This window comes from Nyctereutes procyonoides, unplaced genomic scaffold (assembly GCF_905146905.1).
Source record: "Nyctereutes procyonoides isolate TBG_1078 unplaced genomic scaffold, NYPRO_anot_genome, whole genome shotgun sequence".
Lineage (NCBI taxonomy): Eukaryota > Metazoa > Chordata > Mammalia > Carnivora > Canidae > Nyctereutes > Nyctereutes procyonoides.
The window spans coordinates 21,901,262-22,036,708 of NW_026575145.1; the positions used below are offsets into that span (position 1 = coordinate 21,901,262).

The 135,447-nt window shown below is 48.6% G+C and overlaps 7 protein-coding genes across 13 annotated transcripts; 4 read left to right on the plus strand and 3 right to left on the minus strand.

Annotated features, from left to right (window-relative positions):
- Positions 1 to 2,709: 2,709 nt before the first annotated feature.
- CMA1 (chymase 1) lies at positions 2,710 to 5,595 on the plus strand. The gene is made up of 5 exons (XM_055309057.1): positions 2,710 to 2,764; positions 3,805 to 3,955; positions 4,405 to 4,540; positions 4,761 to 5,015; positions 5,452 to 5,595. The coding sequence occupies exons 1-5, from the start codon at positions 2,710 to 2,712 to the stop codon at positions 5,593 to 5,595; spliced, it is 741 nt and encodes a 246-aa protein (XP_055165032.1).
- A 12,094-nt stretch (positions 5,596 to 17,689) lies between these two features.
- LOC129499466 (chymase) lies at positions 17,690 to 20,638 on the plus strand. Its single transcript, XM_055309208.1, has 5 exons — positions 17,690 to 17,773; positions 18,435 to 18,585; positions 19,285 to 19,420; positions 19,659 to 19,913; positions 20,310 to 20,638. The coding sequence occupies exons 1-5, from the start codon at positions 17,716 to 17,718 to the stop codon at positions 20,457 to 20,459; spliced, it is 750 nt and encodes a 249-aa protein (XP_055165183.1). The 5' UTR covers positions 17,690 to 17,715; the 3' UTR covers positions 20,460 to 20,638.
- Positions 20,639 to 38,410: 17,772 nt separating this feature from the next.
- Positions 38,411 to 41,648, plus strand: SDR39U1 (short chain dehydrogenase/reductase family 39U member 1). Of its 3 annotated transcripts, XM_055309198.1 has the most exons (6): positions 38,411 to 38,447; positions 38,740 to 38,846; positions 38,932 to 39,014; positions 39,378 to 39,499; positions 40,505 to 40,648; positions 40,888 to 41,648. In XM_055309198.1, the coding sequence occupies exons 1-6, from the start codon at positions 38,432 to 38,434 to the stop codon at positions 41,298 to 41,300; spliced, it is 885 nt and encodes a 294-aa protein (XP_055165173.1). In that variant the 5' UTR covers positions 38,411 to 38,431; the 3' UTR covers positions 41,301 to 41,648. The 3 variants fall into 3 exon arrangements, with proteins under 3 accessions (XP_055165173.1, XP_055165175.1, XP_055165174.1); XM_055309199.1 differs by lacking the exons at positions 38,411 to 38,447; positions 38,740 to 38,846; positions 38,932 to 39,014 and adding an exon at positions 39,021 to 39,222; XM_055309200.1 differs by lacking the exons at positions 38,411 to 38,447; positions 38,740 to 38,846; positions 39,378 to 39,499 and having other exon boundaries at positions 38,933 to 39,014.
- Positions 41,649 to 42,899: 1,251 nt separating this feature from the next.
- KHNYN (KH and NYN domain containing) lies at positions 42,900 to 52,005 on the minus strand. Of its 5 annotated transcripts, none has more exons than XM_055309329.1 (9): positions 51,877 to 52,005; positions 51,333 to 51,598; positions 51,022 to 51,242; positions 48,852 to 49,966; positions 48,592 to 48,722; positions 48,410 to 48,506; positions 45,050 to 45,157; positions 44,743 to 44,844; positions 42,900 to 44,240 (listed from the first exon to the last, which is right to left on the minus strand). In XM_055309329.1, the coding sequence occupies exons 3-9, from the start codon at positions 51,220 to 51,222 to the stop codon at positions 43,985 to 43,987; spliced, it is 2,010 nt and encodes a 669-aa protein (XP_055165304.1). In that variant the 5' UTR covers positions 51,223 to 51,242; positions 51,333 to 51,598; positions 51,877 to 52,005; the 3' UTR covers positions 42,900 to 43,984. The 5 variants fall into 5 exon arrangements, with proteins under 5 accessions (XP_055165304.1, XP_055165308.1, XP_055165307.1 ...); XM_055309333.1 differs by lacking the exon at positions 51,877 to 52,005 and having other exon boundaries at positions 48,852 to 49,207; positions 49,808 to 49,966; positions 51,333 to 51,654; XM_055309332.1 differs by lacking the exon at positions 51,333 to 51,598.
- A 1,073-nt stretch (positions 52,006 to 53,078) lies between these two features.
- Positions 53,079 to 54,303, plus strand: CBLN3 (cerebellin 3 precursor). The gene is made up of 3 exons (XM_055309371.1): positions 53,079 to 53,378; positions 53,677 to 53,796; positions 54,106 to 54,303. Exons 1-3 carry the CDS (start codon positions 53,079 to 53,081, stop codon positions 54,301 to 54,303), a joined length of 618 nt encoding a protein of 205 aa, XP_055165346.1.
- A 10,907-nt stretch (positions 54,304 to 65,210) lies between these two features.
- Positions 65,211 to 86,809, minus strand: NYNRIN (NYN domain and retroviral integrase containing). Its single transcript, XM_055309175.1, has 8 exons — positions 86,460 to 86,809; positions 75,962 to 76,629; positions 74,251 to 75,849; positions 73,239 to 73,369; positions 72,997 to 73,093; positions 71,230 to 71,331; positions 70,905 to 71,006; positions 65,211 to 69,790 (listed from the first exon to the last, which is right to left on the minus strand). The coding sequence occupies exons 1-8, from the start codon at positions 86,655 to 86,657 to the stop codon at positions 66,937 to 66,939; spliced, it is 5,751 nt and encodes a 1,916-aa protein (XP_055165150.1). The 5' UTR covers positions 86,658 to 86,809; the 3' UTR covers positions 65,211 to 66,936.
- A 21,008-nt stretch (positions 86,810 to 107,817) lies between these two features.
- Positions 107,818 to 116,996, minus strand: NFATC4 (nuclear factor of activated T cells 4). Its single transcript, XM_055309352.1, has 10 exons — positions 116,763 to 116,996; positions 114,610 to 115,705; positions 113,033 to 113,195; positions 112,239 to 112,438; positions 111,740 to 111,912; positions 111,119 to 111,259; positions 110,103 to 110,158; positions 109,702 to 109,828; positions 108,917 to 109,498; positions 107,818 to 108,196 (listed from the first exon to the last, which is right to left on the minus strand). Exons 1-10 carry the CDS (start codon positions 116,860 to 116,862, stop codon positions 108,129 to 108,131), a joined length of 2,706 nt encoding a protein of 901 aa, XP_055165327.1. The 5' UTR covers positions 116,863 to 116,996; the 3' UTR covers positions 107,818 to 108,128.
- Positions 116,997 to 135,447: the final 18,451 nt, after the last annotated feature.

Here is a 135,447-nt window from a genome sequence, read left to right on the forward strand (position 1 = left end):
TTCCTAATTCAGTCCCTGGTGATATATGGAAAGGCTGTGTGAGTAAAGTCAAACAGATATGTGTTTGACACCTAGTTCTGATATTTATTGGCTTTGATATCTTGTCAAGTGACTCAAATTCTGCAAGCCTCATTTTCCTCATTCATAAAGTGAAAATAATAATACTTTTCAGGGTTGTTGTGAGAGCGAATGGGACACTTGTAATATATCATATTTCATTGATTCCAAGATGCACAGTATTTTACATTTTAACTTCTTTACAACACAAATGAATCTTGTAACCAATGGCATGTTATTATTTAATTAAGAACAGCATTTTCCTTTCTCAAGGCACATAAAAGAACAACAGCCCAGATTAATATCTCAAATGACAAGGGCAGATATCATTTGTCATAAGGGTGCCTCTCAACGCCCAAGTGAAAAACCCCAACACTCCCTAGAGAACACAACTATTCTCCTTTATGCATTCTATTCCTTTCTGTAATTATTGGACTAACCCTTCATCCCACATCCCTCATCACTCAGATTAGTGGAATGGAAAAAGTACAAGTTTCAGAATCTGACACATTAAATTTTGGATCTTGCTGCCTTGTGATATCCTGAGCTTTGGTTGAGTGCCCCATAATTGTGTATAATGATACTTACCCAGAAGGACTATTACAAATAAGATGATGCATGTAAAGTCATATCAGTGCCAAACATATCGTGGGTAATCAGTAAATTCTCCATTTTTTCTTCTTTCTTTCACTGCCACATTCTGTTGTTCTATTGATTATTTAGAATGAAGGAAGGGCTGATCTTCTGTTGGCAAACTATGGCCCTCAAGCCATATCAGCCCACCACCTGTTCTTATAAGTAAAGTTTTGTTGGAACACAGTCATACCTACTTGTTTACATCAATAGCTGTTTTGTACTACAACAGAGTTGAATAGTTTACCACAGAGACAGTATGACTTGCAAAGCTGAAAACACTCACTACGCTGCTATTTACAGAAAAGGTTGGTGATCCCTATTCCAGATTCCTACATCACCTAAACGAACCACTCATTGGCAAGGGTATGGAGAAAAGGGAACCCTCATGCACTGTTGGTAGAAGAGGGGAAGAGAATGGAGTTTCCTCAGAAAATTAAAAATAGAAATATCATATGATCCAGTAATTCCACCATTGGGTGTTTACCCAAAGAAAATGAAAACACTAATTGAAAAAGATACATGCACCCCTATGTTTATTGCAGCAATATTTACAATAGCCAAGATTTGGAAGCAACTCAAGTGTCCATTGATAGATGAACGGATAAAGAAGCTGCAGTAGACACACACACATACATGCATGTGCAATGGATTATTACACATCCATTAAAAAAGAATGACATCTTGCCATTTGCAAACACATGGATGAACTTAGAGAGCATTATACTAAGTGAAATAAGTAATACAGATATAGACACCATCTGATTTCACTTATGTGTGAAATCTAAAAAAAAAAAAAAACAAATAAACAAACAAAAAACAAATTCCTATATACAGAGAAGAAACTGGCAGTTGCCAGAAGGAAAATAGGAAAATAGGCAGGGGAATGGGCAAAATAGGTGAAGGGAATTAAGAAGTATAAACTTCCTTATTTGGGGATCCCTGTGTGGCTCAGTGGTTTAGCGCCTGCCTTCAGCATGATCCTGGAGTCCCAGGATCAAGTCCCACATCAGGCTCCTAGCATGAAACCTGCTTCTCCCTCTGCCTGTGTCTCTGCCTCTCTCTCTTCTCTGTATCTTTCATGAATAAATAAAATAAAATCTTTAAAAAATAAATAAATAAAAATAAACTTCCTTATTTATAAAATTTATATTTATATTTTATAGTTATATCTTGTTTATATATCCTTATTTTTTATAAATATTTTCTATTTATACATCCCTATATTTCATAAATATATTTTACATATATTTATATATTCTTATTCATATTTTAAAAAATAAATAAGTCATGAAATAGAAAGTACAGCATAGGGAAACTAGTCAATAATATTATAAAAACATTGTATGGTGATGGATGGTGAGTAATCATGGGGAGCACTAAGCAATGTATAGAATTGCTGAATCACTGCATTGTACACCTGAAACTAATGTAAGATGGTATGTAAACTATACTTTAATAATAAAAAATAAAGGGCCACCTGGGTGGCTCAGTTGGTTGAATGTCTGATTCCTGATTTTGGCTCCGGTCATGATCTCAGATTCCTGGGATCAAGTCCCACCTCTGGCTCCACACTCAGTGGAGAGTCTGCTTAAGGATTTCTCTCTCTCCTTCTGCCCTTCCCCCTGCTCACTCTCTCTCTCTTACTCCCTCTCTCTCTCTCAAATAATCTTTTAAAAAATCAAAAATTAAATTTAAAAAAATTAAAATATATGCCTCAACTGTGTTACTATTCTGTCTGCCTCAAGAGAGCTACATCAGATGAGAAAGGTGCATGCCTTGTCCTAGTAAACAGGATTCTTGAGATCTAACCACAGCCTCAACATTAGCAGAGAAGACAGGAGGGTTGCAAGAATTTCTGATGAGGAAGATAGACAGGCCAAAGTGAAAGACAAAGATGTGACTAGGTTGTTTCTGTGGTTTCCAGCCCTCCCTCTCTTCTACTTTTGGGATTATAAAAGCAGGGGCAAGGGAGGGCAGAGACAGAAGAAGTTCACCATGGACACCATCACTGGGAAAATGCAAGCCCTACTTCTTTTATTGGCCTGTCTCTTGCCTCCTGAAGCTGGAGCTGGTGAGTCAAGGGTGTAACTCCCTGTCAAAGAAGACTTCAAGTGAGGGTACAAGATCCCATTGCAAGCATTCTAGGAGGATATTTCTAACTGGAAGTGTCAGGCTTTTTCCCTTTAATTGATGATAGTTTTCCTGGGATGAGAAGTCTTGGGTGGAGAAAGAATCAGAAAACTGGCTTTAGAAGCTCCTCCTAACCTGCTTTCTTCAAAATAGCTACCCTCTGGTTCACAGTTCTTGGTGCTTACTCTCAGGCAGAGGAAATCAGGACAGAGACATGAAGAAAAGTTTAGGTGTACGTGGGTGGCTCAGTCTGTTAAGTGTCTGTCTGCCTTTGGCTCAGGTCATGATCTCAGGATTCTAGGATAAGCCCTGAGTCTGGCTCTGTGCTCAGCAGGGAGTCTGCTTCTCCCTCTCTCTCTGCCCTTCCCCATGCTCAGGCACACTCTCTCTTATTCTCTCTCAAATAAATAAATAAAATCTTTAAGAAAAATAAAGAGAAGGGACACCTGGGTGGCTCAGTGGTTGAGCATCTGTCTGCCTTTGGCTCAGGGCATGATCCTGGAGTCCCGAGATCGAGTCCCACATCGGGCTCTCCACATAGAGCCTGCTTCTCCCTCTGCCTGTGTCTCTGCCTCTGTGTGTGTGTGTGTCTTTCATGAATAAATAAATAAAATCTTTAAAAAAGAAAGAAAGAAAGAAAGAAAGAAAGAAAGAAAGAAAGAAAGAAAGAAAGAGAAAGAAAGAAAGAAAGAAAGAAAGAAAGAAAGAAAGAAAGAAAGAAAGAAAGAAAGAAAGAAAGAAAAGAAAAGAAATACCTAAATGACAGCTCAGAATCAAAACTAACTATTGAGTTCTGAAGGGAGGCTGAGAGTTGGTTAACCAGGTGGATTGGGGTTCTGAAGACTCATGGAGAACTGAGCTCCATTAGAAGTAAGAGAGAAGCTCGTGGGCCCTCCGCTTCCACCTCCTTTTCCTCATCCAGTACTCTGTCTGAAGGCAAGTGAGCCTGTGTTTAGGGGCCTGAGATTCTCTCTATTTCAGTGGAAATTATCAGTGGCATTGAGTCCAAGCCACACTCCCGCCCCTACATGGTCTATCTGGAAATCGTCACTAACGAGGGTTATATTGCCAGCTGTGGCGGGTTTCTCATAAGTCAAGAATTTGTGATGACAGCTGCTCATTGTAAAGGAAGGTAAGAAAACTTTGACTTACTCTCTTTTCATGTGAGGAGCTACAGGAACCAGAGTTGTACACAACTTCAGAGTAGCCTGAGGAGAGATTCTTGTGCCCTACTCATCTCAAGATGGTCAGCAATGTATATTGGAAGGAACCAGTCCATTTTCATTTGCCATCTCCACCTCTAGAACCCACAACTTTATCCAGGGCAGCCAGGTCACAGCAGGCCAACCCTTCCCCTCTCGTCCTGGTGCCAGCTGAGCTCTCTCGGCCCCCTGTAGCTGCCAGGGCCTGACCCTTGCTGAATTGGCTATGATCCCTGGGGATACTTCTGTCCTGAGTAAGACCTGAGTTCCTCAGGTGGCCCTGCATTGGGGAAGAAGAGAGCTTAGTGTCTCCTTGCTCAGAATGGACCCTTTCCAGGAAACTAGCATCCTTTCCTGCTTTTTTCCTCCTTCTCAACAGGAAAATTACTGTCACCCTGGGAGCTCATGACATGAAACAGGAAGAATCCACATGGCAGAAGCTAGAAGTCTCAGAACAAATCATCCACCCAAATTATAACACTTACACCAAACTCAACGACATCATGTTACTGAAGGTGCCATTAACTTCCCAGGACATCTCCATCCCCCCTTCATGAAGACCTGTGCATTTCTCATTCTCTCTCTTCCAAACCATTTTCTATGGACCCCCGTCTCACTCTGTGTCATCACCACCCCACTGGGGAGCAACTCTTGGCCCTGCCCAGGGAGCATCTACCACAACACACCCCCACTTTCCCTGGGATGAGAGGTTCATCTACTGTCCCTCCCTCACAGCTACAAATGAAAGCCAAGCTGACCCACGCCGTGGGAACAATCCCCCTGCCCACCTGGTCTACCTTTATCCCACCTGGGAGAATCTGCAGGGCTGCTAGCTGGGGAAAAACAGGAGTGATGGAGCTGGTGTCAGATACGCTGAGGGAGGTCAAGTTGAGACTCATGGACGCCGCGGCCTGCGACCACTATTCGTTTTACAACCATAACTTACAAATCTGTGTGGGCAATCCCAGGAAGGCAAGATCAGCATACAAGGTGACTGCACATCTACACTTCCTCCTCACAATTCAGTCCCTGGGAGACAGCGTCCTCCTGGGAGGGGGAGGGGTCAGGAAATCCCTGAGGATAGTGACTGGTGTCTGAGTTTGTGGGTTTCTAGCAACATGGAAATTAAATCCTGCCTCTGGGTTCCATCCTCACATACTCAAGACCTGCCTCTAACCCTCCCTTCTAGTCAGCTGAACAGGGCTCCAGGAGAGAAAGGAAGAAATGGAAGGGACAAGATCTAGAGTTGTGGTTCTATGCCAGAGAGGAATAAGACAATCTCCTAACTTAGGACCCCATGAGGAGCCAGGATTCCTGATTTGACTCTGGGGTATCTTAGAGCTGGCTGGGGTGCTGAGAGATGAGAATGAGGCAACAGCTGGGAGAGGACATTCTATGCTCATGATCTGCTTTCTCTAACCCACAGGGGGATTCTGGGGGCCCCCTGTTGTGTGCAGGTGTGGCCCAGGGCATTGTTTCTTATGGCCCTGGAGATGCAAAGCCTCTTGCTGTCTTCACTCGAATCTCCCCATATGTGCCCTGGATTAATAAAATCTTAAAGAATATATAGCCACAGAAGGCTGGCCAGCCTGTGTGAGAAGCCCAAAGCCAGAGGCCTCCCTGGGCCGACCCTCGTTCCACAGAGCCTGGCCCCAGCTGGAGCCCCAAGGAGGCTGTCAGAGGCACACAAAACCCCTGCTGACTGTATCCCCAGCAAACTTCAATAAAGACGCTGCCTTCAGCATGTGTGTGTCAGACTCCCTTCTCCCACTGGTCTGCTCTAACAGAGGAACTCCCCATGACTGTTTCTAGAAATGGCCCCAGGCCTGGGCTGTTGTTATCTTGTGTCCTTACACCAACTTCTATCCTATCTTATCATCCCCCTCAATACTGGCTTTGCAGCCAGGGGAGCATGTGCCAAAGGGGAAGGAAGAAACCTTCCCAAGCAGCTCAGGAAGGAGAGACCTTCCTTGGATGCCTCCTCCAAGTCCTCAGGATGAGTCTGTGTGTTGTAGCAGAATCGAGCCACATGTGGGGCAAGGCCATTCTAGCTGAGGGGAGAGCCCCAAGATTATCAGTGTCAGCCTAGCCTGTGAACTACATCAGAGCCATTCAAATTCAACTGTTAGTTTCCTCCAGAAATGACACAGGGTCTCAGGCCTTCCAGAAGAAGAATATCTGAGTTAGGCCAAGTTCTCCAAAGTTTCCTTCTCCAAGTTATCTGCAACAGTCTGAACCCTATACCTCCCAGCATCTTATCTGGGTGAGCACACCATAACCACACCTGCCTGAACACAGGGAAACAGGGCATGAACTCCACCTAACTCTCAGGAGCCTGCAGTTCAAGGGCCTCCAAACAGGTCCCATCACAGTTCCCTAAATACCTAAGAAGATAGTCCGGGCCGAGGCAGGGAAGAGCTACCATTGCTGGACACAGGGAACCCAGCACATCCATCTTCCCCACTGCCTGACCCACAAAGCAAGGCTTCCAGCTTTGCCATGATGAGACAGATGTAAAATAAAACAAACATAATATATAAGACTGATAATAAATTCTATGTGTAAAACAGGCATAAGTGGGTAAATTGATACAGCCACTGCAGAAAAGAGTACAGAGGTTCTTCAGAAAATTAAAAATAGGGATCCCTGGGTGGCGCAGAGGTTTTGCGCCTGCCTTTGGCCCAGGGCACTAATTTGAAAAGACACATGCACCCTTATGTTTATTGCAGCATTATTTACAATAGCCAAGATATGGAAACAACCCAAATGTCCATCGATGGATGAATGGATAAAGAAGATATAGTATATACGCACACACACACACACACACACACACACACACTAGAATATTACTCAGCCATAAAATAGAATGAGATCTTTCCATTTACAGCAACATGGATGGACCTAGAGTATATTATGCTAAGTGTAATAAGTCAGACAAAGACTAATACCATATGATTTCACTTATATGTGGAATCTAAAAAGCAATAATGAACAAAAGAAAGCAGAAACAGACTCATAAACACAGAAACCAAACTGACAGTTGCCAAAGGGGAGGCTGGTAGAGGGATGGGTGAAATAGGGGAAAGGCAGTGTAAGACACAGGCTTCCAGTTACAGAATGAATAAGTCATGAGGATGAAAGGCACAACCCAAGGAAGATAGTCAATGGTACTGTAATTGCCTTGCATGGCAACAGATGGCAGCTACACTTGTGAGCCTAGCATAATGTATAGACTTGTCAGTTCACTCTATTATCCATCTGAAATGAATGTAGCATTATGTGTTAATTATACTTCAATTTTTTTAAAATCTGTAAATATAAAAAAAAAACCTAGATGAAGCTCTTTTTTTTTTTTTAGATGAAGCTCTTGAAGGCTAAAATGAAAAGACAATAGACAGAAACTTGAAGAAATAAAAAGCACTGGTGAAAAGCACTCTAAATACAAAATTTAAAAGCAATAGCAAATATTATAGTTTTTATGATTTTAAAAAATTCATAAAAATAATAATAGATCTATGTTAATGGTCACACAACATATAAAATATAATTGTGATATATATTTGTGGTATGAATAAAACATGATTGTGAAAAAAAATTTAATTACCACTTAAAAAAGAAAAAACCAAGGGCACCTGGGTAGCTAGGTTGGTTAAGTGGCCTACTCTTGGTTTCAACTCAGGTCATGATCTCAGGGTCATGAGACCAAGCCCCAAGTCAGGCTCCACATGGAATCTGTTTAAGATTCTCTCTCTCCCTGTCTCTCTGTGCTTCCCCAGGGCACTTGCTCATGCATGTGCTCTCTCTAGATATATAATAAATAAATAAATTTTTTAAAAAAGAAAATAAAGGGAAAAAACATGTAAATATCTCAAAAATAAAAGAACTTATGCTGAGAATGGTAACTAAAAGATGTGGTTTGGGGGGCACCCAGGTGGCTTAGTCGGTTAAGCATCTGACTCTTGATTTTGGCTCAGGTCATAATCTCAGGATTGGGAGACTGAGTACCTCCACTCCTCCTGTGGGCCCCTGTGGGACTCTGCACTCAGCACAGTCTCCTTGAGATTCGCTCTCTCTCTCTCTCTGCCCCTCCCCACCACTCGTGTGCTCTCTCTTTCTGCCTCTAAATAAACACGGGCTGAACGAGGTATCTGCGGACAAAGCGACGCCAAGGACTGCCAGCTAGCGCCACAGCTAGGGAGAGGCACAGGGCAGATTGTCCCTCACAGCCCTCGCAAGAACTCCACACTGCCCACACCTTCGTCTCAGACTTCTAGCCTCCACTGAGTGGATACATTTCTATTGTTTTTTTAAGTCACCTAGTTCATGGTGCTTTGTTATAGTAACTCTAGAAAATTAATGCAAGAGTTATGGCAGAGTTTTAGGAATTTGAAATTTTGCCAAAAGATCACCATTTACTTTATTTTTTTTCATGTTTTATCTAAATTCAATTTAATATATACTGTATTCTTAATTTCAGGGGTAGAATTTAGTGATTCATCAGTTGCATATAACACAGAGTGCTCATGACTTCAAGGGCCCTCCTTAATGCCCATCACCCAGTTACCCCCTCCCTACTATTTAATAGATGTCTTATATTAGGAGTGGGCATTAAATTCATAAAAAGCTTTGCCATTCAAACATAGCAAGGAAAGACTCTACAGTGAGCGGTATAAAGGAGCTTGTTAAAACCACATTTATAGAGTGTAGCTCCAGCCTGCTTCAGAAAATTCTTTTTTCAGTTTTGTGTTTGCTGTGGGATTTTTTACAGTAATTAGAATACCAGGCCCAACACTTCACTCCCATCTTGTCCCCACAATCTACTGTTCCCTGCTCCTGAGGCCACCCCATGGGCTGCTCGATCTTTCAGGCCTTTCCCTGCAGGATGCTGCCACCCTGCAGGAGACCTGCCTCAGAGTGAGGCAAGAAAATCACCTGGCTGCGAAGTTTAAGGAGATAGTTGCATAGGAAGGCACTTGCAGGACTCTGAGAGTGAGCATCGCCTCCATAGTGTACCTTATGTGCCTCTCTTGCTGCACCCTAGTCTGAGTCCTGGCCACCACATTTGAAAGTAGTCATGGCTCCTGGTTGGCCTCCTCTTGGCCTCTACATAGTTCAAATGAATTTTGACTCAAGGTCACTGTCATAAGGGACATTTCTTTTTTTTTAAGATTTTATTTTATTTGAGAAAGAAAGCTAGTGAGAAAGAGCATGAGTGGGGGGAGGGACGGAAGGAGAAGCAGGCTCCCTGCTGAGTGGGGAGCCGGACACTAGGCTCCATTCCAGAACCCCAAGATCCTGACTTGAGCTGAAATCAAATGCTCAACCAACTGAGCCACCCAGACACCCCAAGGACATTTCTATTCCTCAGTACCAAAGTGAGTGAGAGCCACAGTTACAGATGGAGGAAAATCTAGATCCTAAGGAAATACATTTATAAAAAGCTGGCAATAGGTGAAAGTTGATAACCATTCAGTGGACTTGTAATTCACCCAGAAGATCCAATAGAAATGTAAGGTGAGCTGTACCTCTGTCCTTGTAGGTCCACAGTCTCTAGGAGTCAGCACCATATCCATGAAGAGGTCATTTATCCCAAGGCCAAACAAAATTCAAAGGCAAAAACTAACTTCTAGTGCTATTGTTTTACCTGCTTTTCTTCATTTAATTCTCATGACGCCATATGCAAAAAGAAAATCACAAACAAAAACCCCACCTCAATCTAAGTATCATACCTTATACAAAAATTAACTCAAAATGGATCATTTTATGATAAATAAATGTAAATGTAAATGTACCATAATGTAAACATAAATGTAAAACTATGAAACTGTTAGGAAAAAAATAGAGAATCTTCATGATCTGGAGTTAAGCAAAAAATTCTAAGGCATGACACCAGAAGTACAATCCATAAAAGAAGGTATCGACTTCTTTTGGACTCATCGGTATTTAGAAACTTTTGTACTACGGAAGGTATCTGTTAATAGAATGAAACGACAAGCTACAGACTGAAAGAAAATATTTGGAAATCACAAGGCTGACAAATGACTGGTATCCAGAATGTAAAAAGTACTGACAAAACTCACCAGGAGGAAAACAAAAACCCAGTTAGAATATGGGCAAAAGGCATGAGCACACTTCACCCAAGAGGATTTATGGGTGGCAAATAAACACTTGAAAATGTTCAACTTCATTAGCCATCAGAAAAATGCAAATTAGAAACACAATAACACACTGCTACACACCTATTAGAATGGCTAAAATTAAAAATACTGAGGGTGCCTGGGTGGCTCAGTAGGTTAAGTGTCTGCCTTCAGTTCAGGTCATGATCTCAGGGTCCTGGGATGGAGCCCCACGTTGGGCTCCTTGCTCAGCAGGGAGTCTGCTTCTCCCTCTCCCTCTGCCTCTTCCCCCTCCCCCACTCATGTGCATGTGCTCTCTCTCTCTCTCTCTCTCTCTCTCTAATAAATAGCCTTTTTAAAAATACTGAATACCCAGGGCTTGCACAGATGTGGCCCAACACGAGCTCTCATCCATTGCTGGGGAGTGCAAAATGGTATGGCCACTTTAGAATATAGTTCAGCAGTTTCTTAGAAAATTAAATATACACTTATTATATGATCCAGAATCCTATGCCTGGCTATTTACCTTACAGAAATGAAAAGTTAAGTTCACATAAAAACCTGTCCACAAAAGTTTATAGCAACTCTATTCATAATTACAAAAACCTGGAAACAACCCAAACATCTTTCGGCAGAAACACCAGTGAAAACTCTCGGTGACACCTGGAGGGCTGGTCCTCCCCGGAGCCACCGGGGCTGTACACCACCTGTCTTTAGTCTCACATAACTTCCCTTCACGCCTCCCCCAATAGCCTCACCAGAATCTGCCTGTAGCTGAGCAGCATTTGCCACTCAAGGAAAAAAGGAGGGGCACCTGGGTGGCTCAGTGGGTTAAGCATCTGCCTTCGGCTCAAGTCATGATCCCCAGGTCTGGGATGGAGCCTCTCATCGGGCTCCCTGCTCAGTGAGAAGTCTGCTTCTCCCTCTCCCCCTGTCAGCCCCTCCCCCTGCTTCTGTGCATGCTCTCTCTCTCTCTCTCCCCCTGTCAAATAAATAACTAAAATCTTTTCAAAGAATTAAATTAATAAAAGGAACTAAAGGAATCTCCTTGCAACTAAGAACATAGGATGTAGAGAAAAAACAAGACAAATGAGACATCCTCAACATAGAATGGCAATCCCGGTAGAAGGAGGATAGCAGGCCACTCTAGGACTATCAGAAGGCAAGTCACTCCGAATCCAGGAATGATACCCCAACAGCATGGCCCACAGGAAGCAGCAGTAGAGACTGTGCGGAGCCTGGCGGAGCGTGGCTGAGCCTCTAGGTGCTGACTCCCCCATCGGCAACAACCACAGAGCAAATGAGCATCGTGTGGACCCCTGGAATGGAAATAACTATTGTTGCCAGTCTCTCCCACAGCTCAACCAGAAAAGGTAAGGCCACCAGAGCCACAGTGTTAATTTGGAGATGCAGAAGATGATGGCCTACCTGACCGATGCTGAGAGCGATGGGGGAGTGGTAGCATCACAGGGACCAGGAGAAACTGGCAGGGGAAAAGGGGTTGCCCAAACTCATGAGAAGGGGCACTTCTCAAACCCCAGTCTGTCGCCAAAATGGTAAATGGAAAAGAGGCACAGCAGAAGGAAATCCAGAAAAAACGCAACCTTGAGTGGGGAGTGGTTCTTGCTGAAGAGCCTGTATGAGGCCATGAGACATATTCTGGCAAATCCAAAACTTAGGGTCACTCCCAGGACCTCTCCATTCATCATGCTCTGTCCACTAAAAAAGGTCATGATCATTCAAAAAGGAAGTAGCATGTTAGAGGAGTCGAGGTCAGGGTATAGTAGACTAAATCAGCTTATATCCTTGCAAATTACTTTGCAGATATTGAATGTAGACTAGCAGCAGTTAAATTGAGAAAACCTTGGTTATTTGGAAACATCACCTAGAGAAGGAGGTAGGGCTTATTGCCAGAGCAAGTGCAGTGAGCTCCAGCCTGCTTCAGGAAAATGTGGCCATGCTGTAAATGATATACTACTTTTCCTGTCCCATGGCACTGCTAGTCAGTCGGATGCAAGACGGCACAAGCCCGTACAATCAGTTGTCCCTCTCCATAGTATTTCTTATAAGAGACATCAACAGGTGTGAAAATTTACAGCCATTGTATCCCTTCCTGGCAACTGGAGGGTTAAAACCACTCTTGGTCACATGCTCAATCAAGACAGACACAGCTAACACTCGAAGAACAAGGTTAAGAAACAACCTGGCAGGGATCCCTGGGTGGCCCAGCGGTTTAGCGCCTGCCTTGGGCCTAGGGTGTGATCCTGGGGTCCCGGGATCGAGTCCCACATCAGGCTCCCTGCATGGAGCCTGCTTCTCCCTCTGCCTGTGTCTCTGCCTCTTTCTCTTTGTGTCTCTCATGAATAAATAAATAAGTAAAAACTTTAAAAAAAAAAAAGAAAGAAAGAAAAAGAAACAACCTGGCAGGGGCACCCGGGTGGCTCAGTGGTTGAGCATTTGCCTTTGGCTAGGTCGTGATCCCGAGGTCCTGGGATGGGGTCCAGCATCAGGCTCTCCAGAGGGAGCCTGCTTCTACCCTCAGCCTATGTCTCTGCCTCTCTGTGTCTCTCATGAATAAATAAAATCTTAAAAAAAAAAAAAAAGAAAGAAAGAACATGGCAGCTGAAAGTTCAAAGAATAAAACAAGACTATACAAAGCAGAATGTGACTGAAGTCTGGTAAATCTGATTAACCTGTACTATGTTTAGGGGGATTTAGAGGAAAAGATAAATAGCCTCCATGAGGACATTCACACCACCAACCCATCAAATGGCTACACGGCAGCACAAGATAATATAACACAAAGGGACAAAAATCAATGTTTCTTAAGGACAAACCATGTGGTATTTTTCATTTAACACCATATTTAATTCTCCCAAAACCCTGTTTCACATCATTCTTCATATTTTACAGGGGCATTTACTAAGTCTGAGAACTCCAGGAACTTTCCTAAGGTCAAACAGACACTTAAGTGGCAGAAGCTGGACTCAAGCTCTCCCATCGAACTGCAAAGCTGGTTGGATGCCTTGAATGTCAAAATGAATAAAGGCACAGGTGATCAATGCTTCAGGAACTCAGAGAAGAGATGATCCCTCGGCCTCATAGTGGCTAAGGAACACTGCCATCATTAAATGCCAGTGCTTTTATATCATCCCCAACGCCTTCCCTCCCACTAACCATGAATCTTAAGCAAGACTGTCCAACTTCTACTTTGCTATCCTTAGCAATGGGGAAATCGCTTAATTCCAGTGCCCACACATTCATGTTGTAGCAACAGATTATTAGCAAATTCTTCCTTATACAAAGTCAACATTTTCCTCAGATGCTGTGGAATCAGATATGGAGTCCACATTGCCAGAAACAATGGCAAACCACAACACAGGATTGTTCAAGAGAGGCCTCACAGTCTATTGGCTTGACTCAGACCCTGTAGGCAGCACCAGACACATGAACCATAACTAATTTTTCCCCAAAAACCAAACCCTCGGCCACTCACACTCATTAGAAAAATTAATTCCAATGGTGCCTGCTCCCCCAGTTTACACCTTTATAAATCAAATTGTATACCTACTCATCTGATTGACAGTCTCAGTCACAAGATTGGGGAAAGGAAGTTTACGGAATCCACCTTAGTTAGGAAAGCAAGAATCATAGTTGGGAGTTCCCTAACGTAAGAAGGATGTTCAAGACACTAAGGATCCACTACATGCATGGCAAATGTCTGCTACACTCCATCACTTGGCTGCCCAACATGAATGCACACTCCTTCTCCATACTTCACCTTCCTAAAACAAAAGTGCTCCCATTGAACGTAATCCTATCTCTTATACAAAGGAAAATGAGGTCAACTTCCCCCAGAACTGAAATAATCCAGTCTCAGCACCTACTGCTTTCAGCTCCAACTATAGGATCTCCAGGTGATACCCATTCCCCCTCTATTTAGTCAGCTCCCCCCACCAAATTGATATTCTATAGATCATGGGCTAACCCGAAGGTTCACCACCAACAGCATACGATATGTAAAATAGCAGGAGGAAGGTAGAGGAAGGAGAAAAAGGAAATTGGTTTGAATATTCAAATACACACAGGACAAAAAAAAATACACACAGGACAGAGCAAGGAAGAAAATATGGACAGAGAGTGGCCTCATTATTTCTGAAATTGGCCCTTGACCGGAGCTATACCTATTCCAGTCTCTTGCCCTCAGCCAATACAGGTGAAACAGAAGTTAAACGTTAGTGCACCTGAGCCTTGGGAACACCGTGGAACTATCACACTAGCCCTACCTCTCAAATTCTAACTCCAAGAGTGAAAACTAGAAATGCTTCATTTATTTACTCCTCTGATTTTGGGTGCAACTGATACAGGACTTCTGCAGGTCCAGATTCTCCTCTGTTCTGCTGATGGTAGAATGCCCAGAGTAAGGTTGCCATCTTTAGCAAATAAAAATGCAGGACTCCCAGATAAATCTGAATTTCAGATAAACAATTTATCTTATTTTGTCTCATTTAATATTGAGATATACTTATACCAAAATAAATGGTTTCTTGTTCATCTGAAATACAAACTTAACTGGGTATTCTGTATTTTTTAAAAGATTTTTATTTATTTATTTGTTTGTTTATTTATTTATTTATTTGATAGAGACAGAGAACACAAGCAAGAGGAGTGGCAGTCAGGACAGGGAGAAGCAGCTTGATGCGCGGGGAACCCAACACAGGGCTGAATCCTGGGATCATGACATGAGCCGAAGGCAGACGCTCAACCACTGAGCCACCAGGTGCCCCTTTGTATTTTTTAAAAGATTCATTTATTTATTTGAGAGAGGGAGAACGTGAGTGTGAGCAGGGAAAGGGGCAGAGGGAGAGAGAGAGAAAGTGAGAGAGAGAGAATCCTCAAGCAGACTTCCTGCTGAGCACAGAGCCTGATGCAGGGCTCTATTTCAGGACCTTTAGATCATGACCCAAGGAGAAACCAAGAGTCAGGGATCCCTGGGTGGCTCAATGGTTGAGCATCTGCCTTTGGCTCAGGGTGTGATCCCAGTCCGGGGATCAAGTCCCACATGGGGCTCCCTGTGAGGAGCCTGCTTCTCCCTATGTCTGTGTCTCTGCCTCTCTCTGTGTCTCTCATGAATAAATAAATAAAATCTTTAAAAAAAAAGAAACAAACAAACAAACAAACAAACCAAGAGTCAGCCCCTCAACCAACTGAGCCACCCAGGCACCCCTGGGCATTCTATATTTTATCTGGCAGATAAAGAGAATGAAAAATTAGTACAGGGATTCATCAGATGTCACAGATAGGTGTAAATATAACTATCCTACAGAGAAGCAGAGCTTGGGGCAACTGAGAACCTAACCAATACTTACTAAGGAACAGATCCCCCCAGTCACAAGCTCAAGCTAAGACCAAGGGCATAGTAGGATGATTTAGGGAAGGTATGTTTTCCCTGTGATTCCTTATCTCTGAATTAAATGGCTTCTGAATCTCCAAAAGAGTGGCACCTGGGTGGCTCAGTCAGTTAAGCATCTGCCTTTGACTCAGGTCATGACCCTGGGGTCCTGGGAGAAAGCTCCATGTCAGGCTCCCTGCTCAGCATGGAATCTGCTCCTCTGCAGCATCTCGTGATTGTTTCTCTCTCTCTCTCTCTCTCTCTCTCTCTGTCAAATAAATAAATAAAATATAATAAATCTTCAAGACAAATGACACTATGCCTGTTATCCATCTCTTCCCTGGACTCACTGCTCCTCCAACCTGGAGAAAACAACAGATATGTACTTGAAACCTAGTTACGACAGTTATGAGTTATATGATCTTGTTCATGTTAATGTGTCTGAGCCTCAATCCTACATTTGTAAAGTGACAGTAATGGTACTTCTTGGGGGAGGGCAGGATACCTGGGTGGCTCAGTGGTTTAGCCCCTGCCTTTGGCCCAGGGCGTGATCCTGGAGACCCGGGATCGAGTCCCACATCAGGCTCCCTGCATGGAGCCTGCTTCTCCCTCTGCCTGTGTCTCTGCCTCTTTCTATCTTTCTGTGTCTCTCATGAATAAATAAATAGGGGATCCCTGGGTGGCGCAGCGGTTTGGCGCCTGCCTTTGGCCCAGGGCGCGATCCTGGAGACCCGGGATCGAATCCCACATCAGGCTCCCGATGCATGGAGCCTGCTTCTCCCTCTGCCTGTGTCTCTGCCTCTTTCTCTCTGTGACTATCATAAATAAATAAATAAAAATTAAAAAAAAGAAATTTAAAAAAAAATAATAAATAAATAAATAAAATCTTAAAAAAAAAAAGGTACTTCTTGAGGTTATTGTGGAATAAAAGAGTAAAACCTCAGATACTGACATCTGTATACATTCTATTTCAGAAAAATAAGTTTGAATTATAATATGGGAGTAGAAAAGCCCAGGCTCCCAGAGCAAACCACTCTTCTACATGTACATCCCCACTAGTGGGACTCTGTTTCTCTTTGGTGGCAGAGCAGAGAGGGCTCTGGATTTGGAATCAGGAAAATCTATTTCTGAACATAATACTCAATAGCCAATCCATAAAACCGAGCTAATAATATCCACTTCATAGAGTCATTATGTAAATATATCTAAGAGTTGGGACAATAAATGATGCATAGGCTCTCAAAAAATGCTAATTCCAAGCCATTTACTCTTGTGATGATGTGTGTAAAGTCCTACCATAGGTTACGTTCCCTTCCTTCATCTACTCTCCAAGGATCTTTCTTATGCCAGTAAACATTTGGTTCAGAGGAAGCAAGAGATCCAGATGAATGTTTTTCAAATTGCAGGTAATCATCCTTTAAGTGGGGTGCTGTTCATATTTTAACGTGGAGTGGGATGGAATGAAATAGAAACTGAAAGCACTGCACTTGACAAGGATAAATTTTGTTTCCTGAAACTTGATTCATTTGTATGTGTGTACATTTGTGCTCATGTACTCACACAAACATATAAATGGACATTGGGTCCTTCTTCAAAATGCATTTCCTACTCTCGGCCATAAAAGTGCATATGTTTCGGGGCACCTGGGTGGCTCAGTGGTTGAACATCTGCCTTTGGCTCAGATCGTGATCCTGGAATCCTGGGATCGAGTCCCACATCTGGCTTCCTCTGAGAAGCCTGCCTTTCCCTCTGTCCATGTCTCTGCCTCTCTCTGTGCGTCTCTCATGAATAAATAAAATCTTTTTTAAAAAGTGCATATATTTCTGGATGTTCCACACAAGGACTCTCCCTACCCATATTTCTGAAGAGTCTTTAACAAACTGCCCTAACTGGGAAAGACATGATCCTTCCACCCCCTACGTCCCAGATAAGGCACCATGGTTGAAAGCTCATCCTGGAAGCCAGAACTTCGGGGTCAGGACTCCACTTCACCTCCAGCAAAACAGAGTGTAACTTGGAAGAAACATCTGATCAGAAAGATAGCCTAATATGGGAGAAGAAAAACATGACCACATAGTTCCTGTGGTTACCAGCCCAGCCCTTGGCTCATTGCTGGAGTTATAAAACCCAAGACCAGAAAATAGAAGCAGCATCTGCCCAGGGCAGCCTCACTGAGAAGATGCATTGTCTTCCTCTCACCCTGCTGCTCCTTCTCCTATGTTCCAGAGCAGAAGCTGGTGAGTCTTGGGATCCTTCCCCCTGGAAACGGCAGGATCAGCACCCCAAAACCAAGTTTAGTCTGAATATAGCTGACTCATAAACAAGGTGGCAGGATCTCTCTGTAGGAGTCCAGAGTGATGTTCCAATTGGGATATATCCACCCAATCTCTGTAGCCTGTGGTAGTTCCCAGGGACAAGGAACCCCACTGACTAGGGGAAAGCCCAGAACAGGTGAAAGGAAGAGGGATATCTTCTCACTGTGAGATACTGTGTAGAAGGCCCTAAGTTCTCTTTATCTTCTGAGCTTCGGGGCTACACTTTATCTGTGGCCATTCTGTGACGCTGCTCACACAACCTGTGGAGAAGGTCAAGACAAGAACCCGGGGAGCTTGCCCTACACGGTGACGAAGGAGCATTAAGGCCTGGGCAATTTTGGTGTAGGAGAAATCTGAGGTAGAAAATGCCTAAATGGCAACAGAGGCCAGATTGGCTGTTGTACCCAGAAGAAGGAATGAGAATTTATATGGGAGGTTGTGGGTGGGGAGACCAGATACTAAAGCATCCTGAGGGTGATGATGGGCCGAGCACAGGGTGAGGATGAGATTCAAAAGAAGCCCTCCCAACTCCAGCCCAGCCTACGCATTCTCTGTATTCAGGCCCAGGGGCTCTCTGTTCCAGAGGAGATCATCGGGGGCACAGAGTCCAAGCCACACTCCCGCCCTTACATGGCCCACCTGGAAATCCTCACTCTCCGGAATCACCTGGCGTCTTGTGGTGGTTTCCTGATAAGGCGGAACTTCGTACTGACGGCTGCTCACTGTGCAGGAAGGTGACACAACAGGGTCCTGTTTATCTCCAAAAGGGGGATAGGGTAGCAGGGTAGCAGTGAGGGATGCACACTTAGGCAGCCTGAGGAGGGGCTCCTGGGACTGGGAGAGGCAAGACTTGAATTTAAGGGAATTGGTCCCATAATTGATGGATGCCCTGATCTTCAATCACTGCGAGCTCAGCAACCCTACAAAGGAAAAGGAGCCCCTAACCAAGTGTCCCTCCTCTAAAAGTAACTCCCTTCTCCTCGACCCCAACATATGAGACATGTGACTTTCAGGCCACTTCCTCTCTGCCCTTTCCAAGAAAGCTGGCCTTTAGTTCTCAGGGACTTGACCCATCCTTTTCATGGGAGGCAGAGAACAGGGTCTACCAGGGAAACTCCACCACCTCCCCCTTTCCTCTGATATCTCTCAGAGGGCTGGCCCTCACATAAGGCCCCCTGAATTAGAAAGCACTAACCCTGCTCCTGGATCCCCCATGGGCGACTCGGTTCCCAGCAATTCCTGAGGGTCCTGGATATTGTCTCCATTTCCCTAGTGAAACCTAACCCCCCAAATGCCACATGTGGCCCAGGGAAAGGAGGGGTGGGTAGAGTCCAGTAACCCCTGTGATAGACTCCAGTCCTCAGTGGGCAGATCCCAGGAGGAACCCTAGACCATCACTGTTTCTCCTTGTCCTTCCTTCTCTCTCTCAACAGGTTCATAATGGTCACCCTTGGAGCCCATAACATACAAAAGAAAGAAGACACGTGGCAGAAGCTTGAGGTCATAAAACAATTCCCTCACCCAAAATATGATGACCTTACTATTCGCCATGACATCATGCTACTGAAGGTGATGACTTCTTTCTCCCCCTCCTCCACTTCCCATTCTCTTAGTTTTCTCTTTCAGGTCCCCAGTGCCCTGAAGTTTCCTCAACCTGCCTATGGACTCCAACCCCACCAAGTCCCACCCCACCCCCGGAGGGCTAGTTTTAATGTGAAACGGTTTGCCCTGTCCTCCCCCAATTTCCTCCACCTACCCTACCGCATCAGCCCTTTCTGGCACTGACAGCCCCTCCTGCCCTTCACAGTTGAAGGAGAAGGCCAACCTGACCCTGGCTGTGGGGACCCTCCCCCTCTCACCCCAGTTCAACTTCGTCCCACCTGGGAGAATGTGCCGGGTGGCTGGCTGGGGAAAAAGACAAGTGAATGGATCAGGCTCTGACACTCTGCAAGAGGTGAAGCTGAGGCTCATGGACCCCCAGGCCTGTAGACACTACATGGCTTTTGACCACAACCTCCAGCTGTGTGTTGGCAATCCCAGGAAGACAAAATCTGCATTTAAGGTAATCCTCCAACAAGGGTTCTTTTCCATAAATCACTGTTTGTTTGGGGTCCAGAATGTCTCCTGGAAGAAGAGGGGGTGGGTAGACTGTCAGGTGGCCACAGGGTTTCAGATCATAGGCCTATGGAACTGGAATCACCCCTCTCCAGATCTATCCCCCCACCCATGCAGACTCTAACCATCCCTCCAGGCTGCGGCACAGGGCACACAGGGTGGCAAGAAGGAAAGGGAGAAGGGGCATCACACTGAGACATATAACCCCATGAGGAGCCAGGGCTGCTGGGTCTGACCTGAGGTCTCACTGTGACTCGGAATTGGAACCCACAGGCAGAAGTGGATGACTTCTCTGCTGACCTTCTGTGCTCTCTCTCTCCCTCTTTCTCTCTCTGCCCCACAGGGAGATTCAGGGGGCCCTCTTCTGTGTGCTGGGGTAGCCCAGGGAATTGTGTCCTATGGGCAGAATGATGCAAAGCCCCCTGCTGTCTTCACCCGAATCTCCCACTACCGGCCCTGGATCAATAAGATTCTGAAGCAGAATAAAGCCTGAATGCAGCCTGGGCAAGCCTGAGGGGAAATCTGGAACCAGACCTGAGCAGGCTTTCTGTGCCACTTACTCTGGAGCTGCCTCTAGTCTCTACTGAGGCCCCACTACATCCCTCAGACCCAAGAGGGCTCCTCCGGGTCACAGAGTCCTCATTAAACCTCAATAAAGATCCAGCTTCCAGACTTGAGTGTGTGTCCTCTCTCTGACACTCCTTTCTCCTGGCACAAAGCAACCGGCCCCCAGCCTAAAGCAGCCTACAAGTTTGGAAGGAGTGGGAGTGGGGGTGGGTGGGGAATGTGAGAGACACAGAAACAGAGAGAAAACAATGAAGAAAAATTAGGGAAAGAGAGAGGGAATCCCTGAGGAGGCAGGATCCATATTTTCAACTTAAACAAGACATTACACCAGATCCTTACTATAATCATCAACTCTATACTAATTTGGATTTATCTCTAGTAAGATTCAGAATCACTAAGGTCAATGTGAATCACAAGCAAAGATATTAGATGTTTAGAGCAGCCCTGACCTCTCCACACTAGGTACCAGGAGTAGCACCTCTCTGCACTAAGTTATGCCAACCAGAAGTGTCTCAAGGCATCACCAAGTATTCCCCAAGGGTGCAGGGGAGCAGGAATCATCCTCAGTGAGAACCACTGGTTTATTTTATTTTATTTTATTTTATTTTATTTTATTTTATTTATTTGAGAGGGAGAGCATGAGTAGGGGTTGGGGAGGGACACAGGGAGAGGAAGAAGCAGGCTCCCCACTGAGCAGGGAGCCCAGTGTGGGGCTGGATCCCTGACTCTGAGATCATGACCCAAGCCAAAGGCAGATGCTTAACCAAATAAGCCACCCAGGAGCTCCAATACACGATAATGTTTAAATATGAGATATTGGGAAGGCAGTTGGTGCCACATAGAGCCCCCCTCACAGTCCATCTCGATAAGAGAAGATCTACCATCTGTGGAGCTTTGATCTGAGATGCAAAGATTGTCTCTCACTCCCTGCTGCAAAACAGAGAGCTAGAGCAGATAAGATGAGGGACAGCATCACTAGTTCTGCATAAGCAACACCCAGCCCCAAGGGCTGCACCCAAACCAGTAGGAAGTCAAAAGCCTAGAGTCTACTCAGCACAAAGGCTTCCCTTTTGAGGGACTGGCTGGAGGAAAGAAACCAGGGCAGGACAGGGATGGGTACAACAGAAGCTTGAGGCTGATAGCACTCCTGGCCTCTGAGGGTCTAGTTAGTCCCTGCCCTAAGTGAGTTCTCTCTAGCAATCCGTCTTTAAGACATAACCAACCAGAGGGCAGCCCCGGTGGCTCAGCGGTTTAGCGCCGCCTGCAGCCCAGGGTGTGATCCTGGAGACCTTGGATTGAGTCCCATGTTCGGCTCTCTGCATGGAGCCTGCTTCTCCCTCTGCCTGTGCTCTGCCTCTCTCTCTGCATCTCTATGAGTAAATAAATAAAATCTTTAAAAAAAAAAAAAAGACATAATCAGAGATAATGTCTTATACAAAAATTAATGAATAAAGATTTTAATCTCAGCATTGTTAATTATTGAAAAATTAGAATCCTGGCTGTGGAACAAAGTTTAAATGGTAAATTCGTATGATTGCATATTTTTAATTCATTAAAAATTTGTCTTCAAAAACAATCATGTGGGAAAATTCAAAACTTCAGTGTAATGTAATGCAGGATTTGTTTTTCCTGGGAAGACCCCAGACTTTTCCTCATCTCACTGTAAAATATCCCTTGACTGAACATCCCTCTACCAGGCCAAGAGAGATTAAGAGGAAGCTAACAGATCTCTGCCTGAAATATGTGATTTGTGACTGGGGCCATTATTTACTGAGTCTACGTTTTGTCTGCTTTTCTGTTTGTTTAAGATTGATTTATTTAGGGACACCTGGGTAGCTCAATGGTTAAGCGTCTAGCTTCAGCTCAAGCCGTGACCCTGGAGTCCCGGGATCGAGTCCCACATCGGGCTCCCTGCGTGGAGCCTGCTTCTCCCTCTGCCTATGTCTCTGCCTCTCTCTCTCTATGTGTGTCTCATGAATAAATAAATAAAATATTTTTAAAAAGATTTATTTATTTGAGAAAATGAGCAAGGGAGGGGCAGAGGGAGAGGAAGAACAAGTACACTCCCCACTGAGCATGGGCACCCCGCCCTGCTCTCCAACTCGGGGCTCAATCCCAAGACCCTGAGATCATGACCTGAGCCTAAACCAAGAGTCAGACGTTTATCAACTAAGCCACACAGGTGCCCCTACTGAGTCTATGTTTTTGATTAAATGATGAAAGGCTTCTGTCCTTACTCAATCTTTCAATATTTTCAATTTATTTGGATACTTTAAGCCTTTGGAGTTTTGTGTTTTTGTTTCTCCTACATGGCTTTAGGGCTATGAAACACCATGGCTCCCCAGAAGAGTTGGCTATATTACCGTTAAGTTCATTTCATCACTTAGGAAATGTTGCAGGAGTAGCAACCAAAAAACTGAGATCTTTGCTAGTGTTCATGATGGTTTTCATGATGACAATCGTCTCCGATATTCATCTCACACATGAGCTTATCTAGGTTGGGCTTGCGGGCTCTGAAAAGTGCAGCATGACCAACTGCAAGTTTTCCACTGCTGGCCCCACCTCTGGGCTGTGAAACAGCCACATCAACGTGTTCTTTTGGCCTTTATCCTCAAAGGGTCTGTCTGTCTGGTCCCAGCAGTGACAGATGGCACGGTCACCCAGGGTAATTTAGGAAAAGTACAATGACAGCTCTATGTGCGAAGTGAATAGGAAACCAATAGGGAATGGTTACACACCCCAGAGTTGGCAACGGTACGAAGCCACCAGTATCCCTGTGGCATGAAGGGGGCTGGGGAGGAGTGGTTACTGGAACACAGAAGGAGAGCTGAAGCTCCATCTCCACTAGCTGGATCTGGAGCTTCGGGACAGGAGCTATGGGCTGCAGAAGGGCCCACAGCCAACCAATTCAAAGTGGATTCCCATGGAAGGACTGTGTGAAAAACTTCTACCATTTCACTCTACTTCTGCTCCCCAATCCTGCCAGGGCTCCCATTGGCCAATCCCAACTGAAGGACAGAGGACAAGAGGGCTTTTGAAGTAGCCCACAAAGGTTTGCCACAAAGGATGGAGAGTAAATCTAATAGATCAGAGAGGATCCGCACAATCCCAAAAGGAAGCTTCCATCGAGTCCTTTGACCTCTTCCCTGTCCCATGTCTTTGGTTGAAAGTTCTAAAGCCATCCCCCATTCTATTCACAGCAGCCTCCTTAACTCTTCCTCTCCAGAAACAGAAGGAAAAGCCAAAGGTCACATTACCAAACCAAAAGTAGCTTTCAATGCCAGAGAGCAGCAGGCCCAGGAGGGACACTGCTATGATTCAATTCTATGTGAGACGCAGGAACTGCGAGTTTTTTAAGGCAAACCCTCAAGAGACTTCTGGTCCCTAGGTGACAGAAGGCCACCAATGGGGTCAGAGCTGTTGTAGGAGACAAAAAGACATCTTTTGATTACTGGATGACAATGAATTGCCAACAATGGCTCCTAGAAACAGGGATACAACCTGGATCCCACCATTCCATCCCAGAGAGGGGATACACTCCTGTGCTAGGAAACATAAGCAGTCCTCCCACCACCCTTGATCGGACTTTCAGATGTTCCTCTAATCCTTGGCCAATGGAACCCACAAAATATCCAGTTCTTCTTTTTTAAGATTTTATCTATTTATTCATGAGAGACACAGAGAAAGAGAGGCAGAGACACAAGCAGAGGAAGAAGCAGGCTCCATGCAGGGAGCCTGATGTGAGATTCAATCCCAGAACTCCAGGATCACGACCTGAGCCAAAGGCAGACACTCAACCGCTGAGCTACCCAGGCATCCCAATATCCAGCACTTTTGAGGTCTCTTGCATATAGAATATGGCTGAGAGTAATACTTGGGAACCCAATATGCAATCATGGCCCATCTATTAGAGTTGAGAGCTACATGCTAAGTGACAAATGAAGTACTCATCCATGTCCATCTCACAGTAGGTCATTTGAGTTCTTGACCTCACCCTGTGGTCAACTCCTTGGTCTCTGAACACATACTTGGAATGTATATATGGCACTTAGAAGTGGACAGAACTTTCATAATGATACCCTGATTTATGAAATAAGGTTCATTTTGGTAAGAAAGGCTAAAAGGAAGCCTGTATAGCTGCCTCCCCACCTCTAGCCAAAATGATAAATCAGAAACAATACAACATCCCAGATGAAATGGCATAGTGTAATGGCACTCTTTTTGCTTGTTTGTTTTGAGAGAATGAGAGACCATGTGAGCCAGTGGAAGTGGTACAGGAGAGAGAGGGAGAGAGAGAGAGAATCTTAAGCAGGCTGCATGCTCACTCTGATCTCACAACCCAAAGATCATGACTTAAGCTGAAATCAAGATTGCTTAACCGACTGAGCCACCCAGGTGTCCCTCTGGTGACACTGTTAAAGACTTAAAGGATGGAGGAGATAGTATCCTGGAAAGCCAGATATACCATGGCAGATGGCAATGGACCCCCATAAACTTCAAGGGGTAGCCCCACTGCTGCTGCTATTTTGCATATGTCATATCTTTGCTAGAATAGTTTAACACAGACTCTAGCATTTTACATGTGACCTTGGATCAGGCAAATGTGTTCTCTCAGTCCACATCAAGAAGAAGGATTGCAACAGTCCACACTCACCTGAGAAGGAAAGTGGTCTGCATTCACTATCTTGCCTCAGGATTATGTTAACTCTTCAGTTCTCTCAGGATACCCCAAAGGGGCCTTTATGTCTGGACACTGCACGGAACATCAAACAAGCCCACTATACTAAAGGCATAGAGCACTAAGAGGAGCAGAGCTTGGTAGGCCTCTTTGGATTTAGGAGATAGCATATAAACACTTGGGAATACTGCTCTGGCTCATTTATTGGGTGTCTCAGAGAGCTGATGACAGTGTTGAGAGAAAGTATCCCAAGGCCAGAGAGGAATCTGCTGCAGGTTCCGGCCCAAAGAATCCCAACTGACCCCATAGGTGTTATAAGCTTTCCTGATAGATAAGAGTGAGCATTTACGAAGAGTGACCGACAAGGCCTGACTGGTGAATTACAGCCCAGCCCTCTAAGCCTCCCTGTCCTGAAGCCACACCTTCTGAAGCAGAGAGTTATTTACCATGTGACAAGTAACTCCTGGAAAGCTATTGGGCCCTAATAGTCACAGAGTATCTGATCTTGGGACATGAGTGACTGCGATCAGACCAACTGAATTAAAAACCCTGGTTCCCAGGCATTAACTGGAGGATTATTCCACCAGGACTGAGGACATAGTAAGGGCTCCACTAGTTACGGCTGCCAGCTGTCACGTCAAGCTTGTCTCGATAGTGCGAATCCCTAGGCAACAGTGAACTTACCTCACTGGCAGGGGTAACTCACCCTTATTATTATACAAAAATGGAGTCCTTGCCACATAGTAAGAGCAGGAAGGAGGAGGAGGCACTCCTTGAGGCTTCTATGGCTGGTGATAACTTAAACACATAGCTGTAACCACCCTACCCTGAAGAAAAGGACAGTAAGCTCAGAGATAAAGGTCTGGGTTACCCTACTGGTTAAACAATTTAAACCAACAGAAGACTTGCCAACAAGTGGAGCAGAAGGGGGGTGGGGGATAGGTGCCCAAGGAGGAAGACAACTACCAATGATGACCCTAGGACCAGCTGCAACCAGAGGGACTGTGGCCTGTCCTTACAAAGTGATTACCATTGACATCAGTAGACTTTGTGAGGCATCTGTGTGGCTTAGTGGGTTAAGCGTGCCTGACTCTTGGTTTCTGCTTAGATTGTGATCTCACAGTCCTGGAATGGAGCCTGGCCTCAGACTTCCTGCTTGGTAGGGAGTCTGCTTCTCCCTCTCCCTCTGCTCGCAGGCACTCTCTCCCTAAAATAAATATATTTTTTTAAAGAATTTATTTATTTATTCATGAGAGACATGGAGAGACAAAGGCAGAGACACAGGCAGAGGGAGAAGCAGGCTCCATGCAAGGAGCCTGATGTGGCACTCAATCCTGGGACTCCAGGATCACAACCTGGGCCGAAGGCAGGCGCTCAACTGCTGAGTCACCCAGGTGTCCCAAAAAGCACTTTCACTGTTTTTGTTTGTTTGTTTGTTTGTTTGTTTTTTAAAGATTTTATTTATTTATTCATGAGAGACACACAGAAAGAGGAGCATGCAGGGAGCATGTGGGACTCGATGTCGATGTGGGACTGCATATGGGACTCGATCCCAGGTCTTCAGGATCACACCCTGGGCTGAAGGCTGCGCTAAACCACTGAGCCACCCGGGCTGCCCCTGTTTGTTTGGTTTTTATTTTTTAAGATTTTATTTGTTTATTTGAAAGAGAATGAGCATAAAGCAGACTCCCCACTGAGCAGGGAGCCCCATGCAGGGCTTGATCCCAGGGTCCTGGGATCATGACCTGAGTTGAAAGCAGACACTTAACCAACTGTGCCACCCAGGCACCCCTCCCTAAAATAAATAAATAAAACCTTAAAAAAAAAAGTATTTCAAATCGATAGTCTTTAAGTAAACCTCTATAAGGCAAGGGGGCTTCAGACAATCAGGTGATGGTCTTACGAGCAAAGACAGGTTGCCTGACATAGAAGGATTCTTAAGACATAGAAAACCTGTCCATTTCCAGATGGCTGCCCTAAGGAATTCAAATTCAAGACTGCAACATCAACTCTTATCTGAATTTTGAGCCTCCTGATGTGACCTACAGATTTCAAACTTGCCAGTTCCTATGGTGGTGTGAGCCTGTTCCTTATATGTTTTATACAGGGCACCGGGGTAGTACAGTCAGTTAAGCAACTGACTCTTGGTCTCCCCTCAAGTCATGATTTCAGAGTCATGATCTGAGTAGTGGGGTTGAGCCCCGTGTCCAGGTCCCCACTAAGCCCAGAGTCTACTTGGGATTCTCTGTTTCCCTCTCTCTCTCTCTCTCTCTCTCTCTCTGCCCCTCCTGTTCACTCTCCTCTCTCTCTCTCTCTAAAATAAATAAATAAAAATTTTAAAATAACAATAATAATATCTCTTACAGATAGATTGTTGTGCCCAAGATTGCAAATCCGAGAAACCACCAAGGAGCCAACACCGATGCAAGCACACGAGGGTTTATTTGCAAGCTCAAGCTTGGGTCCAAGTATACCCGACACAGCAGAGCAGGGACTTGGACCCCGAAGTGGGTTACAGCTGGGTTTTTTATAGGCTGGTCTAGGGGGTTTTCAGAAGGGGTGGAGGAATTTCTCAAGTTCTGTTTACATTCTGATATGGGGCTTTCAAGGGCATTGAGCTCTGTTCTCTTTCTAATATGGGACTTTCTACCACGGGTGTGGGCTCTATTGTCTTTCTGATATGGGATTACCTGCGGAGGACATTGAGGACATTCTGCAGTTTTTCCCATAAAGTTCAGCTCTTATTCACAGGGGCCTAAGATGGCTGTACTTGTGCTAATGCTAAACTTTAGGTGGGATGGCCTTAATTTTTCTCGGCCTCCATAAGATACCCAAAATATATATGTGTGTGTGTACATTTTATGTAAATTGAAATGACGGCTACCTTGAAGAATCAATGACAAGGCAAAATGAACTCAGTGTAAGGCAGGAGTGGACCTGACCATTTCAGAGGGAAGAGATGATCTGACTCTGTCCCTACTCCATCCCTGCTCACTGAAGGGTGCTTCCACAGAAGGTTTCTTACTCTAGTCATCCACAACTCTTTCCCTAAAAGCTTTCCCTGGAATAGGTGCATGTTTAGCCAATGCACACAGCAGAAGAGAAGTGGCCCCTAAAGTAGCCTCAAGCCATAAGGGATGGAAACTGGTGTTTAATTAACCCAGTGTCATCACTCGGCTGATGAGACAACTCTGAGGCATGTCTTACACCATCTCCCCAAAGTCCCAGGTGAGATGAAGCCCCAGGTGTCCACAGCAGTTATCTGCTCAGTAACATACCCTGTATTTTCTTTCCCTCTTTCCTTCCTTACTCTACTTCTCCTCTCCACTCCTCTGTTGACGCTTCCAGGCATCACATCACAGATAAACTACTTGCACTCAAATCTTTGTATCATGGTGTGTTCTGGGAAAATCCGATCTGAAATATTCCCAGAAACCAAGATTTATTAAATCTGTTGTAATTAGCACAATGAGATGTTGATGCAAAGACAATTAATTAGAGCAATGAAACAGAATTGACTCTAGAAAGAGACACATTCATCTATGGACACTTGGTCTAAACAAAGGAACAACTGCAGGATAGTGGGAAAGGACAGTCCTTTCAGAACACACTGCTGGGCCAAGTGAATATCCATGGGGAAAATGAAATTTGACCTCATCTCACAAACACACAAAAATCAATTCCAGGTGGTCCACACATGACAGGTAAAACAATGAAACCCCCAGACAATGTGACAAGAGAGTATCTTTTTACCTTGTGCTTTGGAACGATCTCTTCCAGGCACACAAAAACCACTAAAGTAAAGCAAGTTTCTCAATCTTGCACTACTGACATTTTGAACTGGATAAATTTTTGTTACGGGGGCTGTCCTGTGCATTGTAAGATGTTCAACAGCATCCCTGGCTTCCCACTAGATGCCAGTACCACTGCCAATACTACCCCAATTATGACAACCAAAAATGTCACCAAGACATTGTTAAATGTCCCCTGGAGGTACAGCTGCCAGATTCAGGGAGAAAACAGAACACCCAGTTAAACTTGAATCTTAGATAAACAACAGCAAAATAGGGATCCCTGGATAGCTCAGTGGTTTAGCACCTGTCTTGGGCTCAGGGCGTGATCCTGAAGTCCCAGGATCGAGTCCGACGTTGGGCTCCCTGCATGGAGCCTGCTTCTCCCTCTGCCTGTGTCTCTGCCTGTGTGTGTGGGTGTGTGGGTGTGTCTCATGAATAAATAAATAAAATCTTTAAAAAAAAAACAGCAAAATAGTATGTGTACCAAATATTATCTAGGAAATATCTCTATTAAATTTGTTTCATTGTTTATATGACATTCAGAGTTAACTAGATGTCCTGTATTTTATCTGAAAGTCACCTCTAGTAAAGAACTACTGTCTCAAAAGAAAAATGATTTGATATATTGGACAACAAGAATGACCTTTATTTATCAAAAGACATCTTTTAGAGAGTGAAAAAGCAAGCTACCAAGTGGAAGAAGATCCTTGTATCTATCACATATGCCCAGCTAAGGGCTCACACGCAGAATTTATAAATAATGCTTTATGAGCAATAAGAAAAAAATCAGACCATGCAGTAGAAATGCAGACAAGAGACAAGAAATTCACAAAACAAGATATCCAAATAGCCAATAAACATGTGAAAGGCACTCAACCTCATTTGCAATCAGGAAAATACAAATTGAAACGACAACACAATACCACTACACACTCACCAGAATGGCCACAAAACTAATAATATCAGTACCTGCAAGGAGAGCAACAGGAACTCCTCTCAACAGTGCGGGAGGGGCAGCCCCGGTGGCGCAGCGGTTTAGCGCCGCCTGCAGCCTGGGGTGTGATCCTGCATGGAGCCTGCTTCTCCCTCTGCCTGTGTCTCTGTCTCTGTCTCTGTCTCTCTGTCTCTCTCTCTCTCTGAATAAATAAATAAATAAAAATATTTAAACAGTGCGGGAGGGCCTGTAAACAGACTCGACCACTTTGACAGCATCAGTTGAGAAGCAGAAAACATGCACATCCTCTGACCTCTCAATTCCACTTCTAGGAATATACTCAAAAGGAAGACCTGCATCATAAAGCATGAACAAGAATGCTCATAAGAACATGATACTTGGAAACAATCCAAAAGTCCATCCACAGTAGAATGAATGAATACAACTGCACTCTGCTATACTACAGGGGACACTCAGGTAACCCGTGGCAATTAAAAGTTTGGGCTCCCTGTATGGAGCCTGCTTCTCCCTCTGCCTGTGTCTCTGCCTCTCTCTTTGCCTCTCTCTCTCTCTCTCTCTCTCTCTCTCTCTCTCTGTGTGTGTATGTGTGTGTGTCTCTCATGAATAAATAAATAAAATCTTTTTTAAAAATAATTAATTAATTGATTGATTAATTAATTAATTAATGTTTGGATTTTGCAGGCACCTGGATGGCTAAGTTGGTTGAGGCCTGCCTTCGGATCAGGTCATGAGCCCAGGATCCAAGGATTGAGCCCTGAGTCGGGCTCCCTGATCATCAGGGAACCTTCTTTTCCTTCTCCCTCTGCCCCTTGCCCTGCTCGTGCATGCGTGTATGTTCTCTGTTCCATTAAATAAAATCTTAAAAAAAAAAAGTTTGGATTTTTTCTTGTGGTTAAGTTGTTCCCAGTCCCTCTCAGTGTTTTGGTTACCTTATTTCTAGTTGATATCTAACTCTTGCCATCCAGTGACCCCTCTTTTTCCTCACCCAGCCAATTCGACCATATTTTTTTAAGTTTTTATTTATTCATTTGAGAGAGAGAGACAGAGAGTATAAGAGAGAACACTCATAGGAGCGGGGGAAGGGCAGAGGGAGAGGGAGAGGGAGAAGCAGACTCCCCTCTGAGCAGGGAGCCCGATGCGGGACTCGATCCCCAGGCTGGGGTCACAACCACTGAGCCACCCAGATGTCCTTCGACCATAGTTTTTTTTTCTTTTTTATTTATTTATTTATTTATTCATGAGAAACCCAGAGAGAGAAGCAGAGATACAGGCAGAAGAAGAAGCAGACTCCCTGCAGGGGCTCCATGTGGGACTCGATCCTGGGACTCCAGGATCACACCCTGAGCCAAAGGCAGATGCTCAACTGGTGAGCCCCCCCAGGTGTCCCGACCATAGTTTTCTTAAAGATTTATTTATTTGTTTGAGAGAGAGACAGCACGAGCGGGAGGGGCAGAAGGCGAGGGAGAGAATCTCAAGCAGACTCCATGCTGAACCAAGAGCCCCACGAGGGCTCGATCCCACAACCCTGAGGTCAGGATCTGAGCCAAAACAAGGAGTCAGGTGCTCAACCAACTGCACCACCCAGGCACCCCTGACCATATTTTTTAAAGACTTATTTTTACCTGTACCAGCCTCTTTGACTATGCTGGTTAATCACCAATGAGGATTTTTTTTTTCCCTAAATGCCTGAAAACATTAATGCAGACATTTTCTTTCTTAATTTACAGGGTGGTTACCTTTAATATTTTACCTTTCAATTTGTCATTAATTAATTTTCCTACTGTATCTGTGATCTCCCTTCTCCCACAAGGATGCCGGATATAATTGGGCATAAATGCTACTACTAAAGGAAGTGCAGCTCACACCCTGCCTGCCTGCCTGTGGCCTCATCCCAAACCCAAGATAAAAACAGCAGTTCTAATTCCACCCTAACAAAACCTATTCCACCCCTTCCTCAAGCAGCACAGTTTGCATGAAAGTAATGGCTGCTCTAACCTCTCTGTTTACTCCTTGGACTGGTCAGGTGATCCCTGGTGGAGAGAGCTCTGCTGTTTTAGATTCATGTTTCATTCTTTCGTCCATTCCATCTGGAATAATAGAAGCATCCTTTGGCTTCTCACCACCTCACCCCCGCCTTTGAGAGTTTCCCCAAATGGGTGCCAAATAGTACTAACAGGCCAATGAATACATAACAGAACACTGGTAACAGTCTGCCGACCATGGCGTCCCTCTGAGAGGGCAGGAAATGGAATTTCTGGACTAGTGAGGCCTCTGGTGGTACAAGAAGAGCTGTCGTTCATCCTGAACATCTCCCTTCAGCTTACAAGAATCTAATCTCTGTGGGTGTGTCTCTGTCTCTTTCTGTCTCTGTCTCGTCTCGCTCTTTTTCACACACACACACACACACACACACACACACGCACGCACGCACATACACTCCAGCACTGGCAGAGTCCATAGGAGGGAGGGCAATCCTCGGCTCATTTCATTTCTCACTCACTGCTCTGGAAACTAGACTCAGAGAGATCTCAGGAAGCACTTGGTCTTCACAGCAGGTCCAGACCAAGGACAGAAGGAGATGGGGCTGATGCTGGACGTAAGAAGGTATCAACTCCTGAGTAAGGCCCCAATGGGAACAGATGCCTGGATAGAGGTCTGACAGGAGAGGGTGGCATCTAGAACTCTCATGGAGAAGAGAGGAGAGAAGAGAAGATGACCCCACACACACACCCCGGGGGAAAAGCTGGCATTGCCACAGAGGGTGAGACTCCAGGAACTCTGCTTTTTTCACCACAAACCCTGGGGTCAAAGGAAGCTATCTTTAAAGGGAGGGAGTGGGTTCTAAGATCCTTAATCTTCTATGTCTCCAGTATTAGGATTTTGATCGGATGGTCAACGGCTTCTACCATATTTTAATAAGAAACTATGTGAAATGATAACGTGAATGCAGTTAGCAAGTAACATCCCAGAGCCTAAGAGAAGTTGCAAAAATCTGCCCAAACAAAATGAAGCAGGAGACATTCACACACCTAGAAGCAGCATAGGGGAAGGGCAGAGGTGCCTGTCACCAGCAGAGCCCCCATCCTGCCCTGCCCCTGCCCAAGCTGAGGCAGCAGCCAGGACGCCCCCGAAGTCTTGGCTTCCTGGTGTGCCCTGGGGTGATGGCCTTACCACCCAGAGGGACCATGCTTATTATTAACCACCTCTTCTTTCTCTCCTGGCTTTGTCTTTTACAGTGAGCTGGGGACTGGGCAGAGGGAGGGGAGGTCCTGTTAAACCAGATGCCTTTAGACCATGGATTCAGGACAGTGGAGTTTCATCAATAACTTGATGGCAGTCAGGCAGGAGTTCCTTCCGGAGCTTTGTGTCCTCCGTGGGAGGGGATATAGACAGGGACAGTGCTAGCTCCCAGCAACCACTTCTCTCCCGGGGGCTGGTGGGGAACAGGTCCTGGCTGACCATACTCAAACTCCTTAAAGTCTTTCTTTGTCTGGGTCCTGGGGATGAGTGAGTTGACTTCTTTCTTAGCCTCTCCTCTTACAGCTGAACTAGTTACGTTGAACTGTGTGCAGCTCTCACAGTCTACCTGACTGACCCTTCAGCAGCTAAAATATTCAAAGCTAAAAGCCAGACAACAAGACATGAGACATTTCTGCCTGTATCTGGGTGTTGGTGCAAATGCAGCTGGTTTGCCCTTCAGGAAGCAAGGGTCTCTTCTGAGTCTGTAGCAATCACAAGGATTTCACTCACCAAAACGGGACAGCTTCCCCCACAGCTGCTTCCTGAAACAGCAAAAGGAGCTGAGCACGGTACCCACCACTTTACCTAAAAAATAAGAAGTCAGGTCCCCCAGTGCTCCTCCTTGACTGCTTTCCTGCTGGCCCCCACAGGTAAATGCTATCCTGGGATTTTTTTCACTTTCACTCCCATGTATTTCTTTTACTTTAACCACAAACCTGTCTCCTCAATAAAAAGTGCATTATTTTGCCTATATTTAATCTTAAAATAAATAGTATCATACTGTGAACACTTTCCTGCAACTTCCTTTTCGCTTTAACATTATAGTTCTAAGATCCATCCATGGTGAAATCTGTAACTCCAGTGCATCTAGTTATTTCAATTTCTTAGTCTGTTAAATCTATAGATACTGATTATCCCTATTATCTTACTTTGAGCTTTCCAATTTTGTCTAAGCTTTCGTTTTTTATTATTCTTGATAACTCTTTTGAATTGATTCGATTATTCTCTTGTTTCTACTGACTTGGAAGTGCACATTTTATTTCTAATATGTAATAGTTGCCTTCATTTTTCAAATGTATATGTCACAAAGTTTAATATTATTCAGTATTGTTATTCTTCCCCAGCAACTCAGCTCCAGTTCCATTACTGGTGACTCATATTTTAGTTCTGTTTCAATTTTTACCCACAAATCAAATATTATTGTATTGCTTTATATGGCCAATATTTGCTTATATTTACACATTTGTTTACAAATTTTTTGAACATTATTCTTTTGCATCTCACACCTTCCTTTTGAGATCATGCTCTTTTTTCCTACAAATTTCTAAGTCTGATGATAGTAAATGCTCTCTTTTTTGGCTTGTCTAATAGTACCCTTGGTGTACCTTCATTCTTAAATTCCAGTTTGTAAACAGTTCTAGGGTGGCAATTATTTTCTCTTCACATTTGAAGCCTTTATTACTCCACTGGCTCCTATTGCTTCAGCAAAGGTGTCTGTTGCCCATCTAACTGTTATTTCTTTTTTTTCTTTTTAAGATTTTATTTATGAAAAAAAAAAGATTTTATTTATGTATTCATGAGAGACACGGAGAGAGAGAGGCAAAGACATAGGCAGAGGGAGAAGCAGGCTCCATGCAGAGTGCCCCATGCTGGACTCGATGCCAGGACCCCGGGATCACAGCCTGAGCCAAAGGCCGACACACTCAACCACTGAGCCACCCAGGCGCCCCTAACTGTTATTTCTTTATAGATAATCTGTCTTTTATTTATGTCCTCTTTTAATACTTGTTTGTTTTTATAGTTTTATTATGATAAATAATCTATGGATTTATTTTTATTTATTCTACTTGAGATTCATTTTGCCTATTTAATCTGAATATTCATATATTTCATTAATTTGGAAAAATAATCAGCTATTAGCTCTTTAAATATTTTCTGTGTCCCCTCCCCTGTCTCCTCTCTTCTGAGTCTGCCAATAGAAGAGTTTGAATCTCTCGTTTTATCTTCTTTGTCTCTTACGCCCTCTTTTATATTTTTCACCTCTTTGACTCTCTCTGCTGCATTCTGGGTAATGTCTTCAAATCTAATTAACTCGGGTGCCTGGGTGGCCTAGTCAATTGTCTGCTTTCAGCTCAGGTCATGATCCCAGAGCTCTGGGATCAAGCCCCACATCAGGCTCCCTGCTCAGCAGGAATTCTGCTTCTCCCTCTCCCTCTGCTCCTCCATGATGCTCTCCCACTTTCTCTCTCTCAAATAAATAATTTTTTAAAAATCGAATTAATCATTTCTTAACCAATACCAAACTTATTCACTGCATTTTTAATTTTCATTTTATTTTTAATTTTTTATTAACTTTTTATCAATTCCACTGGAATTTTTTAATAGTATGTTGTCTCTATCTCATGTTTTTAACGTCTTCTCTGGAAACATTTTAGACTTGGTAGGTTTTTTGTTTTGTCTTTTTTTTTTTATAGATTTTATTTATTTATTCATGAGTGACACAGACAGAAGCAGAGACACAGAGGCAAAAGCAGGGTCCTTGCAGGGAGCCCGATATGGGACTTGATCCCCAGACCCAGGATCACCCCTGAGCCAAACCGCCCAACCCCATCTGCCCAACCGCTGAGCCACCCAGGCATCCCTTCACAATGCATTTAAATGGGAATGTGTTAAATTGTATCCAGCATATCCAGGAAATTTGCAATGCGAGATTTTTTAGGAGTACAGCCAACATAGTGTTCTTCCAGAGGGTTTTAAATCATTCTGTTTGCAATGTGGAACAGTTTGGAGAGGAGAAAGCCTTAGAAGCAGAGAGACCTACTAGGAGCCTACAGCAGAAATTTACCCGAAAGAGGATAACGACTTGAAGAGTAGTGGTGGCAGAGATAAACAGAAATAGATGGATCTTGGAGATATTTAGTAAGTAAAATCAGCAAGGTTTCAGACATCCAAGAAGACATGTCTAGTAGGAAGTTTTTTTTGTTTGTTTGTCTTTTTATTTATTTATGATAGTCACAGAGAGAGAGAGAGAGGCAGAGACACAGGCAGAGGGAGAAGCAGGCTCCATGCACCGGGAGCCCGACGTGGGACGGGATCCCGAGTCTCCAGGATCGGGCCCTGGGCCAAAGGCAGGCGCCAAACCGCTGCGTCACCCAGGGATCCCTTGTAGGAAGTTTTAATAGGGGTCAAGAGGTCAGAGGAGAGGGCAGCCCCAGTGGCACAACGGTTTAACTCGCTGCGCCTGCAGCCCGGCATGTGATCCTGGAGACCCGGGATCGAGTCCCACATCGGGCTCCCTGCATGGAGCCTGCCTGTGTCTCTCCCTCTCTCTCTGAGTAAATAAATATTTTTAAAAAATCTTAAAAAAATTTAAATAAATAAATAAAAAAACAGGTCAGAGATTTCCCCTGCATAAGATCTTGGGAAGTCTCTGAAAAACTGGTAACTGAATTTGTTACAGAACTGACACCTGTTGGTGCACCCAAAGTCAATGTCTGAGACACCAGTTTTGAAGCAAAGAAAGTTTTATTATCAGACGGGAAGGCAGGGGGTCACTCCCAAAGCTGCCTAGTTCTTTTGAGCCTAGGGTCAGCTTACTATGCTTGGGGAGAGAGGGAGTAGTTAAGAGGAAGGTGAGGGGTTTCTTGAAACTCTGAAAGGGGGCAAACTGGAGGTATGCGTATGCGTTTTTCCGGAGAATGAGGGGTTGATCAGGATCTGGTATACCAGGTACATCAGATAACTTCAAGACAAATGTTACTGTCCAGTCCTCATTAGTTTTCTACAATCAGCGGTAAACAGGGAGTAGGGGTGAAAAAAGCAAAGTTAATGGTTGATTCCTAGGAGGTGCTAAGACAATTAAGTAGGGGACAAAACGGAAAGTAGACCTAAGTCAATAATGCAACTAACACAACCATAGCTCTGCCCATGCTTTCAAAGCAGGTCCAGGAACCAGGGGTCTGGACTCGGACTGACCAACGTAGATAACTTGGGAGAAAGTGCAGAGCGGAGAAAGGAAGGTCCTAGGACCCAGCTTCCAGAAACACCGACATTTTAAGACCTGAGAGGAGGCAGAGGAAGCAACGGAAAACAGACGAGAGAAAGACCCAGAAGAGAGCTGCGGCTTTAGCTGACGCCAAGAGATGAGCATTTCCAAAGGAAGCAAGTGTCCAGCAAGCGTCCAGTGAAACAGAGGTCAAGAGAAGTGACTGAAAACAGGGCATTTCGGTGACACGCGAATGGCGATCTTGGCCAGAGAGTCAAAGAATGACGAAGGCCAACGACGGGAGCGGCGCCCACTTTAGCAGCACAAATACTAAAACGGGAGCTCTACAGAGATCAGCACGTCGCCTACAAAAGGATGACACGCAAATTCGCAGAGCGTTCTATGCTCTTAAAAAAAAAAAAAAAAAAGGAGTGAATTGGGGAGTTGAAAATGGACACCAGGGATCCCTGGGTGGCGCAGCGGTTTGGCGCCTGCCTTTGGCCCAGGGCGCGATCCTGGAGACCCGGGATCGAATCCCACGTCGGGCTCCCGGTGCATGGAGCCTGCTTCTCCCTCTGCCTGTGTCTCTGCCTCTCTCTCTCTCTCTCTCTCTGTGACTATCATAAATAAATAAAAATTAAAAAAAAAAAAAGAAAAAAAAGAAAATGGACACCACTCCCTTGAGAAGTCTGGCCACGCAGACAAAGACGAAGAGAGGGCATTAGCATTCGAAGAGAAGGGCTGGAGCGGCCTTATTTCAGAGGAGGGGAACCTTACAAGACGGGAAGGAACCGAAGAGGGAGAAGAAGCGATAAACTAAGAGGCCGGGTCGAAAGAAATCCGTCGCACGGGCAGACGAATTCTCCGGCATCGCTACTGACCCGCCCAGACGCCGACGCTCGGAGCCGACAGGCTTCCGGTCCGCGGGTTGGTCGCGGTCGCTGTTCTGTTCTGTGTCTCCACTAAAACTTTCCCTCCCCGGCCCGCCTCCCTCCTTCCTCCGCCCACTCGCCCGCCCCCGCCCCCGCCGCCCCCGCCGCCCCAGGGAGACACCGCGGCCTCCTCCAGGAATTCTTCCGGGTCGCCGGGCGGGGCCACGCCCAGTCCCAATCCCGCCCGCCCCCTCCCTCCCTGGAGCGCGCTTCCCACAGACGCATGCGCACAGAGGTCGCCATCGCCGCCTCGCTTGGGGGCTCCCCCTCCCCTCCCTCCACGTCTCGCGCAGGCGCGTCAGGTCCTGGGCGCTATGCGGGTGCTTGTGGGTGAGGGAGGGCGGAAAGAGCCGGGGGCGGCTTCACGGAAAGGTTGAGACAGGTTGGGAGGTGGGAGGCGGGTTCTGAGCGAGGGCGCTGGCTCGTGCACGGGCGATCGTGCCCCAGCCTTGGCCTCCCGCCTCGAGACGCCGAATCTCCCCAGTCCCGGTGACCCGCGCGCGTCTCCTCAGCATCGCGCGCGGGGGCGAGAAGGAGCGGAGCGGAGCGGAGCGGAGGAGGGGCCAGATGCGGGGACGGAGGGCGACCCCGAGAGAATAAATACTTTGTATTTTCTGGTCAGGTGGCGGGACGGGCTTCATTGGGACGGCCCTAACCCAGCTGCTGAAAGCCAGGGGCCACGAAGTGACTTTGGTCTCCCGAAAGCCCGGGCCCGGCCGGATCACGTGGGTATGTCCGTCCTCCGGAAGCCGCGGGGAAGGTCTGGCTCGGCGGCGCCCCCGCCCACGGAAAAGCGCTGTGTTTTCTCCAACAGGATGAGCTCGCCGCGTCGGGGCTGCCCCGCTGCGATGCCGCTGTCAACCTGGCTGGAGAGAACATCCTCAACCCCCTCCGGAGGTCAGCCCGGGCCCCGGAGCTGATATCCTTCCGAGCGGAGGGAGGACGGCGTGACCCTGATGAGAACTGGGAGCCCTGGAGAATGTCAGATTGAGAACTAAACTGTTGCGAACTGCTCATCGCTCCCCACTCCTCCCTCCACGCCCACCTGCCCTTCTGCCCTCAGCTGTTGACTTTCATCCTCACTTATACTCAGGATGCCCAAAATGTATACCTCTTCTTTCTTCAGGAGAGATGGACCATTTCTCTAAGCCACGAGGCAGGGGATTGCTAGAAATGGGTCTGGATGAGCCCCAGGGAAAGAGGAAGGGATGTGTTCAAGAATGTATTTAGTGGCTTATCTCCCTCTTGTTTCTCCTGCAGATGGAATGAAACCTTCCAAAAAGAGGTTCTCAGCAGCCGCTTGGAGACCACCCACATACTGGCTAGAGCCATCAACAAGGCCCCTCAACCCCCTCAGGCCTGGGTCTTAGTCACTGGTGTAGGTATGTCCCAAATCACCACCCTTTATATTAGCCAGAGGAAGAGAGGTTGCACAGTGAAGGGCTAGCTCAGGCTCTTCTAGCTATGCATATCCCAGAGCGCTGGTCTTATCCAAGCTAGGAATTTCCTAGGCCCTCAATCCATGCATATTTCTCCAGGCCTTTGCATACTTTCGCTGAGAAACGGGATCTCTAGAGGAAGGAGGGGATAGTGGCACTGCTCCCGATGCCTGAAAAAGTCCCAACTGCTGCCATGTCCCTGCACAGGAGGACTTGTCACACCACAGTTCTTCAGGAACAGAACTCCTGATTCTTGTATTTCACCATTGAGACTAGATAATTACAAACAATTTTAGAATATATATCAGCCACTATTCTAAGTGTTTTACACATATAACAGCGTTTAATCCTCACAAGAACTCTATGAAATAGCTACTGTTATTATTCCCATTTTATTTTATTTTTTTAAATTATTTTATTTATTTATTTATTTATTTATTTATTTATTTATTTATTTATGATAAGCACACAGAGAGAGAGAGAGGCAGAGACACAGGCAAAGGGAGAAACAGGCTCCATGCACCGGGAGCCCAATGTGGGATTCGATCCCGGGTCTCCAGGATCGTGTCCTGGGCCAAAGGCAGGTGCCAAACCGCTGCGCCACCCAGGGGTCCCCTATTATTCCCATTTTAAAGATGCAAATAGGTTATATAACTTGCCTGAAGTCACAGGCTTAATAAATGGTGGAGCTAAGAGTAAATCTCAGGCAGCCTGGCCCCCAAGTCTTTACTACACTCTAGCAGCCCCTCAGCTTAGCCCTGCAACTAAAGATAAGTTACCCCAGGGCAAGAACAGGTCAACCCATGGAGTAGCTCAAAGGGAAAAATAAGGCGCTGTCTTCCCATGGGAAGATCCCGGGGGGGGGGGGGGGGTGGCGAGGAACATAGGGTGCAAAAAGCCAGCCAGGACCAAGGACACTGGGGCAAACCAGTGCTGTTCCACCGGCAGCTTACTACCAGCCCAGCCTGACTGCGGAGTATGATGAGGACAGCCCAGGAGGGGATTTTGACTTTTTCTCCAACCTGGTAACCAAATGGGAAGCTGCAGCCAGGCTTCCTGGAGAGTCTACACGCCAGGTGGTGGTGCGCTCCGGTGAGAACCAGGGGCCTGGTTGGAATGTCTTCCCTGGGCTGGGGGAGTGGGGGAGCTGAGCTTTCAGAGAATGATTAGAGGCTGCCATTTCTGGCCAGCCTGCAGGTGGGAGGACTGAAAGCCCCAGAGAGCCACACCCCTCAGCTGCTACAGAGCTGTTGGCATCGAAAGTGGGAAGGAACAGTGGACCTGCCTGGAGGCTGAGGAACCTCTTGCATCCTCCCTCTTGCCTGCTCTAGGGGTTGTGCTGGGCCGTGGGGGTGGTGCCATCCATCACATGCTGCTGCCCTTCCGCCTGGGCCTAGGGGGCCCCATCGGCTCGGGCCACCAGTTCTTCCCCTGGATTCACATCCGGGACCTGGCAGGAATCCTGGTCCATGCACTTGAAGCAAGCCACGTGCAAGGGGTCCTGAATGGAGTGGCTCCAGCCCCCACCACTACAAATGCTGAGTTTGCCAAGGCCTTGGGTGCCGCCCTGGGCTGCCCAGCCTTCATTCCTCTCCCCGGCATGCTGGTACAAGCTGTCTTTGGGCGAGAGCGTGCCATCATGCTGCTGGAGGGCCAGAAGGTGGTCCCACGGAAGACACTCGCCTCTGGCTACCGGTATTCCTTCCCAGAGTTGGGGGCTGCTTTGAAGGAAGTCGTAGCCTAAGTGGGGAGGCTCCTGGCAGGGCCTGCAGCCTGTCCTTCTACAGAGGCTTGCTGGTTACAGACTGAATAGGCTCAGGTACTCCCCTGAGACCTGAAACTATCAGGTTCTTATGGGTTCCTCACCCTGCCCTCCTCCTCATTGCTCTGTTGCTCCACCTTATTTAACTGATTGTCCACTGTCTCAAGGTTGCAGTCTCCTCAAATTGGGTCCTTAACCTCTTGATTCCTTTTAAAAGAATTTCCAAGTTTGGTTTCCCTTCCCTACATGTCCCATTACTATCCCATTATCCTTTGTGTTGTGTAGAAAATGTTCTGCGACTGAGACAATAAAGATAAATTATCTCACAGGCTTCAGTTCACCTCTCTGGCCTAGATTCTCCTGGAATTTATGTCCAAGAAAATGCCAGATGACTCTACATGGGGTTTTGAATGTTCTAATGGACAACATCTCTCTCTCTCAGTCCCTCCATTGCCAAGAGCTGGTAATAAATCCAGGGCATGGGGTTATAAAGGTGGAGACTAGAAAATGAGAGAAATGATCCATTTCCAGTAGGTTCTCTGGTCATCCTGCATACTTATCCACACAGTGTCATTAGGGTACCATCAGAGGAAGAGACAAGGCCCCAGTCTAGAACAGCCTTCAATCTCACTGAACAGCAGTGAGTTAATAAAACAATCACACGCTGGTCTCCTAGATCATCAAGCTGCTGTAGGACAAAGCCAACATCCCTGTCTATAAGATGCTTAGGACTTGCCTCTCATCTGATTGAGGCCACTTAGGCATTCAGAGTCCCTAGGACAAAAGGGCAGAGGATACCCCTGGCCTACTGCCCTGGTTATCTGCCATAACTTAACCAGCAGTTTCCCTAGCCCAAATTTGGGCCATATTAGCCAATACCCTTTCTTCCCAGAGGACTATGGGCTCTTTGAGTCATTGTCACTTCCTAACTAGCTTTTTCCCAACACACTTGCCCCCAGCTCAGGTCAGTACAGGCTAGTGGTGTAAAACACCACTGGGGAGGAAGGGTGAAGACACTGGGACCCTGAAACTCTCTCCATCATCATCCAGCTCCCCACATTAGTTGCTAGAGTGAAGAACTGAGGTGGCAGTATTCAACTTGCTGTGCCACCCAGGGAGAAGTCACAGCCTGAAAAGGACCATGTCCAGGGACCTACCGCAGAGCCCAGACAGTACAGAATCCAGGGGCACCTGTCCTACTTTTTTATCTGATCTTGGATTCTTCAGGAAATTGGTGGGCTCTGCATTGTTCCTGAGGGAAGGACTGGCCTCAAAGGTAGAGGTCACGGAAAAGTACAGTGGGGGGCTGTGCTAAAGGAAGGTCTAACTGACCAATACTGTCCACACATGAAATGGACAACTTGGAGGTAGTCAGTTTCCTGGCACAGGACTTTAAGCAGATAAAGGACAGGATGTAGGAATCAGGATGGAGAGGCAAAGTCCTTCTGTGACAGTGGTTGATCTGGTGGCCAGTCAGGTACCTTCCAACTTGGGATTCTTTGGTTTTCACTTTCCAGATAATTGGTTCATCTCCATATACCTCTATAAACCCTCCCACCCCCAAACACACACACACAAAGCAGAAGTGGGGCTCAGTTTATGGAACATGTGTTCTGTAAAGAAAATGCCGGGGTCAGATCACATTAACATTGTCGTTGTAGAGCATGGCTTCATCAGTTTGGTGAACACTCAACACTTCAGCAAGTGCATCTAACCAGGGACTTTCTGACACATTCGTTCATCTGTAAACACTTGAATGCAACAGGACAGCTGCCGTTTATAGGAACCCTGAGAGTATTTTGGTAATGCAAACAGTCACCCCTAAATAACTGTCTTGTAAATGTGGATTTGGGGGATTGCCCAAAAGGGACGCAGCCATTATAGGGCATGTTATACTGAGGACGCAGTGTTAAAATCTAGGGCCTGGGCCCTGGGGACAGAGGATCCTCAGCTCTGGGAAAGAGGTTTTGGTTAGGCAGCCTGTACAGCCACAGACAGACACACCTGAGACTTGATGCAAGTACCTTTCCTCCAAGGAGCTTTCTTCTATGTTATTTCTCTTCCCAGCCACCACTTCTACCCCTGATTTACAGGCAGAAGTAAAGGCCAAGCAGCTCCATCAAGGTCACAGACAGACATAGCTGAGACCGGAAGCCAAGTCTCCCTCCCTCTGCCTTCTCCAGCTCCCTGCTGCCCCACTGTGACCCAGACCCCATAATACCACCCTCCCCGGGGCCCAGCATCCCATTCAATGCACGCAGGAGCCCAGCCAGGCCTGGGAAGAAACCTGTCCCCTGGCCATCCAGAGCCACAGCCAGGGGAAGGAAAGGCTTAGCTTCCTTGCCACCTGCTCTTCGTTCGCTACCCACCTCAGTCTCCATTCCAAATTCAGTCTGAAGGAGGAGCTGGTGGTCCCCATCTCCAGTACCTGTTCTTCCCAGTGGGCCCCCCTTCCCTACAGAAACCCTGTACGGCAAGGTCAACAAGTTAAGGCTGAGCAGAACCTCCTGAGAGCTATCTGAGGTCCCAACTCAAGATGAAATCAAGTCACACCAACTCAGAGTGAGTCTAGGTCAGGGTCTGAGCAGCACAAGGACCCTCACAGAAAGAGCTGAGCTGGGCCAGGCTAGAGCTGATGGGGTGGCAGCCACTCGGGCAGGTGAGGCTCAAAAGTTGAGGCTCAGCAGGGCCTCTGAAAGCTGGTTGATGTCCCGGCAGTATGGCTCCCGCTGCAGGATGAAGTCCACCTTGTGGTCCTGGCCCCAAAACACCTCCAGCAGCTGACGCCGGAGCCGCTCTGTCTCCCGGGTCTTGCGAATACCACCACTGCCTTTTTCCTCCTCCTCTCTCCCTTGCTGCTGCTGATGACCGTGATCTGTGAAGCCCCTGGAAGGATGCTGAGCCTTAGAAGCCCCCTGTGCCCTGGGAAGAAGCAGAGGGAACAAGAAGAGCGGATAAGCATCCTGAAGGGCTCAGCTGGGCGATTCCAGGCTTGGGAGCAGGGGCTGGGGACGCCAAAACAGTCCTGAAGTTCCCCCAGCTGACCACTGAGTGGCAGTATCAACCCACTTCTCCACTGAAGGGAAGACCTGTCACTATTAGGATCTAGCTCTAGTCTAAAACATTGATTGCTTACTTAATGGTCCAGCAGACGGTGTGCTAAATTCAACTGACTGAAGTAAAAGCAACCCTCTTCCAAATAATCCACCAAAACTACAGATTAGGGGAAGCTTCCCTCCCAGCCAAGAGGGCCTACGTCAGGATTTCCTGAAAAGCGGTTAAAGGCCAAGCCCACGGCAACTGGAACCACTACAGAATTAGTGGCCCAGATGAAGTCACACTGCCTCCAAGTCTCCAGGTCTGCAAGGAACCTGCAGACAGAGGGCCAGGGCTGGGGGCTGCCTAGGAGAACCTGGGGCATTACCTGACTGGCTTCTTCAGGAACTCATCCAGCGTGGGGCCATTTCGCCCTAATGGGTCATCAGGAACCATGAAGAGGTTTCCCACAAAAGTGAAGGGCAGCAGGCTGGGTGCAGAGAGACAGTGTATGATCACAGAGGGGCCCTTATGAGCCTCCCAGACAGCTGCCACCAGCACGACCAGCTGTCTACTGGCCACCATCCTTCCAGATAATATCGAGCCCCTTCCCAGTCTTCACCCAGTGGCAGAGCAGAACCGGTTTAGAGAAAGATCTGACTATGCGCCCTCTCCTCAGGGGAGGGCTCCCTCACCGCTCCCTGATGATCGCCATCCACTTCTCAGACTCCTCCGCAAGGTCCCGGAACTGATCATTGGAAACAATGACCCCATCGGTCTCTTCAGCCAGCTTCACCATGAACCTGTCTCAAAAATCACAGCAGCCGTTCTGGGATTCTCCAAGGGCCCAACCCCAAAGAATATTATCAGCTCCCATAACCTACTTCTGGGGATGGAGATCTGCCCCCTCCCACCTCACCTTGACCCAACCACCACGTGACTGCCAGACTCAGGTGCCACAGGTTAAAGAGGAAACAAAGACGAATCCAGTGTTGTGTCCCAATGGCATCTCCTCCACCCACCACAATCCTCCACCCAACACTTTGTGCCTCATTAGTGAGAGACAATGAGATCTGGCCCCAGCTCTGTCTTCCACTCTGCCCCACCAGTCAGTCACAAGTCCATCATGTTCTCCCTCTGAAAAGCCTTCCACTCTACCTTTTCCTCTCCATTCCTACCATTACTCAGAGCTATTTGAACACTGCAGCTGAGACACTGCAGAGTATCCTGAGAAGGGGGTCCCCTGACCCCAACCATTTACCACCCTCCAGTCTTTCCCGACTTCCCCTAAACAAACCTCTGCCCTGCTTGCCCTTTATCTGCCGAACAAAGTCCACATGCCCAGGCCGGGAAGCTGAGGCCTTCTAGAACCTCGCTGGAGTCACCCTTACAGCCTTTTCTCTCCTGATATTCCTAATGTACTCTCAACTCTGCCAAGATCAATGATCAGATAACACCCCGTTCTCCAAACATGTCCTGTGCTGACTGCCACCACGTTTCTCAAACTATTCCCTCTATCTGGAGGTGTTTCCCTAACCTCACTGATGAACAGAATCATCCAGGGAGCTCTTAAATCATCCAGGGAGAGATGCCTAGACCCCGCTTTAGTAATTCTAATTCCACGAAACTGGAATAGGACTCATGAGGCAGTGGATGGGGGTCTTTGTTTTTTTTTTTTTAACAGGTTCAGAAACCAAAAGATGGAGGCACCTGGGTGGCTCATTACTGGAGTATCTGCCTTTGCCTCAGGGCGAGATCCTGGGGTCCTGGGATCAAGTCCCACATCAGGCTCCCTGCAGGGAGCCTACTTCTCCCTCTGCCTCTGTTTCTCATGAATAAATAAAAATCTTAAAAAAAAAAAAAAAAGGATCCAGCCCATCAATCAACAATCATCAATGATGATTGTTGTCATCAATCAACAAAAACTGGCCAATGCCTCTCTTCCCACAAAACCAGAAGGGGGGCTCTCTGTCCTCCAAGTTGCCACTGTGTTTGGTTCAGGGTTTGTGTGGGCTCTGAAGTCGATGATCAGGCCCTCCCTAATTCCCAGCATCCCCACCTCCTGCTGCAGGCCATGTGCCTACTGCTAGCTGCTAAGTGAGCAGGTGGTATTTGAAAGATAGTGTGGCATACAGGAGACTAGTGATCAGGATTCAGGGTAACAGATGTCTGGTTCTGAGTTCCTGTCTGGGAAACAAATGAAGGACATGACATATAAATGTACATGGTATCGTACAATATACAAAAGGCATTTGCAGGTTAAGGGTATTTTGCTATCGTGTTATTTCATCTGTTGCTCAGCAGTACTCTTTCAGTGAGCCTATGCCACGCACCACTGTGTCACCCATTGTAACCAGACAAAATTCCAAATTCACATTGTGCTGTCTGCCTACTGGGACCTACATAACTGTACAGACACGTGCCTTTAAAATTCATTACAACTGACTCGCTCTTCAGTTTCAATTCTGTGTCAGTGCTGGTGTGGAAAGGTTCCATATCTTGGATAATCTGTGAAATCTAGACATAAAACAGAAGAGCAGTGGGAGAAAGTGAACTGCCTTTTTATAGAATACCATTTGCTTGTTAGGGAGAAAAAGTTAAGTATTCAAAAATGATAAAATATATCATCACTACAGTTTGAAAACTAGTCTCTTCTTTAACACTGAAAATCCTAGAGAATAAAGAACTTGTAGTTGTAAAAGACTTTAACTTGTTAATTAGGTTTTAAAATCTGCCCATGTCTGGGGTGCCTGGGTGGCTCAGTCGGTTAAGTGTCCAACTCTTGATTTCGGCTCAGGTCATGATCTCAGGGTCATGGAACAGAGCCCCGCATCAGGCTCTGCACTCAGCGTGGAGTCTTCTCCCTCTCCCTCTGCTCCCCCACCCTACCCCCCCAACTCCCCACTCTCCCTATCTCTAAGATAAACAAATAAAATCTTTAAATTCTGCTCATTCCCCACACTGGGTGTGTACCCAGTGGAGGGAATGTGCCCTGTATTTTTCATTTAAACAATTTGTCATCTTTAAGTTCTCACTTTTCCTTTGCCACGTAACAACCTTGGTCAAGAGAGTAAACTCTCTTACCCTGTATCTCTAATTCTGTATGAGAGATGCAACTCACTACCACACTTGATTGGTAAGTGAACAGTTAAGAAATATCACTGTAGGGATCCCTGGGTGGCGCAGCGGTTTGGCGCCTGCCTTTGGCCCAGGGCGCGATCCTGGAGACCCGGGATCGAATCCCACGTCGGGCTCCCGGTGCATGGAGCCTGCTTCTCCCTCTGCCTATGTCTCTGCCTCTCTCTCTTTCTCTGTGACTATCATAAATAAATAAAAATTTAAAAAAAAAGAAATTTAAAAAAAAAAAAAAAAGAAATATCACTGTAGTCTTTAAAAAAAAAAAAAAATCACTGTACCTTTGCCTAGCACCTTGAGTGAGGCAAGCTCTTTGGCTTGCTCCTTTTGATATTCACAAGGAGGGTGACTGCATGAAGAGGACCCAGATATAAAAAAGTTAGCCCACTAAGAGACTGGTGTCCACAGGCCAAGTCAATGAATAGTACAATATGGGGCTCAAATTCAGATCTTCCTAAGATCTAAGTCTTAGGAAGTCTAAGTCCAGTGATCTTTCTATTAGAACATGTTTTGTACAGTCTTAGCATGCATGGCTTGTGTCTCTTCATTTGACTTGTGATTTTGAACGTTTACTCTGGTGCTGCCAGAATGTTGTGGAATTTCTCTTCGTGTTTGGAAATCTGTGTTGTAAGAAGGTACCTGTCAGTTACTTACGTCACCAGCTAACATAAATACAAGACATCACTCAGTTTGATGAATGAAGAATGAATGGGCCAACACAGTTGTCTACCACCTGCCTCATCGCGCCTGCAGGGCAGGTTTACCGGCCCATTCGTACAGGCACACGGAGGAATAACTGGCCATTTTCCTGTTACCCAGGCTTAGACACAGCACAGACAGGAGCTTCTTTCTCTTCCCCAGGCCCCCACCGTGGGAGGGGCCTTGAATCTCAAGGCTGGGGCCAGGAGAGAAGCAAGTACCTATCGTCATAGGAGGAGATCCTCTTGCCATCCATGACTCGGGAGGGAGTGAGGGAGAGCAGACTGAGCGAGTACAGCTTTTGCAGGAAGTGGCCCTCTAGAGAAACAGAGGAGCACAACGGGGTTATCCTCAAGCTGAAGCATGGCCTCTCCCAGGTTACAAAAGACCAGGCCCAACTCACCTCTGACCTTGGCATCCTTACTGAAGCGCCACTGAGGCACAAAGACAGTTATGTCACGGTGACCCCGGTCCCAGAAGTACTGCACAGCAATGGCAATGCCCCGGCTGGAGAAGTAGTGCTGGAGGCCATGCCTGCGGTGGGAAGGGGTCAGCACTCTAGGGCCCCAGAGCAGGGGCCTCTCGGCCCATGTCCCCAAGGTCAGCAACTCCGCTCGTAGCATCCCCCCTCCCCAGGATCCTCAGGCCCACCGGGGTACTCACACCATGGCCACATTGCTGCCATCGATGACAATGTGACGGAGGTCCGGCTGGCCAGGCACATTGGCGAGGCACAGGGTGAAAGGGTCCTGCAGGGCCTCCTGGAAACGCTGAGTGCCAGTCACCAAGTTGCCCCCGCGAGTGCCTCGTTTCCATGGAGACCCACGACCTCGAGCCACCACCTGCTGCTTGTCTCCCCTGTCTCCTCGGTCCCCACAGTGCCATGGGGGTTCGGGTGCGGGCGGAGGGCTAGGCACCCTTGGGGGTGAGGCTCTCCCATTGTGTAGCCGCTGGAGGAGGGAGGCTCCCCGGGGCTGAGCTGCCCTCTGATAGGGGCCCTGGGCACCAGAAGGCTCACCCTGGACACAGAACGAACTTCCTCTGTCCTGAGGCATCCCCTCTTGCCCGAGGGCCTTTGCTGTCAGGGGTCCTACCTGCCCTGGCACTCCTCCTTCTGACTGTGATCTGAAAGCCCCTTCTTTCTCCCAGGCCCCTTCCCCAGGCAGCTCCTTCCACCCCAAATCCATCGCCCTGGGAGGACCCTGCTTCCCTCCCTCCTTCTCCATAACATGTCTCTCTCCCCTTGACTCTCGCCACCCCATAGGTCCAGGGTCCACGGACTCCCTGCCTTCACTCAAGGGAGCTCTGACCCCCTGGTACTGAGCACCCAGTGAGCCTGGGCTCACCCTATCCCAGAGGGGTGGTGCATGGGGCCCCTGCCCCCTAGATGCCTCCCGCACCAGGCTCAACAATTCCTCCTGGACGGCCGGGGGCAGCTGTAGCAGGGCCTCTCTGTGGGCATCCCCACAGGGCTGCAGCAGGGCAGAGAAGTCTCTCAGCACGCCAGCACCCTGAGAGGCTCCAGGGGCTCGCCCTGGCCAAAAGTCCCAGCTCAGCCGCTCCACCAGCTCCTCCACTCTGCTCTGAGCCATGACAAAAGCCTCGGTCAGGCCACTGACCATCAGCGAGCCGGGCGGCCCTGGCACCAGGTGAGCTGTTGTACTCCAGACCAGACAGTCAAGGAAGAAGCCCTGGGCTCCCAGGAAGATGCAGTGCAATTTGGGTGGGTAGTGGACTTCATCCTGCAGCTCCGGGCTGCAAAGACCCTTCAGGAATTCCTAGGGGAGCAATGGAGGAGTGGGGGAGGGGGGAGAGAACGAAAGGAAAAAAGGAGATTGCTGGAATTCTACATGGCCCAGTAGCCCCTTTAAGCCCATTGCACCCCCCGCCCCCAACCAAGTTCCAAGAAGCCTGGACAGAGCAATGGAGCCCCACAGATGCTGAAAAAGGTAAGGATTAAAAAAGGGATCAAGGGATCCCTGGGTGGCGCAGCGGTTTGGCGCCTGCCTTTGGCCCAGGGCGCGATCCTGGAGACCCGGGATCGAATCCCACATCGGGCTCCCGGTGCATGGAGCCTGCTTCTCCCTCTGCCTGTGTCTCTGCCTCTCTTTCTCTCTCTCTCTCTCTCTCTCTCTCTGTGACTATCATAAATAAATAAAAATTAAAAAAAAAAAAAAAGGATCAAGAATCTACTTTTCTGTTTAGCTGATAGTCTATGGTTCATACTTCCATTTAGAACTTGACTCAATTTGAGATACTATTATAGTTAACTGAATATAATTAACGAGGCTGTCTCTCTAAATATTTATGCGTATATGTATTGTTTATGTCCACCATAATGATTGTCACTGCTAACTTTTGCTGAACTCATGCTTTACCCCATTCACAGTAAGCCTAATGAGGGGGACACTGCTATTATTCACATTTCATAGATAAGGAAATGGGAGACTCCCCCACAGGGCTGGTAGGTGGTGGAGCTGTCTGGAACCTCTGGTGGAAGGAAGCAATGTGGCCTGGCCTCCCATCCCCCAGTGAATTCCTTGGTAGGGCCTGCTTGCCCAACTGGATTATCTCCAATCTCCCAAACAGCACAGCTGATTTGAGTGGAATCACCTGTCTAAGTCTTGGCAGAACCTGGCTCAACACGGCTGAAATGAAACCAAAACTCCAGATCAATACAGATTTGCAAAGTCCCTCAAAGCTCAGAGCCACTGAGGTTGCCAGTAAGACAACCAAGGAGCGGAGAGATCCTCCCCAGCAGCCCCTCCTCTCCTCTGGCTCTGTGTAGGGGAGGGAGTCATTGTTCCCCGAAGGGTCAGAGAGGGGTGTTCACCTTGGCTCTGCTGGCGTTCTCCTTGGGGCCCTCCAGCTGCAGCCAGATGTGAGGGTTCTCGGGACAGTCCTTCGGTAGGACACTCATCCCCACGCTGAAGATACGCTCCACGTAGTGCTGCTGCTCCCGCACCTTGGCCTCAGCCTCCGCAGACACGGCAAAGCGATCAGGGGACGGGGAGCCGGCCCCCCAGGTGGGCATGGCTGCTTGGCCACCCAGCCCTGGAAGGAGGGAAGCCAGCTCAGTGCCTCCTCATCCCCTCAAACCAAATTTTGCTCTCCCGGCCTACACCAGCTATCAACAGGTCGCACCTAGTCACCAATCTAGTAAACAACCTGGGTCCGTCTAGGAAGGGAACGTCAGATTATCCAGAACCGAGTCTTCTCTCCCAGAGGAAGTCTTGAGCACACAAGGCTGCCTACTAGGGATGGGCATCTGGCCTTTGGAAAAGGCTGACCACGGCCCCAAGCGGGAAGAGTGGGGGGGGCTCCAGCTCGGTCCGGAGGCCAGAAGTGCACAGATGACAAAACTGTCCCTCTCCTCGGGGCTCTGCAGTCTCCGGGTCCAGCGCGGCCTCCTACGGACGGATCTGGGGCTTGACTTGGCAAGTCCTCCGGAGCCCCGGGTCTGCCATTTCCAGGGTTCTAGCCCCTCCCACCCCCCTCCCTCCGCGGTCCGCAACCCGCAGCCCGCAGCCCGCAGCCCGTCTCGGTGGCGCTCCGGCCCCGCCCGGGCCCGGGGCCGGGCCGGGTGCCGCCCACACCGCCGCCCCCGGCCGCCCCTCCCCCCGGCCGCTCGGCCCTGGGGCGTCGGGCTCGGCTCCCGGGGCCCCGGCGCGGGGGAGAGCGCGCCTACCCGGCTCGGCCGCCCGCTCGGGCCTCGGTCCCGCCGGCGCCGCCCGGTGCCTGCAGGCCCCGCGGAGAAGGGCGGGACGGGGCGGAATCTGGGCGGGCCCTCCCGGAGTCCTCCCCCAACGGGGACCGGTCTTCACCTCGCGAACAGCTTTTTGAGTCACTTCCTGGCCCGGGGTGGAGTCAGCCAGGGCCCCCCCCCCCCCCCGCCCTGGGCCGGCTCCGGGCCCTAGCGCGCGCCAGTCTCCGGGCTCCGCCCCGGCCCGGCCCCGGCCCCGCCCCCGGCTCCGGCCCCGCCCCCGCTCCCGGCCCCGCCCCGCCCCGGCTCCGGCTCCGCCCCCGGCTCCGGCCCCGCCCCCGGCTCCGGCCCCGCCCCGCGCCCCGCCCACTCGCCCGCAGTTCCCTCGGGCTCCACCTCCCAGCCTGCCTGAGGGGCTCGCCTCTGCCTGTTTCTCGTGCATTCTGAGCGGCTGTTTCTCGGGAGAGAAGAGCCACTCGTTGAGAGCTGGAGGCGAAGAGGGCCTTAAAGGGACTAATCCAGTACCCTCAGATGAAGACGTGGAAGACCAAAGAGAGAAAGAGACTGGCCCACGGTCACACGATACGGATACCGTTGGCCCAAGCACTTTCCACCCAGACAGTTGTAGGGAAAAGACAAGGGCGCCCACTTTCTTGCAGCCGCAGAAAGGGGCCACGGAGAGGGCTGTTGACTAGTGAGGGATTTTGAAGATAGGAGGAACAAGGAGAAAGAAGGGGCTGTAGGGCTGTCTTGTGCACACGTGCACACTCACACACACACATTCTCATGGGCACAGGTACACTGTTAGATGCATAGCAAGTTCTCTCTTGTCCCAGATGCAGCCTTCAGTGCCCTCCAGAAGGGCTGCCCTGGGCTCTGGCTGTAGCCCTCCTGAATGGCTGCTTCATCCTTCCTCTCCCTCCTAGAGCCCAACTGCTGCTGTCACTTCATACCCTGCCAAGGAGGAGGGAACTGCAGTGACAGCAGGAGAGAGAAGCAGGACAGACAGAGTCGTGGGGCACAGAGAGGTATGGAGAGAGATGCTGAGCCCAGGGAACACTGAGACCCAGAGAGAGGGCTGAGGGGCGGAGCTAAGGTAGTGAGAGTCTGAGGGAAGTGGGAACTGAAAGGAACAGCAAGAAGGGGCAGGAGACAAGAGGATTTGCGGGTCACAGAGCCCCTCAGCCATGCTGGGAGCAAAGCAACACTGGTTACCAGGTCTCCTACTCAGCCCCAGGGTGCCCTTGGCACTGATGCTCCTGACCTTAGGGTGTGGATGGGCCCAAGAGGGGGCAGAGCCTGTCCTGCTGGAGGGCGAGTGTCTGGTGGTCTGTGAGCCTGGCCGAGCAGCTGCAGGAGGGCCTGGGGGAGCAGCCCTGGGAGAGGCACCCCCCGGAAGAGTGGCATTTGCTGCAGTCCGCAGCCACCACCATGAGCCAGCAGGAGAGATCAGCAATGGCACCAGTGGAGCCATCTACTTTGACCAGGTAATCCCCTTGCCCTTGTCCAGACAACCTATAAGGACCTGGAATCCACCGCCCAAAACCACTTTGCTCTTAAGGAAAAGCCCCCTTCTGCAACCAGCTGCCCCTCAACCCTACTGCCTGGCTCCCTTCCCTACACTCCCACCCACATCCCACCTTGTCCTTTCTCACCATTTCGTTTGAATCTGTGCATTCCTCCCTGTTCTTATCTCCTTGCCACCCTTTCTTTTCCTTACTCACTGCCCCACCCCACAGCCCAGTGGTTTCCTGAACCCTACTCAGCAAAGTCTGCTTCCCACAGGTCCTGGTAAATGAGGGTGGTGGCTTTGACCGCGCCTCAGGCTCCTTCGTGGCCCCTGTCCGTGGTGTCTATAGCTTCCGGTTCCATGTGGTGAAGGTGTACAACCGCCAAACTGTCCAGGTGACCTGTGTGCTGGGGCCCTGTCGTGGGTCAGGAGGGGAGGAGAGGGAGGGGGAATAAGTGGAGTCCAGCTGACTCATAGGTAGACCCTCCATGGATGGGGTGGGGAGGAAGCGGGCAGGAACAAGGGAGGAAAGGGCCAGCCTAGCAGCGAGGGTGGAGGAAGTAGAGTCCAACAGTGACCACCTCTCAGCCCTCCTACCAGATTGCACTGAGCCCTTGGGAACTGGAGAAAAGAAGAAGCCCTTGGGAAAGTGGGGTCTTGGGAAGAGGGCTGCGGAGAAGAGCTAACTGGACTCACCTCCCCAGGTGAGCCTGATGCTGAACACATGGCCTGTCATCTCAGCCTTTGCCAACGACCCTGATGTGACTCGAGAGGCAGCCACCAGCTCCGTGTTACTGCCCCTGGACCCCGGGGACCGGGTGTCCCTGCGCCTGCGTCGGGGGAACCTACTGGGTGGCTGGAAATATTCAAGCTTCTCTGGCTTCCTCATTTTCCCACTCTAAAGGTTCAAGCCTTTCAAGGACCAGAATCTAACCCCTGACCTCTGACTTCTGTCCTCTCCTGCCCCTAAAGCAGCATCTTTGGGGAAGAAGAGAGGTTCCCTCTGGCTGCCTATATTCAACCTTCTTGCATGGGACCCTGTGCCTAACACCCAAGGTGAAGACTAGAGCTGTGGTGTCTGGGGACCTGGCCCCTCTTACCTCCCCTCCCACCCCCAGGCTCCCACTGCATCTCTTTGTGCCTGCAGGGTTTGGCAGGTAGGGAGGCCTGTGCTACTTTGCAGACTCTGCTCTTCCTGTTCCTCCACCCCCAGCTTTCTGCTCAGTGCTATTTGGGGACAGGTGGCACAGGTGAGCCTGACAGGTCCCCACAGGGGCCCAGATGGACCAGCCTCAGTGTAGCCTGCAGGCTCCTTCCTATGAGGTGTGCCAAGCATCACAGATCTTGGCCAGCACAATCAGAAGCTGAGCCAGCACCATTGGGCTAAGGCAGCAGAAGAGTGGGGAGGGCCACAGAGTGGCCCAGAGCCTGTGGCCAGTGGGGCAGGAAGAGCTTGTGCCCAGCCTGAACACAGTATATGTGTTTCATTGACATTGGGGCAGCCAGCAGGCAGTGAACTAGAACTGTTCTAGGTTCCAGATGGACTCTGGCCCTCCCCTCCCCATCCACGACATGGGGTGTGTATGTTTGCTCTAGCCAAGAGTGGGTGTACTGAGCTTCCTTAGACATCTGGGGGTACGGGTAGAAAGTCATACATGAGCAAGTGTAGATCTCCAGGCATGGAACATGTCAGTAACAAGGCCACCACCCAGAACTGCTCCACCTTTGTGATCTGAACTTAAGCCACTCCATACTCTGACAGCCACCTCCGTCCTCCCAGCTCTCTCAGCTACCTTCACTGTACCTGCTCCAGACTATCCCTCAGACTCTCTTCTTTCTCCTGATTTATGCTGCCTTGTCCTCCTTCTTAAACTTCCCACCATCTTGGATGTGACTCATCCCTTCAAATGCTCTCCTGCCAGTATTATAAAATTTCTCTCTCTTACCATGCTGTCCCGTTCTCCCAGTATGGATGAACCTATCAGTAAAGCAACTAGAGAATGATGGTCAATGGGAAACTGCGGGATCACTGAAGAGACAAGATGCCATTACAATTTGGATCAGGGGTTACAGGATACAAGCAGGTATGTTGTTGAGAAGATAAATGTAAACTTGCATATTCAAGTCAAATAAAAAAGGAAATTAGTAATGCTTGATTAAATAGGAAATACCAATGTGAATTTGTGGTTTTCAAAAGAAATAATTCTCTCAAATGTTGTCTCTAAAGCAGCCTGGAAACAACATCAGGAAAAATCTGATATGCATTCTTAGCACCTAGATCTTAGCACCTCAAATAGTATTCACCCTTAAAATAACTCAGGGGGCAGAGCTCCTGGCTGGCTCCGTCAGTGGAACATAGGATCCTTGATCTCGGGGTTGTAGGTTCATACCCCACATTCGGTGTAGAGATTACTTAAAACTAAAAATCTTTAATAAGCAAGCAAACAAATGAATAAAAAGAACTCCGTGTCCCTTGGAGAATAGCTCCATGTCTTAAATAACTCTAAGGTGTTGTTAGGGTGCCTCGGTGGCTCAGTCCATTTAGCATCTGCCTTCAGCTCAGATTGTGATCCCAGGGTCCTGGGATGGAGCCCCGCATCAGGCTCTCAGCTCCATGGGGAGCCTGCTTCTCCCTGCCTTGGTCTCCCTTCTCTCTCTCTCATGAATAAATAAATAAAATCTTTTTTTTTAAATAAAATCTTAAAAAGAAGGGAATCCCTAGGTGGCTCAGAGGTTCAGCGCCTGCCTTCAGCCCAGGGCATGACCCTGGAGTTCTGGGATCGAGTCCCACATCGGGCTCCCTGCATGGAGCCTGCTTCTCCCTCTGCCTGTGTCTCTGCCTCTCTCCTCGTGTCTATCATGAATAAATAAATAAACTCTTTAAAAAAAAAAATCTTAAAAAGAAAAAAGGAACATGTCAATGACAGAAAGCAAGGATAGTTTTTAAACTATATAAGGGAGAGCTGAAAAGACAGGAATCCGTCTTAAAATGCTCCCACCTGACATGTTGTGACAATTTGATCATCAAAAGAAAATAATAGGGGTGCCTGGGTGGCTCAGTTGGTTAAGCTCCTGCCTTCAGCTCAGGTCATGGTGTCGGGTTCCTGGGATCAAGCCCCGCCTCAGGCTCCCCACTCTATGGGGAGTCTACTCCTGCCCTCTTCCCCTCCCTCTGCCCCAACCCTGCTTGAGCTCGCATGCACTCTCTCTCTCAAATAAATAAATAAAATCTTAAAAAATAAAAAATAAAGGAAATAATATAATTAATTGGAACAAGTGAATTTTTAAAATCTGTACTCTGTAGCGATATTCAAAAAGAAAAAAGTCACTATAAAGTGTGCAAAAAGATAGTTAATATACCAAGTGGAAAAGAACAAATAGTGTATTTTTAGTTAATTCTGATAAGTAGAAGAGTATAAATATAGTAGGTATTTTATCTCTTCATAAGGCACACTCATTTCTCTTATCTGTTTAAGTAGCAAGGGGTGAACATAGAGCTGTGAGTAATTCCAGAGAAAGTTGGAACTGTATCAAGAATGAAGAAGACTGATTGGCACCATCTGGTCATATATTACAACTAGGAAGAAAGGGAGTCCAACAGTGTGTTGCAAGATGATGAATTAGCCAAACATCCAAAAGATAACTGCTCATAGCTCAAACGTGACCCATCATCTCCTGGGAAAGGGAGCCTCTATAGTACAATACTAATTACAATGAGATTGCAGTAACAGTAAACGCAAAATAACGGCTTAACCAAGAAAGATTGTTTCTGTCTCACATAGAAGAATCTGCAAATAAAGAGTCTAGGGCTGGCTCGCAGTTTATGATGATCACAGCTGAGTTTCCCTTCTTGCCGTTTTACCGTCTTTAGCATGCTGTCTCATGGCCCAAGATGATTCCTTGCACTCCAGCCATTACATCAGCCTTCCAGCCCCGCAGGAAGGAGGAAGGAAGAAAGGGCACACCACTCTCCTTTATAGAAGCCTTCTGAAAGGTGTATCCCTCTCACTGCCTAGAATTTAGTCACACCTGGCCACACCAGGCTAGAAAGACAGGCTAGGAAGTAGAGTCTATTCCAGGCAGCCATGCTCAGCTGAACATCAGGAGGTTTTGGGGTTTTTTTTGTTTTGTTTTGTTTTTTGTTGTTTTTTTTTTTTTTCATCAGGAGTTTTATAATGAGGAAGAAGAAGAAACTGCATATTGAGGAGAAAACAACTAGATGTTTTTGAAAGTGCAAATGGGCTACATAAATTTGTAAATAATGACAATGACGTTGTATTGTTTTTCCATTGCTGTGTAACAAATCACCCACACATTAGCTGCTTAACACAACACGTAGCAATTATCTCACAGTTTTCTGTAGGTCAGAAGTCCAGCAGAGTATGACTGGATTCTCTACTTGCGGTTTCATAAGGTCAAAAGCAAGGGCTGCCTTCCTTGCTGAAGGGGAAGAACCCACTTTCAAGCTCATTTACAGTTTAGTTCCTTATGGCCGGAGGACTAAGGTCCCTGGTACCCACCATCTTTGAGCCAACGGTGTTGGGCCAAGTCCTTTGTACACTTTGAATTTCCCTGTCCTATCCATGTCTCTGACTTCAGTGGAGAAAGTTCTCTGATTTTACGTGATCATGTGATTAGATTGGGCTCACCTAGATAATCCAGGGCTCACCTAGATAATCCGGGATAGTCTCCCTATTTTAACCTTAATTACATATGAAAATGTCCCTTTTACTGTGAAACATAATTCAAGTTTCCAGAGATCAGGGCATGGACATTTTCGGAATATCCTAGTCATTAAACTTATAGATGGAATCATCTAAAGGAAAGGCATCCAGCTACAACACACTAATCACATGGAGGGACACCCGGGTGGCTCAGTGGTAGAGCAACTGCCTTTGGCTCAGGTCGTGATCCCAGGGTCCTGGGATCGAGTCCCGCATCAGGCTCTCCACAGAGAGCCTGCTTCTCCCTTTGCCTATGTCTTTTTTTAAAAAAATATTTTATTTATTCATGAGAGACAGAGAGAGAGAGAGAGGCAGAGACACAGGAAAAGGGAGGAGAAACAGGCTCCTGGCAAGGACCCCAATGCGGGACTCGATCCTGGACCCCAGGATCACATCCTGAGCCTAAGGCAGGTGCTCAACCAGAGCCACAGAGGCGTCCCCCTTCTGCCTATGTCTCTGCCTCTCTCTGTGTCTCTCATGAATGAATAAATGAAATCTAAAAAAAAAAAAAAAACAAACACTAATCACATGGAAAAAGTGTGGGCTTGAGAAATCTCCACACTACACAAGGTAAGCACTAGCTCAGACTTTAGTCATTTTATGTGATCCGATTGTGATCCCAACCAGGTATTTGTTGATTAGTAATACAAAACTTCATTTGCACTGAGATAATGTTCTTTTTTGAATATCTAAACTGAAATAGTGTCCATCTCTTGCACTGAGATAATGTTCTTTTTTGAATATCTAAACTGAAATAGTGTCCATCTCTTGAGTCTACAGACACGTTTTTATGATAAGTGTAAGTATAGGTGTGATAAATGTCATGGTCCTTGTAAGATGTGTGTGCTTTACCAAAATCATGCTTTTAGAGCAGTTAATACATTATACTGGTGATCTTATCTAAATATATACAAAGATTTAAGTTTACAATCAAAGTTTAAATCATTTAATTTGTAAAATATGTCTATTTTGATTTATTGGGCATATCAATCAGGTTTAAATGTTTAGACAATTTTGCTAAAGTAGGTTTGTGAGGTAAATAAACAACAAATAAAGCACAGATGGTGGTTAGTGTTTCTCTCCAGGTACAAAAACTCCTTAGACTTTAAGGATCCTAATAGAATCCAGCTATCCTACTTCCCTGTGCCCACATCCCAGCAACTGATTGCAGCAGAGAAAATCCCACCACTGAAAGATATGCTGTAGATCTAAATTCATGGTGTCCAGCCACCCCTGGTCCTCAAGCCTCCAAGCAAGTCTTCTGTGGTTTCCTCTACCAGGTATTTCTCTTTATCCTCCTCTGCATCCAACTGAAGACTTCTGTTCTCTCCTTAAACCTTTTACACCTCCCAACTCTGCCCTCACTGTCAGCAGCAGACAGCCCCTCTTTCTACTTCACAGAAGAAGCAGAAACCCCAAACAGGAACTCTTGCCACCACCATATCTAGAAACTCACCATTCTCCTCTCTGCTTCCTCCTATCTGGCTCAGTAGAAGACGTTTCCATCTTCTTGTCAGGGCAGCCATCTGTATGTGCCAGTCATGGAACTCGCTTCCTCCAAACATCCCCTCTTCTTTTCCTCACTTCTCTCTTGCAGGTGCAACTTCTCCCTTTCTCCCTCTACCTGGCAGTTGTTAAAGAGACTCAAGTATCTTAAATCTGAAAGAGAAAAAGACGGGTATGGAAATAAGTGGAGGTCTATAGTTATCCTTGGCTCTATATGCCCCTCAATTGGTTGGCGTCATCTCTCCTCCCCTTTAAAGTCGGAGTCAACTATGCTCACCAGTTTCTCACCTCTTAAGTCAACTGTGGCCTTCCTGCTCCACCTAAACTGCTCTCTGCTGGTCACTCACAACTTCCATGTCACTAAAGTAAATGGACACGTCCTCGTCTCTTCTGTTACTCAGGCTCTCCCTAACATTTGCCCTTGTTGACCACACCCTACTACTAGAACTCTGCACCAGTCTCCCTGACTATCCACGCCTTCTGGACTTGCCCTCTATTCTCTACCTGGTCTCCAGTTTCTTTTTCAGGCTCCTCTACCTCTGCCCATGTCTTAAATGTTGGTTTTCCTCAAGATTCTGCCCTAAGATCCCTTCTGTCCCGACACACCCCCAAAAGTTTGAATTCCCATCCATGTGCTGATGGCTTCCACATTCATTATCTCTACCCCTATCTCCCTCCTAAATCTCAGACTTATACATTGAACATCCCACCATAAAGTCAACCTAAAATTATCAACTTTCCTCCCTAGATCTGTCCTCTCTGTGTGTCTATTCTCTGTAAATGGAATCTCCCTGTTGCCCTAACCCAGCCCTAACCACTGTCTTCCCTTCTTCCCTCTCCCTTTCCCCAGTAGCCAATCACATACACCCATGGGTTCCATCCATTGTTTTCCATTCACCCTGGCTCAAACTACCAATCTCCCAAGTAGAGTTTCCCAAAAGCTTGCTTGCTTGTTTTTTGTTTTGTTTTGTTTTGTTTTTTAGGTGAGGGAGAGGGAGAGAGAAGATCTTAAGCAGGCTCCACACCCAGCGTGAAGCCTGATGCAGGGCTCAATCTCCTGACCCTGAGATCATGACCTGAGCCAAAATCAAGAGTCGGATGCTTAACGGGCTGCACCACCCAGATGCCCTAGCTCCCCAAAGCCTTTCTCCAGTTTCACCTCCCTCCGCCCATTCTCCACACTGGGACTGCCATAGTGATCTATCTAAATGAACTTCACTGCTCACAGCCCTGTACAGGATGGGGGGGTGAGTCTCAGAAGACTTTCTGAGCGTGGGTTTTGAGATGCTTGACAACACAGCCACTGCAAACTCTCCTGCTTCAATTTCACCATCTCCAATAATGTGGAGGCTTACAAAGTAGCACCAGGTACTAGCTGAGGGAAGGTGGCACCATCCTCTGTTGGGGGACCTGGAGCTGGTGTCTTAATTAAAAATATGCAGCTTATGACTTGCTGAATGAGGAGGCACAAGCCACCCACATAGGCATCCTAGGCAGGTACCTAGCCCCTTCCCCGTCTGAGCTCTCACCCGAGGTAAGTGAAAACCCCAGGGCCATTTTCACTGAAGGTGTGATTTTAGCACAGGACACACAAAGGAAGTAAAGACACAAGATTTATGACTTTCAAATCCCAGAATTGGGGGGCCTGGGTAGCTCAGTCAATTGAGTGTCTACCTTCAGCTCAGGTCATAATCCTGGAGTTTCAGGATCAAGTCCTGCATCAGGTTCCCTGATCAGCAGGAATCTGCTTCTCCCTCTGCCCTTCACTCCACTCATTCTCTCTCTCTCTCTCTCTCTCTCTCTGTCTCCCCCTCTCCCTCTCTCTATATATATGTCTCAAATAAATAAAAATCTTTTTTAAAAAATCCCAGAATTGAGGGGGCACACAATGAAGCAAGGGAAGAGCAATCGTCTGTCCCTGGTCCTGAGTGAATGAGCAGAAGGTAGAGAGCAGGGTAATAAACCCCCTATTATTCACAAGGTGGTTGGCACAGAAGTCACTAAAATGTTTGTGGGCTCAACTCTAAGTGGTTATTTTCATAGGTGTCCCAGGAAAAGCAAAGCAGGAACTTGGGGAGGCGGCATCCTAAGCCCTGATCCTTGAAAATGGCTGAGCCTCTGGGCATGAGCAGGGTGGTCATACAGCGAAATGCCCAAGCAACAATTCAAAATTGCTGTTTTTCTCATCACACCTCAGATTTTTTCAAGTCAAAATTTGTCACGACTGCATACCTGGGTGGCTCAGTAGTTAAGTGTCTGCCTTTGGCAGACACGTTATGATCATGGGGTCTGGGATCGAGTCCCACGTCCGGCTCCCAGGAGGAACCTGCTTCTCCCTCTGCCTATGTTTCTGCCCCCATGTGTCTCTTGTGAATGAATGAATGAATGAATGAATGAATGAATAAATAAATATCTTAAAAAGTCGTTCTTAGACCCACCCAAGGGAAATCGGGACCTATTTTAGTTTGTAAAACGTCTTAATCTGCACCAACCTGAATTGGAGAAATCTTAACTGACACTATAACACATTAATGCAAGATGGTGAGGCCACAGATTGAAGGCAGATAGAGGCGATTAACTCTAGCAACCAAGTGAGTATGCTCGCGTGAGAAGCAGTGAGCATAGTTGTTAAGATGGTGGCACAAGAGCCTCTCACTTAGTAGCCACACCGTGACCTTCCATGACTTAACTTCTCTGTGCCTCATTTTCTTCCTCTGTACAATGGAAAAAATAATTGTATCTACTCCACAGGGTTTGGAAACACTGAGACCAGTGCCTGGCACAAAGCAAGTACTTGGTACATGTAAGTTACTGTTATCATTTGGATTTAGTAGCTAAGTTAAAACTGGTGCATGTCCCAAAGATTCTTGGGCAATCTTTAAAAAGCAGGTAGGAGGGGTGCCTGGGTGGCTCAGCAGTTGAGCGTCTGCCTTTGACTCGGCGTTATCCTGGTCCAGGGATCGAGTTCCACATCCGGCTGCCTGTGAGGATCGTGCTTCTCCCTCTATGTCTCTGTGTCTCTTAGGAATAAATAAATAAATACCTTTTTTAAAGAGGCGCTGAGATCCCAGGCGCCTGAGCCACAAGCTCCTCTCACATTCTCTCTTACTGCCCTGTATTTGCTTGTTGAATCGTCACCCTCACTGAGTGTGGATACCAAAGGGGCAGAGATTGATTACCTGCTACCCACGCCACACCTGGACAGGGCCTGGCACATAGTAGGTGCTCCATGGATAATGAATGACAGTGTACACACGAACTGCAGAGTTCTCCGGGAAGACATTTCCTTCTTGCCACTCCATACCCCTGCCAGTGCTGAACAGAAGTTTGGGCAGGTGAGGGGCACCTGGGTGGCATAGTCAGTTAAGCATCTGCTTCTTGCTTTTGGCTCAGGTCGTGATTTCAGGGTCCTAGGATGAAGCCCCACGTCAACCTCCACACTCAGTGTGAAGTCTGCTGGAGATTCTCCCCTCCCCCCACCACACACGAGCTCTCTCTAAAATAAAGAAGTAGGGGATCCCTGGGTGACTCAGCAGTTTGGCGCCTGCCTTCGGCCCCAGGCGTGATCCTGGAGTCCTGGGATTGAGTCCCACATCGGGTTCCCTGCATGGAGCCTGCTTCTCCCTCTGCCTGTGTCTCTGGCTCTCTCTCCCTCTGTCTCTCATGGATAAATAAATAAAATCTTTTAAAAAAAATAAAGAACTAAAAATAAATTGATAGATAAATAAAATCTTAAAAAAAATAAGTTTGGGCAGGTGAAAAAGGCAGCAAGAAGCAAAGTCCCAACGTTGGGAAGTTTGGCCACCGTTAGGAAAGTCTCTGAGCCTGAAGGGCAAAAGCAGCAATAGTCCAGGAGCAGGAAGAAAAATGTTAGCTGGCGTGTAATTGGTGTAGTCATTAGGCTATTACAAAATGCCATAGACTAGGGGGCTTATACAACAGGCATTTATTTCCCATAGTCCTGGAGGCTGGACATTCAAGATCAAGGGGCTGACAGATCCAGGGTCTGCTGAGAGCCCACTTCCTGGCTTGCAAATGGCTGTCTTCTCACTGTACCCCACATGGTGGAGATAGAGCAAGCTCTAGCCTCTTTCTCTTCTTATAAGGACACTAATCCCACCATGGAGGCTCCACCCCAATGACCTCAACTAACTCTGGTTATCTCCTGTGGGCCCTTCTAATAATACCTCTAATATCTAATAACCTCCTAAGTGCATCCTACCAGGGTTTAGGGTTTCAACATATGAATTTGGGGGACTCAAACATGGAGTCTGTAACAGTGATGAATGCTTATACCATACTCGGCACCACAGTAGCCTCTTGGCAGATTATTTCATGTAACCCTCTCACCATCCCATAACTTGGGAATCGTTACCCTGCAGCAGATAGATGGGAAAACTGAGGCTTCAGGAAACAAGGCACACAGTAGCAGACACCAAGTCAACATCCAAACCTAATTCTATCATGTTTCCAATACAACTAAGCTGGGCCGGCGCTGACGCCATTCTCTCAGGCCAGCCTTCATTCATCCAGTTCTTCCAAGACAAGAACTGGAAAGAGCACCGGCATGGAAGTACATGGCCTGGGCTCCCCTCCCACCCTGGTTCCACCTGGGTGCCAGTCTCCTCATCTGTAAAATAAGAGCATGGGTCAGATAAGCTCAGAATGGGAATGCCTGGAAACTGAGTGGCAAAAAAATTAGAGGAAAACAAACCATGAGACTTCTAACTCTGGGAAACAAACGGTTGCAGAAGGGGAAGCAGGTGGGGGGGGGGTAACTGGAGGGCATTAAGGAGGGCATGTGCTGTGATGAGCACTGGGTGTTATACTATATGCTGGCAAATTGAATTTAAATAAATAAAATTTTAAAAAGAGAAGGAAGAAAGAAAAGAAAGAAAGAAAGAAAGAAAGAAAGAAAGAAAGAAAGAAAGAAAAAGAAAGAAAGAAAGAAAGAAAGAGAAAGAAAGAAAGAAAGAGAAAGAAAGAAAGAAAAAGAAAGAAGAAAGAAAGAAAGAAAGAAAGAAAGAAAGAAAGAAAAAGAAAGAAAGAAAAAGAAAGGAAGAGAAAAGAAAGAAAGAAAGAAAGAAAGAAAGAAAGAAAGAAAGAAAGAAAGAAAGAAAGAAGGAAAAAGAAAGAAAGATAGATAGATAGATTGATTCCTGGTTGGCTCGGTGGTTGAACGTCTGCCTTTGGCTCAGGGCATGATCCTGGAGTCCCAGGATCGAGTCCCACATCGGGCTCCCTGCGTGGAGCCTGCTTCTCCTCTCTCTGCCTGTGTCTCTGCCTCTCTTTCTGTGTCTCGTGAATAAATAAACAAAATCTTTTAAAGGGAAGGAAGGAAAGAAGAAAAGAAAGAAGGAAAGAAAAGAAAGAAAGAAAGAAAGAAAGAAAAGAAAGAAAGAAAGAAAGAAAGAAAGAAAGAAAGAAAGAAAGAAAGAAAGAAAGAAAGAAAAGAGTGTGCCCGGGCCTTCAATTCTGCAAGTCAGCCTGGGAAACCTGCAGCAGCCATACCCCACAACTGCCCCCACCCTCCCCTCTTCCAGCATTGAGTCTGCAGCTAAAAAGAACTGGCCATTGGCTCCGTTTGGATCCATTTATTGACAAATCGAATGAAAAAAAATCATATAAAAGGGTATAAGGTCATAAACGTGGTTAACAGTTGGGGTAGGGGAAGGGGAGAGGGAGGAGGTGGCATACAATTGCAGGGAGGAGGTCAGAGAAGCTGGGGAGCTGAGGGAAAAGAAAAAAGAAGGTACCTGCTAACAATCCCACAGCTCACTATTCCATCTCTCAGCTGTCACCCAATCATTCTCTCCAGGACAGAATGAATAGCTGGAAATGGTTTAAGGGCAACATCGAAGCAGTTTGTCTACAAGAGTTGGGAGGTGGGGAACTGAGAGGGGATTCTGAAGGATTCTCTCCCTTGAACGTGTTGCCAGAACCCTGTTTAAAGTGAACTTAGAGTCAGGAAGCTTAAACCTGGTTCCAACTCAGCCACCAACTAGCTGTGACTTTGGGCACATCACTTCCTCCTCTGGGCCTCTTCCCTTGGCTGCAAAACATGCAGATTGAACGCAATGGAAGACTACGCCTAGCTCTAGCAGTGCCCAGTTCGTTGGCAGCCCGGGCTGGGCCAGCAGACTGGCTCCACTTTGAAGAAATAAACTACTTAGAGGCCCCGCCAGAGTGACACGGTGTGCCAGCCTCCACCTGGAACTACTCTGTCGGTGGCAGCATCAGCAACTCACAGGAGTAAGCGTAACCACACATGCCTATGAGCAATTCACTCTCCCTACAAGATACCCTCTGCAGAGACTGGCTCTGAGCGAGCTGGGTCTTGCTCTACGCAGAAGGCAGGTGCAGGGGATGGGGTGATCCAACAGAAGCAGTCACACACTGTGCGGGGTCTGGGGATGCAGGTTACAGTAGACACGGGGAGAAAAGAGGGCTGTGGGCTTTGGGGTGGGGTTGGGAGGTAGAGCCATGCCAGACTGTTCATTTTAGATGCCCTGTCCCCTTGAAACAGAGGCCTGGGCCCCTTGGTCCAGCTGAAGTAGCTTGTTAAGATGCCATGCTCGGCATCGAGATCCTTGATTTCTGTATGGTTGATGCCACTGAAGCAGGGGATGGGGACTTGTCTCCATTGGCTGGAGCCAACTGAGGTAGGCTGTCTCCCCTTGCCCTTCCCCTGCTGACAAGCAGGATGCTCTATGTGGCAGGCCCTACTCCTACCCCAGCTGCAAGTCTCAGGCCCAGAACTGCCAGCTCCTCTTTGGCAGCAGGGCAGGCCAACCCTGGCCTGAGGACAGCAGCTACAGGATGCAGGATGGGCTGTGACAAACTCATGAATTTGTGTCAGCTGTGACACCTTGAAGGGCAAAAGGTCCCCCAATGAACAGTTCAGGTAAAGAGTCCACATTGAAGGAGGGAATGTAGTTCCAACTTTGAGGCCCAGAGCCACACCAGAAGTAAAGTTCTGGGAAGTATGTGTAAGATACCTCCACCCGTGTGACAGGACGAAGGGGATGCTTGGGGAAAGACACTGAGCCTGGACTAGCCTTACCCCAAGGTGAAACTGCCAGAGGCCTGTATCTCACAGCCTTTGACAGATGCTCCCAATACCCCCAACTGGGGAGGTCTCTGTAGGGACACTGCCCACCCCACCCCCCACTTCAAGGCAATTCAGCAAAGCTTTGTGAACTAACTTCTCCACAGAAGGCACAACCAAGGCTCTCAGGGGACCGTGAGACCACTTCCCGGGGATGGGGTAGGCCTAGCAGCAAAAGCCCAGGACCTTGGAACAGGTCATTGCTCCAAGACCTTGAAGGACAGAGGCGTGCCACTCTTGGCGAAGGCCTTCATCAGACTGCTGGGGTAGATGCACCCAAGCTTCTCCGGGGTTGGGAAGCCCCAGACTCTGTAGAGGGACAGGCTCAGCCGGTCCCCAATGTAGAAGGGGCCCACCCATTTGGCACTGCTGCCATTCCTGGGGAGGGACAGCAAAAGGACCTGATCACCCACATTCCACTCCTTCTCCTGACTCTCCCGCTTGAAACGCCTGTTCTCTGCCTTGTCACTAGCCTTTTCGGCCACCCGCCAGTGCAGCTCCAGCAGCTCCCCGAGCAGCCGCAGCAGGAACACATCCATCTTGAGCCCTTCAACATTGGCGCTGCTCATCTCCCACCACAGGGGCTCGCTCAGCCTCACGTCGCCCCCCGTCAGGATCTGGACCGGCGTGGCCTGGGTGGAGGAGGCCCTAAAGGCCAGGTGCAGCAAGGGCAAGGACGCAGCCCACCTCTTGCCATGCAGGAAGATGAACTCCTTGAGGGCCCTCTTGAATTCCCAGTAGGCGTCTGAGCTGGTCAAGCAGGGGAACTGAAGGTCCCGGCTCAGGGACGCCGTCTGGGCTCCCAGGGCCAGCCCGCAGCTCACCAAGACGTGCCGCGCGAACTGGGGGCCCTGGGCCGCCTCCAGCCTCACGGGAACACCCCACCTGGCAAACACGTGCTGCAGCAGCACCTGTGCCACTGCTGTGTGCGTGTAGGGCTTCAGTGGGAACGCCTCCACCCACCTGGTGTGGGGGTCAGCCACGATCAGCACATGCTTGTGGCCCTCCTCGCTTACGGTGACCGGGCCCACCACCTCGATCTGCAGGGTGGACCAGGGGGCGGTGGACCGGAGGGGCCACGGGGACTCGATCACCTTCAACTCGCCGCCCGTGACGTTTCGGGGGATGCAGAACAGGCAGCTCCGGCAGTAGTCCCTCACGTGCTCCTGCATCCCAGGCCACCACCCCAGCAGACGCAGCTTCCGGTAGGTCTCCTCGGGCCTCTGGTGGGCGCCCAGGGGAAGGTCGTGCACAGAGAAAATCAGGTCCCTCCGGAGTTGCCTTGGGACCACCCAGACCCGGGGCCTCTTCTCCCCCTTGAACATGAGCAAGCCGCTCTCCTGGTCGAGGCTGAGTGAGTTAAAGACGGAGCTGAAGGGGGAGGAGCCAGGCAATTTCTGCCCGGCCCGCAGTTTGGCAATAATCTCAGCCAGTGTGCTGTCACTGCGCTGTAACGCCAGCAAGTCGGGCCGCTGGCCCATGGGGTGGGGGGACACTGCGGGGACGGGCACATCCTTCGGCAGATTCCACCACTGCCCGCCGCCCTGCGCACCCTGCTTGGCCAATGTGTCCACCGTCACAGCAAACAGGGAGCCCCGGTAGGAGGTTCGGTAGATAAACGGGAGGGACGAGAGGCCAGAGGTGAGCGATATGATGTAGGAGAGCAGGCCTGGGTGAGGTAGTGGGGCGCCGTCCGAGGAGAGGAAGCCTCGAGCCTGCCACAGGGGCAGGAGCTCCCACAGGAGGCTGAAGATCCAGTTGCAGTGTGTGAGGAAAACCACGGGGAGGGGGGACTGCCCAAAGCGCTCCAGGCCACAGGCCACGGCCGCCAGGTGGGCGTAGGTTGGTGTGTAAGGGGAGCAAGAGAAGGAGAGGGAGACGGGGGCACTGGTGGGGGACAGCACATAGAGGCCGAAGCCCGCGCACCACTCGTCCTCCCGGTAAAAGCAATAGCCCGACATGTGGATGCAGACGAAAGTGGACAGGTCGGAAAAAGGAGGCAGAACCTGGAAAAAGCGAGGCATGGAGGAGGCGGGCGTCAGCAGTCGGTTTTCTCCGAGCAGGCCCTGGAGCAGGGTCAATTCCAGCGCCCTCTTGCCTTTGTCCTGCACCAGAAGGGACCATCGGATCAACCACGCTTTGGAAACCCTGCGGCCCTCCCGCATCTCGGGACCTACAGCGGTCCTAGAGGCGTAGGAAAGGTCCAGGACCACGGGGGTGTCTCCAATGCAGCGGGAAAAATGTTTGAGGGCCCAGGCCACAGCGTAGGGGCTGTCTCCCCCCGACTGGGGGCCCTCACTCTCCTCGTCAGGGAGGAGGGGTTTTGAGGTATAGGCTATGGGGTGCTTCCTCCCTGAGTGCTCCTGATAGACAACAGCCGTTAGGGCCACCTGGCTCACGGTCACCTCCAAGCGGAAGGGCAGCTGGGCGTTGGGGGCCGTCAGACAGAGGGCAGACACGAGGGCTCGCTTCAGAGCCAGGAAGGCCTTCTCATGCTCCCAGTCCCACTGCCAGTCTGGCTTCTGCTTGAGGAGGCTGTGCAGGGGCCCCACGAGAGCTTCATAGTCAGGGATGACATCCCGGTGGGAGTCCATGAACCCCACAAAGAAGGAGAGCGCAGTGAAGTTGCTGGGGATGGTCAGCTGGGCCAGCTGGGCCAGCACCTGCTGGCAGGGAGCCTTCCCGTCCCAGGGGATGCCCAGATAGGGGGAAGCCGGTGCCGGCAGGAGATCGATATCCAGGGCCCTGTCGGGGGGATCCTGGAGGCTGAGGCACCGGAGAATTTCCTCTGATAGGGAAGGGCACTCGGCCCTGAACACTGATGCCAGGGAGGAGTCCAGGGCATCTTCTTCAGGTGGCTCCCGCACCCCCTGCCCCTCCCTCTGCTCCCCGTCCTGCTGCCTCTCCTCCTTCTCCTCCCTGACTTCCTCTGTGTTCTGCAGACTCTCCACAGGTACAGGGTCAGCACCGTCACTCAGCTCAGAGGCGCTGGCCAAACTGGGAGGAAGCGTCTTCCACACCTTCAGGAAGTTGCCAACATCGGTGTCTAGCCTACACCGGAAGGGCAGAGGAAGAGCAGAGGAGAGGCGCTAAGGGGCCGAGTGGAGAAGGAAGGGGGCCCCTGAGGGAGAAAGCGCATCTGCAGAGCCTTGCCCCATGGCCATGAATCCCTGAGCCTGGCCAGGTGCCAGCCTGCAGCACAGCAGAGCCTGCATCAGGACCCTGCCCGCAGGTACCTCCTCTAGCTCCAGTACCTGCCAGGCCTCCGTATTAGAGATTCAGCTATGACTTGGACGCTCATCTGATCAAAACCTCATTATCCAAGTAACATTTTCAACCAGTTCTAAGCCAATGACTTGGTAAGAGGTAAGTGACTGACACTTCCATCCGGCCCCTCCGATGAGCAAGCCAGGGGAAGGCCAAGACAGGGAACGAGGCCCGACAAGGGACATGGGAGGGCACAGCAGACAAACGTTCTCCACATCACTTTCTCCCAAACCAGGGAAATGAGACTGAGGGACCTGGCCCAGGACGCAGTGGACCTGACCACAGTCCCGGGCTGGACCCTGGGAGCTGTGGAGTGGGCAGTGAGGCTGCTCAGAGCAGGTGGATGCCAGGTCCAGGATAATGGTCATACATGTCTAACTCAAGCTGTGAGTGTGAGAATCAAAGATAATAGATATGGAAAAAATTCACCCGTATGTACTCTAGCACAGCTCCCCCTGTTCACCATGAAATAAGAATGACGCTGTCCACCGCAGTACTGATGCCAACAGCATAATATGGGAAATGTCAAATGGCCCACAACAAAAAGTTCAATAAGTCCGTTGGATACTTATGGAATGGAATATCACAACACCATTAAAATGAGCCACGTGCATTAACATGGCATATATCTGGGGAAAAAAAAATAAAACGTAGAGTAGTCCAGATGCCAACTGTGGAAGGGTGCATGCAGTATTCAAGCATGCGTGCAAAACTGTAAAACTAAAAAACCATACCACAAGTGGCTTATGGAGGCATCAATATGTGGTAGAAGTGCAAAGAGCTGAAAAATCAAATCACTCTGCTCTTTGCTAAGCACTACTAGACAGACTTTGGCTAGCACTAAGCTTCTGGTCAGCCCCAGGAGGGCCTCGGAGGCAGTGGAGGCCCGGCCCATTACCTGTTTGGCTTCTTCAGAAACTCGTCTAAGGTGGGGCCGTCACGGCCCAAGGGGTCATCTGGCACCATGAAAAGATTCCCCGCAAAGGTGAAGGGCAGCAGGCTGGAGCCAAGAGAGAAGAAATATGGTCATAGAGGAGGCCCTGACTCATCTACAGCCCAATGCCCCCTGGGTGTCTGTACAGGGCATTGAGACCCGTATCTCCTCCCAGGAGGTGCTGGTGGGCATGGCTCCAGGGCACCTCTCCCCGACCCAGCACCCCCTTGCCAGAGACTGCCTGACATCAGCAGAGAAGGAAAAGCTCAAGTCCCTGGGATCGCCTCACCGATCTTTGACCATCAGTTTCTTGGAATTATTCATCAGGATATGGAGCTGCTCATTGGTGACGATGATGCCATCCGTCTCCTCTGCCAGCTTTACCATGAACCTGCAGGAGGAGGGGTGCTGCTCACCACCCAAAAACCCTCACTCACGGGGCCCTCTGGGGGAAATGAACTTGCAGTGACGCGTTGAGGTGTGCTGACCAAAAATGCTGCCCTTGGTGGTTGGGGAGCCAGATCAGGAGCCCATCCCCTCGTCTCTGCAGCCATCCAGGGTCATCACAAGCCCCCGGGAGTGTGAAGTTGGATGCACACCCCCAACTGTACACACAAACGCAGACCCCTGTTTAGCAGGCAGACATACGCATGCACAGACACGCGTACGAGAAACTGCATACTCATCCATGTTCACGCATGCATTTTTGCAGCTTCAGTTTCCACATCTGTAAAATGGACAGAAGATACCTACCCTGTATTGCTGTGAGGATTAAACTGAATGAGACAGCACATTGACGTGTCTGCCTCAGGGCCTGCCACGCAGCGTGCACACAGATATTCCATTATCCTTCTTCACCAAGGCACAACATTCCCCATACGTGCCAAGAGACATACATACATCTACATGTACGTACACACGCGGCACATACACATGTGTACTATGTATGTATGTATATACACCTAAACATATGTAAAAACACATACCTGAATAAACAAATCCACTTTTCCAAGGACCACCTCTCCTTGAAAGAGGGCTGTGACCAGGAAAGAAAGCAAAGGCCACCTCCTTCTCGGCTTTCCCTGAAGGTTGCCATCCCGGCGGCCCCAAGCATGCCATTCCACAAGTGCCCAGCAGAGGGCCCTATGCGGATGAGCCATCTTCCCTCAAAGCCAGCCCAGAAATTAGAGGCACTTAAAGACCTTACCAACCGGTCTAGCTCTCAAAGGAAGGATGCCTGGGTGACCATGCCCAGCCCCTGTAAGATGCCAGGTCTTGGGAAAAGTGGGGAGGGACAGAACTTCTCAATGCCCAGCCCAAGAAGTGCCTCAGTGCAGCAAGACCCACATGTGCCTACCAAGACCCACATGTGCCCAGCATCATCTCCGGCCTCGGACCGGTGACTATGGCAGGGCCTTCTCTGCCCAAACAGGGGCAGCATCATAGGCTCCCCCTGTGCGTACCAGTCCTGCAGCCATGCTGGGCACTGGGTGCTTAGGATTGCCAAGTAGGTAGGCACTGGGGCTTTAGCAAGGAGACAGGGCCAGCCTAACTCCATTTTCAGAGCCCACCAGGGCTCCGACCACATACAGTCACATGCACATACCTCCTCCCAGTGCCAGGGCTGAGGAGAGGAAAAGACTGTGAAGCAGTTCCTTGAGACATTAACTTTAGCCCAAACTGTACCAAGACAGACAGACAGACATCTTGGGCAACAGCTCACTGGAAGTACCAGAAGTCACCTGGGCTAGTCCTATCCAAAGTGCGTCTCAGGCCATAGGTAATGGGGGAGGAAAGCCTGTTTACCAAGGGAGTGGAGCTGCAGAGTCTCAAAGTCAGGACTCCCCCTTGGTGTTGGGAAGAGCCGATCTCGGAGCCCTGTCCACACTGTCTCCCTCCCTCTCCCTACAGAGGGCCTGTGCACCAGGCAATCCTCTCCGACACGCCCCTCTGACATCTGGCCTCCATCTCCCCAGAGTGGGAGAGGCAGGATTCCACATGACACACCAGCCCAGCCCCTGGAGCCCTGCAGAAAGAAGGCCTGGGACTGGCACACCTATAATCGTAGGTGGTGATCTTCTTGCCATTCTCAAGCTGGGAGGGGGTAATGGAAAGCATCTTGAGGGAGTGCAGCTTCGTCAGGAAGTGGCTCTCTGGAAGTGAAAAGCAGAAGACAGATGCTCAGAAGAAGGGCTACAAGACACCATGGTAGGGACAGAGAGGCAGGGAAGAAAAAGCATGGTGACACTAGAGGGGCCGGGGCGGGGGGAGGCCGGCAGTGGGCAGTGGACAGCTCACCTCTCACCCTCCGGTTCTTCTTCAGCTGCCAGGTAGGTACGAACACAGTGACCTCTCGGTGGCCCCGGTTCCAGAAATACTGAACCGCCATGGCAATGCCACGGCAGGAGAAGAAGTGCTGGAGGCCATGCCTGTGGGGGTGGTGGGAAGTGAGGGAACAACCTCCCCCTGAGGTACAGCCTGGCATCTCTCCCACTCCCTCAGAGCCAAGCCCCACAGTTCAGCAGGCAGTGCCACACACCTGCACCAGCACCAATGATGCCCTTCTCCCTTTCCTCCATCATCGAACATTCTGTGAACACCTACTGGGCTCACTCACCCCTGTGTGTGTTCATGTGCACTTGCGGGGTGGGGCGCGTATGTATGTGTGTAGGGACCTCCAGGGCAAAAGGAAAAAGAAGGCAACTTAATTTCTACACAAAGAAGTCAATTCAGGGCTGGAAGCAAACAGTCATTGCCACTTACTGTGCACCGGGAGTGTGCTCAGCACAGATCACTACCATCGTGTGTGGGAAAAGACCACAGGCCTTCCATACATTTATGCTAACACGTGTACAGCAGTAAGCGCCGTGCCAGAAGGATCGTCTCTACAGGCTGATCAGCACGGTCAGGAAAAACCGCATAAAAGACACTGTGCTGGGCCATAAGGTGCGGGCTCAACACTGAGAGCCAGCCGGGGGTTGACAGATGTCATGCCATGTCAGGTGGGCTGCAGCAGCAAGAGTGTAGGCCTTGGCAGTGGACAGATCAGAAGCTAATCTATAAGCTGGCCAGGCCCCTTAGTAGACTCTAGAATCTCGGACAAGATTCATCACCTCTTTGAGCCTGTTTCTGCTTCTATCAAAGAAAACAAAAATCTCCCTTCGCAGGGCTGTCTTAACAACTCCGCCCACACTCCTAGCATGCTGCTCACCATTGCCACCTCCCTCCCACAGTTTCCTCACTGGATCCTCACATCACCCATACCCAGAGGTCAAGAGCAGACGTCCACCCCACGTCTGTGGGTACTCACACCATGGCCACACTGCTGCCATCAATGACCACTCGCCGCAACCCCTGGTTCCCGGGTTCCCCCGACAGATTCAGCTCAAAAGGTGTGTTCAGGGCCTCGTGGTACCTCTGGAAGCTGGTCACTGTGCTGTTTGCCTGTGGGTGGCGAGGCTGCTGCCTTGCGGTCCCCTCGCGAGCCCCCAGGAGCCCCTCCATCTGAGGTGGGTACTTACTACTGGGGGCAAAGGTGCTGCCAGAATGGGGACCCTGCCTCTCAGCCTCCCCCTGGCCCTTTGGGAAGGAGGTACCACCCCTTGACGAAGGCTGGCCCTCGCTCAGTTTGGCTGCATCCAAGACTGGCCCTGGATCTGTGGGAGTCTTCTGAGCTGCAGGTGTTTTGGGAGCTTTGGAGGCCTTGGGGGCAGGAGGTGCTTTGGGGGCAGCAGGTGCTTTGGGGGCGGCAGGTGCTTTGGGGGCGGCAGGTGCTTTGGGGGTGACAGACCCTGTTTTGGCTGCAGGCCCAGTTTGAGCTTTGGGTGTTTGGGGCCCTACAGGTAATGATTTTGCCGCAGACATTTTCTGAGCTGCGGAAGCTTTTGGAGTTGCAGGTACCACGGGAGCTGCTGATACCGGCAGACCCTCGGCTGCCTTCTGAGTTGTGGGCACCCCTTGAGCTGCTGGCTTTGTTGTAGCCGAAGGCACTTCGAGAGCTGCAGGTTCTGTGTGGACTGCCAGCGACGTCTGAGCTGTAGGCACTTTGGGGACTGCAGACAGCCCTTGATCTGCGGGTGGGGTTTGAGCTGTGGGCACTGCTGCAGCCATGGGCACTTCGAGAGTTTCAGGCACTGTTTGAGCATCGGGTACTGACTGAGGGGTCAGCCCCCCTTGAGCCACGGGCCTCCCCTGAGGTGTAGACACTCCTTGCTCAATTGGCAGTGCTGGAAAGGGCCCCTCTTCTGGCCCCTTACAATCCCACTGCAGGCTTCCTTGATCCCCTGGCTCACTTCCAGCTTGCAGCTGGGGTACAGAGGTCAAGGGTGGCCCTATCTGTGGAAGTCCTGGGCTGGTCTTGTCCTTTACTGAGGCCCCTGAGACCACCAATAAACTCATGACCTTCTGGGGGGTCTCTGGCCTTGGGCAACTCTGTAGGCCTGCATCTCCTCCTGGTCCCCCATCTGGTCTGCAGTCTGGGCTTTCCATGCTGGGCAAAGGAACCAGCTCCTTCTGCTTCCACTCGAGATTTAAGGGCAAAGGGTTCTGGCCTGGCAGCTTGAACTGAATGGGGCCCAGTGGCCTCTGCCAGAAGGGGAAACTGAAGCACGCCTGGGACAGCAGCCAAGCCAGGTGGAGGGAGTGCAGCTCATTGATCCTCCAGAAGGTGGCGGCGATGGCACCCGGCCACAAGGGCCCAAAGGCTGGCCCTGGGGTCCAGGCCTTCCAGGGTGGGCACACACCCAGGGCTGACACAGGAGGCTGTAAGGGGAGTTTGTCTTCCACTCTCTGGCCCTGCCTTGGCTGGGACAGGGCCTGTGTGTGGTTTGCAGAGTCCTGGCTGCCGGTGGCACGCGCTGGGCCTTCCTCTCGAGCGCTGTCCGTACCACCATGGCTGTTGGAATCGGCTCTGGAAGAATTTGTTGGAAAGGTGGTTAGACCGCTTAAGTCCCCAACTACTTCCTTGGGGTGGGGGAGCACGAACAGGATTGGAAAAGCCAGACAGATTCTTCAGAACTTACCGTACCAGTTGGTTGGTTGTTTCCTGCTGTATGTTCTGGCCTGGGGTGCCCGAGACCAGGGCCCTGGTGGCTCCCAGGCTGGTCAATCTCTTTGAGTGTTCTAGACTCTTGTTCTGGAAGGCCCCCACCTCCAGGAAGGGCCCAGGACCGTCTCCCACAGACACCATAGCTGGGCCTTCCTTATGCTGGTGGGGAGGGCAGATCAGGACCTCGGGGTCAGAGCGGGACTCAGAGGTGCCAATGCGGCCAAGCCACTCGATGATGTCCTCCTTGCCCGCAGCATCCCGCACCAGGCTCAGCAGCAGCTCTTGGACCGCTGGGGGCAGCTGCAGCAGATCCCCTGCGTACTGGTCACCACGGATCCAGACCAGGGCCCCGAAGGCCCTGGTCACCTCAGCCTCCCAGATCCCCCGAGGAGTGAGCAGAGCTGCAGGGCCCCAGCGCAGCCTCCCCACCAGCTCTTCCAGCCAGTTCTGGGTCATGATGAAAGACTCCGTCAGCCCCCCGACCATCAGGGAGCCGGGGGGACCAGGCACCAGGTAGGCCAGGGTGCTCCAGCAGAGACAGTCGAGAAAGAGGCCTTGGGCCCCAAGGAAGGCGCAGTGCAGGGCCTGCGGGTAGCGAACCTCCTTCCACAGCTCCGGACTGCACAGGCCCTTCAGATACTCCTAAAGCCACAGTGAGGAGAGCAAACACAAAGTCATCCCTTTATGGGCCTGCGCTCACTGGCTGGCACTGCCCACTCCCAAGGCCGGCCCTTCAGCAAGAACATGCCCTCCCCTTGCCTACCATAATCCAAATGCCACCCCCAAGGCCAGGCCCTCTCTGCTGGTCCTGCCTCCTCACACATTCGTTTCTTCCCAGGGAACTCTGACAGAATGAGACAGGCACCCAGGGAAAGGGGAAACCATCTAGGCTTACAGTCAAGGGCCCCACTTCTAGTTCCAACTTGACTACAACAGGTTAGGTAGGTTAACTGTGGGAAATGTACCTTCTTCTCAGGACCTCTGTCCCTTCCTTTGTAAGATGGCAGGTTAAGTGAGATACCTCTAAGGTCCAGCCCTACCTTGGTGTTCTAGAAACGTGAGCTAGCGGAGAAAGAGAACTGCACACTACTGAGTATCCTCCATGTGCCAGGGACTTATGTGACCTGAGGCAAGTTATGTGCCCTCCCTGTGCCTGCGACTCATCTGTAAAATGGGGGTAACAGGTTCCTCCCTCCTCAGGCTATTATGAAGCTTCAATGAGTTAATACAAAGGAAGTGCTTAGCCTAGGGTCTGGCATCGCACCGCCCATCCCCATTCTGCATGCTCAGAAGGGATACACCACTTGCCCAATGACACACAGCTAGAGGGTGATGAACCAGGACCACAATCCACATCCGACTCTGAAACCAGAGCTCTTTCCACCTCCTCAGATCACACAGTGACTACAGGGTAATCTTGTGGGATTCTGGCTTAATCCCCCTCTAGAAGGTCTCTAGCACAACCTGTACCTGTAACCATGGTAACTCTGTTGCCCAGAGGGAACAGAGGAGGTAAGTCACTGGGCCAACATCCAGGGGAACCCCGCAGATATGCACAATGGCTGAACCAGAACGAAGGCCTCTGGCTCTCCAGGCAGACCAAGTCCTCATGTTTACGGGGCTCACACACTCAGTCTTCAGCAGTCACTGGGATAAGAGAAGTTGGGTTTCTCCTCTATACAGCTGAGTTGTACCAGCATGGCCCCATGAACTCCATGCGAGCATGGGCTCTTGCTTGTCATCAGCCAGCCCATGTTGATTGCATTCACCCTCATGTCCTCCTGTCTCTCCATATCCCCACATCCATGACAGTCATCCCTCTTCCTGTTTTTCCCTAACAGTTGCATACGGGAACAAAGGCTCCATTTCAGATCTCCAGCAGCCATCCTAAAGCCCACTCCAGCCCCCTGCTCAGGCCTATGCTTACCTCTTCCACCTGGATCAGGCCACAGACCTCCAACCCCTTCCCCAAAGGGCCTAAAATACACCTAGGCACTTAGGCCCAGGTCTGAGCCCTTTTGGATCAGTCCAAAACCAGCTCAAAACCTGATAGACGGGATCCCTGGGTGGCGCAGTGGTTTGGCCTTTGGCCCAGGGCGCGATCCTGAAGACCAGGATCGAATCCCACATCGGGCTCCCGGTGCATGGAGCCTGATTCTCCCTCTGCCTGTGTCTCTGCCTCTCTCTCTCTCTCTCTCTCACTCTCTCTCTCTCTGTGACTATCATAAATAAATAAAAAATGTATTAAAAAAAAAAAAAACCTGATAGACATCCTGAACCAACCCCTCCCACACAGAACCTTAGCAGGTCCCACTGTCCGGCAAGGGTGAATCTGACCAAGGGTAGGGTAACAGTCATAGGCCTTAACAAATCCTAGGCCCATCCCAGTCCCCCTGCATTCCAATTACTTGAAAACAATATATAAAAATGAAGAGATGTGCTGGAGAAGATTGCGGGTGGCTTCCTTCTCTTTGTGCAAAGAGCTTAAGATAGTTATTGTTCCATTAACTGTTTAATATTTTTTAACTAAAAGATATTTTAAAACTAAGATTTTTTCCAAATAATAAATGTGAACTAATATTCACTGAACACTAACTTTGTTTTGGGCTCTTTATACACATGATCACATTTATTCCTCCCTCAGTCCTATAAGGAAATTACTACCATCCCCCTTTCAGATGAGCAAGCAAGGGCACAGGTTCAAGGTTACACAGATTGTAGGCTGGGATACTCAGGCACTCTGACTCCAAAGGCTGGGGTCTTAATTACAGTGCCATCTATACCTTACAGAACAAAAAAAAGTAAAGAAACAACAGGCAAGGAGCACCTGGGTGGCTCAGTGGTTGAGCATCTGCCTTTGGCTCAGGTCATGATCCCAGGGTCCTGGGATCAAGTCCCACATCGGGCTCCCTGCAGGAAGCCTGCTTCTCCCTCTGCCTATATCTCTACCACTCTCTGTGTCTGTCATGAATAAATCAATAAAATTTTAAAAGAACAAGAAGAGGAACAAGAAGAAGAACAAGAAGAACAATAAATAGGCAATTACAACCAGAAAATACCTGGAGCAATTTTCCTGCTTAAAGCCCACCCAGACCTTTTTCCTCCAGAAGGTGACAAAGTAAAGAAGAGGTAGGAACAAAATAAGCACAGAAAAAGAGTGGTATATTTGTAAAAACACATTGCCCAGTGTCCCACAGGTCTTCTGTCAACTTGTAGGTTAAAGAAAAACAGCAACACCAAATAGTTTAATGTCAGTCTATACTCAACAAAGGTGTTTTATTATTTAACACCTGACTTAAGATTCGCTTTTTTCCTACATCAGTTACCATTCATTAGGTGCCTTCCAGAATCACCCTCAAATAACCCTGCAGAATACTCAAAAGGCTCAGAAAATGATAGCACCAAGAAACTCTGGAATTGAGAGTGAAGGGGAACACTTAAAAAGGCAGACAGGGGGTGCCAGGCTGGCTGAGCCAGTAAAGCATGAAACTCTTGACCTCAGGGTTGTAAGCCTAAACCCTACATTGGTTATAGAGGTTACTTAAAAATTAAATTAAATTAAATTAAATTAAATTAAATTAAAATTTAAAATATAGGGGTGGCCCCGGTGGCACAGCAGTTTAGCGCCACCTGCAGCCCAAGGTGTGATCATGGAGACCCCGGATCTGCTTCTCCCTCTGCCTGTGTCTCTGCCTCTCTCTATGTGTGTGTGTTTGTCTCTCATGAATAAACAAATAAAATCTTTACAAAATTAATTAATTAATTAATTAAATTTAAAATATAAATAAATAAATATAAAGGCAGACCGAGTGGGGCAACTGAGTGGCTCAGTTAGTTGAGCATCTGACTCTTTTTTTTTTTTAAAGATTTTATTTATTTATTCACGAGAGACACAGAGAGAGAGAGGCAGAGACACAGGCAGAAGGAGAAGCAGGCTCCATGCAGGAGCCCGACGTGGGACTTGATCCCGGGTCTCCAGGATCACACCCTGGGCTGCAGGCGGTACTTAACCGCTGCGCCACCAGGGCTGCCCAAGCGTCTGACTCTTAATTTCAGCTCAGGTCATGCTCTCAGGGTTGTGGGGTAGACCTGGGTCAGGCTCTGTGCTCAGTGGAGGGTCTGCTTGAGATTCTCTCCCTCTGCCTGTGCACCGCCCCCCATACATAAATAAAATCTTTTTCTTTTTCCAATCTTTTAAAAAATTCAAAAATAAAAAGGTTGGAAGAGAAACTTCAGGAAATCTCCCGAAAACAGAGCGAAGTCAGAATTAGAGAATGGGAGAGAAAATAAGAAAAAGTACAACCAGACCAGAAAGCTCAATGTCTGCTGAGGAGTTCTAGAAAAAGAGAGAACACAGGGGTGAAAATCATCAACAAAATAGTTCCAGAAAATGTTCTAGATCTGAAGAACATGAGTGTCCAGATGGGTGAGCCCACAGAGTACAGCAGGAGTAACCCAAGATGGATGAAGACAAACCCACACAAAGGGGTCTCACTGAACCCTTTCCCCACTCTCAAAACAGTGGGGAAAACCTCAAACTTCCAGAGAGAAAACTCTTCACACACAAAGGACCTGGTACCCGAAGAGCTTCAGCCATCTCAAAAGCAAAGCTTCAATGGCATAATGCCTCCATACTTCTGAAGGAAAATCATTTTCCAGGGTGCCTGGGTGGCTCAGCGATTGAGCATCTGCCTTCGACTCAGGTCAGGAATCCCCAGGTCCCGGGATCGAGTCCCACATCAGGCTCCCCACAGGAAGCCTGCTTCTCCCTCTACCTATGTCTCTGCCTCTCTCTGTGTGTCTCTCATGAATCTTAAAAAAAAAAAAAGGCAAAAGAAAATAATTTCCCATTGATAATTCAATACCAAACTATCAATCAAGTGACCTTCATATGTGCAATGTAGATATGGAAAGACACATCATTTTACCTCCTCCAACATTTTACCTCCTACAAAATCTTTCTGGGGTAAGGATGGGGGGGGACCTTTCTCAGGAAGGTGCTGGGGAGCATCAATAAAGGAAACCCGACATAGGAAAAAAGCAAAGACCATCCAGGATGATGGTGAAGAGAAATCTTAGAATAGGTTGATCCATTCAACAAATTGTCACTGAGCACCTACCATATGCCAGGCATTGTTTTAAGACCACCAGCACCAAGAGGCATGGGGGTCTGCTAGCTCATACTGGAGGGTAGAACAAGAGACAAGCACGTTGAGAGCAATCAGCAGCATACTCTATAGCACTGTACCATCTTTCTCACTTGATGCGACCGATGGATGTGCTCCACCAACCCAAGAAAGAGAAAGACATGTGGTCCAGGAAATAAGACATTGGACAAAGTAAAAAGACAAAGGGATGCCAAGCATGACAGCAAACTGAAGTCTTGGATGACAGCTGCGCAGTCATGGCTAGACAGAAAGAAAGATGTCTCCAAGAAAAAAGCTGGAACTGCAAAGACACCCGGAACCCATAGATTGACCTTCTAGAAAACTGGAGTGAGAGACTACTAAAGTTGTAAGAATCGGCTACAAATAAAAACAAGCAAATTTAAAAACGAGTCCCTAGTCTTAGTGAAATAAAAAAAGTAAGAAAAGAAAACATAAGCAGAGTCCATGGCAATGCCCAGATGTGAATGATACATGCACAGGCATAATGATGGCAAAAGTAAATGCAAGTTTGACAGAAAATGGAAATATAACTATACTGGGAAAAAAGAAGGGATGGTCATGTAAAGGGATTAAATCCCCACCTACAACACAGGAAATAAAAAGATATCTAGGGCAGCCCCTGTGGCGCAGCGGTTTGGCGCCGCCTGCTGCCTGGGGTGTGATCCTGGAGACCCGGGATCGAGTCCCACATCGGGCTCCCTGCATGGAGCCTGCTTCTCCCTCTGTCTGCGTCTCTGCTTCTCTGTGTGTGTGTGTGTCTATGAATAAATAAATAAAATATTTAAAAAAAAAAAAGATATCTAAAACTGGGGCACCTAACTGGCTCAGTCGGTAGAGCATGTGACTCTTGATTTCGGAGGTGGGAGTTCAAGCCCAATGTTGGGTGTAGAGATTACTTAAAATCTTAAAGAGAGAGATCTAAAATCAATTAATCAAAAGATAAGCAGTACCTATACATATATATGTTTAGGAATGTGGAGAGGAGGAAATGCCAAAGGGAATACTGTCTAGGAGGAAGAGCACCAAAGACGAAGTTGGGAGGGACAAGGCAGGTAGTCACAGTGTCCTGTTGTGTGCTTTTTTAAAACGATTGGACTGGGCAGCCCAGGTGGCTCAGCAGTTCGGCGCTGCCTTCAGCTCAGGGCGTGATCCTGGAGACCGAAATCGAGTCCCACATCAGGCTCCCTGCATGGAGCCTGCTTCTCCCTCTGCCTCTCTCTCTGTCTCTGTGTCTCTCATGAATAAATGAATAAATAAATAAATAAATAAATAAATAAATAAATAAATAAAGTGATTGGACTTTTTAATTGTGCATTACCTTGACAGAAGAAAAATTAAATTAAAAAAGAGAAAGATTAATTGCCCAAAACACAATTAGGTGTGCTGGTAAGTATTCATCAATTAGCCTGGGGTGGGAGCAGGGGAACAGAGCCCTGATTTGTGGCATTAGACAATTTCTATGGCACAAATACTCCCACAATGGCTGATTTCAAACTACCAATGGGACTCCACTGGTTTTGCAAGCTTCCTGACATTTTAACAGGGGGTCAGTAGCAGCCAGCTCCAGCATATCCTCAGCCACCAATTTCCATGTTAGTGCTCACAGTGTGGAGCAAGGGGACAGATCAGCTTCCATCTGACAAGCCAAGTCAAAAGTCGGCCAACTACACCCTGTGCCACAGCTCCCTGAACCCAGTCTCTGGCTCCCCCTTCACCTCCCTCCATCATCTCTAAAAAAGGAGAAGAGCGAAATGTCTCTCTGTGCTCAACCCTCCCCCACATGGTGGCCAAGCACAGAGGGTGAGCAGGGCTTGTCCATGGGTAACTCTGATCATTATGAAAACCCTCCTTTAGGGCAGCCCCGGTGGCGCAGCGGTTTAGCGCCGCCTGCAGCCCAGGGCATGATCCTGGAGTCCTGGGATCGAGTCCCACGTCAGGCTCTCTGCATGGAGCTTGCTTCTCCCTCTGCCTGTGTCTCTGCCTCTCTCTCTCTCTCTCTGCATCTCTATGAATAAATAAATAAATAAAATCTTAAAAAAAAAAAAAGGAAAAGAAAACCCTCCTTTACACTTGCTGATTTCACCTCAGAGGCCAGGCCACCCCACTATTTGTTTTTGCTGCCCGGGGAAGGTGATTTCCAGTAAATATCTTCATTATTGTTTAAATCCCACCACAAGATAACAATTTAAAGGCACTCTTGAGTTCTACAGAAATCTTCCTGGAAAGCTGGTGCATGTAATTTAGAAACATACCCAGGCCTCTCTCAAGATGAGCCTGCTTCCCCACCGACCTCACAATCCAGCCACCCCCATGCTCACCCTTTTCCCATACTTCAGTTTCCGATCTCACTAGGTCCTCTCTGCCATTGACCTGTATATCATGGGATGTTATCAAAGTGCAAGATTCTGTGTCCCTACAGCTGGGAATAGTCAGCCACAGCTGACTGGAAGCCACAGACATCCTTATACTTGAGAAATTGTCACATATCAGATTGTTGGACCCTAGAGAGCATTTAATCTTACTTTAATTTAAGCTTTTCACTTTATAAATAAGGAGACTGAAAATCAGAGACAAAAGCACTCCTTCAAAGTTACACAGAAATAGGGACGCCTGGGTGGCTCAGCGGTTGAGGGTCTGCCTTCGGCTCAGGGTGTGATCCCGGAGTTCCAGGATCGAGTCCCACACTGGGCTCCCTGCATGGAGCCTGCATGGAGCCTCCCTCTGCCTGTCTCTGCCTCTCTCTCTGTGTTTCTCATGAATAAATAAATAAAATCTTAAAAAAACAAAAGAACACAAAGTTATACAGAAACAAGTGACAAATGGGCAGCCCCGGTGGCGCCGCTTGCAGCCCAGGGCGTGATCCTGGAGACCCTGGATCTAGTCCCAGGTCGGGCTCTCTGCATAGAGCCTGCTTCTCCCTCTGCCTGTGTCTCTGCCTCTCTCTCTCTCTGCATCTCTATGAATAAACAAATAAAATCTTAAAAAAAAAAAAAAAGAAATAACTGACATGTATGGGGCGCCTGAGTGGCTGGTTGAGTTGAGCATCTGGCTCTTGGTTTCAGCTCAGGTCACCATCTCAGGGTCCTGGGAACTGGAGATGGAGGCACTCCCCCACTCACATGGAGCCCTCAGTGGGGAGTCTGCTTGAGGATTCCCTCCCTCTTTCTCGGCCCCTCTCCTCCTCTAAAATAAATAAATCTTTTAAAAATAATAATAACTGACATCTATACCCCCATAGTTCTCCAATTTGCGAGCGTACTTAAGAATGCATTATTTCAGCTGACTCACAACCCTTCCATGATGTGGGTGTCATATTTTATAGATGAGAAAATAGGCTCAAGGGAGAGTAAATTATTTGACCCAGGTCACCCAGTTAAAGGGTAGCAAACCCAGATCTCAAACTCTCGCTGCCACACCCCTCTGTCCCAGACACAGCTTGGTGACAACAGGTTGAGCCCAGATCTCCTAACTCCTGGGACAAAGCCTTATCCTCCCACCTTCCCTAATCTTCTACTCCAAACTTCCAACCATCTCTTCTTTCTGCTCATTCTGTGCAATAAGAGAGGGACTTACCCAGAAGCCCCTCATGCTGTGTTTCTATTTTAAACAGGGCCCTTCCCCGAGGGAAGACAAAGGGAAATGAGGTGACAGGGTAGGGGAATTGAGGGAGCCACTGGTTACATTAGTAGGGCCTGGGGGCCTACTACTGGTGAAGGAGGGATCAATGGCCCAAGGAACCCTGAGGCAGCAGTGGGAACAGGAGCAGACAGGGCCTACTACTGGTGAAGGAGGGATCAATGGCCCAAGGAACCCTGAGGCAGCAGTGGGAACAGGAGCAGACAGGCCTGGAGAAGCTGATCTGGAATTTAAAGCAGGGGGCAGGGCGCTGGGCACCTCTTAGAGTGCAAATCCCATAAAAAGGTGAGTTGTTCTATTTCAAATTAATGAAAAGATTAAGAACCCAAAACAACTCCAAAGGCTGCTCTTGTTAACCGCTTCCCCCCCTCCCAGCTACTGAAAAGTCAGAATCACAGAGGCTCCTGCCCATCCATTCTCTAAGCAGGCACCCCCTTCCCTCCCCCAGCACCTCTGTCGACATTGGAAAAACTGCTGACCAAGCAGCTCAGTGGAGGGGCCAAGGGAGGAACTTTCCAGCCTGCCTGCCTGCCACTGGCCGGTGTATTCTGGGCTCCCCCACCCATGGCCTTGACCAATTAGGATACTGGTACAGACCCAGCTGGGGAAGCAGTATGTGTGTTGGGGAGTTGGGGGGAGGGAGATGGTGCACAAGGAGTGGGTGGCCTGGGACCCAGGGAAGCTGTAGCATTTCTACCGGGAAAAGATAAGGGAATCTGGGGGAAGAGGGAGACCTTGGCCATGACTGGGGGGGGGGGGGGGATGGTCAGGAAATCTGAGAGGCCCAAGTGGAGGAAAAGCTTGTGAGAGAAGCCAGGGAGAATGCAAGAGAGGTGCACTGTGACCAGGCCCGTCTGGTGCCCAGCCCCACACAGCAGGCCCTTTCATCTGAAAGCCCACGGCCTTCCTCCAAGATTCCCACCCATCCCCAAGGGCTGCTGCCTTCCAGAGCAGCTGCATACACACACACACACACACACACACACACTCACATACATCAGGCCCTGCAAGAGGCTGCCTGGGGCATCAAGAGTGTGGGGCAGGTAGCCCAGATCCCTGGGTTCTGGTCCTAGCACTTGCCACCACCCCCCCCACCTGACACTGTGCGCTCAGGCAAGCCCCTTAACCCTCTCCGGTCCCCAATACCTCATCTGCAAAATGCCAGCATTGCTCTAGAAGCATCTCTAAGGGCCCCTCCAGCCTAGCCCTCCCAGAGGCTCCAAGGGGCAGCTCAGGATTTAAGGAGACTTAAAAGGAGACAGAAGGACCTGAGCCTTCCAGAGTCTTGCTGAAGAACAAAGAGGTGTTGCAGAGGCCATAGAAATGCAGGACCTTAAGTTGTTCCCCAGATGGAGGCGCAAGCTCTGGACGCTGGGGTCCCGGCCATGGAAGGCTCACGGGGGAACACACCATGGAGGCTCCCTCAGCGCACTTTAAAGACAGGAGTGACACGCCAGAGTGGGGGGGGGGGGGTGAGGCAGAAAAGAAAAAGGGAACCGGAGGGAAAGAAGTGGGATGTGAAAAGGCAGGGGATCGGCCCTCTACCTGCCCGCCAGAGGGCCCAATCCAGGTCGAAGGACCTCTGGGGACCCCCGTCTCCCCGGGGCAGGGGAGCGAGACAGGGGTCTGGCTGGGGGGGGAGGGTGGGGGTGGGGACAAGCTGTTTACCTTGGCTTTGCTCATGTTCTCCTTGGGCCCCTCGAGCTGCAGCCAGAAGTAGGGGGTGTCTGGGCGGCTCTGGAAGGCGTTCAGCTTGACCCTGAAGATGCGCTGCACTTGCAGCCGCTGCCGCTGCACCCGGGGCTTGGACTTGGTCTGCACCATGAACCATTCCTGCGCCGGAGGGTCGCCCCCGGACAGGAGCATGGCGGCCCCGCCCGCCCCTGGAAGCAGGGCGCCCGAGGGTCACCCGGGTCCCGGCGCGGGAGGCGCCCCGGCCACGCCCCCCGTCGCAGCGGCGCGCCCCCCGCCCGGGACGCGTCCCCCCGGCTCGCGGACCCACCCGCCGCCGCCGCGCTCCGTCCGCGTCGGCCGCGGCTCCCGCGACGACCCCTCCCTGCCGGGGGCCGGGGGCCGGGGGCCGGGGGCCGGGGGCCGGGGGCCGGGGCCGGGGGGCGCGGGGGCTCCTCCGCCCTCAGCCTCCCCGCGCCGCGGCGCCGCCCCCGCCCGAGGAGCCTTTCCCCGCCTGCCCGGCGGCTGCGAGGGGCGCGGAGGCCGGGGGAGGGGGCGCCGAGGGCCCTGGAAGCCTCCGCCTTCCCCCAAGTTCCAGGCCCCGAGCCAGAACCCGGGGTCAAAGTTAGTTTCCTTCCACGTTCCCCCTTCCTGGGTGGAAGGAAGAGGAAGGGGAAGGAGGGGCGCTCGGCCGCGGGAGCGGGGGCTTGGCTTCTAGGACTTTCTGCCGGCTCCTCCCCCGCGCCCCTCCCAGCCCTCCCCGGAGCGGCGGACCTGGGCCACTCCTTCCCCCAGGAAAGGGTTAAGGGAGAGCAGGGTGGGGAGCCGGGGAGGCCGGGGCCCGAGGAAACTCCGGGCTGGAAACCCAGCAGGAAGCCGAGGGCGACGGCGCCGCCTCCCCACCCCCCACCCCCCCCACCCCTCCCCACCCCTCCCCAGTCTGGGGACCGCCGGGGCTGGCGGGCGGCCCGGACCCTCCTGAAGCCCCCAGGGCTGGAGGGGCGGGGAGAGCCGCCCGAGTTTTCGGACCCGCGGTGTTTCTGCAAGCCCCTTTGAGCCGCTTTGAGTAACGGCCGGAGGGGAGGCTCTCGGGATGGGAGGGGGGGTCTGGTCTGTAACAGGCCTTTGAGGGTTCCCTGAACCCAGGACCCGCAGCCAGCGCTTGGCATCGGCGGTCAGGGACTAGCTCTGGGTGGGCACCCCCCTCCCCACACCCTGCCCCGGAGTCCTCTTCAGCCCAGACAACGCCTAATGCAGCCCCGCGGCCTGAACCTGATCGGAAGGGCCCACTCTGGGCCCTGGGCCGCAGTGACCCTTATTTTACACACACACACAAAAGGAGCCCCGCATCCTACCAGGCACAAGTGTGCCTATGGGGACAAAGTGCAGTGGACTTTAATTTGGGGCCAGCCCTGGAACATCTGGCCTGCCCGGCGGTGGAGCCTTTGGGTCCACGCAGGCAAGGAGCCAGGAACACCCCACTGCAAGGAAAGGGCCCAGCTGGGGAGACGAGGGTGTTGGCTACTCCTGGTCTCCCCTGGGCTCAGCCCACCCCCACTCCTGCTGCTCCTCCTAGACTGGAATCCAGAAAAGGAAAAGGTGATCTGTGTGGCCTCTGGCGCCATGGCCTTCTGCTGTGCTCCATCTGATGTCCCTGTCCTGCCTCTTTAGAGCACCTTGAAGCAGACCCTCAGGGTGAACTTTGGGTCCTCTCCACTCTTCCTACTTCAATCTGCAACCCCTTGATCAGAATCTTGCTGCTCAAGATTCAGGTTCTCCTCTGAAGCAAGGTGAGAGGCACCTACCCCTGCTCCTCACTCTTCCCTGAATAAGTGCATAACTGTCTGTCGTTGACCTTTTCTAACTGACCGTGGACCCCATGCACAGTGGCATCTTCAAGGAAAACTCTCTTAAGATCAAGATTTGTTCTCAGGTTCAAAGGGGCCTTGTGGAGGATGGAAAGAGGTCAAGTTTGGGAGTCAGGTACTTGATAAATGGATAAAAGAGGGTAATTTATTTAAACTCCTGTGACTCCATTTCTTCAGCTCATAAAAATACCTACAGCACAGGTCGTAAATCAGACCGCACAGGTTAGCACATTTTCTGGCACAGAACAGATACCCAATACATTTTAATTTTCCCCTTCCTAGATCTCATCTTTTGTTCCCACCTCACCTCTGGCCAATATATCGCCACGCTTTCCCAGAGATCCCCTCTTTCCCACTGTCACCAGCCAGGATCCGGCTCTCCTCACCCTCCCTGCTAACCCATTCCCCTCCTCTTGCCTCTCCTCCTGGATATAGTGGATTTAGTTAAATAGTCTGGCTCTGGTGCCGACTGCCCCTGATGAGTTGCACACGATTAAGCAGGTAGCTGAATCCTTGATCTCTTTGGGCCTCCTCATCTAAATTCATTCACGGGGTCAAATTCATTCACTCATTCAACAAATTCAACACATATTTATCGTTTACTATAAGCCAGGCCCTGGGAGTATAATATTGATGAAGGTGACTCCTGGCCTTCGTGGGCTGGGAGAAGAAAGAAGAAAACAGCTGTGATTTCAGAGGACGATAAATATTCTACTGGATATAAAACAAAGTGTGATAATTAAGGGGGCCCCCAATGGGGCCTCTCTGGTGAAGTGATCGTTCAGCGAGAGGGAAAGCAGGAATGGGCACTCATGATGATGTGAAAATCTCTTTTTTTTTTTTTTTATGTGCAAAGCTCTTAATTTTTGAAGCAAGCCTCTCCCAGCATGAATATGTTTAGTGATCCCTTGCCTATAACATTAGGTTAAACTTGTTTGATTGTGTCAGAGGCTTTCCTTGCCCTAGCCCAAGTCTACCTTCCCAACCTTGTATGGAAGGATCTCAGCTCAAGTCTAAGGAGAATTCGATCTGTCTCGGCAAGTCTGGCAACAGGGTAGCACACCCTGCCGGGAGCCTGTTTGCATAAGGAATGAGAAGCCTCCAAGAGAAAGCTCTTGGTGATTAAAGGAGGGGCCACCCTGGAAGCTTGACAGAGGAGCCAATTCCAGTTCCTGGAGATGGGGGTGGGGAGCCCTGGGATCTATGCAGCCTACTTGGGACCTTTGTGTGGGAGTAACTCAGAGGGGAGACAGGCTTCTCCCTGACTTTGCCAGAATCCCGAGCAGCTTGCCCTGGAGGGCTCCCATTGGAATGAAAGCAGCTTCCCAGAGGCACATAGAATGGTCAGGACATAAGGTGATTCCAAATAAGCAAGTGTAGGCAAGAGCCAAGGAAACTGGAGTTACTCTGGGGGAGAGTGATGGCTCTCCATATTGGCCAGGATTTCAGTAGGAAGCACATGGTTCCCTCTAAAGAAATGGCTGAAGGAAGTTTAAAGAATGGATCTTTATGAGGATGTGGGCAGAGTGAAGGAAAACCAGTGAGAGATTCTGGGGTAAGTGTGGGGGAAACTGTTACCACCGTACGCCTGAAAGGGAAAGGGGAAGAACTAAGGGACCAGAGCCAGAGCAGTAGAGGGTCACAAGACAAGAGCTATGGCCTTAGGTAAAGATGCACAGCCACTGACAAGTTGCCACCCAGTGTGGAGGGACCAGACTTCCAACCAGCTGCCAGTGACTGGCATTGGCCAAACCTGGACAGAAGCCAAAGGCAAGGAAGAAGGGTTGAAGCAGGCCATTGAGATCAGCCTCCTGAACACTGGGCAGGGTGCTGGAGAGCAAAGAGGAGAACTGGAAGGAACACAGAATGGCCAGCATACCTCTTTGTCTATAACACAGATAGGCTGATGAGGCCCAAGGAAATTGAGGATACACTCATTTCCTCACATAGTCTCTCAGCAACAGGGATGAATGCATATCCTGGCTCCCACTCAGAATATAGGGCTCAGGCTCGCACTCAGATCACCTTCATTTTTTTTTTTTTAATTTATTCACTTGAGAGAGAGACAGAGCATGAGCATGAGCATGAGCACAAGCAGGAGAGGAGGCAGAGAGAGAGGGAGAAGCAGGTTCCCAGAGGAGCAGGGAGCCTGATGTGAGGCTCTATCCCAGGACCCTGAGATCATGACCAGAACTGAAGACAGATGCTCAATTGACTGAGCCACCCAGGCACCCCTCAGACTCGCCTTCAAATCCCAGCTCTGTCCCTGTATTAGCATTAGAAGTTACCACAAAGGTGGGGAGAGGTGCTTGAAACAACAGAAATGTATTCTCTCACAGTTCAGGAAGCTAAAGGTTTGAAATCAAAACATATAAAGCTACATTAGCAACTCGGTGCATGAACAGACAAACGGTTGCGTGGAACAGACCAACAATGTAGGAAAGAAGAGCAACTGAACCCTGAAATTCAGAATATGACAAAGATAGCCTTTCAGTCAGTGAAGATATATTTTTCAATAAAGATCTTGGGACAATGGAGTGATCTTCTGAGCTAAAATAAAATATCCACATCTCACCTCATATACCAAGACAAATTCCTGAAAAATCAAATATTTAAATATTAAAAATGAAATCATAAAAATACTATAACCATGGGAGGATTTTTTTATTATTATACTTGGAAGAATCAGGCCTTCCTAAGAATAACACCAGACCAGAAGTCATTAAAATCTTGTTTAATACATTCAATTAACATTGAGCCTAGCTGGCTCAGTCAGTGGGTCATGTGACTCTTGAACTCCAGATTGTGAGTTTGAGTCCCAAGTTGGGTGTAGAGATTACTTAAAAATAAAGTCTTGGGCAGCCCAGGTGGCTCAGAGGTTTAGCACCACCTTCAGCTTAGGGCCTGATCCTGGAGACCGGGGATCGGGTCCCATGTTGGGCTCCCTGCATGGAGCCTGCTTCTCCCTCTGCCTCTCTCTCCCTCTCTCTGTGTGTCTCTCATGAATAAATAAATAAAATCTTTTAAAAAATAATAGGGATCCCTGGGTGGCGCAGCAGTTTAGCGCTTGCCTTTGGCCCAGGGCACGATCCTGGAGACCCGGGATCAAATCCCACGTCGGGCTCCCGGTGCATGGAGCCTGCTTCTCCCTCTGCCTGTGTCTCTGCCTCTCTCTCTCTCTGTGTGACTATTATAAATAAATAAAAATTTTAAAAAAATAAAAAAATAATAAATAAAATAATAAAAATAAAGTCTTTAAGAAAAATGATACATTCAGTTACATAAATGCAGGGTTTTTTCCCATGGGGGAAAAAAAAAACAAAAGCCAACAGACAAATGAAAAGCTGAGAAAACTGATTTGCCAATTATATCACAGACCAAGAGCTGATTTCCTGGATATTTAAACAGCTCTTACAAATCAATAAGAAACAGAATAACTCAATAGAAAAATGGACAAAGGATATAAACAATCCACAAAGGAGAAGATATAAGTTGTTCCCAAACATATGAAAAGATACTCTTTCATTCTTTTTTTTAAAGATTTTTTATTTATTTATTCATGAGAGACAGAGAGAGAGAGGCAGAGACACAGGCAGAGGGAGAAGCAGGCTCCATGCAGGGAGCCTGACATGGGACTCAATCCCGGGGCTCCAGGATCAGGTCTTGGGCTGAAGGCGGCGCTAAACCACTGAGCCACCCGGGCTGCTCCTTTTTTTAAAAAAAAGATTTTATTTATTTATTCGTAGAGACACAGAGAGAAAGAGAGGCAGAGACACAGGCAGAAGGAGAAGCAAGTTCCACGCAGGGAGCCCGACATGGGCCTCCGTCCTGATCTCCAGGATCACACCCTGGACTGAAGGCCGTGCTAAACCGCTGAGCCACCCCCCCCAACCCCCACCCCCACCCCCGGGCTGCCCTTCCTTTCATTCTTAATAAGAGAAATGCAAATCAAAACTATAGCAAGATTTTTCACCTACAGAGTGGCAAAAATCAGCAATGTTTGCCAATACACAGCGTTGGCCATGCTCAGGCCCTGCTGGCATGTCCTCACAACCTCCAAGGATAGCAATTAGCCGTATCCATTAAATCTTAATTGGATATACTCTGGAGTCCAGCAATAGTGCTCTAAGAATGTATTTTACTAATATATTCTCACGTGCACTTAAAAAAATATGAGCGACTGGGATGCCTGGGTGGCTCAGCGGTTGAACATCTGCCTTTGTCTCAGGGCGTGATCCCGGAATCCCAGGATCGAGTCCCACATCGGGCTCCCTTCATGGAGCCTGCTTATCCCTCTACCTGTGTCTCTGCCTCTCTCTCTGTGTCTCAAATAAATAAATAAATAAATAAATAAATAAATAAATAAATATATTTTTTAAATGAGCAAGGGTATTCTCTGCAGCATTGTTTGCCGCAGCAAAATGTGGATGTTCATTCATGCAATGGGATACTATCGTTCAAAAAAAGTTGGGGGTAGAATTGTCCTAATATGGAACTAGGTCAAGACATATAAAAGTGAAAAAAAAAAAGACATATAAAAGTGAACTTTGGGTTTTTTGTTTGTTGGTTTGTTTTTAATATTTTATTTATTTACTCATGAGAGACACACAGAGAGAGACAGAGACATAGGCAGAGGGAGAAGCAGGCTCCTCACAGGGATCCTGATGCGGGACTCAATCGCAGGCCCTTGGAATCATGATCTGAGCCAAAGGCAGACACTCGACCACTGAGCCACCCAGGTGCCCCATAGCTTTATGAAGCCTAGTGCAAGACAAGGTTGCTCCAGCCCACCAGCTGGCACCAACCAGAGGCACCTGTACTGAGGAAGCAGAGGCTGAAGGGGGCACTCTGGAGCACAGGCCCTGTCATGTGTTCACAGTCATGTTTTTGTGAAATGTACAAAAGATATTTTTTTAAAGATTTTATTTATTTATTCATGAGAGACACACACACACACACAGAGGCAGAGACAGAAGCAGGCTCCATGCAGGGAGCCCAACGTGGGACTCAGTCCCGGGTCTCCAGGATCACACCCTGGACTGAAAGGCGGCGCTAAACCACTGAGCCCCCAGGGCTGCCCCATGCACAAAAGATATTTTAACCCTAGTGTGTAAGACTACTGTGTCTTTCCCTTCAGACTTCTTCTGTCATACTTCCCATTGTGTCAGGTGATGTCTGAGGAACAAAGGACAGTTTTGGGATCTAGCAAAAGGGAAGATAGGTTGGAGATACATTAATTATAAGTTTAGTGGGATTGATTTATGTGGCTTGTAGTAACTTCCACACAGAGTTCAGTTATAGCTTGCCACTCCTGTGCTGTAATGGCTTTCAGAAATATTCCTTTTGCCTTACCTGGGATGGCCACACAAAGATATAAGTCATACTAACCCACATCAAGCACTTAATAATGTTTTAATACCATGCTATTTTTCTGAATTTTGTGGGGGGGGGGTTGGTGGTATTTATCAGCTTTTTTTTTTAATTTTTATTTATTTATGATAGTCACACACAGAGAGAGAGAGAGGCAGAGACACAGGCAGAGGGAGAAGCAGGCTCCATGCACCAGGAGCCCGATGTGGGACTCGATCCCGGGTCCCCAGGATCGGGCCCCGGGCCAAAGGCAGGCGCCAAACCGCTGCGCCACCCAGGGATCCCTTTATCAGCTTTTTTAAATGTGTGATTTAGTTTGAGTTTTCTATGTTTTGTACCAAAAATTAAAAATAAATGCAAAATATCTTGCTAACCTCTGTCTTTAATTTAAAAAAAAAAAAAGCCATCATCAAGAGTACCTATTGGCCTGGACCTAAGGAGTCCCAGTAGTCTGCTTGCCTCTCCTGTTTATCTCCCCAAAAGGGAAACTTTCATTGGCAGGAGACCTATTGAGTGAGTAGAGCCCGGATAAGCATTTGAGAGTGGTGGGGACTGCAAAGATTAGAGATGCAATGTCCAGTGTAAAATGGGCCAGTAATTACTCAGCTTCAGCAGTTTGTTGCCAAATCTCATTTTTCAAGAAAAAATAGTAAATCTGATCTTTATGTAAAATCTCATTTTTGTTTTTATGTCAGCACTGTGTAGACTGTAAAGCATGGCCACAAATTTCTCTCATCCCTACATAGGCACCCTTTACAATGTGACCTTGCTGTTCCGCCCATCAAAGGTAAAATCATCTTCACCTACTCACCTCTAATTCTGGCCTCGCCTTGTGTCTAGTGTTGATCAATACACTGGAAGTGTTGATCAATACAGTGGGAGTAAGGCATCTGGGTGCCTCAGTGGTTGAGCATCTGTCTTTGGCTCAGGTTGTGATCCTGGGGTCCTGGGATCAAGTCCTGCATCAAGATCCCCTCAGGGAGCCTACTTCTCCCTCTGCCTATGTCTCTGCCTCTCTCTATGTGTCTCTCATGTCCCGCATTATTTATTTATTCATGAGACACACACACACACACACACACACACACAGGCAGAGACACAGGCAGAGGGAGAAGCAGGGTCCATGCACGGAGCCCGATGTGGGACTCGATCCCAGGACTCCAGGATCACGCCCTGGGCCAAAGGCAGGTGCTAAACCACTGGGCCAGCCAGGGATCCCAATAAATAAAACCTTTTTTTTTTTTTTATGATAGTCACAGAGAGAGAGAGACAGGCAGAGACACAGGCAGAGGGAGAAGCAGGCTCCATGCACCGGGAGCCCGACGTGGGATTCGATCCCAGGTCTCCAGGATCGCGCCCTGGGCCAAAGGCAGGCGCTAAATCGCTGCGCCACCCAGGGATCCTTTTTTTTAAAAAAAAAAAAAAAAAAAAAAAAAAGATGCAGTGAGAGTGACATTTGCAACACTGAGCCAAAACCTCAAGAGGCCTTGTGACTTTAGCTTTCACCCTCTAAAAATGCTAAGTAGCCCAGAATCACCCAAAGGAGGATGAGACCCCATAAGGGAAGAGGCTATTGAGTCAGAGAGAAGCAAATTAATCAGCCATTCTAGTTGTCCCATCTGAGGAGCCGTGGGAGTGAGGCCATCCAGGACCAACTAGCTAAACTGCCCACTGAGTGTGCCCAGATGGACCAGCAGAAGAACAACCAGAGTAAGCCACAGAATGGTGAGGGAAAGTAAATCATTATTGTTTTAAGCCACTAAGTTGGGATGGTTTATTATATAGCAAAAGAGAAGAGGCAGAATTTTTTTTTTAAGATTTTATTTATTTATTCATGAGAGACACACAGAGAGAGAGGCAGAGACATAGGCAGAGGGAGAACCCGAACTCCCTACAGGGATTCCAATGCGGGACTGATCCCAGGAACCCGGGATCACACCCTGAGCCAAAGGGAGATGCTCAACCATTGAGCCACCAAGGCATCCCAAAGAGGCAGAAATTATTAAAACACCACACTCACCAAACAAACTCTTCAAGTCACCATTAGTGATCTCTTACGTGTGAACCCCTGGAAGACAGGAATCAAATCTTACTGATCTTAGTATCCCCCAGTGTGTACCATTGCCTGGTACTTTCTACTAAATAAGTCCTTTGCAAAGAAATAAATGCGGCTGTATGATAGACTCCTACTGCAGCATGCTTGAGGACAGGCCTTTGTTATATATGCCTTTTAAATCCCAACAGAGACCAACACTTTTCCCTACAGTTCCATATTCCTTGTCAAAATGGTGTTTGCTGGGATCCCTGGGTGGTGCAGCGGTTTGGCGCCTGCCTTTGGCCCAGGGCGCGATCCTGGAGACCCGGGATCAAATCCCACGTTGGGTTCCCAGTGCATGGAGCCTGCTTCTCCCTCTGCCTGTGTCTCTGCCTCTCTCTCTCTCTGTGTGTGACTATCATAAATAAATAAAAAAAAAAATTAAAAAACAAAAACAAATTGGTGTTTGCTAAATAATGGATTAGTGGGGTACCTGGGTGGCTCAGCTGGTTAAGTATCTGCCTTAAGTGTCTGCCTTTAGTTCACCTGCTCAGCAGGGAGTCTGCTTCTCCCTCTCTTTGCCCTCCCCCCAGCTCATGTTCTTGCTCTTAAATAAATAAATAAATAAATAAATAAATAAATAAATAAATAAGATGGATTAGTAGTGTAAACTGCATACTAGAATGGAATTCTGGATGGCTAGTTAAAGATTAAGCCAACAAGAATTTTGGTTACATCTCAGGAGAGCAAGAGAAGATCACTCTGACCAACTGCAACCTCAAAGAAAGGATGGGGAATCTTGATGGAGGCAGGAAACAGAAAGGAGCCAGGGCCACCCAAAACTGGGAAACTCCAAAACCAGACACGGTTATAGTTGGTAGCCAATGGGGTGACGAGTTAAGAAGTGTTGGGATTTTCAGGATGAAGAAAATAATCCAAAAACAATCCAAAATGGAACTGAAACAATCTTCTCTGCTTTGGAAAACCTTTCATGCTCTACAGCATCATTTCTGTTAGAGCTCATAAAACATTCCAACATTTGGTTGAATCTAAGGACTATGGCTTTGCACAGCCAGGGTGTCACAGCTGGCCAGGTAACAAGGCAGGCCAAGGCAATGGCCCACTTTCTTCCTTGGCCCTTTGCCACCAGGAGGACAAAGAATGAAGAAGACCTCTCTCTGAGGCTGAGCAACATCCTTAAAGGACTTAAAGAATGGAGGGAAAAGGCTCAGTGGGGGCTCAAAACAAGTGCTGCCCCTCATCTCCACGTATCCCCCACTTATGTACCTCTTTCCCACCCCACACCTTCAAAGGGGATGAGGACATCCTATTGTTTATTTAGCAATCCTGAGTGGGCAGTCTCCTTCTACAGGCTCCTCTGCACACTGCCATTTGCAACATAAATTCCTGGAGTGTTAGAATCAGAATTTCAGATACCATTTGGACCAGTCCAACTCCGGCATTTTACTACTTAATAAGCAAATGATATTCAAACATAAGCATGAATCCGATGACCTTTGATTAAAATTCTGAAGTTCAATCTCTGGGCTGCCTGGCTGCCTCATTTGAAGGGAGTCCTGGATGTTTACCCCCCCCCCTTTTTTTTAAGATTTTATTTATTTGAGAGAGAGAAGGAGAGAGAAAGAGAAAGAGTAAGAACAAGGGGAAGGGCAGAGAGACAAGCAGATTCCTTACTTAGTGGAGAGCCTGGCACGGGGCTCAATCCCAAGGCCCCATCATCATGACCAGAGGCCAAAGTCAGACACTTTAACCAACTGAGCCACTCAGACACTTCTTTGGATGTTTACTTTTTTTCTTTCTTTTATCTTTTTTTTTAGATTTTAGTTATTCATGAGAAACACAAAGAGAGAGTAGAACATAGGCAGAGATAGGACTTGATCCTAAGATCCAGGAATCACAACTTGAGCCAAAGGCAGCCGCTCAATCACTGAGCCACCCAGGTGCCCAGATGTTTACTTTTAATCTGATTTCACCTATGTGGGGGGATCCCTGGGTGGCTCAACAACTGTCCCCAGGGAACTGTGACTCTAGACATTACTTAAGCCTTCTATGCCTCAGTTTCCTCATCCATGAAACAGGGATAAAATAGAAACAACTTGCCAAGATTGTTGGGAGAGGATAACATGAGATGATTCATGTAAAGGGCTTGAGGAGGTGCTCAGAGCAGAGTGAGTTCCCCTGTTACCTATTTGTGTCACTGCTATTCTCAGAGCATCTCTCCTAGCCTTAGTTCGAGATTGCAACAAACTTGGAGTTAAAATACATAAAGCATTCCCCTAATATGCATCACAAAATGGCAGTTTTTATTATTCACTGCACAAGAAGGCACAAAGAGTTATAAACACTGTTTCTGCTCTTTAGAACCTTACAATCTGGCAGGGGAAACAGGGAAAGCTCCCTAAAAATACAGTTAACAAGGCGAATCTCTGCTTACTGAGCGCCAAAGGACAGAGGATTCTGAGAAGTGGGAGGGGAGCCAGTCTGCAAAGGGTGGTCTGAGAAAACGCTCAAAAAGATCAGAGGTGAAGTTCACAGAGGCCTGGGGCCTTGTTTTTCCGACCTTTCTCCTCCTCCCCTGCCCCCATCCCCGCCCACCCGCCTTCCACTTGGTTAGTGCTGCCCCCTGGTGTCAGTCACCTTCCCAGCACTCTTGGGTGATAATCTGGACACTGTTCACCCCTGGGGCAGTCTGGAGGGAGAGGCAGCCATCTACCCAGGGCAGGACTTGAAGCTGTGCCAGGTCGCACTGGCAAGAAAGGAGGTCTCTCTTCTCTTCAGATTCTCCAGCCTGGGCAAGGATGCAGACAGCAATTGCCTGGGTGGAAGAAAGGGGAGAACTGAGAATTATTGTCCAGTGGAAAGTGAAAGACCTGGGCATCTGGGTGGCTCAGTGGTTGAGGGTCTGCCTTGGGCTCAGGGTATGTTCCCGGGGTTCTGGTATGGAGTCCCACATCAGGCTCCCTGCAAGGAGCCTGCTTCTCCCTCTGCCTGTGTCTCTGCCTCTCTCTCTCTCTCTCTTTCATGAATAAATAAATAAAATCTAAAAAAAAAAAGATTACAGAATCACAAAACTTCAACAGTACTGCCCCTCCCTCTACTAGAGCTTCAATTTCTCTCCCTACCTGGCATCAATATATACATATAGCATGTGTTTGTCCTCAAAATGAAAATTCAAATCTCAACTCCTTTCAAGATTTGTGGTTAGATCTTTTGTAGAATGTTACCCAACTTAGGTTAGACTGAGGGTATGGGATTTGGGAAAGAATATCACAGAAATGATAGATGCTTCTCAATGCATCATATCAGAGGCATCCGATAGCAACATGAATTATCCCTGATGGTGTTAACCTTGTTCACGCAGTTAAGGTGGTGTTTGCTTAGTTTCTCTGTTGTAAAGTTGCTCTTTTTCCCTTTCCATAACTCTATTTGTTAGAGCAGGTTGCTAAGTCCATGGCACATTCAAGGTAAGAGAAATTAAGTAAGCTCTCCCTCTTAAAGCAAGGGGTATCAAAGAATTTGGGATTGTATTTTTTTTTAAGATTGATTTTATTTATTTGTTTGTTCGTTTGTTTATTTATGAGAGACATAGAGAGGCAGAGACACAGGCAGAGGGAGAAGCAGGCTCCATGCAGGCACAGCCTGACCTGGGACTCGATTCCAGGTCTCCAGGACCAGGCCCTGGGCTGAAGGTGGCACTAAACCGTTGAGCCACCCGGGCTGCCTGGGATTGTATTTTAAAACCCTCACAGTAATTAGTATATCTTGTTTTTTTGGGTTTTTTTTTTTTGGGGGGGGGTTGTCTTTATTTTTTTTAAGATTTTATTTTATTTACTCATGAGAGATACAGAGCGAGCAAGAGAGAGGCGGAGGGAAAAGCAGGCTCCACACAGGGAGCGCGACGTGGGACTCGATCCAGGGTCCCCAGGATCAGGCCCTGCGCTGCAGGCGGCGCTAAACCGCTGCGCCACTGGGGCTGCCCCGGTGGTTTTTTAAAAAAATTGTTTTACAGAATGGAAAGAATAACTACTACCTAAATTGTTTTTTCTTTTTAATATTTTATTTATTTATTCATGAGAGACACAGAGAAAGAGAGGCAGAAATATAGCAGAGGGAGAAGCAGGCTCCATGCAGGGAGCCTGACGTGGGACTTGATCGATGCTTAACTGCTGAGGCACCCAGACGTCCCTATTTTGGAATAGATAGTTTGAAGCCTGCAGATATTATCTTATTCTTCCTTAAAGTTTTACCTATTGATTTTAGCATTCATCGGTGGATCTTGTCTTTAGGGATTATTAATGTAGCAATTATTAATGTGATGGTCTAATGGTGATTTTCTATTTCACTTATACCTTTTACATTTATTCACTGGAATTCTTCTTTATTTTTTTAAGATTTTATTTATTTATTCATGAGAGACCCGGAGAGAGAGACAGAGACACAGACAGAGAGAGAAGCAGGCTCTTTGCAGGGAGCCTGATGTGGAACTCAATCCCAGGACTCAGGATCATGCCCTGAGCCAAAGGCAGATGCTCAACCACTGAGCCACCCAGGTGTACCACTTACCTTTTTCATATATATGTATAGTACAGTTAAATTCATATGTTACATCCTGAGACTCAATGATTTTCTTTATTTGAGTACAATTAAGTTTGGTCTTTGTAGAGTTCTATGGATTTTGATAATAGGGTAGCCTTGTATTTACCACCATACCATACAGAACAATTCCATTGTACTAAAAATTCCTGTGGGCTGTGCCTTTATAGTCAACCGTTCCATGTTCTCTAATCATTCTCCCTGGCAACCACTGATCTGTTTATTTCCCTATCATTTTTGCCTCTTCCAGAATGTCAAGCCTCAGTCAGAAGCCCCAGTTTCATGGTATTATGAGTTTCCCCTATTTTGGCATTAAACATTCTGCACTCACGCTTCTCATTTACTCTTCTATGTCCCTGTGAAGCAGTATGTCCCAAATTGTTTCAAGCAGATATTGAGTGAGTGAAGTGTCACTAGAATGTGAGCTCCATGAGGGTAGGGATGTGTCTATTAGGTTTGAAGTTGTATCCTTGGTGTCTTGAACAGTGCCTGGCATATAGCAGGCACCAGTAAATATTTGCTGAATGAATGAATAAATGGAGATTCATATTTGTGGTACCAGCCTCCTGGATAGCCGATATGACCCTCACGTCCTGTTGTTCCCACAGTAAGTCAGGGTTGGTCTGTATAACTACAGAGTATAATGGAGATGACCGAAGCTAGCTTATGCAGTTTCCACCTTGACTTCTTAGATTGCTAATGCTGGGGAAAGCCAGCTGCCATGTCATGAGAACACCCAAGCAGCCCTGTCGAGAGGCCCATGAAATGAACTGAGACCTTCCACCAGTAGCCAACATCAACTTTCCAGCCTAACTAAATCACCTCAAAAATGGGTCCTCCCGGGCAGCCCGGGTGGCTCAGCAGTTTAGCGCCGCCTTCAGTCCAGGGTGTGATCCTGGAGACCCGGGATCGAGTCTCACCTCGGGCTCCCTGCATGGAGCCTGCTTCTCCCTCTGCCTGTGTCTCTGCCTCTCTCTCTCTCTCTCTCTGTGTGTGTCTCTCATGAGTAAATAAATAAAATCTAAAAAAAAAAAAAAAAAACCACTTATTTTTCTTTCCTTCTTTCTTCTTTCTCTTTTTTTATTTTTATTTTTTTAAAAAGAAATTTATTTATTCATGAGAGAGAGAGACAGAGAGAGACACACACAGAGAGTGAGAGGCACAGACACAGGCAGAGGGAGAAGCAGGCTCCATTTCATGCAGGGAGCCCGACGCGGGACTTGATTGTGGGTCTCCAGGACCACACCCTGGGCTGAAGGCAGCACTAAACCGCTGAGCCACCTGGGCTGCCCTCTCTTTTTTTTAGAGAGAGAGAGAGCAGGCTGGCATACAGGGTGCATGGGTGTGAGCGGGTGGGGTGGCAAGGGAGGTGGGGCAGGAGGGAGAGGGGCAGAGAGTGAGGTAGAATCCCAAGTAGGCTCCATGCCCAGCATCAGTTGCTCAACCCTGAGATCATAACCTGAGCCAAAAGTCAGAGCCAGACACCTAACCAACTGAGCTACACAGGCACCCCTCTTTCTCTCTCTCTCTTTCTTTCTTTTTAATATTTATTTATTTATTTATTTTAAAGATTTTATTTATTTATTTATTTATTCATGAGAGACACAGAGAGAGAGAGAGAGACAGAGACAGAGACACAGGCAGAGGGAGAAGCAGGCTCCATGCAGGGAGCCTGATATGGGACTCGATCCCGGGATCACGGGATCAAACCCAGAGTCGAAGACATGTGCTCAACTGCTGAGCCACAGGAGTCCCAATATATATGTATGTATGTATTTATGTATGTATGTATGTATGTAAATCTCTACACCCAACATGGGGCTTGAAATCACAACCCTGAGATCAAAAGTCACATACTTTTCCTACTGAGCCAGCCAGGTGCCCATCCTTTTAGCCCCTTTTTAATGTTTTAGTTTCCTAGGGCTGCCATAACAAAGCACCCCAACTTAGGGGGCATAAACAATAGAAATTTATTCTCTCATAATTCAGGAGTCCAGAAGTCTGGCAGAGTTGGTTCCTTCTGGAGGCTCTGAGAGAGAATCTGTTCTAGTCCTTTATCGTACCTTCTCATGGTTGTTGGCAATCTTTGGTGTTCCTTGGCTTGTAGAAACATCATTTCAATCTCTGCCTCTGTCATTACATGTAATTCCTCTTGCCTCTCCTCTGTGTCTCTGTGTCCAAACTTCTCTTATAAAGAGACCAGTCATTGAATTTAGGGCCTATCCTATCCTTGTATGACTGTATCTTACTTAACTTGAATACATCTGCAAAGACCCTATTCCCAAATAAGGTCACATTCAAAAATACTAGAAGTTAGGACTGGAACATATCTTTTTGGGTGACCCAATTCCACCTACCACACTGAATTTCTTTCTTTCTTTCTTTCTTTCTTTCTTTCTTTCTTTCTTTCTTCTTTCTTTCTTTTTCTTTCTTTCTTTTAAAAGATTTTATTTATTTATTCATGAGAGACACACACACACACACAGAGAAAGAGAGGCACAGACACAGGCAGAGGGAGAGAAGCAGGCTCCATTCAGGGAGCCTAATGTGGGACTCGATCCCATGACCCCAGGATGGCCCTGGGCTGAAGGCAGTGCTAAACTGCTGAGCCACCTGGGCTGCCCAAAAAATAAGTTTTAAAGAGAGAACAGAAAGAACTGAAAAGAATTATTCAGAGGAGCATAAAATGTCATGCCACCTACTCACACAACTGCCACCTTGCCCAACCTTGGCCCTCTGACTTACTGCCCTGCCAGGATCCTGCCTCACTGTAGTAGAGATCACTTGGAAACACGCAGGTCTAACTACATCCCTCAGGGTTCAGGCCCAAGAGAGAAAAACATAGAGATGCTCCTTCTAATGCTACCCAAGTTCTGAGTGACAAATCCTCATTTCCTGACCCTGGATGCTCTTCATCCAGGATAATGGACATTGTAAATATCCATCCCTTCCAGGGGATGTCTTGTCCCACACCCCTGAAAAGGGACAGATTCAATAGATTCTCTCAAAACATAGTCACCTACCATTACTCTAAGAGATACACAAACGGTGGGAAAGGACAGGTTCAGTGAGCTTTCTAAAAGATCCCAAACCCCCCAGTATGTCCCCACCATTACACAGTGTTCCTTAACCAGCTATTATAAACTTTAAGAGAAGGATCTGTGTTTGTCTCACTTATTATTCTATCCCCAGTAGCTACCACAGAGGCTGCTGCATAGTAGGACCATGATAAACATGTACAGATGAGGCAGCTAGAGCCCAATTAGGACTGGGACATGCTAGAGATCACACACAGAGTTGATGGCTGAGTTAGCGCTCCAGCCCAGGACCTCTTCTGTCGCCTGATCCCCCAACTTAGCTGAACCTGTTTAGCTAAGCTAATCGGTAGGTAAAGCCAAAACTTGTCTTGCCTAAACTACTGCAATTCTGATCTCCCTACCATTATTTCTCATACAGTTTTTTTTTTAAGATTTTATTTATTCATGAGAGACACACACAGAGAGGCAGAGACACAGGCAGAGGGACAAGCAGGCCTCCTGCTAGGAGCCCGATGTGGGACTCGATCCTAGATCCCAGGATCATGCCCTGAGCTGAAGACAGACACTCAACCACTGAGCCACCTAGGTGTCCCCTCTATACAGTTTCTAAATCTTAAATCATTCAGGCATGAGCGCATGTGCATGCACACACACACATACACACCTGTAGACTCTCTGACCCATCAGTCCTTTGCATGACCTATTAGAGAGCATCCCTTGTCTGATTCCTTCCCACCAGTGTGGCCTTGACCTCACATTTTAACCTTCAGGCATGACCCTTCTCATGCCTATCTTGTTTATTCAGAAAACTCCCATTCCCTCTTGAAGACCGAGCTCAAAATCACCTGCCTTTGTAAAATGTTCTTTGACACTCTCTCTCAAGCTCAGTTCCCAGTGTTGCCACAGCAACATGCCATTTCTGCCTCTTGGACAGTTCAGATAAAATCACCTCATTCTCATCTCTGGGGAGGAAGGCCGCCCCTACTAGTGACTGGTTTATCTGCTCCTCCACAGTAAAGCCCCAGGGTGATGCCCACAGGGTTTGGCATAGAGTAGGGGCCCTGGAGGACATTGTGAGGATTTGGCTAAGTGAGCAATGAGACACTGAGGCCACTACAGCAGCTCCCAAAAAAGCAGCCAAACCCCTTTTGCCCTTCCCACATCTGGAATTTCCAGGATTTGTTTTCTATAACTTTCCTCAAGAGAACTGAGATTATCTTAGCAGCAAAACAGCCAGGTGAGGAGAGAGATGGGTTGCAGTGTCAAAAATGTGTGTCCCCGGGGCTCAGTGGGTTAAGAGTCTGCCTTCAACTCAGGTCATGATCCTAGAATACTGAGATCAAGCCCTACATCAGGCTCCCTGCTCAGTGGGGAGTCTGCTTCTCCCTCTTCTGCTCCCTTTGGTTATGCTCTCTCTCTCTCTTTCTGTCAAATACATAAATAAAATATTGAAAAAAAAAAAGAGTCTTAAAAAAAATGTGTGTGCCCTTCCCCTCCCCTAAGAACACTTTTCCAGGTGGGCTCACCCAGGACAACCCAGGCAAGATCTGTGAGAAGGGGGTGGGGAGCTGTTTTAGAGTTTGAAATGGGAAGGAGCACACAAATGACTCTAGTTCTCAAGCATTCTTCTGTTGAGTAATTACCTAGAGCACTCTTTAGAATGCAGATACCAGGGTACCTGGGTGAGACAGGCAGTCCAGTCCATTAAGCATCCAACTCTTGATTTCAGCTCCTGTCATGATCTCTGGGTCCTGGAATCAGCCCAGCGTCAGGCCCCACATTTACACAGAGTCTGCTTGTCCCTTTCCCTCTGCTACTCCCCTGCTCTCTCACTCTCAAATAAATATATAAATAAAATGCTTTTTTTTTTTTCCAAAATGTAGATACCTGGACCCTGCCCCCAGAGAATATCACTGAGTATATCAAAGTTTGCCTAAGAATCTGCATTAAAAACCAAAACAGGGGCACCTGGCTGGCTCAGTCAGAGCTTGCAACTCTTGATCTCAGGGTTGTGGGTTTGAGCCCCCCACATTGGGTGTAGAGATTACTCAAAAAATAGAATCTGAAAACAACAACAACAACAAAACAAAACAAAAAAATTTTACCAGTGATTCAAATGCAAGAAATCTTCAGACCACCCTTTGGGAAACCCTGGCCAAGAAAATCTTTTTTGGCACCAGCTAAAGATCTGGCCTCTTTCTCTCTCTCTCTCTCTCTCAACTCCAGCCTCAGCGACCTGGATGTCTAAAGGGATCCTGCGAAGAGACAATGACCCTGGGAGGCAGACCCACATCAGGATTCCAATAGGAAGAGGGGTTAAGCCTGTAGAGTGTGGGCCCAGAGGGCAGAACAAGCCCCACAGGGAAGCAGACATCCGCTCAACCCAGGAAGACTTTCAAGGCAGGATCCACTGTATCACGCCCAGCTTCAGGCCTACCATCTAGTGGGAAAGCTCCCACCATCCTTGGATAACTCTAAATTCCCTGGCATGGATACAAGTTCCCTCAGAATCCAGCCCTGCTTACTTCTCCAATCCTTTATTTCCAGCTGTCAGAACTTAGTCTATATCCCATCCCCACCAAACAGAACCTCTCCTGCTCCTCCAAAATGTCAAGCCTTCAATTCCTTAGCCTTCCTTGTTTGCCTCTCTCCTCCAGGATTTGGCCCATTCCGGTAGCTCTGTCTAACCTGCCCGTCCCGATCCTGTCACCCTGGAATTTATTTCCTCTAACCCCACAGCTAGATGACATGTCCCTGATCTCTGCTCCTTCTATACCCCATATTAAAATTATTTACTGCGGGGGATCCCTGGGTGGCTCAGCGGTTTAGCGCCTGCCTTTGGCCCACGGCGCGATCCTGGAGTCCCGGGATCGAGTCCCGGGATCGAGTCCCGTGTCAGGCTCCCAGCATGGAGCCGGCTTCTCCCTCCTCCTGTGTCTCTGCCTCTCTCTCTCTCTCTATGTCTATCATAAATAAATAAATAAATCTTTAAAAAAAAAAGAGATAACTATTGTCTAAAAAAAAAATTATTTACTGCACTCCCCCCTCCACAACAATAAGACCTGACATACTATCTGTACAAGATATATTTACTGGGGCGCCTGGGTGGCTCAGTCAGTTGAGCAACCACCTTTTGATTTTGGCTCAGGTCATGATCTCAGGGTCATGAGACTGAGCCTTGTGTCATGTTCCACGTTTAGTAGGAGTCTGCTTGAGATTCTCTCTCTCCCTCTCCCTCTGCCTTTCCTGCTGCTCATACTCTTAATTAATTAATTAATTAATTATTTTTAAAAAGTTTTTTTTTTTTAAAGAAATACTTATCCAGTTGAACTGTTCTTTTTTTTTTTTTTTTTTTTAAGAGACTGAATGCACCAGCCAGGCATCTTGAGCAGCAACCAGATGGAAGGGGGTGGGGAGAAGGTATCACCCTGGTTTTCTGGTCCTTCAATCCAGTGTCTGTCACACCTGCTTCTGAAAATATAGGTACTTGCCAGGCCGGACTGGACCCATTGGGCATAGAGAGGTCCCCTCAGCCTTAGGTGAGGCAAGTCTCTCAAGTATTAATTCCCTGAATATCTTTTGAGTATGGCCCCCTGCAACCAGGTCTCACCAACTTAGCCTGGTGGTACTCCATCCTTACTTCGTGCCAGGCTCCAGGGGAGCAGGGCAGACAAGGTCTGAGTCTCCCCAACCCACTAGCTGATCCCATAGCCTGTCAGTTGGGGTAAACCAGGTTTCCAACCCTGGCCTGTCAGTGGTAACATGTGGGTGTACCTGCAAGAGAGGCCAGGAGATCATACAATGCCCTGAGCCAGGGCAAGTGGTAGCCAAAGCTGCTGGAGAGCTGCTCAGTTTCCAGTCTACCCCTGAAGCAAAGTTCTTTCCAGGTCTTCACGGCCCCCAGAGGTGGGAGAATCCAGTGTAAATGGATCCATGCCAGCCCTCCCTCACCCCCAACCCTACTCCAAGGAGATAGGCCTGGGTGGGGCCTGAGCCCCGGGGGTCAGGGTATCTGAAGGTGCCCAGGAGTATGGTGTTCACCCTGCTAGTTGATTAGCTATGTAACCCCTTTCCCTCTCTGAGCCTGGGATTTCTCCTCTACAAATGAGGGAGAGAGACTAGACTGGTGTTTTGTGATCTTGAATCAGGATTATCTGAGCGGCAGCAAGAGAAAGGAACTTGAAAACACACAAGTCCCTGGGCACCACCCCAAAGCTCCTAAAGGAATCTGAACCCACGTGGAGAAGAGGCCTCCTCCAGCCCTGGACCCCAAACTCACCCCAGCTGGGGAGTCTCTGGAGTCCCTCCAAATCTTCCCCAGCACCCCTCCACTGAGAAACTCTTTGGGATACAATCTTTAAGCCTTCTTGAGCCAGGGCTAGAGTAAGCTGCCCCATCTCTCTCTCTCCAAAAACTTCTGGAGCCTGAAGCACTAGTCAGTGAGCAGTTTATTATCCATCAAGTTGTCCCCAGCCTCCCAGCACCGTGGCCTGTACACAACTAGACACAGCCTTCACTCCAGTTTCAGTCTGTCCTTGCACCTGGCCTCGGGCCCCACTCCCATCCTAGTCCTCCAAGGCAGCACCAGGCCCAAGGGCCACACCTCAGCTAGGGGAAAGGGAGGAGAGGAGGCAAAAGCTGGAGAAAGGAGCCACGTTGGCCCCAAGCTTCTGGAACCACCACCCCGGGATGAAGGGAAAGTGGGCAAGGCTGGGGGAAGCTGGGGTTGCCAGGCGATGCTTCAGGCAGGAGGCTCTTCTCCAGGAGGTGCAGGGAAGCCACTCAGGTCTCGGCCAATGATCTCACTCACTGTAAAGGAGGGGCAGTTGAACAATTGGGCTAGGGACTGGTTCCCTCCTTTTCCAGAGACCCCCAATCCATTCCAGGCAGGCCTCAGTCTAGGATGCCTCTAGGGTCCTCCTCCACTGGCTTCTCTTCCACTGGGCCTCAGTTCCCCCAATGTGTCTTGATATCTGGTCCCAATCAAATCTCGCTCAGTTCCATCCATGTGGGTTCCCAGGCCCCCATCCCAAGCCCTTTCCTGCTGGCTTGGCCTACAAGGTTAGGGCAGTTGCTGTCAGCAGGGCTGCAGGTGTGTGTAGTCAGGAGTAAGAAGGAGACACAAAATAACAAGGCTCCTCAACACCAATCCTGACCACAATCGCTATGTGCAGGGGAGAGCTGAGGAAGGGAAAGCATGCTTGACTGGGACCTCTGCAAGCCCCTGCCCCTCTCTGAAATTCAGTGCCTAAATCCACAAATTGAGGGAGCTATGCTAAATGAGCTGGAAAGTGCTTCTAGCCCTGAGATTTTGTGATCTGGGGCAGGTTTTCCATGCACCCTTTGGAACTGAGTTTAACTGGATTCAGGTGGCCACATGCACCGAGCACTTGCCTCCTGAGACCCTCCGACTGGCCCTCAGGGACCGAGGATGCCCCATCTCTGGGAAGCCAAACTCCAGCCCTCAGCAAACATGCAGAGCAATCTCTTGCACACATTCACACTCGAAGCCCCCAGTCGCACACCCACCTTCCTCCAGCGTGATACCCTGGATAGGGACATTGTCTCGGAAGCCGCTGCCGTAGCCACCCCTGGATTTCTCCTGCTCCGGAGCCCCCTCCCCAGGGCCATAGCTTGGCCCTACCTCATTGTATCCCTCGGTAGGTGGGGGGTGAACACCACTCTGGGGAGGGAATGGGCCTTCAAGCGGTGGGGATGAAGGCAGTGGAGGCCGAAAGGGGGCTGGAGGAGGGAATGGCAGCCCCAAGGGAAATGGGGAGCCCCGTCCTCCATAGGGGTCACTAGGGAAGGGCCGGGAAATGAAGGAAACGGGAGGTGGGCGGGCACAACCTGTGGCACCCCCGGTCTCAGGGAACATCCGCAAGCCAGGTCTGTAGGACGGTGGGGGCCCCGTCTGGGGGAACAGAGGGGGTGTGCCATAGCTGAAGCCTTCTGACAGGTAAGGAGTTTCATAAGCAGGGTCTTCATGGGGATAGGAGGGGTAAGGGGGCCTGGGTGGTGAGAAGTCCATGTCAGTGCCAAAGGGGGGGCCAGGTGCTGAAGGGAAGCTGCGGAGAGATGAGTCCGGTAAAGGCTCCTCCTTGAAGATCACTAGGCAAAAGGTAAATTAGGAGAACACGCTGGTGAGAGGGCCAACCGTCTCCCCACTACAAAACCTCCAACCATGTCTCCGTCCCCAGGCTTCAGTCCTCCCGTGGCCCCTCATGATGGGGCACTGCATGTCTCTTGCCCCTGCCTCAGCTTCCCACACCCCCACCTCCCAAACCCCCACCATGGGCCATCCTAGAGCATACCAGGCAGGAACTTGAAACTCTGGGTAGGACTGCGCTTCCTCCGCCCATTGGAGACATAAAAGTAGACCTGGACCGGCCGGGATACCCGCTTGTTGCTGTACTCGGGGACAGTCAGGGTCAGCGTCACCTGGGAAAGAGCACAGGATGAGTCAGGGAGCCCTCAGGGATCCAGGCTGAACCCAGCCCTTCCAAGGACCCAAACTCCATCTCCTCACTTTTTTTTTCATTTGTGTAACATCAAATTCATTCCCTAGAGATGAGCCTGCTTCTACAGTAGCCAGGCCACCTCCTCCAGCAAAGGTAGCTTCTGGACTCCATTCCCATGGGTAAGAGACATAGTTGGGAGTTTCCTGACTTCTCCCACTACCCACCCAGGATGGGTGCCCTAGTGACATTGGTACCTCATTGCTCTGCAACCGGTTCACCGTGGCCTCCTCCTCCCATTGCAGCTTTCCATCTGTGCAGGAGGAACACAGAGCTCCAGGCCAGCTCCCAGCCCCTTCCCTCTGCCCCCCTGCCATTTCTCCTCCTGCTAGAGCAGAGGCCAGACTCAAAAGTCCCCTACGGGGCCTGGCTCACAGAGGAGCCCACTGCTTGTTTATTCAATTGGATGGAAGAGGTAGCAAACAGAAACCAAGAGACATGGCAAGGCCAGCCCAGGAACCAGAGAGAGTTCATGATGGAGACAACTCTTGAGCCCTCCCATCCAGCTCCAAACATCCCCTCCCATGATAGTGCTGGGAGGAAGTTCAAGGGTAGGAAAGGGTCCTAGCTTGAAGGAAGGCAATGAGATAAGACCCCATTCTCAAGATCCAGGACCTCTGAACCTGCTTCGATGTAGTCTCAGGGTGCTATATTGAGTGTAGGGGCTGGGGCTCCTGATGGGCGAGGTTAGGGGAGATTGGTGGTTTTACCTGGACCCCTCGGTCTTCCCTTCTCCAGCCCTGCAGCTGACCTGAGGCTCTTCACAGGCTTTGTAATCATGGCTCTGCCACTAGGGCCATAACTCAGGAGGGTTTCAGGAGTAGTGAGGGTGTAAGTCCCCTCTTCCCTTCTCTTTACAGCCCATCCACATGGGAGTAAATTATGTCAAAGCTGACTCCCCTTTAATAAAACGAATGTGGATTTCTTACATCTGTTCATCATCTTGAGTATTTTGATTTTATTTGATTTTTTAAGTAATCTCTACACCCAATGTGGGGCTGGAACTCACAACTCCGAGACTAAGAGTCACATGCTCTACTGACTGAGCCAGCCAGGCGCCCCTCTCTTGAGCATTTGAGATTGCTGCTATACCCATCTCCCTATGGGAATCAGGACAATGGGAAGGGCAACCTATCTGTTCTCTGTTACAGGTAAGGCTCAGCTTGCTAGTTTAGTGACAGTGCCAGAGATCTTTCACCCCGTGGGTACTCACCAGGACCCCTCTCAATGAACACCACCTTGGAGTCTGGCAGGAAGTTGGAGCCAGTGAGCACTAGTTCCTCTCCTCCTCTCACAGAACAGGCACTGGGGCTGTATGCCTCTACCTGGGGCAGCTCCTGGGCTGAGCGCTGGGCTGCAGAGCAGTGCAGGAAAGAAGCTGGCTGGGCTGTGTACCAGAGGACAGCCTCCTCTGCAAACCCTTCCGCCCTTGGAGTAACTGCCACAGGAACCTGGAGGAATCCTCCCCAGTAGCAGACACACAAGGAAATCAACAGTGTCCCTGGGGTCACACAGACCAGGTAAGGAGCCTGGACAGAGAGAGGTGAACAAGGTCACCTAAGGCCAGAGTTACCCAAACAAGTACACAGAGCCACCCAGGGACAGATGGAGGACAAGGCCACTCTAGTCCAGCCCAGAGACAGAGTGTGCAGCGGAGATAAATTAGAACACTGCCTCCACCTCCTCCATAACAGAAATAAGTGCTGAGTCCTTTTCAGGGCTCCATGGGACAGACAGGACACAGAACACGATGCAGAAGATATAGGAAGCCAGACAGACCGGCAGAGAAGGAGTGGCAAGAGACATAGAGCTGGCACAGGGCCTCTTTGCTCACAGCATTCAATGGGCACTGATGCTGTCTGCACCGAGACGACCTTCCCGCTGCCTTGGGGCACGTGCACCCGGAAGACGAGCCGCACACGTGTGTTCTTGCGCCCAATGTCTGTCTCCCCCTTCCGCAGCTCAATGTCTGAATTCCGGAGCTTTAGGATTCCAGCACAGTCAATGCTGAAGGCAGAGAGTGGAAGGCAAGCCCCCTAGCTGAAGCCAGAAGAGTGATGCCTCCACAAGAGGGAGGCCCCCACCCTTCATCCAAAGCCCTGAATGACTTCCTCTGGGAGCCTGAGGGGAGTGATTTTTCTAATCACAGGTGGTCTGTCCAAGGTGCTCCCTAGCCCCCAAAGTCCTCTTCTAGATGGTGAGAAGCCTGCAACCTCCTCCTAGAGGTGAGGTCTAGCTCTTCTGGGAAGAGGAAGAGTGGTCCTAGCTTAGACCTCATGGAGATGGTTGGCCCGAAAGCCTGAAAACTGAGGGGAAATGAAGTGGGGACCTACTTGGCTGCCATGTTGTTCTCAGGAAGCAAGGTCATCTCCAACACTTTGGTACCACTGACTACAGCTTCATAGCTAGCCGTGGCCACCATCTTGCCGGTGATACGGTGCACCTGATAGAAGGCATGAGGCCGCAGGTTCCTTTCATCTGCAGTGCCAATGAACATCTGGAGGGTCAGTGGCTTCTCACTGTAGCCTAGGAGCTGGCAGAGGGAAGAGAGAGGCCACCCAGTTGAAATCCCCACTGTCTCATCCTCCATCCATCCCTGGGTTTTCAGTCTACCAGGGGATGAGGATGGTGAAAGATAAAGGATATCCTGAAAAGGATTGGGGGTAGGGGGTGGAGATTGGGCACCAGCTGTGGAGAAAACGTGGCCTGGAGTTCACAGTGTTATTCTTGGAATAAGGCCCAAACTGGGCTGGGCAAAGGGGAAAAATCTTCCAAGAGAGACTGGCCCAACTCAACAGACAACCTAACTCCCAGTGAACTTTGGCCTCAGCCTAACCCAGCCCCCACATCTGGCACGCCACCATTTTCCAGAGTAGACAGAAGGCTGGTGTCCCATGGGAAGAGTGGTGGGGGTGGGGTGGAGGGACAGAGGAGTAGAAAGTATATCCGGGTCCTTGAAATGCACCCTTCCTGCCATAACTCCAGCCCCTCCCCCAGGCCGCCTGCAGGGTCATTGCTGAGGAGTGTGGGAAAGGGCACTGCCATGGGTCAGCCCAGCTGGAGCCCATCTGCAGGGATCTGGGACTGGAGAAGAGAAAGGCTATGGGGCCTGCCCCCTGCCCCTTACCTTGACTACAGGGTGACCACCAGGGGCAGCTTTGACAGCTCCTCGGCTGCCTTCAGTCTCATAGTGGGCCCGGTGGTGGGCTCTAGGCTGCACCTCAATCCTCAGCTCCAGCTGCTCATACTGGCTGGGCAGAGGCCAGTCCAGCGGGGGTAAGGCAGAGGTCCTGGATAGGAGAAGAACACTGAGCATCTGCAGCCCCAGACTCCAGTCAGAGAAGCACTGCGCCCAGCTCCCTGCGATGTGAGGGAGGAGGGGGTGTGGGTGTGGGAGAGAGGAAATCACAGCAGAAATAAAACAGTCCAAAAACCCAGAAGCAACGGGAGAGAGGACACAGCCCTCTCAGGGTCCCTTGAGATGAGGGCGTGGAAGATGGCACCAGGCCTGAGAATCCCTTTTTTCCAGCTCTGAGCACAAGGTTTGGGGTGACAAGGGTTCATTCATCTGGATACAGAAGTGAACCTAGACCTAATCCTAATCCCCAGACCTGGATAGGAAGTCAAGTAAAGAAATACCACTTCAAACTAGAAAAGTCCTCAGAGGTTCATCCCTTTGTTTTTTAAATAAAGAAACTGAGGCCCAAGGAGTAGAATCTAGCAGGCCAAACAAGCCAGTGACTGACAGAAGCCAAGATTGTTTCCAGCACCTTTTCTACTAGTTGGGCCTGGATAGGTTAGTTCCAGAAATTTGGGGGTTACAGATGGGCAATTTTCCTGCATTGAGCTCGAAGACATCCTCCAGGTGGTGGCTGGCAATGTCTGGAGACACTTTGGGTAGTCACAGCTAGAGGAAGGGTGTCACTAGTGTCTAGTAGTCAGAGGCCAGGGATGCTGCTAAGTCATCTGTGACCACCACAGCCCCATACAGTCATTATCCTGCTCAAAATATCAATAGTGCTGGGGGTGTGAAACCCTGCCCTACAAGAACCCAGGGGAACAGGCATTCAGGTTTTCCTCCCCAGGAAATTTTCCTGGATGGAACCAGCTCCATCTGACATCCCAAGATTTAGGACTATTGAAGCTGGCAGGGTTCTTTGAGAGTGAAAGGAGTGCAAGAACTACAAGAACTGCTTATTTTCATCTGAATCCTTTGACTTGCCAGCTATTTTATTCAAATTAGCAGCTATCCTTTTAATCAATAAGTCCGGGCCCTAGAAATTAAGTGAGAGAAGGGAGACTTCCAGCCACCCGGCATAAGGCTGAAATCCAGCCAAGTTCAAGCCCAGCCAGTGCCAACACAGAGCTGGGGGTGGGGGAAACACTGGAGGCACTCCTTCTTCACCTAAGTGATCCTTCTGGGTGGTGGGAGGTTTTACCTCATTGGTCCACAGGGAGTGATTGTCCTTTTGCAAATTCTGTCTGGAGGGGGTGGGGTTTTGATTTTGTTTTGTACTGTCTTTTAATTCTCCCCCAAACCGGAAAGATGGCAGCAGTCAAGCTGGTCTCAGATTCTCTTTTGAAATACCAAGGGCACAGAACCAGGACCTTTCTTGAAACCCATCCCTTGACTTTCCTGCTCCCTCAGTGGGATGGCTCTCCAGGTGGATGGATCACACAGGTGGTGCCAGGCACAATCCTCACCTGAAGATGGGGCTGTGTCCCCCAATCCGGGCCTTGGACCAAGCCAGTGGGGAAGGCACTGCCAGGTAGTCCATGCCGGCCACCTCCTTCCGAGGACCCCCGGAAGGAGCCGCAGCCTCCTCAGCTCCTGACTGCAGCTTCCCATTGCATGGGGCAGGCTCCTCAGACCGAGGCAGGGCCACTGCCTGCTCGCTGGAAGTCCGCCGCGTCTTCTGCGGGATGCTCTCCGCAGGTGGGGCTCCCGCGTAGTCAAAGGGACCGGGGGAGCCAGGGTCCCGAGCCAGAGGCAGTGGGGGTGGTGGAGGTGGCTCGGGCCCCTCCTCCCCCAGGCTGCCGCGGCGGGACAGAGCTGGGGAGGCTGAAGACGGGGTTCCGGAGCTGGAATAGCGGCGCTTGCCACATGGAGAGGCGGGCCGTGGGGAAGCCGGGGTGGGCCCGGGAGCGCTGAGGAGCAGCCAGCTATCCTCTGGCCCCCGGCCTCCGGGGCTCGGACCGTACAGGTTCCAGGGGTCGTCGGGGGTCCATGGCCTGGGGGAGGCCCGAGGCGAGGGCAAGGGGGAGCCCAGGCCAAAGCGGGAGGCTGCCTCGTTCAGCTCAGACTCCACCTCGTCGCAGGCTGCATACAGGGCGGCCTCGTCTGAGGCGTCGGAGAAGAAGCTCCACGAGGACAGGCTGCTGCTGCCAGGGCTGGGGCTGAAGAAGGGGCCCCCGCCCTGGCTCCCTGTCTCTCGGTAGCCCCCAAAGCCTTCCGGCGGGGGGTAATCCCTGGGGGAGCCGTCTCCCCAGGCATCGGGGTTGTCCTCCAGCGTGGCCGGCGGGTCAGGCGTGGGAGAGATGGAGGTGATGCGGATGCTGGGGCATTCAAGAACACGGCCTCCCCCAGCCCCCCCGGAAGCCCCTCCCGGCCCCCCCAGCCTCACTGACCGGGCAGGCTGGCTCTCCCAAGTGCCAGGTGAGGGGGCCGGGCGGGGTGGTGGCGAATGCATGCCAGGCCGAGGGGGTGGAGGCCGGGGAATGCCAATAGGGGCAGCGCCATAGGGAGGGGGCTCCCCCAGGGCCAGACGGCAGCATGGCGGGGCGTCCTCTGAGTCCAGTTCTGTCAAAATGGGAAGGGAGGGGGACAGAGAGAGGGATGCCACGGGAGATGGGGACAAAGAGAAGCAGGTGAGACGTCTGGGTCCCCCGAGTGACCAGCCCTCCAAGTCCTCTACGCCACCCCCTCCTCAGCACAGGTTCCTAGGTGCCTTTCAGAGCCACGAAGACAAAAACAAGGTTGGACCTCGAGGAGTACAGGGATCCAGACGTCCCAGGCCTTGAGCCCCTGGCCCTGGGACCCGGGGTACCAGACGGGGCGGGTCTTAAGGTGAGGGAGACGGCTGCAGAGGGGCTGGAGCTGGGCCTGGAGGCGTGTTTAGGGAGGCGCTGGGCTGGGCTGGGGGCGACTCACACATGAACCCAATTAGCAGCGGTTCCCAAACCCCCAAACGGTGCTGGCAGGAGCCCCAGTTGCCATCGCAACGGTGGCCAAGGGGGGGGGGCGCCGGGGCTGTGGCGACGAGGGGAGGTGGCTCCTCCCTCGCTCCCCCCATCTGGCGGCAGGGGTGCGGCCGAGGGGATGCGGCGTGCCGGGCCCGGCCCCCGGGAGGGGGGCGCGGGCAGCGCGGATTCCGTGAGAGCCGCGGCCGCCGCCCCCGGCTCAGTCCCCGCCAGCTGCCTCTCCCTGCGGCCGGCGGGGGAGGGGGAGGGGCGCCGTGGCGGGGCCCGAGAGCTCCCCCAGCCCGCGGCGTCGGGTCCGCCGGCCCCGGGCCCGGTCCGCCGGCCGCAGGCTCTGGGGCCCCCCTGCCCCTGCCGGCGCCCGGGGCTCTCGCGGCCGCTCCCGCCGCCCGCGCCCCATCCCAGTGACAGACGGCCCAGCCGGGAGGCGGCGCGCAGCCAGCGGCACCCCCGCCCCCACCCCAGTCACGACCTAAAAAGGAGAAAGTGGTGCCCGGCCCCCAGCCCCACCGCCTCAGACCCCAGAGCCCCGCGACTCCCCTCCACCTCTCAGGCCCTCATCCTCCACCCCAGGCCCGCCGCCCTAAGATCCCCGGACGCGGGGTCCCCGGGCCCTTCCTTCGCTGACCCCAAGACCCCCTTCCCAGCCCCGCACTAACCTTCCCCCGACCCCCCCGCGCCCAGCGGGGGGGTCTCCTTTTCCTCCCCGAACACCAGCTTAAATTCCAGCTCCTCATCCTCGCAGCTCGCTGCCCCCATGGAGCCGGCCAGAGCCCCCAGGTCCCGGTCTGGGTGGGAGGGGGGAGCTCAGGAGGCTGCCGTATCTTCACCCGTGGCTCCCTCCCTCCCCTTCTCTGAGACGCCCCCTCCTCCGCCGCTGCCTCCTCCCTCCGGACGCCCCCTCGTTATTATAGAAACTTTTCCAAACTTTTTTCCCCAAACTTCTTCAAAGCGCCCCCCCCCAGCCTGTCCCTGATTGGCTGCCCGGGATGCTCCAGCCCCTCCTCCAGGGATGAGATGAGAAAACCACGCGCCCCTCGTCCTCCCCCACCCTCCCTCCCTCTGTCCTCGCTCCGGTCCCTCCCCTTAGAAAAAAGAGAGAGAGAACAAAACTGAATTGGAAAACGGTCCCTCAAGCGTGGTGCGACCTTACTGAAGCTTATTGGCCCGCACTCGTGACAATCACCTCCCGCAGGGTGCACTACCACCACGCACACCCCCAACTTGGTCTAAGTTCGGGGGCTCCGGGTCCGAGCGCCGTAAAGCGGCCACATGCTGGGCTCATCGTGTAGAGAAGCCCAGGGATACCCTTTCTTAAGTTCTAGAGTTGTGCAACCGGCCACTCTCCAGGAAGGACACCTCTCCTCCCCTTTCGCTCCAAGCCTGGAGGCCCAGCGGGCTCTGGGGTTCCGAGTGGCTACGGGCTGCTCGGAAAAGGAAAAGGTCATCCGTCGCCTGAGGCCGCCCTGCGTCGGCTTTCTGGAAGCCCCGCCGAGTCAGCCCTTCCAGCCACCGTCTCTCCCCGACCCTCAAAGGTGAAGACCTTTTAGGCGTCTCGGGGCACTGTGCAAAGTCCATAGCCCCTTACTGGGCGGTGATCCAGGCCGGGCTTTACCGCTGCCCCGGTCCCAGCCACCCAGAGGGGCCATTAATTAGCCGCCACGGGAAGTCGGCTCCCTCCTCCCTAGAACTGTAGTCTGGAAGGAATCTTCGATCCGATGGCATCCCGCTCCGACTAGCCTGGATAGTCCTAGCCAGGTTTTCTAAGAGCCCGGAGCCCGGCGACCGTGCAGGCCTCAGGGTTGGACACCTGTCACCTGGGCGAGGGGAGGAAGGAAGACTTGGACTGGAGTCTCCTGGAAGGGCAGGCCTGGTGGGGCCCTGCTGAGTGAGAGAGAGTCGGAGCGGAGGTTCTCGACTCGGAAGCCGCACCAGGGGGTGGGAGGTACCACGTCGCCCCCCACCCCCGGCCCCAACACCGGAGGTCTACTTCACACCTCTCTAACCGGCTGCAGCAGCGGCCTTTAACCTAAATCCCTCTAGCTCAGGGCTGCGCCCCCAGCGGCGCTCCAGACCCGCAACTCAAGGGTTAAGTCCAGGCCCTCGGGTCAGACGTTTACAAACACTCGGGAGCCGGGCGGGGACCGCGCCCGTTACTCTAATGAGAAACAGGCTCTGCGGGGCCGAGAGGAAGAGGGGAAGAGGGGAAGAGGAGAGGAGGGGAGGGCTGGCCCAGCGAGCCGGAGCTTCGCAGCGGCCGAGGCGGCTCCCCTCCCTTCCCTCCCGTCCTCCCGCTGGCCCGCCCTGGGGACCCCCCCCCGCCCCCGGGGACCCCTGTGACGTGCGGAGCTGCTCCGGCTGGGAGCCCAGGACCGCGACGCTGGAGGGGGCGGGGATTAGAGGCCAGGCCGGCGGGGAGAGAAGAATGTTCCGAGGCCGAGCGGGGAGGCGGCCTGGTTTGATTTTTCTTTCTCCACCCCCACTTTGGTTGGTCTCCTCAGGTTACATTTCCCTTCCAGTTTCATCTCGGAAATAAAGGAAGGAGACCCACGAGGAGGGAGAGCAAGGAACACCCTGAGACCCGCGACCAGCCTCCACCTAAGAGGAGGGTGCAGAGGGAGGAGGGCAGCGGAGGCTGGAAGGGCACGCGTGGAGACCCTGATCCAGCCCCTGCTTCCCCACACGCCGCCCAGCGCCCCCCCACCCCCGCTGCACAAGCAGACGTGCACATTCTTTTCAAATGTCATATTTCCTTTGATCCTGGGCAGCGTTTCTCCATGTGTCTGGCTCAGCTCCTGCCCAGCCAGCCACCTCCCCCTCTCACCCGCCTTTGTATATTTTCCTGGAGAACCCTCCCCTCCGAGCATCTGGAAGGCCCCGAGGGCTGGCGTCGGCACACATAGCCCTGGCGACTCGGGCCTCGCCTCCCAGTGACTCAATTTCCCCTCTGCGGGTTTTGGGCGGGGGGGAAGGAGGGGAACAGAGGGGAGAGTTGTTGAGCGCAAAAGTGGTACGAACGAGCCTGAAGACCGCGCAGAGAGCCAAGCTTCTCTCCGGGGCGGTGGAGGGGGGCATCCCCTGGAGTCTGAAAACCCTCCGATCTGTCTGGGCTGCGGCAAAGGGATGGAATTTATGACTTCTGCAACGTCCTGCCTGTGGAAAAGCGGGTATTTGTAGGTTTAGGTTGCCCTACGCTTCTGCTTCCTGGCGACCGCAAAGACCCAACCACCCTCCCTCCGGCTGTCCCAGGTTTCTCACCCGCCGAGCCTTTGTCCTCGCTCCGCTGCCCCCTAGCGGGCAAACCTGAGCACAGCCCTGCTATCTCACCTTGTGTTGGTGCAGCGCTTTGCCTTCCGCTCTCGGCACTTGGAGGGCTGATTCCGCGGCCTTGGTGACGGACGATATTATTTTTTTAAATACACAGACACATTCTCCTTGTAAACTATTCAAGCCATACAAAACTATATAGCAAACCGTGATAGACCACTATTTTGTAGACGTTTATTAGCATATACGCACACACACCTACTCTTTTCAGGAACATGAGACCGTAGCTACAAGCATTTTCCTCCACTTGGTTTTGGTTTTTTGTTTTGTTTTGTTTTGTATTGTTTTGTCTTGTCTCCTTTACAAATGGCTTGGCGATCTTTTCCTGTCAGTACGTGTGCATCTGAAAATGGTGATAAAAGTGCCCATCTCTTTAAGGAAGGTTAGTGACAGCTAGGTCTGCGGGTCCTTTACCAGTGCAAATTCCTCCATGCCACATCTTGCATAGAATCAGTCTTAGAAGACTGGGATCCCCCCAAAAAGCTGAGCCTGAGGCCAGAATGACATGTAGGCAGTTTTTTGTGGAAAGCAATCACAAGAGACAAGGCAGGTAGGGAATGGGAAGAGGGAAACTGGGAAGGCAGGCCCAAGGACGTGGTACTCAGCTGATCACTATCTGAGCAACTGGAGCATTGTCCCACTGGGAGCCACATAGAATGTGATTCAAGAGCCATAGAAGGGCTCCTGGGTGTCTGGGATGGAGCCCCAGAATGAGGCGAGACAGAGAGCGACAGAGAGCATGAGCTGGGGGAGGGGGGAGAGGGAGACTCCCCACTGAGCAGGGAGCCCAACATTGGCCCTATACTAGGACCCTGAGATCATGACCTGAGAAGAACACAGAGCCCAACCTACTGAGCCACCCAGGTGCCCCAATAAAAATCTTAAAAAAAAAGAAAGAAAGGCATAGAGAGGAGGGGTGCCTGGGTGGCTCAGTCAGTTAAGCCTCTGCCTTCAGCTCAGGTCAGGATCCTAGGGTGCTGGGATGGAGCTCCACACTCCCTGCTCAGCAGAGAGTCTGCTTCTTTCTCTCCCTCTGCCTTCCCTCTGCTCCTCTCTCTTGCTCACTCTCTCTTTCAAATAAATATAGTTTTTAAGATTTTATTTATTTGGCAGAGAGAGAGAGAAAGCATGAGCAGGGGAAGGAGCAGAGGGAGAGAGAGAAACAGACTCCCCACTTAACAGGGAGCCTGTCACAAGGGCTTGATCCCAGGACCTTGAGATCATGACCTGAGCCCAAGACAGATGCTTAACCAATTTAGCCACCCAGATGCCCCAATAAATAAATAAATTAATTTAATTTAAAAATATTTATTAAAGAGACATAGGAATATTTATACACTCACTCTTACCCCCCCCCCCAATGGTCAAAAGCTGTCCCTTGAGTGTTAATTCCCTCACTGTTCCAGGTTTACACACATGTCAGAAATGGTAGATGCCCCACAAGACTACAGCAAAAGAGTCCACAGGCAAAGGCAAAAGATAGGAGCTGTAGCTGGAAGCAGATACTGTCAGGTGACACCTGCAGAGTTGGTTGCCACAGTAACAGCTAGAGGAAAAAGATGATTGGAGAGTATATGAGTCAGCTAAGATATATCCTGTACAAGATCATTCAGTCAAACAAAAAATATGTATCAAAGCACCTCTATGTTCGGACGCAGTTCTAGGCATTAGGTACCTAACTTATAAACAAAGCCCCTAAGAATTGCCAATTGTCAAGCTGGAATTATATTTCTTTGCCCCCATAACTGTAAAGAAGTATCAGTTTTATTCATCCAGTATCTATCTACTTCCTTTCTATTCCCTTCATTGCCATCCCAGCCTACACGTTGCTTTTTTTCTGACTTAGACTCTCAATAACAGCATCGAACATCAATGGTATACCTTACATATTTGACAACTGAAGTATATCATTTTTAAAGCCCATCTCTGGGACACCCAGGTGGCAGTGTTTGAGCATCTTCCTTTGGTTCAGGGTGTGATCCTGCAGTCCTGGGATTGAGTCCCGCATCAGGCTACCTGCCTGGAGCCTGCTCCTCCCTCTGCCTACGTCTCTGCCTTTCTCTGTGTCTCTCATGAATAAATAAATTAAAAATAATAATAAAAAATAAAGCCCATATTTTCTGTAACAAATATTATTTTTAGTATTAATTACAATATGAAGAATAATCATGGCCAGAAAAGAAATATAGAGGGATGCCTGGGTGGCTCAGTGGTTGAGCGTCTGCCTTTGGCTCAGTGCATGATCCCGGGGTTCTGGCATGGAGTCCCATATAGGGCTCCCTGCACGGAGCCTGCTTCTCCCTCTGCCTATGTCTCTGCCTCTCTCTCTCTGTGTCTCTGATAAATAAATAAATAAATAAATAAATAAATAAATAAATAAATAAATCTTTAAAAAAAAGAAATATAGAGTACAAATTTTCTTTTATTGACCTAATATGCTCATAGTAATGCCAGTACTATATGCCGGTAATGTGTGCATATTTCATACTGTATGTATATTACAGTACAAAAAAGGAAAAAAGCAATGGGTTAATAATCGTAATTATATACATATATTTTTATTTTATTTTAAATAAAAAGGAAAAATATATATTTATATATTGACCTGTTATAGAAATAAATTATAACATTACAATTTCTGTTCCAGGTTTTAATTTTGCAAATTTGTCAATGACTTTATAAAAACTGATCTTCCCATATAGACAATAGAGCCAGATTTGTTCATCCGTCTCACTCAGTGGTTGATCAAAGAAAACTTTTTAACAACTTTAAATGTTTTGAGATTTACCATAAAATTCACCCTTTGAAAGTGTACAACTCAATGGATTTCAGTATATTCACAAGGTTATGCAACCCTCACCATATACATCTAATTCCAGGACATTCTCATCACCCAAAAAAGGGTGATTAGTAGTCCTTCTCCATTCTCCCATTCCCCTGCCAGAAACCTCTAACCAATATTTCCATAGATTTGCCTATTCTTGACATTTTGTATAAAGGGAATCACATAATATATCAACTTTCATGCCTGTCTTCTTTCACTTAGCATAATGTTTTCAAGGTTCATCCATGCCATAGGTATCAGTACACCAATCCATGCCATAGGTATCAGTACATTCTTTCTCATGCCTAAATATCAATTTTTAAAATTTTTGAGATTTTTCCTTACACAAAGCAACAGATAAATAGTTAGAAAAAAATGTTACGTTGGTTATTGTTAAACCCTTTTTATTTGTATATAACTTTTCACATGTTTACAACTTCTCTCTCAGTTAGATGATACATACCTGGAAGGAGCTACTAACTTTTGGGGTGATTTATTACAGAGCATGTGTTCAAGCTTGAGGTTAAGGAGCTAGGTGATGATGAGATTGGGCCCTTGTACCTGAGCTTGATGCCATGATGGGATGAGACTTGAAGATTTTAAGGGCAGGGGGCAAATATGGGAGGAATGTGAATTGCTATGACTAACAGGCCAACTATGACAGACTCTATTTTGTATTTATTCCATTCAACATACCCTCCTTAGAGTGTAACTGCTAGTCTTTCCACCCAGAGATGAGAGGTCTATGTTCTCCCCCTTGATTCTGACCAGGGGCTAGTAACTGCCTTAACCAATGACATACAATAACTTTCAAGATTAGGTCATAGAAAGGATATAGGTTCTGTCTGGAGCTTGATGGCTCGCTCATTTTCTCTCTCTCTCTCTCTCTCTCTCTCTCTCTCTCTCTCTCAATGTTTGCCATGTTGCAAGGACACCAGAGTCACATGGAGAAGTCACATGTATGTGGTACAGCCAATTGCCCTAGCTAAAATCTCAGTCTCAACATCGACTGCTACACATGTGATGATTCTAGCTTCCGGCCTTCAAGTCCCCCACCAGACACTGTGGAGCAGATAGATAGGAACATTTATCAAACATCTATTATGTGCCACACACCATGCTAAGCTCTCAGATACAGAGATTAATAGAAGATAGTTGTTGGCCAATTGAAGAGTTGGTAAGAGATGGTATTTAAATATCTAGGTGCATGGGGATCCCTGGTGGTGCAGCGGTTTGGCGCCTGCCTTTGGCCCAGGGCCCGATCCTGGAGACCCGGGATCGAATCCCACATCAGGCTCCTGGTGCATGGAGCCTGCTTCTCCCTCTGCCTGTGTCTCTGCCTCTCTCTCTCTCTCTCTCTGTGTGACTATCATATTTAAATAAAAATTAAAAAAAATTTAATATCTAGGTGCATCAATTAGAATTAGGCTTGGCTACATATACATACAGACCTGACCTATTAGTGGCTTAAATGAGATAGAAGTTTATTTTTCTCTCATATAAAAGCTCAACAGGTAGGCACTCAAGGGCTTTTTTTTTTTTTTCTTCACTCAAGGGCTTATTATGGCAGTTCCACAACTATCTGGCTTCCAAGCTCCTTCTATCTTGCTCTTCCACCATCCCTAGCATTCCACTTCATGGAAGACCCATAAAGGATTCAGCTCAAGGTCCAGCCATCATGACCATATCTAAACCAAGAAGAAAAAAGAAGAGCAGAAGAATTCACACCCTCTCTGTCCCCACACCATTTATACTTTCAATTGGTCAGAATTTAGTCATATAGCCACATATAGCTGTAAGGGAGGCTGGGAAGTATATTTGTTCCAAGTGTATTTATTCCTATGTCTAGCTAAAAATGTCATGTTCTATTACTAAGGAGAATGGGGGGCAGCCCGGGTGGCTCAGCGGTATAGCGCCGCCTTCAGCGCAGGGCATGATCCTGGAGACCTGGGATCAAGTCCCACTTCCGACTCCCCTTGTGGAGCCTGCTTTTCCCTCTGCCTGTGTCTCTGCCTCTCTCTGTGTGTGTGTCTCTTATGAATAAATAAATAAAATCTTAGAAAGAAGAAAGAAAGAAAGAAAGAAAGAAAGAAAGAAAGAAAGAAAGAAAGAAAGAAAGAAAGAAAATGGGGAGACAGATTCCTGGGGCCAATTAGCAGGCTCTGCAAACTAGAGAAATGGGATTTGGGGATTATCCATAAATTCCAATTATACATATAATCTCTTTCCTTTAATACAGGATATTTTCTTGATTTACTGCACAATTATCCACATTATGTATTATACTGAACAAGTTCATCTTATAATTAAGAAGAAACAGCTTTATGAGATTTATGGTTATCCTATTTTTAGAGTACTGTCCATGATGTTGTCTAAAGTAAGAGTCTGGGACGCCTGGCTGGCTCAGCGGTTGAACATCTGCCTTTGGCTCAGGATGTGATTCCCAGTATGGGGATCAAGTCCCGCATCTGGCTCTCTGCAAGGAATCTGCTTCTCTCTCTGCCTGTGTCTCTGCCTCTCTCACTCATGAATAAATAAATAAATCTTTAAAAAAAAAAATAAAGCAAGAGTCCTTACTCTCTAACCAGGGACACTATTCTCTCAAATCTCAGCAAGGACTTTGCTTCTCCTGAATAACCATGCAAAAAGCAAAACCGTAGACATTAAAAAAAACAAAACAAAACAAAACAAAACCCTAGACATTTAAAATGGGAGATGCTGAGCTTTTTGTGGGCTAAGCATTCACAATATAAGTTATAGACCATTATTGCAATTAATTTGATTCAATCTAAAATTATATTCTGTCAAGATTCTTCACTATTGAGAACAAACTGAGGGGTGCTGGAGGGGAGGTGGCAGGGGGATGGACTAAAGTCGGTAATAGGCAGTAAGGAGGGCACTTGTTTTGATGAGGTTTTTTTTTTTTAAGATTTTTATTTATTTATTCACGAGAGACACAGAAGAGAGAGAGAGAGAGAGAGAGAGAGGAGAGAGAGAGAGAGAGAAAGGGATCCCTGGGTGGCGCAGCGGTTTGGCGCCTGCCTTTGGCCCAGGGCGTGATCCTGGAGACCCCGGATCGAATCCCACGTCGGGCTCCCGGTGTATGGAGCCTGCTTCTCCCCCTTGCCTGTGTCTCTGCCTCTCTCTCTCACTGTGTGCCTATCATAAATAAATAAAACAAAAAATTTAAAAAAAAAAAGAAATTTCTTGCAGTTCCTTCTGAGTATCATTCTTATTTACTTTGACATGTTACTGTTTCTCATCCTCTGGTTCATCCAGGTCACAGGAAAGAAAGTAAGATATGGGGTGCAAAATGGTAAAGGACTCTCCCTTCTACAAGAGGGACACGATGAAAAAAACATTTCAAAGAAGACCATAAGATTGAGTTTTCCCAAGACTCCTAGTTCTTTTCTTATGTCCATATTTGGGGGGGGGGGGTTAAAGATTTTTTTATTTTTAAGTAATCTCTACACCCAATATGGGGCTCGAACTCACCCCCAAAATCAAGAATCACATGCTCCACCAACTGAGTCAGCCAGGAGTCCCTCTTATGTCCATATTTGGATTGTCAAGACCTTGATCTTTTTCCAAAATCATATCATTATTCTTACTTTCACTGCAGAATATCTCTCTCTCTCTCTCTCTCTCTCTCTCTTTTTTAAGTAGGCTCTATGCCCAGCATGGAACCCAACATTGGGCTCAAACCCACATCCTGAAATCAAGACCTGAGCAGAGATCAAGATCTGGGCAGAGATCAAGAGTCTGACATTTAACTGACTGAACCACCCAGATCCCCCAATCACTGATAAGGTAGAAAATTTATCTGCAATTCACCAACGTGCAAGATCAGTTTCAGCATTCAGTTTATATTTGACATCTATAGAGAAAGATGCATACAACTGTGCTGTATTTTCTCCTGTGATTTCGGATGGGTGTTCTGTGTTCTAAGATTTTTATTCAGCTATCCAATACCATCAGAAACAAAATCAAATCCTAAAATTCCACATCCCTCATCATGTTTAACTTGTTCTATAGGAATTGCTACCTGGTCCCTTAGAATCTCATCTAGCTTGCTTTGCTAGGATATGGAAGGAGTCTCATTTCATTTTGCTCAATATTTACTTCAAATCCAGTTCCAAATGTCCCACATATTCCCTATATACAATCCTACCTACAAATCAGTGAAAAGGCTTATTGAGCAATCATTTAATTTACCATCACGGAGATACCATATTGAGGTCAAGTGCTCTTTGCACTTTGACCTGGTGACTAATATCTGGTATTGTTTATCCGATACTGGAATAGATGGTTCATGAGAAACAAGATGTGGTAGACAGAATAATGGTCCCCAATTATTAGGTAAGAGTCTGAGAAAAAAATTCAGCAGTCTTACAGTACTGAGAAAACAAAAATTGGAGTTCAAGACCTATCACGAAGGAGGACCCTCACTGACACCCCAGGGTTTCAATAAGAGATACTGAAGAACTTACACCCTCACACTAAAGCTGTATAAGTAAGGGCTTCTATCAGGAGACAGAAATCACACAAGATTTTGAACAAGGAAAGTTTAATATAAAATGTCAACTATAATAGGGTCTTAGAGTACTGAGAGATTGGCTTGGTAAGAAGAAAAGAGAACTCTAAAGAAGACAGGAATAACAGATAGAAGAAAGAGCCATTACCTCTAAGGCTGGAATAAGTCAAGGAAGATCACCCACCCTGCCCGAAACTCCCAGGGCTGAGATTCAGACCTAACTTAAGAGAACTGTGACTCACTAGCTGGTGGAGGAGTCATTGGTGTGCTGAGATTCTATACCTTAGAACTCACTGCAAAGTTGTCCAGTCATGGTGGTGGCATGAAGCTGCTTCGTCAGCTGCAATTCATTGAGAAGCCACCCAAGGAGGTGCCAGGTGAAGCTCTTGGTCACTGGGCACAGGTGCTGATTGCCTTACTCTGCGGGAGCCTGCACTGAACAAGTTGTACCTGCCACTGGCGCCTGGCCAAAGGAACACCAGAACTAGGAAAAGACCTCTTACTCCTCCAGTGTTCCTACAGCACCCTCTACTGGCAATGTCTAACATTGTGCCAGCTGGCAAAAGAAATATTTAGACTCTAGCTCCAATATTGCAAAGCAGGAAGTGAAGACTGGATTTGGAACTGGGCGTTCATTGATAATTGGCACAAAGGATAATTTAGAAATGGAAGAACCCAGACTAAGACTGAAACGCAGCTTCAAATGAGCTTGACTCCATATCGGATGAAAGTGATTTTCCTCTATTCTAACTGCCTACCAGAAGTAAAAGAATCATCACTGAAGAAACCTAAAAGTATCCAGACACACAACTATCTCTACAATTTTTCATAAAAAAATACTATCATTCAATCAAAAATTACCAGGCATACCAGAAGATATCATTAAATGGCTGAAAACCAAGAGAAAAAAAATACTCAATAGAAACAGACCCACAGCTGAACCAGATATTAGAATTACAAGACACGGGTTTTGAAATAACTACAATAAGTCTGAGAAAACAAATGATAATATGGAAAAATTCAGTAGAAAAATGAAATATATTAATCAAATGTAAAATCCGGAATGGAAACAACCCAAATGATCCTCTCTATATCTCTCTTCCCATAGTAGCTGATCCATGCCCAAGTCCTACTTATTTTTTCCCATTCAGAAAAGTGCTTTACCTAATAATAATTACCTTTGAATATCAATTATGTGTCAGATACAGTAGTATATGCATCATTATTACTGTACTATCATATCATATCATCATATATACTTCCATCTACCTGTTGACCGTAAGTAAATACTAGCTTCCCCATTTTATACATATGGAAATTTATACAGATTAAGGAGTTTTCCCAAAGACAAACAACTCTGAAATGGTGAAACTTAAATCCCCATCCAGGTCTATAAATCTGTGTTTTTCCCACTACTCTACATTCCATCTCTCCTCCCTACTTCTCTGAGCAGATGGAAACTGCTTTCCTTCCTATATCTTCAACATAATGTAGTACCTATTTCCTATTTGGTTTGTTTGTTTGTTTATTTATTTATTTATTTGACTTTTTAATAAAACTATATCCTTATCTCTGTGGGAGCCTAATCCTTCCACCTGAGCCCCTGAAGTCCACCCTTAGCTACTACTCAGGATCCGTACTCCCTCTCTTAGGGCCTGTGACTCTTCCCTCTCTACTGCAACTCCCTCTTCTCCACAGCCCCAAGTCATCCCCTGCTTTAAAAAAAAAAAGAGGGCGGGACGGGAAAAAAAAAAAAGAAGACTAAAAGAGAGGAATCCCTTGATCCATCTTTTTGCTTAATCTAACATCTAATAGGCCTCTTTTCCTTCCTTTATTACCAAATTTCTCAATAGTAATCTCTGCTCTCTCTCCTACTTCCTCAGATCCTATGCACTCATTAACTAACTCAAAATGAAACAAATCTTCTCTCACAAAAGTCACCCAAGTCCTCTGCTACCAAATCCCATGGGCTGTCTTTACCTTGTTTATCATTTCTAGCAGGTGTCTCTGGTATGCTTGTTACATCTCTGGGTTCAGCCACAGCTGTGGTGGACAGTTCATATGACGTCAGACTCACCTTGCACTGCCAGCATCCTACCTCAAGTCTGTACCTTGATTTACATTCTGCTTCGGGGCTATATTAGTCAGGGCTTTTAGAGAAACAGAGCCAATAGGAGTGTGTGTGTGTGTGTGTGTGTGTGTGTGTGCGCGCGTGCACATGTACCTGTGTGTATTTAAATATATATTTTAGAGATTTATTACAAAGTAGTGGCTCACACAATTATGGAGACTGCCAAGTCCAGAATCTGCAGTGTGAGCCTGCAGGCTGAAGACCCAGGAAAGCTGAGATCCCAGTTTCAGCCCAAAGGCCAGCAGGCAAGAGACCTAGGAATGCTGATGGTACAAAGGAAGTCTGAGAGCAGTCTGCTAGATAATCCCCTCAACTGATTAGATAACACCTACCCATATTATAAAGGCTGCTTTCCTCAAAATTTGCTGATTTAAAAGTTAATCTCATCCAAAAATACCCTCCAAGTTGACACATAAAAGTAACCATCACAGGTCATTATTCCACACAACGGGAGCTTGCTCACCAACCCTCTCTGCCAAATTCTGATGCAAACACAGCCAGTAAATGCAAGGGAGTCAGTGCCCCAGATGCAGTCTTTGAGCAATGTCTACAGACCTTGGCGGATGAATATTCCAACCCCCTATATTTCAGGTGGACAATCTTGGGAGGCAGTCTCTAAATTTAGAGGTTCTACTGGAATAGTGCTTCTATTGCCCACAACTACAATCTCAATAAAAAAAAACCCTTCTGTTGGCTTTTCCTCCTTCCCTGTCTTACTCTCTAGGTTCCCTCATTCCTGCTTCCTGTGAACCATTCCCAAAAGTCTACCTGAACCTAAAACCATGCTCAGGCTCTTTTTCGGGGATCCCCAAACTTAGATGCCTTTTCAGTAGTGGTTGACTCTGATGATTGTCTCCTGATTCTGTCCCTGCCTGGGATACCCTACTATGCACGGTTCTTTGTCCTTTGCCCTCTTCTTTCTTCATGGGCTCTCCCTCGTTGATGCCATCCTTTTTAGGATCCCCGATCTCTGAAATTTTAAAATGAATAGATCTATTTAAAAAATAGAGGGGATCCCTGGGTGGCTTAGCAGTTTGGCACCTGCCTTCAGCCCAGGGGGTGATCCTGGCGTCCGGGGATCGAGTGCCACATAGGGCTCCCTGCATGGAGCCTGCTTCTCCCTCTATCTGTGTCTCTGCCCCCTCTCTTCTGTGTCTATCATGAATAAATAATAAAATATTTAAAAAAATAAAAATAGAACAAAACTAACAGATATAAATGTAAAACTTGAATTCTAAAACTTGTAGAAGGAAAGAGAAAAATCACTGTGATCTTGAATTAGCAAAGGTTTCTTTCTCATTCTATCTCTCTTTCCTTTTTAAATATTTATTGATTTATTTGAGAAAGTACATGTATGCAAGTGAGGGGAGAGGCAGAGGGAGAGAATCTTCAAGCAGACTCCCGCTTAGTGTGGAGTCTGACACAGGGCTGATCTCAGGACCCATGAAACCATGATCTGAGCCAAAACCAAGAGCCAGGTACTCAACTGACTAAGCCATCCAGGCACTCCTTTTTTTTTTTTTTTTTGGCAAAGATTTCTTATTGATAACGCCAAAAGTATGATCTACTAAAGAAAGGAAAAAATAGATACATAAAACATAAAGAAATTTCAAAGCTCAATAATATGAAAACAAGAAGCCCAGTAAAAATGGACAAAAATTTTGGCAGACACTTCCTCTAAGAAGATATATAGATGGCAAGCAAGCACATGAAAAGAGGCTCAAATTCATGAACCATTAGGGAAATGGAAATTAAAACCATAATGAGATACCTATCAGAATAGCTAGTATTAAAAAAGAGACTTCAATATACCAAATGTTGAAAAGGATACAAAGCTGGAACTCTCACATTGCTAGTAGGCATGTAAAATAGTACAACCACTCTGGAAAACCATTTAGCAATTTCTTCAGAAGTTAAACATATATTACCATATGTCTGAGCTATTCCACTCCTCAATATTTACCCAAGAGAAGTGAAAGTATATGCCCCTACAAAGACTTGTACGTGAATATTCATAGGGGCTTTATTTGTAATAGCCAGAAATGTTGTCCAGGAACAGGTAAATGATGAAGAAATTGTGGTTCAACGGAATATTATTAAAGCAATAAAAAAGAGTGAGTCTTTGGTACACCCAACAATATGGGTGAATCTCAAAGTAATCACATTGAGTGACAGATCAGACAAAAAGAATAAAAATTATGTGATCCATTTTTTTAGAAGATTTTATTTATTTATTCATGAGAGACACAAAGAGAAAGAGAGAGGCAGAGACACAGAGGAGAAGCGGCTCCATGCAGGGAGCCTGATGTGGGACTTGATCTCAGGACTCTAGGATCACGCCCCGGGCTAAAGGCAGGCACCAAACCGCTGAGCCACCCAGGGATGCCCTATGTGATCCATTTATATAAAATAGAAAATGTGCTGGCGTGCGTGGGTGGTGCAATTGGTTAAGCTTCTGACTCCTGGTTTTGGCTCAGGTTATGATCTCAGTCCTGAGGTCAAGCCCCACCTCAGGTTCTGAATTTAGTGCAGAGTCTGCTTAAGTTTCTCTCTCTCTCTCTCAGCCTCTGCCCCTCCCTACCAGGCTCTCTCTCATATAAATAAATAAAATCTTTAAAAAAGAAAATGCTGGTTGCCTGACTGGCTCAGTTGATAGGGCATGCAGTTCTTGATCTTTGGATTGTGAGTTTAAGCCCCACGTTGGGCCTAGAGCTTACTTTAATACATAAATACATAAATGTAATTAAATAAATAAATGACCTGAATGAATAAATGAGTAGAAAACATACACTAGTTTTAAGTGACAGAAAGGAGATGAGTGGTTGCTGGGAAATGGGGAATGTCATAGATAAATAAATGGTGTGATAAATACATTCCTCATGCTAATCATGGTGATTGTTGGGAATAAACATGCCAAAACTCATCACATCATACACCTTAAATATGTGCAGTTTATTGAATATCGATTCTACATCGATAAAGCTGCTAAAATATTTCTTTTTTTTTATAGAGAAAAAGCTTTTATTCAAACACACAACTTAAATAATACGAAAGGAACATACCCAATTACAATAAGCAAATTGGAAAAAAAAAATAAGCAAATTGGTTTTTGTAGACATGTAATATATTTGTCAAGCTTTCTCGAGTGTGAAAATTCCATCCAAAGATAACAAATGTAGATCTGCACACATAGTACCATTCTCAAATCAATTCCATAGCATTTGGAGAGAGATGATTTCAAACATCTCTGCTATATGAAAGCAGGAACTAAATTCTTACCTATCTCTAATAAGTTTTTTAATAATAAATTTATTTTTTATTGGTGTTCAATTTGCCAACATACAGAATAACACCCAGTGCTCATCCCGTCAAGTGCCCACCTCAGTGCCCACCACCTAGTCACCCCCACACCCCGCCCTGTTAAAATATTTCTTGAGGGATCCCTGGGTGGCGCAGCGGTTTAGCGCCGGCCTTTGGCCCAGGGCGCGATCCTGGAGACCCGGGATCGAATCCCACGTCGGGCTCCTGGTGCATGGAGCCTGCTTCTCCCTCTGCCTGTGTCTCTGCCTCTCTCTCTCTCTCTCTCTCTCTCTCTCTCTCTCTCTCTCTGTGTGTGTGTGACTATCATAAATAAATAAAAATTAAAAAATATATTTAAAAAAAAATAAAATATTTCTTGAAACTCAATAGTCTCCCTTGATTCAAAGTCTTGCTTCCAGCTTCTATCAAAGGACCTAATTCGTTTTTTCTTTTTCTTCTTTCTTTCTTCTTTCTTTCTTCTTTCTTTCTTTTTTTTTTTTTTTTTTTAAGATTTTACTTATTCATGAGAGACACACAGAGAGAGAAGCAGATAGAGAAGCAGGCTCCATGCAGGGAGTCCAGTGTGGGACTGGATCCCAGAACTCCAGGACCACACGCTGGGCCAAAGGCAGGGGCGCCAAACCACTGAGCCACCCAGGGATCCCCCAAAAGACCTAGTTCTTAAAGGCAAGTAGCTAAAAGAGCAGAGATCTGGGTTTAAAACTTGCTCTGCCATAAAGCTGTTTCTGTTGTTGTTGTTGTAGATTTTATTTATTTATTTGGAGAGAGAGGGAGAGCACAGAGGCAGAATGACAGGGAGAAGCAGATTCCCTGCCAGGCAGGGAGCCAGATATGGGGTTTGATCCCAAGACCCCCAGGATCATGATCTGGGCAGAAGGCAGGTGCTTAACTGATTAAGCGCCCCAGGCACCCTGTCCTAAGGCTGTTGTATGACCTTGGGCTGGTTACTTAAATTCTCACAGCCTCTGGACAGCTTCTTTATCCATAAAATGGGGCTAATAGTAATATGTCTCACAAATTTGTTGCCAAAATTTGAGGGAGTTAACAGAGAGAGTTCCTAGTACATCCTAATACCAGAATACAATTGGGCCCCATCTCTGAGGTAGTTAAAGTGTTTCTGCTCCCTTCCTTTCCCCTTTCCTTCCAAACAGGGAGGGATCCTAGTCATAAAGACAATCAGAGGAGAAACAATGAGGAGGAAACAGGGCAGAGGGCTTGGATTGTGTTCCCCTGAAAACAGTGCCAGAGACCAGAACTTGGGACTTCCTGCAGGGTGATCCCAGGGATCATCAGGAGGGAGCAGAAAATGTGAGTTAAAGAAGAAGGCCAATCAACAGGTACATATTGAACTAGCTACTGATACGGAACTCAGTTCAGCAGGAGACCCTCTGCAGAACTCTAGAAGGCACCTCAGAATTGACTCTCAAGGGACGCCTGAGTGGCTCAGTGGTTAATGTGGAGGCCAAGAAAAATTAAGGCCATCCCACCTCAAGTTTAGCATTAGCACAAGTACAGCCATCTTAGGCCCCTATGAATAAGAGCTGAACTTTATAGGAAAAACAGAATGCAGAATGTCCTCAATGTCCTCGGCAGGTAATCCCATATCAGAAAGACAACAGAGCGGAGGCCCTGGTAGAAAGTCCCCTATTAGAAAGAGAACAGAGCTCAATGCCCTTAAGCCCCATATCAGAATGTAAACAAGAACTTGAGAAATTCCTCCACCCCTTCAGAAAATCCCCTAGACCAGTCTATAAAAAACCCAGCTGTAACCCACTTCGGGGTCCAAGTCCCTGCTCTGCTGTGTCGGGTATACTTGGACCCAAGCTCGAGCTTGCTAATAAACCCTCGTGCGCTTGCTTCGGTGTTGGCTCCTTGGTGGTTTCTCGGATTCTCAATCTTGGGCACAACAGTTGAGCGGCTGCCTTCTGCTCAGGTCGTGATCCTGGGGTCCTGGGATCGAGTCCCGCATCAGGCTCCCTGCAGGGAACCTGCTTCTCCCTCTGCCTATGTCTCTGCCTCTCTGTGTGTTTCTCATGAATAAATAAGTAAAATCTTAAAAAAAATAATAAATTGAACCTCAAAGGACAGGAGGCTGGGGCCCTGGCCCACAATTCTCTACTGTGTGAGCATTGTCCTCAGCATTAGCTCCTCTCTTCTCACCACACTTCTATTAACTGAGGCAAAGACAGGCCTGTTGCATAAGGCACTGGTAGGGTTATGGGACCATCCATGCAACCGTAACCACTCAAATCAAAGGTGGCCCAAGGACATGTGGCATGGAGCACCAAAGGTAGCTGCTTCAGGCCCAAAGCCCACCCTCCAGTCAACAACCTGCGCTTCAACCTTGTGGAGCACCTTTGTGTCAGGCACACAACACAAGTACCTTTCAACTAAGAAGCCCAAAAGCCAGGATTAAAGTCCTCTCTCCCCAAAACTACAGGCAGGGACACAACTGACTTCCTTAATCACTCCCTCAGGACAGAGGCCTGGGAGAAAGAAGAGAGAATAAGAGAGAATACCTGAGGAGTGAGTCATTATAGGGGCCAAGGGAGGAAAGGGTGGGGCTGAGAATTTACCAGAAGAAGGAAGAGCTATTTCACTGAGCGGTGGTTAAATCATTTTTCTCTGCTCTACAAATACACTGTGAACTAGAAATGTTCCTCAGGTTGAAAACACAGTCATGTTTATTGCATGAATGCCTACTACTAATGAAGGCATTACTGGAAATACTTTCCTGGAAATGTGCTGCGTTCTTTCATGCCTTCTTTCAGTTTATGTATTTATTTTTAAATATTTTATTTTATTAATTCATGAGAGAGACAGAGGGAGGCAGAGACACAGGCAGATGGAGAACCGGGGCTCCCCAAGGGGAGCCCAATGCAGGACCGATCCCAGGACCCTGGGATCATGACCTGAGTCAAAAGCAGATTCTCAACCCCTGAGCCACCCAGGTACCCTGCCTTCTTTCGTTTTAGCGCCACAGCAATCCGATCCAATAAGGACTATAATTAACTGAAACTCAAGAGACGTTGACTAACTTGCTGAATGTCAAATGGCTAGTAATTTACAGAGCCAGAATTCAATCCCAAGTAGTCTTGACCTTAGAGCATAGGCCTTTGGCCATCAGGCTACACTCAACTCTCTCTAAAAATAAATACATAAATAAAGGGAATACCAGCTGAAGAAGCGATTTGAAGCAGTGGCCTG

What these genes read in the sequence shown, in the direction of transcription:
- CMA1 (XM_055309057.1), top strand. Translation starts at nt 2,710, where the DNA reads ATGCAAGCCCTACTTCTTTTATTGGCCTGTCTCTTGCCTCCTGAAGCT. An exon ending in GCCTCCTGAAGCTGGAGCTG is followed by an intron (nt 2,765 to 3,804) that starts GTGAGTCAAGGG and finishes TCTCTATTTCAG; the next exon opens with TGGAAATTATCAGTGGCATT. An exon ending in ACGACATCATGTTACTGAAG is followed by an intron (nt 4,541 to 4,760) that starts GTGCCATTAACT and finishes CCTCCCTCACAG; the next exon opens with CTACAAATGAAAGCCAAGCT.
- LOC129499466 (XM_055309208.1), top strand. Translation starts at nt 17,716, where the DNA reads ATGCATTGTCTTCCTCTCACCCTGCTGCTCCTTCTCCTATGTTCCAGA. An exon ending in ATGACATCATGCTACTGAAG is followed by an intron (nt 19,421 to 19,658) that starts GTGATGACTTCT and finishes TGCCCTTCACAG; the next exon opens with TTGAAGGAGAAGGCCAACCT. An exon ending in AGACAAAATCTGCATTTAAG is followed by an intron (nt 19,914 to 20,309) that starts GTAATCCTCCAA and finishes TCTGCCCCACAG; the next exon opens with GGAGATTCAGGGGGCCCTCT.
- SDR39U1 (XM_055309198.1), top strand. An exon ending in GGCCCGGCCGGATCACGTGG is followed by an intron (nt 38,847 to 38,931) that starts GTATGTCCGTCC and finishes TTTCTCCAACAG; the next exon opens with GATGAGCTCGCCGCGTCGGG. An exon ending in CCAGGTGGTGGTGCGCTCCG is followed by an intron (nt 40,649 to 40,887) that starts GTGAGAACCAGG and finishes TGCCTGCTCTAG; the next exon opens with GGGTTGTGCTGGGCCGTGGG.
- KHNYN (XM_055309332.1), bottom strand. Translation starts at nt 51,222, where the DNA reads ATGCCCACCTGGGGGGCCGGCTCCCCGTCCCCTGATCGCTTTGCCGTG. An exon ending in AGAACGCCAGCAGAGCCAAG is followed by an intron (nt 49,967 to 51,021) that starts GTGAACACCCCT and finishes TTGCTCCCCTAG; the next exon opens with GAATTCCTGAAGGGTCTTTG. An exon ending in GGCAGCAATGTGGCCATGGT is followed by an intron (nt 48,723 to 48,851) that starts GTGAGTACCCCG and finishes TTCCCACCGCAG; the next exon opens with GCATGGCCTCCAGCACTACT.
- CBLN3 (XM_055309371.1), top strand. Translation starts at nt 53,079, where the DNA reads ATGCTGGGAGCAAAGCAACACTGGTTACCAGGTCTCCTACTCAGCCCC. An exon ending in GAGCCATCTACTTTGACCAG is followed by an intron (nt 53,379 to 53,676) that starts GTAATCCCCTTG and finishes TGCTTCCCACAG; the next exon opens with GTCCTGGTAAATGAGGGTGG. An exon ending in ACAACCGCCAAACTGTCCAG is followed by an intron (nt 53,797 to 54,105) that starts GTGACCTGTGTG and finishes TCACCTCCCCAG; the next exon opens with GTGAGCCTGATGCTGAACAC.
- NYNRIN (XM_055309175.1), bottom strand. Translation starts at nt 86,657, where the DNA reads ATGCTCCTGTCCGGGGGCGACCCTCCGGCGCAGGAATGGTTCATGGTG. An exon ending in GAAGAACCGGAGGGTGAGAG is followed by an intron (nt 73,094 to 73,238) that starts GTGAGCTGTCCA and finishes TTTCACTTCCAG; the next exon opens with AGAGCCACTTCCTGACGAAG. An exon ending in TTTCTGAAGAAGCCAAACAG is followed by an intron (nt 69,791 to 70,904) that starts GTAATGGGCCGG and finishes CTTCCGGTGTAG; the next exon opens with GCTAGACACCGATGTTGGCA.
- NFATC4 (XM_055309352.1), bottom strand. Translation starts at nt 116,862, where the DNA reads ATGGGGGCAGCGAGCTGCGAGGATGAGGAGCTGGAATTTAAGCTGGTG. An exon ending in GGACACAGCCCCATCTTCAG is followed by an intron (nt 113,196 to 114,609) that starts GTGAGGATTGTG and finishes TCTCCTATCCAG; the next exon opens with GACCTCTGCCTTACCCCCGC. An exon ending in ATCAGTGCCCATTGAATGCT is followed by an intron (nt 111,260 to 111,739) that starts GTGAGCAAAGAG and finishes ACTGCTCTGCAG; the next exon opens with CCCAGCGCTCAGCCCAGGAG.